Source organism: Curcuma longa, chromosome 8 (assembly GCF_044706935.1).
Source record: "Curcuma longa cultivar G26 ecotype Majalengka, Jawa Barat chromosome 8, ITB_CL_G26_1.1, whole genome shotgun sequence".
NCBI lineage: Eukaryota > Viridiplantae > Streptophyta > Magnoliopsida > Zingiberales > Zingiberaceae > Curcuma > Curcuma longa.
In genome coordinates this window covers 9,288,602-9,430,409 of record NC_133868.1, presented here as the reverse complement: position 1 = coordinate 9,430,409, position 141,808 = coordinate 9,288,602, and the positions used below count along the sequence as shown (strand labels likewise).

The following is a 141,808-nucleotide window of genomic DNA, read 5'->3' as shown; positions in this document are numbered from 1 at the left end:
CAGATGCAGCTTGATCGATATTTTCACTAGATTTGCTTTGCTTTTCTGTGATTTTTCTTGTCCATTTTCAAGTATCCGAGAGTTGTAACCATTTGTTTGAGGAAATTTCAACGTTTTACTTGTCTGGATTTGATGAGACTGCAATGATGATTCTGAGGCGAGGGAGGGATTCTAATAAAGATGGCATGTGGATTCTGTCAACTTTTGTGGGGCTGCGTGGTTGTTGTTGGGTTTGAGTGTCTGATGGCGTAGGACGATGGGAATTCATTGTATTCAATGTTATTATTCCTTCCTCTGGACAGGTTTGCGTTATAGACGTGGTGGTTCCCATTTGACAGTTCACGTACAGTTCGGCTCCAGCGCACATGGATTGAGCAGGACGGAAGGAAACTAACGGCCAGCTTTTGGCTGGCTCCAAAACTATGGATGCCAAAAAGATCAAATTTTTTTTAAAAAAAAAACAAAAACTAAAGATGCAAAGTTAACAAATAAAATTATAAAATTGTGCTTGTGGAACTGTTCTTATTGTAAAGTTTCTACAGTCCATTAGCGTGGCGAGACCAATGAAATCAGATTAATTTGATACAATTGCAACGATACAAAATAAAGAGCATAAAGATTTCTAAAAAAGTTACCTACCCTTTTATACTCTCAGCCTTCCGGGTGTCCACATGGGTTGCCATCTTCGATTAAGCATACCTATCGAGGATTTGTTGATTGGCAAAGGCGATAACATCATCTTCGTAAGCTTATCACTACTAGGCTAGCTGCTCGCCAGGCTTTGTTGGTTGCTGTTTGACTACACTCAGAGGAGGTTATTGATAGTCATCACTCTGTCAACTATACTTGTCAGGGTTTGTCAGAGAGGTTGGAGGGTTGTATGTCTAGGAGGTGTTGTCTATAGTATGAGGATGTTCCCATGGTATGTGTCGGCTAAGCGAGGATGTTCTCGATCGAAGATGTTCCCATGAGATGTGTTGGCTAAGCGGAGATGTTTCAGGAAAAAAATGTTCTTATAGTGTGCTAGTGTTGCCAAGATGTATCCCAGTCGGGATAATCCTATCGTGCAGGTTGAGTGGGGATATTCTCGATTGAAGATATTCTCATAATGTGTGTTGATTGAGCAAAGATGCTTCCGATTAGGGATGTTCCCACGAGGTGTGTTAGCTGAGTGAGGATATTTCTGGTCGAAGATATTTTCATGAGGTATGTTGGATTTGCAGGGATGTTTTTGATTAAGGATATTCCCATAATATATGTTGGTTGATCGGGGATATTCTCATGAGATGTGCTGGCTAAGATATTTTGATTGAAAATTTTCTCATAAGGTATGTTGGTTAATTGAGAATGTTTTCGATCATATTTAGAGTAAGTAATCTCCAATATATCACCATTGGTGGTCCAGTCACTGCATTAGAAATGTTTTAGGAGAACAGTAACCTCCTCTTCTAGTGCAAAGTAGTAGTAACATTGGCAACGATCAAAACTATTCATTTCTGTTACGGGAATAACCTAGGGGACTCCTGATATGACTCGAGTCCGATCCTGGTCCCTCCCTCAGGTTCGGTCAACCATCACCACAGGCCCCTTCTATACTTCGAAAGGAACCGAATCACACCTCTTCGCCGAATCGTCCATTCGGCTCCTTCTTCGCCAAATCGCCCATTCGGCCACCTCATCGCCGAATCGCCCATTCGGCTCCTTCGCCGAATCGCCCATTCGGCCACCTCACCGCCGAATCGCCCATTCGGCTCCTTCTTCGCCGAATCGCCCATTCGGCCACCTCACCACCGAATCGCCCATTCAACCACCTCATCGCCAAATCGCCCATTCGGCTCCTTCTTCGCCGAATTTCCCATTCGGTCACCTCATCGCCGAATCGCCGAATCGCCCATTCTGCTACCGCATTGCCGAATCGCCCATTCGGCTACCGTATTGCCGAATCGCCCATTCGGCTACCGTATTGCCGAATTGCCCATTCGGCTCCTTCGTCGCCGAATCCCCCATTCAGCTCCTTCGTCGCCGAATCCCCCATTCGGCTCCCCTGTCGCCGAATCGCCATCCCCGCTGCGTATATCCTTTATCAAGCCAAGTCAAGTCAAATAGACAAAACGCCCTACAGTGCCCTGACATATCCCATCATGACCTCTGACAAGGTCACACCCTTATTAATTGCCGCCATCTCTCTGACACCCCCACAGATCACGACAAGATGGTTTCTTTCTCACAATGTGACAAAGAACTCGATTGTTCTTGACACCTCATTAATCGTGATGGGATATTCCTTAATTGATGATGTGATAGGTATACACGCTCATCTCCCCTTAAAACGACCACTCCCTCCCTTGGCAGGTAACTCTCTCCGACTTCTACTCCTCTTTACGCTCAAGCTCATTCTGTTACTGTTCATCTTCTTCCTCCCACCGTCCTTGACTTGAGCGTCGGAGTGGTCGCGCCGGGGCATCCCCTGGCCTTCCTACTCACGTTCTTTGTGTGCGCAGGTCTCGACGACCTTGAAGCTCCCATCGCCCTCAGCTCCCCCTCCTGCTCCACTCCTACGGCGAGGAAGGTCTGGTGACGTGTCCAGACGCACTTCTCAACCGGAACAATTTCTTTTTTGGTAATCCAGATATCTAGCTCTTTGAATCAACTAATCCTCAATGTGACTGATGTGTGTGTTTCATATACATATTTTCGTTATTGTTGAGCATGTATTCATTTCATTACATGAGCATATTTCACATACTTTCATTGTTTTTATATTATTTTTATCTTTTTAGTTCGGAGAACTATTCTTTGTGCATTTTCATTGACAAGACGTGAATTTGAAGCTTAATCAAAGCAAAATAGCCTTGGAACATGTATTCCAGTATGATGCACAGTTTGGTCGTATCTCTTGACATGACATGTATCACCCTTGGAGTTAGATGCGCAATAGAGCAACAAAAGAAACCTCTAGTAAAAAACATGGTTTGGCCATGTTGGCCATCACGACCGTGTTCCCCTCTATGTGCTGGCAAGGAATTTTTCAGAGTGCCACACTGTCAGGCCGTGCTTCCCAATACGGTTGTAGATCGTGTGTTTACAACCTTTTATTTTTAAGAAAATTTTGTATTTTAGAAAAGTGCTCCTAACTTTTTAGGAAAGTTTGTTAATTTTTGAAATCCTTAGAAGCTATAAAAGAATCAAAGGGGCGTCAATTTAAGATATCTAGGATCAGGGGATCTCCCCTTCTCTATCGAGGGGTTTCCCTGTGATAGAGAACCCTAGAAGAGAGTCATTTCAAGGAGTCGTTGAGATTCCATCCACTGAGAAGCTTGGAGATCAATTCGAAGATGACATTGGACATCATGACTAAGCTTTCTCTCTTTTTCTCTTTGATTTGAGTTGTAGAATGCTATTCTTCATGTCTTTTACTTGTACGTCAATCTTCATGGAGTGGTCTCTTAATTCTAAGATTAGAGAGTAGCACAATGTAATCATTGATACTTATTTTTATTTAATTCAACTATTTTATCGCATGACATATTTGATTTATGATCTGACTTTAGTATGTATACATGACTATGACACTAGCGTGTGTTTTCATACCACAGGAATGCAGAGAAGAACCGAGAGATAAACCTAATTCTCCAACCTCTAAAGTTTGAGACTTGAGAGGTTGTTTACGAAAGTAGTTCAAAACCTCACGAAAGCACCATTGGCTATCACAGAGCTTAGTGAGTTTATCCTGATTCGATGTCACGAAGTAGGGAATAACACTTAGAGGATTGTGAGACATCATGATTGGAGCCTTTTTGAGAAAGTATTCGTTCTAGTAAGATTACCTCGAAACTATGCACTGTATTTAGGTAGATACTCGGTATTATTCGATAGAAGATATCGGGTACCTCGAGATAGACCACATTCATATTTATCGATTACAGAGGTAAAAGAGTGAATTGTATTTAGGGTGTCAACTATCATTGTGGTGAAATCGAAGTCCTGTAATTGCTTCCCAAAATCGATTTTTCATAAACTCTTCTTTGCTTTCTTAATTTGTTTCTTTCATATCCGATTCTTTCAATTTTAATCCATTTAGATAAGTACTTCACATAATAAACTAGTACTCGATTTAACATTCCAAAGGATGATATTTTATTACTTGACGATATCGTGCACTTGTAGATTTGCAAATTAATGACCAATCCTATCCCACAAAAGTTTCCCTCAGATCACCAAGATAAATCGAGAGCACAAATGATGCGTCGCTTCACAGCCAAACTTCTAGAGTTGTCTTTCCATTGAAAGAAATTAATTTGCAATGTATTGTAGATAAAAATAGACCCATGGATATCTGATTAACTACAGAAATATCTTATCATTGTACCGTAGCCCCGGGAGCCCAAACTATTCATTCCTATCTGTGAGCAATGTAGTTCTTGATTTTTGTAGATTTATAAAATGTGTTCAATTTCCAAAAATAGGATAATCTTTTTTGCAGTCACACTTTGGCAACTAGAATTTATTAAAATTTGATAACTTTCTTATATTTCAACCTTTGGCACTGAAAGATTATAACAAATGATGATTGATATCTAACGAGCGAAGAAAGATTTTCGACATGTTACTAAATTACGTGAGGAAGTTTCAATATTACCTATATCATGTACCCAACTTTCATAATTCCAAAAATATGTATCACATTCCCATTATACCCCTCTCTTCTTTCCACATTCAAATTTTTACTTTACACATTCTAAAATTCATTGTTCTTAATTTACATTGTCAAATTCAGATATGAGGGCATGTATACATTAAAGAGACTTGTAAGCGTACATTAATTTTGGTTTGAAGTTGTTACGGGAATAACCCATAGGAGCCCCTAGTTTGACTCGAGTCCGATCCTGGTCCTTCCCATAAGTCCAGTCAATCACACCCACGGTCTCGAATTGACCGAGCTCTCTCTCTACCCCAAAAAAAGAGCCAAATCACTCGCCCATTTGACTCACCCAATAGCCGAATAGCCCATTCGGCACTCCTTTGGCCGAATCAGGCTCCTTTGGTCGAATCAGACTCCTCAGCAGGCCGAATCCGAATCCTCAGTAGGCCGAATCCGAGTCCTCAGCAGGCCGAATCCGAGTCCTCAGCAGACTCCTCAGCAGGTCGAATCCGAGTCCTCAGCAGACTTCCTAGGCCGAATCCGAGTCCTCAGCAGACTCCTCAGCAGGCCGAATTCGAGTCTTCAGCAGACTCCTCAGCAGGCCGAATCCGAGTCCTCAGCAGGCCGAATCCGAGTCCTCAGCAGACTCCCCAGGCCGAATCCGAATCCTCAACAGGCTCCCCAGGCCGAATCCGAATCCTCAGTAGGCCGAATCCGAGTCCTCAGCAGGCCGAATCCGAGTCCTCAGCAGACTCGCCTTACAGTGCTTTGGCATGTCCCATCATGTTCTCTGACCAGCCCACGCCCTTCATTTATTATCGTCGCCCTCTCTGACACCCACGTGGGCAATGACATGACGGCTACTTGCCAGAGATGGGACTCTTGACTATTGTGCTCGATTGTTCCTGACACCTCATTAATCATGATGGGACACCCTCTTAATGGTGACGTGACATGTACACGCTCATCTCTCCTTAAAACGACCACTCCCTTCTGAGTCTGTAAGTTTTTTCCTCTTCTTCTACTCTTTTCCACGCTCAAGTTCTTCTACTGTTCATCTTTTTCCTCCCACCGTCCCTGACTTGAGCGTCGGAGTGGTCGCGCCAGGGCACCCCCTGACCTTCCTATTCACATTCTTTGTGTTCGCAGGTCCTGGAGGTCTTACAGCACTCCACCCATCTTCCTGTTCCACGCAGATGACGAGGAAGGTCCAGTGACTTGTCCAGCCGCTGGTTTCAGTCGGAACATATTTTGGCGCCGTCTGTGGGAACATACAACGTCCGGATTTGAAACGCCAATGGACGATCCTCATCGACCTCCTCCCCTCACTATGACGCAGGAAGATTTTGACAGGGCGGTGGCCTCTGCCGTCTTAGCGCTCTCCAGACAGTAGCCGGAAGCGCCGGTCTCTCCTTCACGACTTCCCTCCCTTTCCGCGGAGGCTCCGCCGGCGCCGGTCTGCAAGCTGTTCGAATCTGCAGAATCCCACCAAAGCCAGGCCCACCAGAGCCCAGCCCACCAGGCCCAGTCCCCTCAAGCTCAAGCCCTTCCAGCCCTAGCCCACCAGGCCCCGGCCCACCAGGCTCAGGCCCAGGCCCGACCCTACATCGACGCTACACATCTCAGGTTGATGCAGATGGCAAGGACTTAATCAGGCCATGGAACGCCACGCATCTCCAGCCTTACTACACTTAACGCCCCTGAGAGCCAAGCATCACTGTACGTCTTATTGAATTTCCTATACTTAATACCAGTGATACTTCTACAGGCCCTCCCCGTGCCAAGGCTCCTCAGCCATTCATCCGAGGCTTCTTAGCCACTCATCCGAGGCTTTCAGCCACTCATCCGAGGCTTCTCAGCCATTTACCCGAGACTTCTCAGCCACTCATCCAAGGCTTTCAGCCATTCATCCGAGGCTTCTCAGCCACTCATCCGAGGCTTTCAGCCACTCATCCAAGGCTTCTCAGTCATTCACCCGAGGATTCTCAGCCACTCACCCGAGGCTTCTCAGCCACTCACCCGAGGCTTCTCAGCTACTCATCCAAGGCTTTCAGCCATTCATCCGAGGCTTCTCAGCCACTCATCCAGGCTCTCAGCCATTCATCCAGGCATTCAGCCACTCATCCGAGGCTTCACAACCACTCTCCCTACTCGGACATAGTCGCGGATCGAGCTCTATTCAAGTCTCGGACATGCTCCATCAGCAATCGCCCTTCTCAGGGCTCCACCTCTCCCGACTCGGACATAGTCATGGATCGAGCTATATATCCTTGGTCTCGAACTAGTAGACTATCCTTAGTCTTGGAAATGACATTCACCTTAACGCGCGCATGCTCACCGCCACGCCTTGGGCTGATGTGTCGAAAGGCGTACGCCCACGTGTCCGCTGAGAGACCGCTTCGGTTACCAATTGCGATCGTACAGTTAGCGGGGCCCTCATGCCAGACTCTGATTCGGACTAGGACTTGTCTCTCTCCATGTGAGCTCACCGCCATACCGCGCAACTGACGTGGTGAATGATATACCGCCACGTGTCCTTCGCTGATCACCACTTCTCCACTCGGCATAACTACACAGCTATTCGAGTTGCTAAACTAGACTTTGATGCAGATCGGACTCGAGCAACGACTCAGTCTAGTCAGTTCGACTTATGCTCCCTTCGACTAGACTAGCGGGGAGGCTTATGTTACGGGAATAACCCATAGGGGCCCCTGGTTTGACTCGAGTCCGATCCTGGTCCTTCCCATAAGTCCAGTCAATCACACCCACGGGCTCGAATTGATCGAGCTCTCTCTCTCTACCCCAAAAAAAGAGCCAAATCACTCGCCCATTTGGCTCACCTAGTAGCCGAATCGCCCATTCGACACTCCTTTGGCCGAATCAGGCTCCTTTGGCCGAATCAGACTCCTCAGCAGGCCGAATCCGTATCCTCAGTAGGCCGAATCCGAGTTCTCAGCAGACTCCTCAGCAGGCCGAATCCGAGTCCTCAGCAGACTCCCTAGGCCGAATCCGAGTCCTCAGCAGACTCCTCAGCAGGCCGAATCCGAGTCCTCAGCAGACTCCTCAGTAGGCCGAATCCGAGTCCTCAGCAGACTCCCCAGGCCAAATCCGAATCCTCAACAGGCTCCCCAGGCCGAATCCGAATCCTCAGTAGGCCGAATCCGAGTCCTCAACAGATTCCACATCAGGCCAAATCCGAGTCCTCAGCAGACTCACCTTATAGTGCCCTGGCATGTCCCATCATGTTCTCTGACCAGCCCACGCCCTTCATTTATTATCGCCGCCCTTTCTGACACCCACGTGGGCAATGACATGACGGCTACTTACCAGAGATGAGACTCTTGACTATTGTGCTCGATTGTTCCTGACACCTCATTAATCATGATGGGACACTCTCTTAATGGTGACGTGACATGTACACGCTCATCTCTCCTTAAAATGACCACTCCCTCCTGAGTCTGTAAGTTTTTTCCTCTTCTTCTACTCTTTTCCACGCTCAAGTTCTTCTACTGTTCATCTTCTTTCTCCCACCGTCCCTGACTTGAGCGTCGGAGTGGTCGCGCCAGGGCACCCCCTGGCCTTCCTATTCACGTTCTTTGTGTTCGTAGGTCCTGGAGGTCTTACAACACTCCACCCATCTTCCTGTTCCACGCAGACGACGAGGAAGGTCCGGTGACTTGTCCAGCCGCTGGTTTCAGCCGGAACAGAAGTGATTCGGAGTTCTCAAGATCTATCAACCAATTTCAGAATTGAGAGTGGTGAATTTTTAAACTTTCAAAGACTTGATAAAATTTGTAATAAACTCATTATAAAGGCGTATGATAATGATACTCACTAACCAACACCACTAATAGATTCCTAAGACATTTTTTATTTAAAAAATATTAAAATTTTAAATTTTTTAATGGTGTATGTCTATCAGCTAGTTTTGTCTTAAACTAACTAATAGACCTAAAGAACTTAGAATCACTTTATATCAAAGTTAATGTACTTTGGAAACCTTTTTAATATATTTATGCCCTCATATCTAAATTCATCAACATAAATTGAGAGTACTAAAATTTTAAACTTATAAAGACTTATAAAATTTATCATAAGTTCATTATTATAAAGATTTAGGACAATGATATTCACTAACTAACATCATCAATAAATTTTTAGGACTCTCTGGTTCGAAAATATCAAACTTTTAAATGTTTGAATGATGTAGGTCTATTAGCTAATTTCGTCCGAAATTGGTTGATAAATTTAGATAATTCTGAATCATTTAAAATCAAAATCAATGTATTTATGTAAGTCTCCTTAATGTATTTATATTTTTATATCTGAATTCAATAACGTAAATTGAAACAATAAATTTTTTAATGAGTTGAGAAAATTTTAAATGTGAAATGGAGGGAGGGGTATAAGGGAAATGTGATATGTATTTTTTTAAATTTTCATGAAAATTAATTATGTGAAATGGATAATCCAAAATAAAATGCCGCCAAGCTATTTCTAATATCCGGTTTAGTCTAACCAAATCCAACCCGGTTGAGCAGAAAAAAAAAAACCAACCAAATCGAACGGCCCAAATAATGAATGACTAAGTCACGCCAGTGCTCGTCTTCTCCACGCACCGCCACCGACGCTGCATTCTTTCTCCCCTCTCCCAGTTTCCTGCGAACATGGACTTGAGGGTGTTGATCTGTCGCCAAACCTCCTTCGCCATCTCCCTCTCGAAGCACGTCGGCGCGGTCATCGCCTCCGACAACAACCTCGTATTCTCTCCCTTGTCCGTCCATCTCGCCCTCGTTGCTGCCGGCTCCAGTGGTTACACATTCGACCGAACCGTCTCCTTCCTCGGCATCAGCAGTGGAAAGCTAGCCAATCTCAGCTCCCTCTCCTCGCGGATAGTCGCACTCGTCCTTGCTGACGGGTCGCCAAGCGGCGGGCCAAGGGTTTCCGAATCTTCGTTGACTCCTCGCTACCGCTGAAGCCTTCCTTTAATGATATCGTCATCAATACTTTTAACGCGGAGGCCGAAGCAGTGGATTTCCAAACCAAGGTGAGATTTCCCCCCTACATACATCGTTTTAATTTAGGAAATACTAGAAGACGATATATGTTGGTATATGATACGCATTTCTTTCACAAAATATCGGTTATTAGCTGGCGATTAGAAATGGCATAGCGCATGGCGATGTTTATTTCCTGTACCATTTGATCGTCGAAGCCATTCCAGTAGGATTTGGTTGCACTAGATTCATTGCCTGCAAATTCATGATTTCCACCTTCATTCTCTTCTCTTTAGTAGCGGGTCTTATCATGTTGATACTTCTGTCCACGGGTTGAGGCTGGTCCCCTGCCCAATTTTTTGCCATATTCTTATTCCTAATTTGTACAACTATGTTGAGTTCTAAGAGAATATTTGGCTGTCAACGGCACAATGTCTTCAAAATGCTAGCTTTATGCATTTTGATTTCTGTATGCTTGCACTTGTAGAATCTTATTTTGCGCAAACTGTAAATTTGATGCTAGTAGTGTATCACTGTGAATTATTCTATCTAGCTTCTTATGTGTCATTTGCAAATTATCTGACAATATTAAGTTATTAAGTGAGTAAGGTGTTTTAATCTTGTTCTCTTCACATGTTTCTTTGTATATTTTTTTTTTGGAAAATATCCGTGTTCAAAGAAAATGCTATAATAGAGTATTGGTGAGAAAGAAAGAGTTGGTTCTGCTACCTTGATCAACCTTCTTACTACTTGGTTATTCGTGTTTTTTCACCAACATCATTTACCTTCTTTTGTTTTAAAATTTAGCACTGTGATTCAATGACAGTCTGATCTAGGTAGCAGTCATTGTAGCCTTATCAAAGATCAAGGCACCTCTCTAGTCTCTACTTCACAGATTTGAGGAGCCTGATGTATTGTAGATCACAAATTTAGATATGGTTACATTTCAGACATTCCACCAAAGATACAAAAGAAATGGCGTCCTTATTATTCAGGTGTCACCATAATTTATGTTGAACATTTATAAAAATATTGCAAGTTCAATTTGCAGGATAAGAACTACATAAGCAATAACAGTATATTCACCATTTTTTTCAATTTCAAAAAAGTCTCCCACCCCCCTTCTCTTTTCCCTGCAAAATTCTCCTACTTTGGATTCCATTGATCCCCAACTGTTGGACTTCATTAGAGTTGATTGTTTGCCATTAGCTGAAGCCTTACCAGAGTTGGCCATCGGCTGTAGGCCTTAGCTTCCTCTTGAGAAACAACTTTGGAAGAAAATTAATATAATATAGGTTTTGCAAAACCAACCATTGTTGAAACATGATTTTTTTGTTAAATCATACTGTTAGAATCATGCTTTTTAAAAGATGTCTGAGCATTCTAATTTCACATAAGAACATAATGAGGCATTATTAGTTATATTTGTGTTGTTTTCTCTTTGTTTTAACCACTTGGATAGCGATAGCATGTTTTGGCTATAAAGATATCTCAAATATTATTCTATGCTAGAGAAGCATTCAAATGCTTTAATTTTCACTGAAGACCATTATGGAAAGTCATTCGATACATGCATGCCATTTCCTCTGAGTTTTAACACTTGGAGAGTGCAGTTCCATGGTTTGTCAAAATACTATTGTTATATGCCACAAAGGTGTCCACATAATTTAAGATTCATAGAGAAATAATAGAACATCATAGTTGCGTTGGTGGTGTTTTCTTGAAGTTTTGTCACTTGGAATTGTAGTTCTGTGTCCAATTTACTGAAAGTAGAATTTCTTTTTTCTTGTATTGACTATATGCCTTAATATCTCACATGTGGGCTATTGCTAATTTTTGTTTCTTCATTGAAGGGAACTTCAATTTTAAACTACTGTGGTAATAAGGAATTACTATGCTAAAAATGTCTGATTTTAGTTTCAAGGTTTAAGCTAGAAAATGGACGAAATGTGTTTGCATGTTCCTTTTATCACAACTGATCTGTTGGCGATCTTCATAATAATCCAAAAAGGATTTCCAAAGCATATAGAAGGAAGAAGATGAAGGGATCTTTAGAGCTTATGAGAACTTAGACTCTATCTAGCGTTTTGGAGGGAATTTGGGATATTTAAATGTAGATGTGTCAATAAAATCATGTTTTGAAAAAGGTGAAAATAACAGAGGCACCATGTACTTTGCATATGCTATGGAACTTGCATAGGAGGTGCAGTGCAGTGGTAGAAAAGGTCTGGATGATGCACATGAGGTGCAATATGGCACTTCGTTGACATACTTTGCACTTCCTGCATATGCATTATTGCGAGCCACATTCATTTAATTGCCATGCAGGATGTTACTCTCTTGCTAGGCCAACAAGTAGGACAATGGGTATTCCTAGGGGTTGTGCGCCAATGGTCCTATTTCAGGCCAAGTGATGCAGTCTAGCGACCTAGCAAATTTTGATGAACTATTGTTTTAAATTGGTGATATTCCGGATCGTCCAAATCATCCAAGGGCCCAACTCAAACCTAGATGGTTGCATCTCAAAAGATTCCCATTAAAAGGGTGTGGATTAGTCGAAAACAAGGACTAGGCTAGGTTAAACACTCAAAATCAATTGAAAATTCAGTAAGTAATCAAACTTCTCTCTCCCTCCAACAACAACAACCTTCTTCCTCTATAGATAAATTTTTGACTATTGAAATTGTACACTTTGATAAGTGAATTTTGACAACTTTATTTTTGAGTCAAGTGGATCACAGACTCTTTTTTCACAGTTGATTGTTTCTTAAAGGAAATTTGGGACCTTGATTGGACACCGTTGGGATGATCATTTCTCATCATTCTTAAGCCTTAATTTTTTACTAGGGAACATAACCCTTTTGATGATTAAGGAGATGGAAAGTTTTGTACATTGGAAAGGTTTGTTTGTTCTAACTTTACGTGGGCAAAAGAGATGCATCTTTGTTTCACAATGTTGAAGGTGGTCTATGTCCTCAACACTTCCAAGCTCTACGAGGAATAAATGGGAGAGTGATGATCTTATGTGTCATGGCCACATCCTAAACTAAATGTCAAATGATACGTTCGACGTATACCAATGACATGTGATGATCAAGGAACTTTAGGGTATGCAAGAAGAAATGTTCATATCACATGACGTGGTAAACAAAAAGTTCTTTGTTAGTAAATTTAATATTTCTGCTTGGTAGATAATAATAGTGTAATGGAAGTATTCTATAAGTTGCACAGGATTCTTAAACAATTATAAGAGAGGAAAAAAGAGCTTTGATGAATCCTCATCACATTCTTGGAAGGATTTTCGAAAATTCCTAAATCACAAGAAGAAAAATATCCCTCGAAAAGTTAGATAATGCCCTTTAACTTGGAGAAAATAATCAGAAGCAGAAGGCTCTCATTGAGGGAAATCTAACGTACTCATAGTGGAGGATGATAATGTACCCAAGAAAGTAAATCCATTGTTACGAATTGAGACTTAAAGAAATGGATGTGTTTCAATATTGCCATTGCTATGAATTGAGAATCCATTGTTTTGATCCGCTGACATTCATTTCCAACATGATCGGTAGTTAATGGTGCCATTTATCTAGGATTAATGGAGCCATATAAAAAGGAAGTGAATGGGAAAATGTAAAATGTTCTCATTGTTTCATGGTTTACAAAATTAGTTGGTTGCATATTTACTACCTTTATGCATAGCATTCTAGATGTTCAGTTACCGTTGTTTTGGAGTTGTTTCAGAAGGTGATCATGATATTCATTTCTGATAGTTGTCCCTTTTTTTCATTATACTGAATTTTTTGCTTTTTGTATAAAGGCTGATGCGGCTCTAAGTGAAGTTAACCCCTGGGTTGAAAACGCTAGATTGGTGTAAAGGCACTAGGGTGTTGGGAAATGCACTCTATAGGTCTGATGGAATCCACACATATCTCCACAACGGTATGATATTGCTTATTTTGGGCTTAAGCCCTCACGGTTTTATTTTTGGGTTTTATCCAAAAGACCTCATACCAATAGAAATATCTTCCATTTTATAAATTCATGATCTTTTTCATGTATTTCTAATATGGGATTTTGATTGTATTCCAACAATTTACCCCTCAAATAAAGGACCACTGGGAGCCCCTTAACTCCAAAAGAATCAAATTTCGTAAACAACATAGAGGAAGAATGAAGGGAATATCTTGTCGCGACAATCATATTTGTTTCGGCAGATATGCTCTTAAAGCACTCGAACCCACTTGGATCACAGCTAGACAAATAGAAGCAGGGCGAAGAGCAATGACACGATATGTGCGTCGTGGTGGAAAAATATGGGTACGCATATTTCCCGACAAACCTGTTACAGTAAGATCCGCAGAAACACGTATGGGTTCGGGGAAGGGATCCCCCGAATATTGGGTATCCGTTGTTAAACCAGGTCGAATACTTTATGAAATGGGTGGAGTATCTGAAACTGTAGCCAGAGCAGCTATTTCACTAGCTGCATCCAAAATGCCTATACAAACTAAATTTGTCAGGATGGAGATGTACTATTTTATAACCTATGATCTTTTTCATATATTTTCAATGTAGAACTTTGATTGTATCCCAACATACTCTACTTCAAAGGCTCCTGGACTGAAAAGTTTGATGCATCCAAGACATTGAACTCTTCAATTTTACCTGCTAAATGGAACATCAGTAGAAAAAACAGTTTTTATCCTCATATGATGGATTCAAGGTTTTAGGCTTCCCTATAAGCAAGGTGCAGATAAAAGGTCATTCTCCATGTATATCGTTGTTTTGCCAGACGCAAAAGATGGTCTATGGGGTTTAGAGGAGAAGTTAAACAGTGTATCTGAGCTCTTACACGTTATCTTCCCATGCAAAAGGTTGAAGTGAATAAATTCAGGCTGCCCAAATTCAAGATATGATTCAGATTTGAAGCATCTGCCGTGTTGAAAGGTTTGGGTCTGGTATCACCTTTCAGTGCAGATGTAGATTTGTCAGAAATGGGGGATTTTCCTTTTGGACGTAGCCTCTATGGATCATCAATTTTTCACAAATCCTTTATTGAAGTCAATGAAGAAGGAACAGAAGCAGCTGCTGCTTCTGCTGCAGTGGTGATTCTAAAATCATTGTCGTTACCTAGGAATCCTCTGGACTTTGAAGCTGATCACCCATTTATGTTGCTGATTAGAGAAGACATGACAGGAGTGGTGTTGTTCACTGGGCATGTTCTTAATCCATCAATTGTGCAGTAAGCTATAAATGTGGTATCAATCTCCTTGGAACTTGGCAAATCTTTTTTTTTTTTCCGAAAAATGTACCGGGTTTCATGCAAGAACATTTGCTGGTTCGTGTGACGAATGTTCTGTTTTTCCTGTAATAAGACAGACGTTAAATGCCAATTCATTCTAACTTGTTTTGTCATTTTTTACTGCAGCTATTTTCAATATCAGATACATATAATTAGATACAGATGAAATGAAGGATTAAGTCTCCATTTTATTTGATGAGCTAATATGCGATTAACAATACACACAACAAATGATGAATGAGTTGTAAACGTGTTATGAGTTTTAAGTAGATGGTCCCTGTAGGATAGGATGGGCCAAGGTATAGGATTTGGTTGACTTTTCTCTTTCTTCACCTGTATTTGATGTATTAATGGCACATATTTTTGATTTATTGTACGTATTAAAGTTTTTACATGTGTATGAGATTTTGACTGTCTGACATAAAGACATCATGATTTACTATTACGGATTTGCATACGGTATTTGTAAATATGATGTAGAACTCAATTTTGAGTCATAAGGTTGAATCATGTTTACCACTATGGTTTAGCATAAACTATCGGAATTGGATCTAGGTTGGGTCATTTTTGAGAATGAGCATATACAGATCACATTCGTATCATTTTCCTACATATCCACATTTTATCTATATCGTTAATAAAATTAATACTATGATTACTATTGAATCATGTTACAGTTATAATAACTTGACTTCTTTAGTCTTGTACTAATTGAATTAATGAATCAAATTATTTAAAAGGATATTTAATTCATAAAATTTTTGACATGTTGAATTCAACTAAGGTATTGTGTGGTATATACAGTAACACGTATAGTCCAAGTGAGAAATTAAAGGATTAAGTCTCTATTTGGTAGACTATTACACGATTAACAACACACACAATAATTGTCATTAAAGAATTAAATCCCAACTAAGTGATCTAATACTTAATCATGAAAGAGGTTTATACTATTGGATGTGGATTGCATTTAAAGATCTGTTAACTTGGTTCGTTAATATTAATGGGTTATGGACTTTAAGTGAATGGTCCCTGTAGGATGGGCCAAGATATATAAGGAAAAAGTCAAAAAATATTTGAGCATTTTGAGGATTTGGTGGACTCTTCTCCTTCCTCACTCATCTTCTCCATTGAGACAAGGGTTCTGATTGTTGCCTGATCTGTGTAGAAGATCATTCCGTTGTACTGGTAGGAACTTTTCGACGACAAATAAGAGACAATGATTTTGACTCGCGATTCAGGTCAGTCATTTTGATTTGTCATTTCATTCAATTTTTCGTTTTATCCAATGTAGTCTTATAGGCAGACGGTGATAATTAGATTCTATGATACATCATTTAGTTTATTTACGATGTATCGCAGATGCTTTCAACTGATTCCGTAGCAATTAATAAAGTGTTTTTTGTTCGCTAGTGATGCATTAGGATTAGTGATAAATAATTATTGTACTTCATTACATCTGTTCTCAATTTCTTTCTACTGACTGAACAGATTGATTATTTTGGTGATTAATAAAGTATAATATGCTCCCGAGTGATGCATTAGGATTAGCAATAAATAATTCTCGTACTTCCTTTCATCTGTTCTCTATTACTTTCTATTGACTGAACAAATTGATTCTTTGAGCGATTATAGTTTGTTCCAAAGGTCTTGTAACATTATGGTTGTAGTATTTTTGGCAACAGTTTAATTTGTGTGATCTTTCAGCTGCAGTGGATGAGATCGATGCTGGTCGTGATCGATACGGGTCTCTATCTAAATCTGTAGGAGATGTAAAATCTCAACACAATCTTCAAGTGAGGTAAGGCAAGGTATTTCTTTAATCATGTCTGGCCATTGGACTGTGACTTCCTGACCAGATTCAAGGAATTAGTTAATTGCGAAATATCACCAAGAGGGTTCAAGTTTTCTCACAGCTTCTCATTTTCTATCATTATCATAAAAGGTCATTTCATCAAATGCTCGATCAGATTAAACCTCTGACCAAATTCTGAGAAGAGAATGCTGGTGTGAACCCAGAAACGCAAAGTCTGATGGTGGACAAGGAATTCAAAGAGTCTGATGGATCATATCGACATCAACATCACTGCCACTGTTGGTTGACAAGGAATTCAAAGATTTCGGCCACCATGGAGAGCAAGTGGCTTTTCTATCCCCTAAAACCAAGGATTGTTAATCCAGTGCCCCCTGCAATGAAGTTTTTGAACAATTTTTTTTCTTTTCGTTGCCAAGGATGAAAGCAGAGGGTTTCTTATAGGTAACAAAAGCACAGGGAGAAGGATGACACTTTCAGAAAGAGTTTAATAGTTCTTATTTTGTGTGGACGATATGAGGATGTACATGTGTTTTGCCATTGTCATATATATGGACGATTTTGAAGATGACATTTGCTAAGTGTTAATAAGTTATTGTTTTTATCGAGAATCTAAGTTTCAACCATAATAACAGAGTAATTCTAATTTCTACTGTTCAAATTTGATTTCTCCTCTCACTCTCACTTAAAAACTATCTTTGATTGATTATAACATCCACTGATTTCCAAATCTTAAAAATCCAAAAAATTATTATTATTATTGGTTGAAAATAACATTAGTAAAAGCAAATAAAGTCTTGCATTGGATTGTTCACGTAAGTAGTGCTATAATAGATTAATTAAAAATTAGTGAAATCATTCATCCCCACTCAAGTCCCTGTCTAATTCTCCTTTGTTGTGAGAAGCATACAGAAACAATTAATTTATTTTTAAAAATTCTCTCATATTTTCTTTTCTCTCGTTCTTAGGAATATAATTATTTAAATAAAGTGAAAAGCAGAAAAAGAAGTAAAAAAGAAAAAAAGTTATATCTCGACAATAATACGATCACTATCATTCGGCTCATCTCTATTGACTCTCTAGTTTTTCTCCTTGGTTGAATCTTTGTGGCCCTTGTGTTTCTTGGGTGGGCCAAGCCGGTCCTTGTCTTGAAATCATGCCACTCTTAACCTCCAATCAAATTTAACTTCTAAAACACAAGGAATACCTCCTCTTGTTAAAAGTCGTATAAATTTAATCGCGCAGGATATTATTTCTGTATATACAACCTGATTAATTAATATACACCTATGTTCTATTTTAAAACTTAGCACAAACATTAAACCCTTTTAAAAAATTAAGCATCTAATTAGCTAGTCGAGCTCTGTTGACAAAAAATTACTGTCGGGTAAAAGATGAACTTGAAGCTCATGATACAGAAATTAAGCAGTGTGTTAAAGTCCTTGAGTGAGACTTTTGCCAACCATTGCATCCATCCATGTTTGTGATTTGTATCACATGTCAGCGTGAAACGAACGAGTGCAAGAAAGGGACACGTATATTATTGAGGTAGCATCCATTGTTGACCTGACCTGACCTGAGAATTAATTCTTCTTTGTTAGTGATATTTCGAAATGGCCATGGCGGTCTTCCTTTTGAGGTGGCTCCACAACAACTCCCACTTGTCTGTGAACGTTTTCTATCGTTTAGAATGTGCTCAACTTGTGCGATGCTCAACCTCCTCTCCTAGTTGATCATTGTGCACGTTGAGAGCATCAATCATTTCAACAAAAAAATAAAATCAGTTACTCTAGCAGTTTCACACGGTTCACGACCATCTATGAAAAAGTAACCATCTATAAAGAGATAGATTGAAAAATTACAATTGATCATAACGAAAGAGGACATTACCTAAGCTTCATCAGATTCAATTCTTGTTCACTTCAACAACTTTATTCTATCATAATCAATTTAACTATATCTCAAAGACGAGACTCATGCTTGTATTTTAGTCTATATTCAATTAATCTTTTACACGTGTATAAATTATGTTATGTATTTATTTGATAGATTAATTGAAGAAGAAAATCATCTCAATCTCAATCTCATCCGACTCAGAAAACTTAGTGGATTTTTATAAAATTAGGGTTAAATTGGTAAATGGAAAAAAAACAATATTGAACGTTGACCGGTATATTTGTTGGAAAACTAAAATTAAAGATATTTTCTGAGCTTATTACTTTAATTTAATTTAATTTTATTTATTTTCTTAAAATGTCAAGGACGTCCATTGGGAATCTCGAAATTACATTATTACCCTGCTGACGTTCTATATCCTTTCCTCACCTTCCTCGCAGTTTCTCTGCGTTCAATCGAATCGGGCATCTCGAGTGGAAGGAAACCGGGACGAAGAGGCGGCGCCGCCGCGGGCGGCGAATATGGAGTCCTTCTTCGCCGGTGAGGTTGCAACGGAGTTGATTAAGGAGCTTGTGAAAGTGATCCGGGGTACTTACTTATGCCGGCCGGCGGCTGAGCAGCTGAAGCGCTCCGTGGACTCGCTGCTTCCCATCGTTCAGGAGATCCGACACTCAGGGGTCGAGCTCCCTCAGAACCGTCAGTCTCAGCTCTCCGAGCTCGCCGACCACCTCCGCCTCGCTCTTGACCTCGCCCGCAAGGCCGCGGCCTCCCCGCGCTGGAATGTCTATCGCTCCGCGCAGCTTGCTCGAAAGATGGAGTGCGTCGAAAGCTGGATCTCCCGCTGGATCGAGCGCCATATGCCCGTACACGTCCTCGCCGACGTCCACCACATCCGTGTTGACTACGCTGCCCGCCTAGACCGCATCGAGCGAACCCTCAGTATGGCAGCTTCCTCCCCGGTGCTGGCGACGGCCTCGAAAGTCTCGATGGAGTTCGGGAGCGCTCCGTTCTCGGGCTTCCCGATACCTGAGACGATGGAGGGATTTGCGCAGCCCTCTGCGGAGCCCGTGAAGGCGCCGTTCGCGATGCGGAATAAGCTATCATCTGGTTTCCCGATGATGGAACGGTTTTTTCCCTCACCTGATGGTAGGAAAGTACCCGTGACGATGGGGAAGTCACCGTCTTTTGGGTTCCGGGTTGCGAATATCATGGACGGGTTGATGCTAGGAGGAGAAGAGGTGAAGCCTGTGGGCGTCGGAATCAGGATAGGAAAGGAGAAGGTGAAGGAGATGCTGATGGAGGGCAGTGATAGCGACGCAGTGGTTGGAATCTCCGGTATAGGAGGGAGTGGCAAGACGACGCTCGCCAGGGAGATATGTAAAGATCCAGAGATTCGAAGTAAGGGTTTTTTGGTTTTTTTTTTTGTGTCTCCTCTCATTTCTTGTGCTTTTCTTCCCTTGTTAATTGGTAATTGCTTTTGGGGCAATGGAGTCTATATGCTATTACAAGTTCAGATATTCTCTTCCACTCCCAAATGGTTCAAATGATGATGCAAAAAATTATTCCCGAAGTTTGGAGCTTTTTCACATTTCTAATGGAGATAGATCTTAGAAGATTGCTAATTTGTGGGTGAAATACACACATTGTCCTTATCGCGTTGAAGTTTTCAGTTGTTTCAATTTCCTCATCAAATTCTTGAATTTTGTACTCTTGAATGATAATTTCAAACGTGGATCACATATGCAATTTCATAAAAGGTTTCTTAGATTCACTAAAGAAATTTGATAATCTGTATATCATTGATCAGGAAATTGATTTCTGGAAGTACTTTATCCTGCAAAACATAAATCGTTAGGCCAGTTGTCTACTGCTAGAAAGAATATTTCAGCTACAACACTTATTTTTTACTTTTGGCCATGTGATTGGTATAAATTCTTGTGCCATAGAAAATTAGATGGAGATGAATAGTTCATGGTATATCCTCATATTTTTTTTGTTTCTTTTGTGTTTTGTTTTCCATTAGGTTATTTCAACGATAGAATTTACTCTGTGACGCTCTCGCAATCTCCAAATTTGGAAAGTTTAAAGTTAAAGCTGTGGGAACAAATTAGCGGCAATACGGTTCTTGGTGCTTACAATCACATTCCAAAGTGGCAGATGGAGTTGGGGTCCATAGACAAAGGATCATTTCTAATAATATTGGATGATGTGTGGTCCCTCTCCGAGCTTGAAGAACTTATTTTCAGAGTTCCGGGCTGCAAGATTCTTGTGGTTTCACGGTTCAAATTCCCTCTGGTTGTTAAGAACACTTATGAGATAGAATTGCTAGGAGAAGAGGATGCTTTGTCACTCTTCTGCCATGCAGCTTTTGAGCTGAAATCTGTACCATCTACTATTGACAAGAAGTTGGTAAAGCAGGTAACTTCATTGTTTATATCATTCCATATTCATTGATGCAGAATGATACTGTTAACTTATACATGATCTTTCCCATTAGGGATACTCTTTTTAACATGCCAAATCAAAGAGTTCATATGTTTTTTAACTGGATTTAATGCTGAAAGCAGGTCGTCGAGGAGTGCAAAGGGCTTCCTCTGGCTCTAAAGGTTATTGGCGCTTCTTTGCGAGATCAGCCTCCAAAGTTTTGGTTAAGAGCTAAAAATAAGCTTTCTCGAGGAGAAGCTTTATGTGAATCCCATGAAAATAAATTGATAGAACGAATGGCATTATCCATTGAGTCTCTGTCAGTGAAAGTGAGGGAGTGTTTCTTAGATCTTGGATGTTTTCTGGAAGACAAGAGGATCCCCATAGATGTGCTTATCAATGTATGGATGGAGCTCCATGATCTCGATGAAGAAGATGCTTTTGCCATTCTAGTGGAACTTTCGAATAAGAACCTTTTAACTCTGTTAAAGGATGCACAGTACATTATTATAATCATCTGTTGTTAGAACCACTGAAGCTTCCATGTTCATAGTATTAACTTGGCTGAATTTATGCATTCTACAGGAGCAGAGCTGGAGATATCTATAGCAGTTATGTGGAGCTTTCTGTTACTCAACATGACTTGTTGAGGGACCTGGCCCTTTATGTGAACAATCAAGAGTCCTTAAATACCCGGCGTAGGTTAATTATGCCAAAGAGGGAAAATGAACTTCCCAAGGAATGGGAGCGAAATAAGGATCAGCAGTTTGAGGCACAGATTGTTTCCATTAACACAGGTATTAAACTCTACTTTTCATGGTATACGAAGCATGTGATAGTTCTTGGTAAATATTTTGTAACTTTTACTTGCAGTAGATCTGGAATACACAAAGTCAACCAGATAAGGGACATTGAATGACTTATGTTTTAAGTTTGATTTTCACATCATTTGGCATGTTCATGTAGAGTGCATCTCATTCTTAGGCCTCCAATTCATACTCTTAACAAAGAAATGACTATTTCTTCTGTGCATTTTAACAATATAGGGATAGAGAAATTACTGCCATTGAATGGTTGAAAAATTGGAATTTCGCTTCTTCAAAAATTGATAATCTGTCTTTGATTCAGGCGAAATGAAGGAATCGGATTGGTTTCAGATGCATTTTCCCAAGGCAGAGGTACTAATTTTGAGTTTTTGTGCGGATGTGTACTTCTTACCACCCTTCCTCAGTACCATGCCTAAGCTGAGGGCTCTGATCTTGATCAACTATGGTACATCATGTGCATCACTTCAGAATCGTGCCATATTCACATCTTTAAATAACTTGAGGAGCCTCTGGCTTGAGAAAATAACTGTCCCACCATTGCCAAAGATCATAGTTCCCTTGCGCAACTTGCGAAAAGTATCTCTTATTCTATGTGAACTAAATGATAGCCTCAGAGGATCTAAGGTGGATCCTTCATCGACGCTACCTCGTCTCTCTCATCTAACAATAGATCATTGCGTTGATGTTACCAAGCTTCCCCCTTACATCTGCAACATGAACTCACTTGAGTGTCTAAGCATCTCTAACTGCCATGATTTATCAGAGCTGCCTTGTGAATTTGGCAAGCTTAGTTCCCTGAAGATTCTAAGAGTGTGTGCTTGCCCTTCTCTGAAGAGCTTACCCCAGTCTATCTGCCGGTTGAAAGGACTGAAGTATCTCGACATTGCTCAGTCCTTCAGTCTCCGGGAGCTTCCAGAAGAGCTTGGCTATATGATGAGCTTGGAGAAGATTGATATGAGAGAATGTTCTCAATTGAAAACTCTTCCTAGATCCTCATCATCCTTGAAGTCTCTTGGGCATGTGATTTGTGATGAAGACATTGCTTTGTTATGGAAAGAGGCAGAAAGAGAGATACCAGACCTACGTGTCCAGGTAGCTGAAGAAAGTTTCAACTTGGATTGGCTGGCAGAGTAATCCTACTTGTTCACTTCTTTCTTATTTATGAGGTGTACATATGTAGCCTACTTCTTGACGAAAGAGACTGAGAGCAGCATGATAAACTACTTTTACCATCTAAACAAGCAACTAATCAGTATTTTACGGCTGAATCTAGAAATTCTTTTCATTTCCTTCTTGTCACTGTAAAGGATAATGTTAAATTCGATATTTTTACATATGCATATTGCAAATTGTTCTAAGAATGATGCTAGTTTCTGTGCAAGTATTATTGTGATCAACACCACAATTGACATAAACGAGGTCCTTTTATTCTTCTCAACTGAGGATTGGAGGAAGAGGTCTATTCTTCAGGGCAGAGGTGCATAATTCCTCGGGTATACTCGATGCTAAGATTCCCCGGAAGGAATCCGAAATAGCAGACGATAAGTTGGTCACATGATCATGTGAGGAGGTAAATCAAGAAATTGCAGTTAATTAGGAAGGATATTACTCGTTAACTTCGTCGAGATTCGATCCTTGCATTGCATATACCACAAATCAAATACCACCTACCCGTACATCATTCCTAGCATTGCATATACTTAGAAGAGAACCCAAAAAGAAGGGACCAAAAAGTAAAGAACCCAAATTGCTTGATTCCTTTTTCTGAATAATAATTTAATTATGTATCCGACCTTATACACAGTTTCCCCGTGCAAACGGAACGGAACCAAACCAAACCAAATCCAATGGAAGAAGAATGAATCAGAGTGACAACATCGATCATCCACACCATGCGAGGAAGAAGAAAGCAATGGAGCTAGCACTCCTACAAAAATTCTTTAAATGAAATATACTCAAATTACTTATATATTGGTTAAAGAGGGAAGCAGAAAAAGAAGAAGAAGAAGAAGATGATGATGATGATGAAGTTAATGGCCGACGCCGGGGCTGGGGACCGACCCCAGCACCGGAACGAGTTCGCTATTCTTCCCTCTGGGAGAAGTTGATGAAGAGCTTGATCTGGACGTGGTAGGGAGAACTTTGTGCAGTGGGCCGTCTGCAGCTTGGCTCACCTCCTTCCCCAAGTGGAGCAGCTTCCTGGCTTGCAGAGGTGGAGCGAGGAGGAGGAGGAGGATGAAGATGAGACAGAGGAGCGGCGTGGGCTTAAAATAGGTCGACGCCATGGCAGGAAGCTGGAGTTGCTCGAGAAGTTCTACGTTGGCTTTGGATGGGTTTATATTGAGCGGATGAGATCAGGGTGGTGGCCTCTCGCTCTCCTCTTTGTGCGTGCAAATGGAGAGTAGATGCCACGGTGAAGACAAAGCCATGAACCAGGTCAAACCCAATTCGATTCGATATGCTCCATCCATTAATTGGATCGAGTCGAGTCGCAAACAAACAATCCGATCGATCGACTTGATCTACACCTCTAAGCACAATCCGTACGCGTACTAATTTGCAGTTGAGTGCATGGATGGGAGCAAGAAGCAGTTAGGTGTTCCTTCCAAGGAAGCCCATGTTTCTCTCATTGTCCTCGTGTGCAGCAAATGTAGTACAACGCGCGAATTCGTTGGGTGCGCGCGCACAGTTGATTGTGAGGGTTGATGGAGCGTGGAAGACACCTTGTGATTGAAGGAAGGAAGGAAGGAAGCAAGCAAGGAAACACTTCCTTCTTGTGCTGTATCGAAACTGAAGTTGAATTAATGCAAGAGTCCAAAGATTTTGACTCGAGAAGCAGCATTCTAATTAAAGCTAAAAGACATGGATTATCAATTCAAGAATATATATTATCAAAAAGAAAGATTTAGCTTCAATGATAATATATGATTTACGAGTTAAATTAATTTCACATCTAGTAAAATTTATGAAGAGCTAGAGTTACAATGACAAATATTAATGTGTGAACTTGACCATTCCGTTGTATCATGATATCGACATATAATAATAGACCTCTTGGCATCATAAATTAAATTCAACTTGTGAATAAAAAACAACTGAGGCCTTTGATAATTTAAATTGCTTTTTTTTTTGTGACTCATCCTTACAAAATATTAATGTTTTTAGGTGGATAACATATGAACGCATCTCGTTTAAAATTCAAATCCGTCAATATATAAATAACTTCTCTAATAAAAAAAATTATCCCAATTCTATTGGGAACGTCAAGTGCAATGATGAGTCCATCACAATACGTGACAAATAATGTTGAGGGAGAGCTTTTTCGAGGTGCACATTGCCAAAGGAACACTTAAGGTTCGTGACTCTTGTTGCCTTCTCATTCTTCTAGAAGTTACTAGACTTATACTCTTCAGTAAAAAGATGAAATCCGCTATCCTAACGGCCTACTGCTAGACTTACACTCAACAAATGTTGATGTTGTTCTTAGAGCTCTAAGAAAGCTACCCAAAAGTCCTTCATATATGCTTGTCCAACGACTTGATAGTTGTGGAAGGAAATGGAGTACTTATAACTCCTTTTGTTTGCTCACTCTTGCAGCACTTACACTGAACAAATGTTTGATGTTGTTCTCTAAGCTCCGTATGAGCTTGAAAAAGGTTGTCCAAAAGTCTCTCGGATGATCTTCATTAATGAACCTCAAGAGAAGTTTAGAGAGTAATTTTCCACCATGATCCTACCACAGTGTGATGAGGTTGTAAGCATTGGTTATCTACACTTCCAGATGCTCTGCTCTTGTCTTAATTCTTCAAAGTAAGAAATACTTCCTAATTAAAGGGAGTTTGAAGAACCATTAGTGTGCCATCCTCATAGGTTTATCATGATAGTCCAAAGGATTAGTGCCATCATCATATGTTTCTAGGTTGTAACTGTTATCCTCCTTTGTCTTGTAGTGTTTTCAATGATTGAGTCATCACATTCATTTGTTTCTTTATGGTTCCTCAAGCTTCCTTATTGTCCTATATAGAGTCACCATTGTTTTCAGCTATGCCCAATTCAAAAAGTTTCCTCATCCTTATCGAAAAGAATGCATGCCTTATCGTCGGTTTGTCTAAAACCTCGAGTGAAATGGCATTGAGGCAGGGCTTCTATTGAGGTACACGACAATAGATGAGACTAGCTTGTCGGTCGAGAGGAGCTAAACTTAGAGCACATGACTCCTTTAGTTTTTTGCTTTTCGAAACTATGAAACCAAACTTAACAGATGTTGATGGTGGCTAGCTCTTTGAGCTCAAGTGAGCTTGAAAAAGATATCCAACAAATTAATTCACATATATGAAGAGTTCAATCTATCAATAAATCAATTTCATAATACATATATTTAGCTAACAAAATGATTCTAAAGTTTTCATTGCAAGTGCAATTAACTTGGAAAAAATATATACATCCAAAATAAGTCAAACAAGTTGGTTCCATAAATTTCATGAAGAAGAAAAAAAAAGCTTCGGCAAGATAAGGATAGATTGATTTAAAAATGAAATGGCATGTGGTTTCATAATTTTAAAAGTTGGATAATTGTCCTATAATATTTCTAACTAATTAATAGATAAAACCAAATATGCTAGCTACTTTTCCTTGAACATCAATGTCAAAGATAGAACTAAGCATGCCAATGTATAACTAAAGTGAAGGGCACCCTACTATGCAAAACACATATTTTTATCTTTTTATTTTAGGTATTCCTCTACCTTAATTTCCACCTATTTCTCTTGTTAATGGATCAAGACAAATCCATTGTTCTTAGCTGACCCACTTTGAGACCACATATATAATTACGCCCATGCATGAATGGATGGATATTGCTTGTGTCTCTGGTTCTGTCTTTTTGAATCATCGATTGGATCAACAAAAGTGATAGTTAACAACAGTCGTTTGTGCTTTGTTATGCATGTATGGTCCCCGTTTCTGAAAGAGGATCGGAGGAACGTAGTAGAAGTTTATGAATGGATAAGACTCAGTAAATAGAAAGGCTGCCGGGGCTAGCTCGCCTACAGTTTGTCAGAAAGATGAGATCAAACGAACTGTTTAATTAAAAGAGGGAGAAAAAGAAGTAAAAATGATATTAGAAATCAATTTTCATCCAGTTTGTTGCTGTATGTAGGTATAGTATATAGTAGAGTAGTGTCAGTAGTTCCCATGCATGCAGTTTGACATCATCAGCTGCACCTTATCCATTGGAGTTGTTATCCACATGATCTCTTCTTCCTTCCTCTCCAGTTCTTGCCTCGAGGCTGCCCACATCACACTGTCATTCATCGTGGTCCATTTCACTGCCTTTTGTTGATCTTCTCTGATCCATTCCTCCTATCGTTGCCGCCCCCTTCTTATCCTGCTCTGGCATTGGACTTGGCCTCGCTTTTGTGCGCCACGAGGCAGCTGGTGTTCCTGTCCCTTCTCCAGTGCCTTGTTGAACAGGGCATTTTCTGTCAAATTGTGTGAAGGGATTCATCAATCAAAATGGTTATTTGAAGAATGACGGGCGACAAATTCAGTGGAAGGAGGCTTTTATTGTAAGGAACACGATCTCAGAAAATTATGAGTTGCTTGAACATATTGGTGAAATGTTGCATCATGCATTACATGAACTGACCAGCTTTCAAACACATGAAATTCTTCACTGGCTTGAGTCCCATCAATGAGTCCCTAGATTCATGGTTTTTGTGGCTTTACAGAGCTGATCACCATGGGATTTCTGGATAACCCCTTTTTGCTTAAAAGATTTGTTGTTCTATGAAGTGGGTTTGTGAAGTTAGCATCTTTACCTTAATCCCTTTCTGCCAGTGTGTGCGATCCCAGGAGTTCTAAAGCACTATTTTGAACAAGAACAATTTTAAGAGGGTTCTCATTGATCTGTTGCCGTGTCCTTTTTTCCTTACACCCAGTAAGATCGTCAATCATCATCTGTGGCACAATGGAAGAGGATTTTTCTCAAGAATTTTGCATATTTTAGTGAATTCATGCAGCTTGTAAGAAAAAAAATGGTGTCTTTGTTGGTTTACTCATGAACAAGAACAATTTTAAGAGACTGTGGGCGAGTAGGTTTAAGCTGCGTTAGTTAGCAAATAGATCAAACATCTCACAGGAAGCCTGTGAGCATGTCTTGAATCAGAGGTGAAAGGAAAAACACTTGAAGAAATAAACAAGTGTGAGCAATGAAAAAAAAATGATCTTCTTTACAGAGAGAACGGAAATCAATGAGGATATTTTTAATTATTTACTGATCTCCATCATCATCCATCATTAAAGAAAAACAGAAGTATAGAAGGGAAAGAAAGCCTCATCAAGGCATGCTGTCATGGTACGTAAAGGAAAGGCAAACTTAATAAAGTTTAATGAATTGCTTTATTGAATAATGATGGAAGATCAAGTTGGAACTAGAAAGTGGCAACAGTACCACAAAACCAGGGAGTCTTTGATATCATCTGGAAGAACTTTATATGATAAAATCCAACATACCAAATACCTCGAAGATGGATTTCTACAATTCCTCTCACTTTCACAGTTTAAAGATCGATAGATGAGGGATGTCCAAACAAAAGATCAACAATTTATATTTTACACATTTGATATGATTCTCTGTTGAGATGTTGAGCAACTCGCTAGAACATCTTCACTGCGCTTTTCACCTTGGAAAGCCATGGAAACGTCTTCCTTCGTAATTCAAACAAAATTTTCACCACTTTTGTCATCGGCGGCCTCTCCGCCGCCTCCGTAGCAATGCACCGGACGGCCAAGTCCATGACTCCGATCATCTCGTCCCGGTGACACTCCACCTGCCCTCTCATTGCAGGGTCAGCCCACTCGTCCAAGTGGCGTTCACGGTAGCAGTAGCGAGCCCACTGCAGCACTCCTTGCTCGTCGCCGTCGTCGCGCCTTCCTGTCAGTAGCTCCACGAGGAGCATGCCGTAGAAGTACACGTCGCTCGTCTCTCTCTCCTTGAATCCCCCTGCCATTGCACCTCGCATTAGAAACAGAGCAGCCATGGACAATCTTGTGATTATTCGGTGATTTACCAGGACGGAGATTGGCTACGTTGAGTACAAGGCGAGGCTCTCCGTTGCTGTCCAAAACGACGTCCGTCGCGGTCAGCATTCCGCTCCGACCGCGGTGGTGAACGTAGCAGAGGCCCTTGGCGACGGCGACGGCAACTCTCCGACGCTTCTCCCAGCTCAAAGCTGTCTTCGCGTCGCCCAAACATGTAACGCCTGTCAATGGCTCGTACAAGAATACCCACGTCGTATCTGACCTGCACGCTGCGATCAAACCCACCACATTGCAATGCCGTAGTCTCCCCGACTCAGTCACCTCCGCCCACCCCAACCAGGGAACCTCCCCGGCCGCTTTCACCGTCACCAGCTTCCCGTCGCAGGTTTCGCTCTTGGAATTCTTGACGGACGCCAAGATGTCTTCCGTCGTCAGTGAAGTCTTCCGGAAGATCCTCACCTCCCAAGTGCAGTCGCCGACGGTCTCCACCTTCTTCAGCTCGAACTCTCGGCTCCGCCACCAACGTCGCAATAAGAAAGCCAAGATAACGGAGAGGAAGATGATGAGAAGCGCTGCTGCGAGAACAGATACCGGAAACCACCACGGCGGCCTCCCTGCAGCCTCCTCGCACGACGGTAGACCGCTCTTCGGCCCGCCACCGCAGAGGCCAGGGTTTCCGGCCAGCGCAGTGGAGCCAACGGAAAGAAACGCTTCGGTTTGCGGGACGCTGCCTTGGAAGCTATTGTAGGAGACGTTGACTGACACTAGCAAACCACTCTTGCCTAATCCCGGCGGGATTTCACCGGAGAAATCGTTCACCGACAGGTCCAACGCGCTAAGGACCGGTAGATCAGCGGTCCCACTTGGAATCTCGCCGGAAAGGTGGTTCTTGCTGAGGTCGAGCCTGACCAACCTTTTCAACTCCACAATAGACCCCGGGGCAGGGCCGGAGAGTCGATTCCCGCTGAGATTGAGTTCCGACAGCTCGGCGAATCGCCCGTACCGTGGTGGAATGCCGCCGGAGAATTGATTCTCCGAAAGATCAAGATGCTCGATGCCGTAGCCGCCGTAGAAATTCGGCAGCGGCCCGGAGAATCTGTTCCCTGAGAGACTCAGCATCCGAAGTGCCGCCATCTCCCATCGGCGGCGTCCAATCTCGCCGGAGAACTGGTTTCCAGAGACGTCAAGATAGTTGACAGCGGGTAGCCTGGTAAACTCCAGCGGAATCTCGCCGGAGAGTCGGTTGTCCTCGATGCGGACCCTCTCTAGCGTTCGACACCGGGTCAACTCGCGAGGGATGCCGCCGGTCAAGGCGTTGGAGAAGAGGATGAGCTTGACAAGGCTACGGGCGTAGCACAGGTGCTCCGGAATCCGACCGGTGAGGTTGTTGGAGGAAAGGTCGACGACGGCGAGCTCATCGTTGCCGAGCCCGAGCGAGCTGGGAATCGCCTCCTCGAACCGGTTCGACCAGAGCTGCAGGACCCGGAGCCGCGGAGTGGCGCCGAGCGAACCGGGAATCGGACCGCTTAACCGGTTCGAGAACAGGTTTAGCACCTCCAGGTTTTCGAGCCGCATCACGTCCTCCGAGACCTTACCCTCGAGCTGGTTCTCGCTCAAGTCCAGCGCGATCAAAGCCGTCAGATTGTAAACGGACGGAGGGATCGAGCCCGATAGTTGATTCTTGTAGAGAAAAAGATACCGCAAAGATGGCAGATTCCCAATCGAGCTCGGGATTCCGCCGGCGAGATTGTTGTAGACGAGGTCGAGGTGGGCGAGAGCAGTCAGATTACCGATCGCCGCCGGTATCTCGCCGGATAAATTGTTGTAGCCGAGGTACACCCATCGGAGCGCCGTGAGATCGCCGAGCTGGGCCGGAATCGGCCCGATCAGCTCGTTTGAGGCCAAGGTCAGAAACTGCAAGCCCTTGAGCTCGGCGATGGACGCGGGGATCCGCCCCTGGAAGTAGTTCCCTCCGAGGTCGAGCTCCTTGAGGCTGGCGAAACGGGAGATTTCGTCGGGTATTGGTCCGGCGAGGAAGTTGTTGGAGAGGTCCAGGACTTGCAAGCTAAATAAGGTTCTTCCAGCTCCGCCGTCCTCACCGGAGGAAAGATGAAGGGCGCCAGATAGGTTATTGTTGCTGAGGTTGAGGAGGAGGAGGGAGGGACTGAGCCCAGCGAAGGCGTCGGGAGGGATGGCGCCGGAGAAGCTGTTGGCTGAGAGGTCGATTGCAGCGACGAGGGGGAGGGAGAGGAGGGCGGATGGGAGATCGCCGGAGAGGTTTCTCCCGGCGAGTTGGACGGCGGATACGTGTTGGGACGAGGAAGAGCATGTGAGACCTTCCCAATTGCAGAAGGCGGAGGCGTTGTTCCAGGTGGCTAGAGAGTGGAGAGGATCATTGATGGATGATCGGACGGACAACAAGATTTGGAGCTCCTCTGCATGGAAAGATGGCAGCTGGAGGAGGAGGAGGAGGAGCAGAGCAAACAGGGCATTACCTTTCATGTTTAAGAGTGAGGACAGTGAAGAACTGGAGTACTGAGATTCAAGAAGGGATCTTAAATATGGAGAGAGGGATAATTAAGGTATGCAAGGTCTCATAATTAATGACAAGTGTGAAGCCTCGCTGGATTGAATGAGGAGACAAAGGTCCCAGGAAAGGTGGTAGCAATGGAGCATGAGAATTGTGAACTGCTCCACTGCGTGGCCGAGGTAGTCTACTTCAATTATTCTAAATGGAGCTTGTCTTTGAAGCTTAGAATGATGTATGTATATTTTGCAAGTGACTCGCATGTTCTCTTGTCAGGTAAAGCGGGATGGATGATCAACACATCCAATTTTCAACATCTTCATTCTTTCTTTTGGGAGGAAGGGAACATCATTGCGCTTCAGGTTAGTTGTCACGTAGAGTTGATATAAACTTGATCTCCAAGCATGCATACATAACAAAAACGCAAATATATTCAAAGTTCTGTTTAATATATATTCACTTTTCGGTGCTCCTTCTGTCTTCCATAAATCCATTTAGTCAATTTTAAAACAACAAAAGGGCGTGCATGCTAGAGGGAATTTCTAAATAATTCTAAAGGTTTGTTCCGGACGGAGGAGCAAACAAGGAGAGGATCAGAGGACTTAAAGAAGGGGTGGGCACCAGAGATAGGTAGAGGCCGATGGCACATTGCACAGACACTAAGTTTGAAGAAAATTGTGATGTTTGAAGAGGATATAGATAGGGTTATGCTCTACGTTTGTCCTGAACTTTCATATGTTGTTTGACTTTAATTGCTTCATAAACCATTTTACCCACTATTCCGGGCAAAAGCCTTACCATGATGACGTGGCAACAGGAATCTACTTCGGACCAAAGAGTGATAACGTCGAAGCTTTCTCCTTGCTTTCTTCTCGTGACGTGGCTAGTCGATCCTGCGGAGAATAACACGCGTCAAAGGGCTTACTAGGAGTTATCCCAATGAGGTCCCTCCGATGCCTAAGTCATCATAGAGCTCCAAAAGAGTGTAATAGAAAAACGAAATGGAGAAAAGAACGGAGTAAAAGTAGATGATAGTAAATGAGATTAGATCATACCACCTTTCAGAGAGTCCACTCCTTTTACCTTAAATAGGGAGAGAAGTCCAAGGGATGTGTCTTATGGAGAGAAGCCTAAAGGACACTCCTCTTAAAAGGGTACCCTTGTAACCACCGTGTCCCTTTATGTGCCAGGAGGTTGGGAGATTGACAGGTTCGAGAAGTCGACAGGTCAGGAAGTCGGGAAGTGGACAGATTAGATCGGAGTGCTTAGTAGATCGGAAAGTTGGGAGGTTGACAGGTTGGATCGGAGTGCTCGGTAGGTTGGGAAGTCTGACAAGTTGGATTGGAGTACTCAACAAGTCAGGAAGTCGGGAGGTCGATACGTCCGATTGGAGTGCTTGGCTAGTCGTCTCGATCTCGGTTGGAGACTATTGACCACCAAGTGGAATCTATGTTGACCAAGTCCTAGATCATGCTACACGACACCTGTGTTGACTGGGTCCTACCACATGGCCTCTGTCATCTCCACCGCATTACCTATCAACATTACCAAATAAGTCAAACAGAAACGCATCCTGAGTTTTTTTTTTAAAAAATGATTTCTACAAAAATGATTTCTACAAGAATTCTTAAGTACTTACATGAGAGTGAAGCTACTGAAGACAAGTTTGAAGGTTTCTTAGTAATGATTTTTAAAAGCTTTACCGATCAAGCTAGTTGGCATTCTAAAATGGGTTTCCTTAGTTATCCTTCATATTTTACTTGAGCCAAGCAATCCTGTAGAGATAATGTTTGAAGATGGATGATGGAATTGAGTCTCACAGAGGCAATGAAGACACTGAAGCCCGTCCAATCTCCTTGAAAGGTCTCTTGGAAGACATCTGATAATTAAACATTATGAAACTCTGCGCAAGGAGGATACACTCTAATCGTAAATCTGTCAAAAAAAAAAAAACTCGTAAAGTGCTGCTACTGAAACCATAATGCCTAACTGATTGATTAATGAGACTGCATAAAGAGGGTCTTATTAGAACCAGGTCTTGCCTCAAAGGTCAAAGTGAATTTCTTAGACATCCACTTCTTCATTTTAACAATTTCTTAGACGTCCATAGCGTCCAACATTTGATCATAATATAACCTGACAATAGAAAGTAAAACATGAATCAGAGCACAAGCTATTAAACTTAAAGTTGAAATGGTGAAACTTTAAGCTTGTTAAATTCTTTGTTATTTTTTTCAGCTTCCAGTTACAGGCTAATTATCAAGAATTTGCAACAACCTTGGTCGTGATTTCTTATTTGAGGTATGTTGTTTAGCTTTTTGCTCTACCATTATGTTAGATCTTGAACACTCAATGAAGTTTGTGGTTCAGTGCACTGAACTCAGGTGGACATGACATGGTCCTTAATAATGCAAAAAGGGAAGAAAAAAAAATGTATGAGCCGATCATACCGAGTTGGCATGGACAAGCAAAAGCCCTTAACTAATCCTCGCCAGTTTAATATCCCAAAACACACTAAGAATCTACATATAATGCTATAGAGTAGTTAGAAGAATCAGCTTTGTGACAAATATTTACAGTTGTATGTATCAAACTGCTGTACAAAGAAAAGAGTTGCTACTACTTCTGACTGACTTTTGCCAACCAAAGAAAGAAGAGACAAAGCTTTAGCTAGCCAATGTTGGTTTCTGATAAACTAAAATGCATGTTATGGTTGGAGACTACTATTTACTATTTGTTTTTCTCTGTACAGTAAAAGCAAAGCATGGACTTATCAAGAGCTGTTAGGACTTGGCCATCAGGCTGAAAAGATGGCCGAGTAATGTAGGACTTCCCTATTGCTTTCCTGGAGAGACACCATAAGAAGGTGTCAAGTCAAAGAGGCTGGTTAAGCAGCAAAGTGAGGTTAGTCAGTTGGTGTATCAGTTTCCAGACTAACCTTAATATTTTTCACCGAGCAGCCAATGCAATAATCAAGAACAAAGTGAATCAGAGAAGCCATCAAAAGTTGAAACTGAACGTAATTAAAGGCACGGACCAGCTCGCCTATTCCATGCCACATTCATATCTCCTGCCATAAATCACGCCTTCAATTAAGGCTTGACCCCATTTATCTTGAACGCGACGCAGGCAAAAGTAGGCAAAGAGCAACTCCAATAAATATCGACACTTCATTTTTCACAACATACAGTGAAGTGCCCGTATTTACTGTAGTCGTTCTTTACCTACTTCAAACTGATAATGTCTTTTTCCACCTGCGTTGTTCTTCAACCATGAGTGGAAAACTTTCTTACTGAAGTATTCATGGTAAGCAGCTAGGCATTTACCCCGTTCTTCTCTGTACATCATCCTTCAGAGAGTGCAAGGAACTCCCAGCTCAGAAAAAAGCTACCTGGCATCTATCTGCTACTGTCCAGGCAGTATTAGTTTTGAGCCACTTTGATGCCATTAGGTTGGAACACATGCATGCTGTTGGTTAGAGTTATATTAGTTTGGATTAGGGTTGTTTCTCCTCAGTTTTGTTGTGGGTTTGGTTCGAGGCAAACATCAAAGATACTTATCCATGGTGTTGATCGATGCGATGCACTGCACATAGAAAGGGATTAGTGTTGTTATGTAAGCAAAAAGAGACAAGTTGACATTGGAATTATGCAAGTGTTTGTGGAGTTTCCTGAAGGAGGCAGTTGAGGATCCACTATGGGCCCAAATCTGTAATAAACCAATACAAGTTCTTGAAATTCTAGTACATAATCAAATCTGTGTTTTTTTTTTACATTATTTGATTTGATGATGTTTTTATTATAATATAGTGTTTTCCACTACGTCAATTAAAACTCTTAGATTGTATTACTGTCACTTATCTCTTAAATCAAAACTTTAAACACAAATTAAAGGAAGTCAACTCTAGTATTTCATTGGTCTTTGTATCTATTGTAGAGCCATGGGATATAAATTCTTTGAATAGATTGGCTAGACCTACTAGAGTTGATTTATAGAATGCATCAAAATTTGTGGAGATCAAAATAAAACTAAAAAAACATTAAAAAATATTGAAGAAATTGAAAAGATAAAACTCAATGTAGAATTGATTTTTTTTTATAGATTTTATATTGTTCAATTATTTTTTTTACCTAATGTATTCTGGTTATACCTAAATCAAACTAAACTATTGTGTTGTATTGTATTGTTGTTAAACTATTTTGTAGTTATATGAATTTTTATTTTGTATGTTGTGTTGGATTTTTAAAATTTTATAATTTAGAAAACTAGCAATACATTAGAGAAAAATAAAAAAGTTGTGTTATAGTTGAAAAAAAAATATCAAACCCTTTAATAAATGGTGGGACGCCAAATAAAAAATAATAGTGATATTTTCATTTAATATATAAATGTAAAAGTAGAGTAATTTATAAATTTCATATATTAAATTATCTATGTTAAAAATTAAAAAATAATACAAATGTTATGTCTGAGATTTATATTTTATTTAAATTATAAAGATTAATAATATTATGATGTCGTTTAGTGAGCTCAATAAAATTTTAATAAATAAACTTGCATAAATAAACGTGAAAATAAAGTCAAACGACTCATTTGTATCTCTATATAAAATGAGGGGTGTTTTCGTCATTTTATAGTTTTCTTCTACAATTTTATCCTTCAAGCGGAGTGCAGTCACCGGGGTGTTATTCTCACCGCAGCCATAGCAAGCGTCGGTGCTCTAATGGCGATTAGAAGCTGAGAAAATCGAATCCGGCCGACAGATATATAAGCGTGAGAAAAGGGGGCCGTCAATAGAGGCTTCCTTCCTTCCTTCCTCGGCTCCTTGGGGAGCCTAAACGATGGGTGAATCCAGTGACTCGGTCCCGGTGGATGCGGAGAGGATCTCCTTCGGCGGAAAGGTTAGCGTGCCCTGTGTCCAACGAGTTCTTCCTCTGATTTCCTCCTTCCTTGACTTCGCTTTGGGCGAAATCTTGGATCTTGTGTTCTGCGTTTGAGTGCGCCAATGCCCTTCTATAGTTTGTTAATCTTCTTCCTTCGAGGTTTTTTTTTTATTGTAATGCGTGAGTTACGGTGATGCGGTTGCTTTTAAATGATCTTCATGGTGATTTCGTGATGCGCATTTGAGTGTCTCAACTTGGACTATAGTGTGGCGGCGGTTGTGGTATAAATTGAGTGTTGGTAGAGTATTTGGGATAGTGATTTTGTTGTTTCCATCTAATTTCAGATATCTTTCCTCGAGGAGGAGTCTAATTTCATATATTATGGTAGCCTATCACATCTTCTTCTGTAACTTTGAACATATAGATTTAAAAAGTTGATGGTTTGAGTAGCTATACTGATGTGTGGAACTTAATTTGTTGTTTAAACTGGCTTTCCTTCTTTTGTGTCTTGAAGTTAGCACTGAGTCGTTTTTCAGTTTAAGATATAGCAATAGCTTTGTTATGCAATGAAGCTGTGTTTGAGTTATATCAATAGCTTCATGTGTCTTATTACAGAAAGCAGGTTGAAACATTTATAAGTATCTGAGATTAATTAGTTCATTCAATGAAAGTTGTGTTTTAATGATATTAATAGCTTTATGCTTGTTGAAGAAAGGAGCAGAAACCTTTATGATTCTTTTGACTAATGAACTGTGCATGCACCATGTTGCTATTCTTCATCTGGACGATGTTCCAGTCTTCATTATTTTAATTTCTTTTAGTGATCACAACTGTGGTTGCTATTCTCTTCTTGCCTTATCAACATTAATCATTTTCTTTCTCATATAGTGATATAGAATGGAAATAATTTTAATTTGCTCATAATTTAGTTGCTGATTTTTTTCTTTTGTGAAGATAAACACAACAATCCAGGCCATTGGAATTTAGAACATTGAATCTTGCTTACATCTTGTTGGTTTTGTAAGGAATTTAAACAAACAGCCTGAGTACAACTGAACAACTTTTATGGTGGTAACTAAGCTTATGACCCCTCTATGAAAAATTAAGGTTTGGTCTGATCTGTTAAAAGACCCAGTGATCCTAAGGTATTCATGATCTATAAAGTCAACAACTTTCTTTATATTGGTATATGAATTTATATTTTGTGAAGTCAGAAATTTCCAAGAAGAATCATTGATCTACTGTTTCCTCATCCATTTATACCTAGACTCTGGTTTCACTATTCAAATAGTTTCCACTACAAAATGCTTGTCTGACCTTAACAACAAAAAAGGACCTTTTTTTAGTTGGGTCATGTTTGATGAAGTAAAAATGCTGACATAATGAGGATTACCTAATGTTTTTGTATTTTCCATATATGTATTTTAGTGCATGATCCACTTTAAGGTGTATTTCCTTAATTAAGATATGAATCGTTTCATTCTGCCATGATGCTAAATAATATAAATATCCATCCATCTTATTCTTAGGAACATCATGTGCTAACCCGTCATGGTCCCCTGTCAGTTTCTGTGTATGGAGACCTGGAAAAGCCTGCACTTGTTACTTACCCTGATGTTGCCTTGGACCGTAAGTTGGATCCTGAAATTTCTCCATTTCCGGAAGTGTCTATCTGTCTTCATTATATTTCATGAATTTTCATTATTACATGTCTCCCTGCAATTTTATGATGCTTCTTGTGGATCCTTACATTGCTGCAGATTTGTTTTCTGGAATAACTGATTGATTCTTTTAATCAATCTGTATTTGTGTGTGGCCGTCAAGCAATAGATCTGTGTGTCTACTAGATTGATTCTTATAACCAATACTAGTTCTTGGCTTCAAGATTCATTAACACGTGTTTTTATGTACATAATAAATGTTAGGAATGGCTATTTAAAATTGAAGAAACCATTCTGCATTGGAACTTTTGTCACTGATTCTCCCTTTTTATTCATTTGTTCAGATGTGTCCTGCTTTCAAGGATTATTCTTTTGCACTGAAGGTGTTTCTTTGCTGCTTTATAATTTCTGTATATATCAAATCAATCCTCCAGGACATGAGGTCGGTATTTGTTTAAGATCACAGCTAGCAGTCAGATTTCTTTTTGTAAAAACAATTAGTTTATGCAGTTGAGACTTTGAAATAAATATTGACATAACAGTTTGAGTCATTTTCCATAAAAATTCTGCAGTTAGGTGCAGCTCCTATTTCTTCATGCGATCCAGTGCTCTCAGGCGACCAGTTAGCTGATCAGGTTGCCGATGTGCTTGATTATTTTGGGTAATTATTTTGTTATTTCTCTTGTACTAAATGGGTGCAATATCCTTTATGTGGACCTGTTTTCTTGAACTGTTTTAAATCTTTATTGGCTTGCTCTTTGCAGATTATACTCTGTCATTTGCATGGGGGTCACTGCAGGAGCCTATGTTCTTACTCTTTTTTCAGTGAGTTATTATGCAGCCAATGCTTTTTTTAGTTTATGATTTTTTTCTGTACTATATTGAGATTTTTATGTGCTTCTTAAGTCAAAATACAGGGAACGTGTTCAGGCTTTGATACTTGTCTCACCTTTATGCAAAGCTCCCTCATGGAAAGAATGGTTGTCGAACAAGGTTAGATATCATTTTTTTAATTGGTGTTTTCCTGTGGATTGGAGTTGTAGTTGTGGCAAACAACTCAAACCTTTTCGTTTAGGTGATGTCAAACATTCTCTACTTTTATGGAATGTGTGGCATGATCAAGGAATGGCTGATTCAACGATACTTCAGCAAGGTATGTTAGGAGTGTTTTTGGTTCCTAGCTAACTTGCCTTGTGAATATAACCTGTTGTTATATATATATTCTAATTTTTCACAGGAAGTTCGTGGAAATTGGCAAGCTCCTGAATCAGAAACTGTCCAAGCTTGTAGATGTGTTAGTATTCCTTCACCCTTTGGATCCTTTGGCAAGAAACTAGGAGGAATGTGAAAACTTTTGTGGCATAAGCAAGAACTCTGTTGAGACTGCTTATTTTCTATATGAATTGTGCAGGTGCTGGATGGGAAGCAAAGTGCCAACGTTTGGCGGTTTCTTCAGTCAATAAATGAGTATGTTTGATTTACTATCTCTGCTCCTGTTGAGAAAGGAAAATGGGAGATTCCTAACACCTCTTATGTTAACAGCCGGTGTGATTTAACAGACGCACTAAAGAAGCTTCAGTGTAGGACACTCATCTTCGTGGGTGAGCATTCTCCTTTTCATTCAGATGCACTCTACATGGCTGCCAAAATGCATGGGAAATACAGTGCATTAGTTGAGGTGCTTAGTTTGGATTAACAATCAATTTCATAATTTCCATTGTTTTACCTTGTCTGAAAATTTCCTGAAATTGGATTCCTACAATTGTTACAATTAATCTCTTTCCAGGTTCAGGCATGTGGATCACTTGTGACTGAAGAGCAACCTCTTGCAATGCTGATAACTATGGAGTACTTCCTTGCAGGTTATGGTTTGCACAGGCCTAGTCAATTAAATTGTAGTCCTCGCAGCCCTCTCAGTCCATCATACATCTCCCCTGAACTGCTCTCACCTGAGAGCATGGGAGTGAAGCTGAAGCCTATCAAGACTCGCATCTCACTTGAAGTTTGAACTGTCAAATTAGAGCGATGCATGATCTTTGGCCAGGTGAAGGCTTACTCAATCTACATTATTAGTCATATGAAAATAGTAGATCTTCATGTGTACCTAATTAACAGAAATCTTTTGAGCACATTATATGTGGAAGTTATACTTGGTGTAGATAAATAGAAGGGCACAAAGAAGGACAAAGAATTCTATAGGATGGGCAGCAGAGAGTGGGATAGTTTAGTAGATGAGCTTCTTTTCATTGATTCAGTTACCTAACTTGTAAAGCTTCCTTGTTTACTTGAAAGATTAATAATGAACCGGTGTGCAGGTGCACACCTTAATCATTAATTGCATTCGATTTGTCCATTTTTCTACTAATATATAAGCAAATATGCTTTCAGCTCGGCAGGATTTTGTGGGAGAGATTGTTGCTTAAATTCCTTAGGCAAAAAGAGTTTCATTTATTGGGTCACTGGAAACCTGTCAAACTGTGATCCTGTTAATTTGTAATCTCATGCTGATGAGTAGATTTTTTTAAACAGATGAAAACAGCAGATCGTTTGTTATTACCATGCAGATTATGACACAGTTCAATCCAAAAATGTCAGACATTTGAATGAGGAATATAGTATTTTAATAATTTAATGCTTTTTGATATGTAAGCATGCTTAGTAAATCTCTTTTGCAGAATTCTGTTGGTGAAGTTTTTACCTCTGTCTTATTTATATTGAACAGCATGATTCCAACTGATAACCAACAAAAAGAAGGCTTCAATTTGGAACTGTGATTCAGAATATAAAAGGATGAGATCTACAACATGGAGGGAGGGATGATCATGAATGCTTCATATGATTATCTATTAAAACATTCTACAAAATTCTATCCTTGCAGATGAGATGTAACTTTTGGACATTCTACAAGTCGAATGAAGCCAATATTGTGATTTCATCATTTCTGTTCATGATGATGCTGCCTCAGAAACAGCGAGACATGTTGTTCATGGAATATTGATGAAATCAGAGACAGAGTGGGGACAGATGCAGTCTCACGGTAACCACATGACATGCACAGGGGAGCCAAGCCACATCACTGATCCACGCACCATGACACACTCTGAGAGTTTATGCTTCAGAGCCAAGTGCCATGACTCGGGTTGCTGGTAAGCTGACGTACCCTGAAAACTGATGGAAGGAAGCATGAAAGACTTGAGTTTGAAGTTGGTCTTTAATTCTGTGTTCTATGTTTTTCAAAAATGGATCTTTTCTTCATTCCCACAACCCAAAATTATGCATTTATCTGCATGTTTTACCATAAATCCTGCCATCTATCGATCTCTCACGAACTGTACCATCACTGCACAAGAACACTGTAGAGGATAAAACACTAAAAAAAAGGAATCTTTTTGCTAAGTAGTCTTCTTCAGTTCGAGTTGGAATCACGATTGTAAACGGCGAGATCAGTCCATCCCGACGCCCAGCTTCCCGAATCGCCGTCCAGCTTATCAAAGATCTCCGCCGACGATGTCGCCATGTCGCCGTTGCAGCTGTTTCCGGAAACCAACTTCGGCAATTCGACCCCGTGAAAGTCGATCGAGGAAGTGCTGACGTCACGAGAAAACGGCATGGGACCCAAAGGCGCGAAGCTGCCGAGGAATCCGTCGAATGCCCCCTCGGCGGCCAGCAACGAGCTGAAGCTTCCGGGCATGTCGAGCAAGTGGCGATCTGGGTCGGGCGGCGGGTAGGCCTTCGAGATGAGCTCCGGGTTGGGCAACACGCAGGGCGCAGAAGAGGGCTTCGGCGGATTGGTGCGTTTGGCGGCGTTGGATGCGGCGGAGGAAGAGGAGGAGGCGGTGGAGCGCTTGGAGTTCTTGCGAGTGCCTCCGCCGATGGGGACGTTACGGAGGGCGCCGCCTTTGGTCCAGTAGCGCCGGCAGCTCTTGCAGAAGTGGCGCGGTTGCGAGAGGTTGTAGTTGTTGTAGTAGCAGAACTTGGTGTCCGTGGACTCGCACCGCGGGCACCGCAGGTTCTGCTCCTGCTCGCAATACGTCAGCTTCACCGCCGGAAACGCTGCCGGCGCCGGCGAACCCTGCATCGTCTTCGAAAAGGTGAGATTTTTACCGAGTTGCTTCTCGTTTTTCTTGAACTGAGTGGAGGAAATTTGATGCAGAGGATCTGTCAAGTAAAACTAGCGCGGAAAGGTGGGACTTTGATAGCCGTAGAAAACAAAGTTGTGATTTTTCTTCGCCGGAGAAAGAACTCTTGCAAGATTGTCGATGAGAACATCGAAAGAGTAGTAAAAATGAAATGATTTGAATTTTAAGCGCAACAAGAGAAGGAAAAGGAAACAGTGTCGAATACTGATTTCATCCCCAGTGTTTGAACAAAATTGTGAAAGACACACACAACTTATGTAGACGTCTCTAACGCAAAGGACAAAAGCATACTATCGGTAGAGCAAGATAGGACATGTTCAGAGATCAGAGTAGTCGATGAAGAACATATTCCAACTGCGCAGAGCAGTAGCCAACCACCCAAGTCCCTCTCTCTCTCTCTCTCTCTCTCTCTCTCTCTGCAATTTGATTTGATAGTATGGAATATATATGGCAGCTTGGCTCAGGTGTGACTCCAGAGGATTCCACTGCAAATGCAGTGCGCAACTAATCCAAATTCAAATGGCAAACATGATTCTAATACAAGAGAGCTGATTTGATTTTGTTTCTTCCTATTAAACAGGCAAAGGGGAGCTGTAGAGTGCTTGTGTCCTTCAGTCAAAATTAACAGTCATCTGCTGCACGGCACGGCAAACGGCAGGGTTCAGTAAACCAGCAGTAGCTGTGAGCTTGTACGCCTCACTCTGCCATCAATGGCGACAAATGAGACAGGGCAGCTATGTGTTCTCTCTCAATCTACTTGGCCGCCAGTCTACTCCATCAACTGCAGGTGCGGCAGCTTCTATATGAAGGATGAAGTGGAACTAACTTATATTGACTGTCTGCTTAAGATTCTTTTAACACTTGATACTACAGAACTGATTCTCTTTATCCAGGAATTTGAGATAAGAACATCGAGACTCCAATGAAGCGTTTCCCATTGGGGAGTAGATTTCCGTCACCAGTCAAATCAATTCGCCTGGGCAATGTGAGAAATCAAGTTCACATGGAGATGTTTCACAAGACTATCTCGATAACCTGCTGTGCATTTGTTTCCACACAGGAATCAATTCTTTGATATTTTTAGGCTATCAACTGTGGAAAGAACTGATTCTTATCAGGAAAGAGTGAGAATAATCGAGACACGAGAAGACATCAAATTTGACAAGCTACCTTACGATCTGTTTCTATATATAAATCCTCCTATCATTCTTAAGGATATGCAATCTTGACAGTTAAGTTTTTTTTTTCTTATTCCCTTTCGTCTTCAAGACTTATTTCATGCAAAGAATGAGAAGCGTTAAAACAGCTTGAGATATGGGCTTGAGTTGAGATGAGATGGAGATGGAGATGAGCAAGTGAAGCAGCTTAACTGAACACAATGGCACACAGTTCGATGATGAAGATGATAACCCGTTGAGCTGAGCCCCTTGCCTCGGTTGTAGTCTGCAGATTCTGGTCATAGTTAGGCACGGAAGGAAGTAGCCCAACCTAACCAAGGAGTAGGCTTTCCCTTGGGCTCGTCAAAAGTGTGTCTGTGCTTTGGTTTGTGTTCCATTCACTGCAATGGAAGGAGGATCACTGAACAAGTCTTGGGGGGGCATAGTCTCGTCTATCTTTGGGACGCCACTGAACGCTACTTCCCAGCCAAGTTGAGTGATTTGTTAGACAGAGCTTTCATATTATATACAGTCACACTCCAAGTCTAGCTAGTTGAGTTTAATTTTTAGAATTCACTTTAAAAACTTTTCATGTTTTGGCAATTAAAAGTTCATATCTGAACTTAGAATGAAAGTTGAATTTGAGAATTGATGAGGACCTCAAGCTTTACATGGTTAATTGTGAACTTTCAAAAAACCTTTATACACTTGGATAAACAAATTATTACTAACTTGAGCTTAAGTGTTTTAGATCAATGAACCTAATCTAAAGCAAATGAGGTTATATCAGAACAAATCTCTGGACCTCCTAAAGCAATATGGACTGATATTTTGATAGGAACATCAAGGCTTAAAAAGGGAGATTAATATGGTCCAATTTAGCTCCAAATGAAGAATTGTAGGTTGATAAAGAAACTTTAGACGATGGTTGTACCATAAATTACTGAATCCATCAATTCCCTCAACTAAATGTCTTTGATCTTAGACAACTAATACAAGCCTAATTGGATGCATATGTCTATCGTATTGAGCTCTATGGCCCCAATCCAACTAGTTGAATTACATCATCTATTCTACTTCTGACCATAACAATTATCTAGATCTACATGTCGAATTCCACATTACTGAACGCGGCCTGCAAGGCAACCACACCTTTTGAACATTAACAATCAGATCGATAAAAGCTTGCAAGTCAATTCTTATATTATCCTTTTCAAAAATTATGCAGATTGACGCAGCATCCATGCATGCAAGCAATCAAAGATCGTCATCTATCTCTTCTCGGCCAAAAAACAAAGAGAAGATCTTCATATCCTTGACCAAAAGCTAGAAAATTAGATTGCCATATAAATGGCAGGTGGCTGAAAAGAAATTAAATATGGCAGCCAGCTACCTCCCCAATTACTTAACATTCCTGCTACGAAATCTAGGTGGAAGTGATCAGTTTCAGCTACAAATGTTCTTGACCAATGTATTTCACACCTGAAATTCTGAAACATGGCTGAGTGTATTCTGAAGCAGCAATGATTAGTAAGACACATTACTGAATGTATTCATCCAGAAATCTGGTGCTGTTGCGTATATATATCAACAGTTTCATATATGAATAGAATCCAAGAGATTTAAGGCCAAGAGAAAAGGTCCTCAAAGATCTTCAATTTCCTGCAATTACGTAGAGCATCTCTTCATCACACTTTCATTGCTTAATAATTACTTGAGGATATGGTGGCTAAGGAGACACGATAAGTTAATTAATTAACTCTTTGTGAAGATATGGCCGTGAGCATTAATTAAACAAATTGATGAGGAATTAGTGGTGGAAATTCTCAAAACAATAAAGAAAGTCAAAGTTTTGGAAATGTAGAGAAGGTAGCTAGAAGAAGAGTTCTTGGTGCTCTTAGAATTGTCATGAGAATTTTAATCTATATATGTTTCAAATTTAGAGAGATATAGATATGTTTTTCTAAAGTTCTGTGATAGAAAAAGATGAAGTTGGTGAGAGAGATATTATAATTGTTTGCACATGGTAGAGTTTGGCACATAATAATTAGGGTCATGTGCTATGCATATTAACACTTTCAAAGTCATATTCAACACAAATCATTTGAGTGATCAAGCCACTAAATTAAAGTTCAAAAAAAGTGGCTGTAAAGCTGAGGCAATGCCCTCTTCCGTCGTGATCAACTACAGTTTCTCAATTTACCTCCTCACAAATGGTCGTGGGACCGACCATGTGAAACCGCTGGGTGGCAAATTTCACCTTTTTGCAAAAGAAAAAGTGACTACAGTATCTTAATAAACTAGTGGGAATTATATACAACATGGTGGTTTTTGTATGATTGATTAAATCGAAAATTAATCATAGTATAAAGAGAAGTTTTGATGAAATAGAAGAATATATATATATATATATATATATATATATATATATATATATATATATATATATATATATATATATATATATATATATATATATATATATATATAATTAAACTTTGCATTTTGTATGACCTTTCTTGTTAAGAAATCTAATAAGATCATGGTAAAGACTTGACTTTGAACTTATCACACTATTATTAATTACACTCTTGACACTTTTGAGTTTAAATTAAATCAAGTGGTAAGAACTTGACTTTAAACCTAACTCACACTATTACATAATTGACGTACACTACTCTTGCTCTCTTCTTATATATTATTTTTACTCCATGCAAATAAACCACTGACAACCAATTTTATTTGCACACTCTAGAATTGTTACATCATTCTTTCTTTTGCATCTTAAAATTTTAAATTTATTTAAATAATTATTTAGTTGATATTTAAAATTAAATTATTAAAAAATAATATTTTCAATAGTACTATTTATTTTCTTATTTCCTAATTAGTATTTTTTTGACATATATTTTAGAGTATTATTTTTGACAATTTTAAATCATTTGTTCACTCTGAATTTTAAATCATTTGTACGATTAAACATCAATGCAGCAATGCCCTCCTACTCAAATTTTAAGCATATATATATATATATATATATATATATATATATTTATCTACTTGGTCATTTTTAGTCATATGGTTATATATGGTTAATTACTCTGCAATTATAGTTGGATTTTGATTATCTTCTGAGTACTATCTATATATTCAAATTTAAATTTTAGTTAAAAAATAATCACATGGTAATTTGATCAAATTTGTTATACGACAATTTTTTTAATAATTTTTATTTTTAAAACAAAGACTATATTACAGAATTTTAATTTATAATTCATATAGTAATTTCTAAAAATTTATAGATGGATTTATTTCACTTTACTTTAAATAATTATATCTATAAATATTTTTTTAAAAAAAATCTATAATTCATCAAATAATTTTGATTAAACAATTCTATTGTGTTTGCTTTAATTATATATACATGAACTTCAAAACTAAATTACTTAAATTATTTTTCATGATTACTTCTTGAGCATTTAAATTATATATATTGAGATTAATTTTTTTGATATATTCAATTCTTAACCTCCGCATGCATGCTATAGATAGAAACTGTTGTGCCTAAATGCAGAATCATCGATCGATCTCCAATGCCAAGTCAAAGAAATCCTCGAGCCCAAGGATTAATATTTGCTCACCAAATTATTCACAAATAATTCCATATGATCATATGAGCATATCAAATAATGGAGGAAAATAAACAAAAGATATCCCAAATAATCTATTAGATTAGCTAACTTGCAGCTAGCTGCTGGGACATGCCCTAACTAGCAGAGATCGATATCATGCACGACAAACCTAAACAATATAATTGATAACTCTCGTTAAACAACTGACAAAATATTCATATACCTTTCAACAGCTTGCTGCATTAAATTAAATACTGATGGCGAGGAACATGCAGTCCTTATTAAAATCATTGTTTACTTTGGCTAGCTACTGCATAACCAACGAACTGCCATTGCAGCTAGCTGCTGCTTAATTTGCATATATCAATATAATGATGATCACCTTCGATCAGTTTGTGCAGTTTCAGGCCATGGGTGATCATGATACCTGTGACCCCTGCATATTAACTACTGTTTCACGCCCACAAGCTAAGACTAGATTAGAGTGACCTTAATTGGCTAGCTAGCTCAATTATTAGTTGATTAAGATCGTGCATGCCGTCGTCATTTAATTTATTATATGTTTCCTGCACAGCAAAGAAAGTGTTTGTATATTCTGCTCCATCTTTGAAGTTCTTCGATCGGGGAATGAAAATTTTAAGGGCATGCAAACAGCTGTACTAAGAGATAATAATTAAGACACCTTTTATTATATATATATACGCAGATTTTCTAAAATACGTCTGTATTTTTTTATTTTCTAAGTATATATATATATAAAAACATAATAGACACTTCATATGCTATGGAGTTTAATAGACGCTTCTTAGGAATCTTAATTAATGCCAAATATTTAAGTGTTTTTAGTTGAACAAGATCATTTTCAAGTCTTATGCCAAGTTAATTAATTAGATCAGTAATAGCTCCTTTCAAGTGGATGGATGATTTGGAAAACTGGCCTTTTATTACTATTTGGATCAAAATAAAAATGGATGCATCCTTTGAAAAAAAAATATTCAAAAGTGTATGGATGAATTTGGAATATGTCTTTGTAGTTTTTTCCCTGACATTATAAATATGAATGCTCTTGGAAGCCTTTTCATTGGCTCCCACTAATTCCCTTGTCAACTCAGAACTGGCCATCGTCTGCTCATCATCATTTACATTTACATGGTTTGTTGCTTGTTTCTTGGAACTAGCAACGATGGTCCAGGCTTGTGTGCCACTTTCTGATCTTGCAACCTCGAACACCCATGGAGAGGACTCCCCCTACTTTGCTGGCTGGAAAGCTTATGATGAGGACCCTTATGATGCTGCAACCAACCCTTCAGGGGTCATTCAGATGGGTTTGGCAGAAAACCAAGTAAGTCCTCTTCCATACACTGCAAATATAATCAATCATATATGAAATGATCGAGCTACTTTAATTTCCTCTTTGTTTAATTGTGGGTTGTCTCAGCAGGTATCATTTGATCTATTGGAGAGGTATTTAGAACAGCATCCAGAGGCAACTGGCTGGGGATGTGGCATATCCAGCTTCAGAGAAAACGCTTTGTTTCAAGATTACCATGGTCTCAGAACTTTTAGACAGGTAATTAATCAGTTAAAAGACATTTTGCAATGCTTATGTTATGCTGTAATTATAGAAAACATAACAAAACAAAATTTTCTCTGCAGGCAATGGCAACTTTCATGGAGAAAATTAGAGGAGAAAGAGCACAGTTTGATCCTGAACGCATAGTCCTCACAGCCGGCGCCACTGCTGCAAATGAGCTACTAACCTTCATCTTAGCGAATCCCGGAGACTGCTTACTCATTCCCACACCTTATTATCCAGGGTAATTAAGAGTTTCAACCTGTTAATTAAGGACGACGGTTCTGGTTATAGCTTAATATTCGAATTGGTTTCTGTATATGCAGATTTGATAGGGACTTAAGGTGGAGAACTGGTGTTAACATCATTCCGGTCCACTGCGACAGCTCGAATGGATTCGAAATTACTCCTCAAAACTTAGAAGCGGCATTTGCTGAAGCAGAAGCCAAGGAGTTTAGAGTTAGAGGAGTCGTCATCACCAATCCATCGAACCCGTTAGGCACGACAATTCGCCGGCCTGCTCTGGAGGATATACTGGACTTTGCGGCGCGCAAGAACATACATTTGATATCAGATGAGATCTACTCCGGCTCTGTGTTTTCCTCTGATGAATTTGTCAGCATGGCAGAGATCGTCCAGGCGCGAGGATACAAGGACTGTGAGAGAGTGCACATAGTGTACAGCCTCTCCAAGGACCTTGGCCTTCCTGGGTTTAGAGTCGGAACCATTTACTCCTACAACGATCGAGTGGTGACGACTGCTAGGAAGATGTCCAGCTTCACTCTGGTCTCGTCTCAGACTCAGAAGATGCTAGCTTCCATGCTGTCTGACAGAGAGTTCATTGGGAACTACTTGGAGACGAACAGGAAGAGGCTCAAGGAGAGGCATGAGTACATTGTCGAGGGGCTAAAGAATGCCGGAATTGAGTGCTTGCAAGGGAACGCTGGGCTCTTCTGTTGGATGAATCTGGCTCCGATGCTGAACGAGTCCACGAGAGAAGGAGAGCTGAGGCTCTGGAAGTTGATACTGCACGAGGTGAAGCTTAACATCTCGCCTGGCTCCTCATGTCACTGTTCAGAGGTAGGTTGGTTTAGGGTATGCTTTGCTAATATGAACCAGCAAACGCTGGAGGTTGCCCTGAGGCGATTAGGGAATTTCATGGTGAATAGGCGACGTAGCTAGATTTTCATATATACACACATAGATTTGTGTCTGTTTTGTATCTTGGAAGAAGGGTATGTTTTTGGAAGAGGTGCATGTCCTCTCCTCTTCTCATTTTTTTTCCCTTCTTCATCAAGATTGGAGCCTTGCATTTGGTAAGTAAAGAATAAGATTATGTACTAGCTTGAGATAATTAAATTAAACAATATTCATGCCTTTAATTGAAGGTCAACGTGCATGTATAATCTAGTTTTGTTTGATAGTGTATTTGACGACAAAGAACAAATTATTAAAGAGTGTTAGAAGAGTTTTCCTATCTGTTCGGCTGTATGAATATCGATCCACGGGCTTATTTACTTTTGTAAGTTTTCTAAAATACTTTTTGTTCAACTCATTTCATCAAACCAAAACATCAGCCAATCAATTGGATTGGAAATGATGTCGATCGATCAATTAAAATTAACTTTAATCAGTCACCATTTGACTCGGAAGAATCTGAAAATGCAATAATGTAACACCATCAAACAAACAACTTTAGCAAAAGTCAATATACCTCTCGTAAGATGTTGTCAAACATTTGACCGTGTGGTCGTATAAAACCAGTCAACGTGCAGTTTTGGAATCGCTGCTATTGACCAAGCATGTATGCATGCAGGAGGACCTACGGCCGCAAAATTTTTGTAGTGTTCGTGCAAAGTCAACCAACCCATGCAGGAAGGGAAGGGACGAAGACGGCTTGATTACGACTCTACTCCCTCCAATGTCGGCCTCGCACGGCCAGCCTTTTTCAGCTGCACTACCAACTCATGCATCGATCGGTGACCCGGTGTAGGTAGCTTACGTCGATCTCTAGGACTCGAAAGTCATACACCGAGTCGTCGTCTTTAGATTTTTGTTTCTGTTTGTAATATTCTAATCACGTAGTCTGACTGCTGCGCGTACGTGGTCGACTGTGTATCCTTGAACTAAGCAATGGCTATGAACAAAGACGAAGAAGAAGAAGCTAAAGTTAAACTCTGAACTGGATCTTGCTGTATTTTATATATATGTGGATGCTCAAGAGTCAACAATGTCACCTAGAATAAGTCCAGAAACAAACTAAAGTGTTGACCTGTGTATCAAGTAACTGTGCTACCAAGCACGACGACAAAACAGAGTGAGGGGACATGTCATAGTACAGTAGCCCAGGCACCAGCTTCAATCTAGTGGACAGGCTTAATGCCCTGCAGAGACTGCCGAAAGGGATGCCCTCAGAGATGCAGGAGAAGAGAACCATGACCACGCATATGGAAAAGAAAGAAGGCCCATTAAAAATGTTCATTATTTATCTCCTTGCACAATATACAGCAATATTTAAGATGAACAATTAATTACAACCCTAATTGACTGAGTGTCTAGATCTGTCTAGTTTGAGTACTACTTTTTTAAATCATGTTGTATAATTAATTGATCTGCTTAATTAGTTTGGACTACTTAACTTAGCTCCCTCTTTCGCTTGGCCCACTCGACCTAGTCTGTTTGAACTTACTACTTGGTCCATGATCCATTCAGCCTGATCATCTTTCAGAAGGCCACAGAAGAGTGGAAATAGTCCAATTCAGATGGATCAAACTTGACTGCAAATTACGACAGTAGTTAGACGGAAGGCTGCTGCCAAATTCTGAAAGCTGAGCTCTGCTGCTGCCAGGCATAGCGTTTCAGAGCAAGTTCAAATTGACCATTCCAGCTCACTCCATCAGTCTCTATGTAATGGCTCCTTCAAAAAAACAAGGAAGCTTATTCTCCTTAAACTCGAATCTAGTAAGCAAATTTTGGAGTTAAATGTTTGTCTGTTTTCTCGAGCCTACCGGCTCTGCTTTCACTGTGAAGATCACGGGTGAAAAAGAAAAAAAAATCTCCTTCTTGTCCCTGAATATTCAGTCTTCAATATCAAGCTTGAATGCTCGATAATAGTATTCACAATCTCTACATTAAAACTTAAAACATGTATAGTGCTCCCTATCAATTAATTTACACTGATCGCATCACTACTCGAACAAGAACACCAAAAACCTTCAGACAAACACTATGCGTGCACTCGAAGATCGATTGAACGAGTCGGCACAAATCATGCATACCCAATTAAAAAATCCCAAGACGTGGTACACGACGCCGACTCCAATCCTCCAAGTCCTCACTCATCGAATACCCAGTCTCTGGAAACAATTCAGGCCACAGACATTTTGGGCTCAGGTGATGGAAGAACAGCGCCGGCGGCGACGGCCCTACGAGAGAGGACAGTGACGAGGTGGCAGTTCCAACCGATTGCGACGTCCTCGCCACGCCGCAGGAGGGGCCCGAGCTACCGTGGCTTGGATTCGCCCTTGGCATCTGCCGCCGGTGACGACCGACGATGACAAGCGGCAGATCATCATATTATCCCTTAAAAAAATAGATGAATAATAACGTCTCAAGACGACGTTAGGCGCATAACGGGATCGATCCCAGATCGTCACCGGCTGAAATTGACGCTTGATTATTATACCAGCAATATCATACGTCCACCGTCTGTGCTATGCCCTGGAAGTTATCATAGCATCTCTCAACCGATCATGAAGTGAGATTTTGATTATTTTCATTACTAAAAACACTTTCTACAATTACGATTACAATGGATAATAATAATATTAATTTCAAAAGTAAATATACCAAAGGATACAATTGATGTTTCTTTAATTGAACCATCTTTTTAGCAAGCTTGTTAATCCCTACAACCTCAAAAAATTGATTGAACTTGATATGTCAAAAATAAAGTTATTAAATTGGTGCTCAAGATGCATTAACTCTATCGGAAAGAAATCAGATGGATAAAACTAAGCAAACTGAATTAATTTTCTCTTATCATAAGTAGAGAATGAATTTAATGAATCAAGACAAGTCATACATAATAACAACTCTGTGTTGATCTCTTTAAAATGACTATCTCTTAAAGTTGCAAATCTATCACTTCATAAAATGTTTCAATGTGATAATAGTGAAGATTATATATCCTTCCTTCAATTTTTTATCGTGATCTCCCATATTGAAAGGTGAACAAGCCATGTGTAGGGTGACTACCTCATATTTAACATAAAATTTAAAAAACAATCGTTTAGTAACAAATTCCAACCATATCTCTCATAATTTGTTGTTGATATTTGCTTAATCTTAATTAAAAGAACCATCGCATTACAATATTTTGATCTTTTTTCTTTATAAAGCTTATGATAAATTAATCATTCATGAATCCTAAGATATTTTTCATTAAGTGCATCTGAAATATGAATTCATATTTTTCCTATTACTTCTAATAGATTATTTGTTTGCACCCTTTGCTTGTGATATTTTCCCTCCTCTTTTATAATAATATAATTAAAAGGGCATTAGAAACTAAAGGATACAAGCATATCAAACTCAACAATGTATTATAATGTGAACCCCAATGTGTACTCCTAGCTCTTTTCAATATCTTCTATTGGTTCATATCTTGTCCAGTGAAGATATCAATATTTTTAATTTCTTCAATAACTTTTCCAAATTACTTCTCACGAAGTATGTCTCTTTGTTTGCATGATGCTCCAATAATATTGTTCAACTGTGCAACCACATGCATCAACAAAAATAGAAATTCTCATATGATTTTCAACAACAGTTACAAGTCTAAAGTTGCAGTTGATGGGCAAAATAATAAACATAATAAGTAAACTTGTTATCCATCATATATAATTAAGTTTTTTAAATCATTGAATTCTCCTCTCATATTGTTAGTTCTATCGTATCTTTGCCTTGCAAATTAAATATAGATAACCTATGCTAGCACAACAAAGAATCAATAATAGTCTTAAGTGATAAAGTAGTAGTATCGTTTACATGTATAATGCCTATAAAGCGTTTAACAATATTTTTCCTTTCATCTACAAACTGTAAAACAACTGTCATTTGGTCTTTAACAAATACATCACGAGTTTCATCAACAAATATAGTAAATAACTCATCACTAAGATCTCTAAAGATAGAATTAGTAGTTAAATCGAGCCTAAGCTTTCTTAAACCACAATTTTCAACGATAATAACCCACGACGACGATAAGAAATACATCTCATAGCTCCAACAAGAGAAAAACATCGACAGGTTCATTTTAAGTCATGATATTCCCTTGTAAAATAGTACCAATAGATAGTTTAGGTTGAGAGTTTTATAAATATAAGATGATGACTAGTAGTGAATTGACCTGTCAAATGAGGATTTGAGATTATTTTAAAGAAGAAACATGGAAAGAAATTGATATGAATCATATATATTTTAATTTTAATTAGTATTAATTTTATTAAAATGTAGCTCGGTCGGATAGTTGTTTGTCCAAACAACTGTGGTTCCTATTAATTTGATAGATAAAGTGGATCTTAAATCCTTATCTTGAATTCTCCTAGCTCGATCCACGTACATATAAAACAAGTTAATTTGATAGAGGAGATGCGAAGGCGAGGGCATGAAGCTTCCTTGCACGCAATTAAATAATCGTCGCAAATTAAATGTGCAAGTTGCGGTACTGGATGGTGATGGCCAGCGTACAGATGCATCTTTCGATTTTTTTTTTAATAAATTTTTTTGTTCGTTTCTGACGGTCTTTAACAGGTTCAGATGCATGCATTCGTTCTCGTACGTTTAATTCATCCCGCCGCGTTCGATGATGCATGAGCTAAATGAGGATTGAGCACGCCCGCTCACGCTGAGAAGACGCATGGGGACCAAACACAGCCAGGTGCATGAATTGCATGGTCTGTGACAGAGAGAGAGAGAGAGAGAGAGAGAGAGAGAGAGAAAACCAGCAACTGGAAAACTGAAACCAGCTACTGGAGAACTAGCAGTGGGGTGACTTGAGCCTATGCAACGCATGGGCGAGGGACCACTGTAGTGTTCAGTTTATTTTTTTTAAAAAATTATTATTTATTTTATATTTTTCAATCACATTTTCTATAAAATGATAAGTCATTTTTTAAAAAAATAAAAATGATAAAAATTATTTTTTATGGAAAATAAAAATTACTGCTGATAAATAAAAAATATAAAAATACGGCGACAGTAACACATCCTAATCCTGATCGCATAACTCATTTTTCCCCTGACACCGCAACCTCGGTGCCCTTCGACCGCCGCTGCTTCCCTCTTTCTCCATCGCGAGCGGAGAACCTCGCAGAGACCCAATCGTCGTCCCTCACTCCTTTATATCCTCCTCAATTCCCACACCGATGTCGATGAGCTCCACAAGTGGGCTCACCCCGTCCTTCTCTGCCGCCCTCATTCTCGATGAATCTATTATAAGATGGAAAGAAAGTTACAGTTGGTGTCGCTATGTTCTTACTAATTATCGGACATAACACACAACATCGAATATGTGCAGATCGATTTCAACATTCATTGTACACTTGTAGAAAGTGGTTCAAATGAATTTTACGAGCTGTTTGTACATTGGGCACATATATTATTCAACCGTATGAATACAATGACGTCCATCCTCACATATTGAACAATCCAAAGTGGTTTCCGTATTTTAAGGTACGTATTGTATCCTAATGCGTATCTAGTTACATTTACAATATATTCTTACTAAGACATTGTGTATTTTTAAAATTGTCTTTGAGCTATCGATGGGACTCACGTATCAGCATGGGCACCGACATCAATTCAAATATCTTTTCGTGGTAGAAAGGTTATTGTTACACAAAATGTGATGCTTACATGCGACTTCAATATGCTTTTTACATTTGTATATATGGGCTGGGAGGGGACAACAAATGATTCCAGGGTATTCATAGACGCATTGAAAAGGTATGAAAATAATTTTTCTAAACCTTGCGGTGGTAAGTAATAGAAAAAACTCTCTATATATATTCATTAAAATTTTTGTTTTACATTATTAATATGGAAATACTATCACAGATCAATTTTATCTGATTGATTCTGATTACCCAAATATGTCGGGGTTTCTCGCTCCGTATCGAAGTCGAGTGGCAAGCTCGTCCATGAGATGACTTGACCGACGAAACAAAAATAACGATAGCTGCGCGCTAACCCTAAACTTCCAAAATTGCGAGAGTCCTTATCCCCATCTCTTTGCTTAGCGAGAGTCGCCACCGTCGCCGTCCATCTAAACACCCAAAATCGTCGGCTCCCGTCCCTATCTCTCTGTTCTGCGAGAGTCACTGTTGTCCCCATCCATTCGCCACTGGAAGACGTCGTTGCACATTCCTTCGTCCCCATCTCTTTACTCTGTGAAAGTCGTGTTGTCCAATACATATTATCGGTCCGATTCCATCAAAAATTTCTAACTATTAGTCAAGCGTTCTTTCTTTAGCGAAAAGTGGAATCCGCCACATCAACGGTCCCACACGGTCAGTCCTACAACCATCTGTGAGAAGGTAAATTGAGAAGTTGTAATTGGCCATGACAGAGAAGGACATTGCGATCGGCTTCGTCAAGATTCGACCTTTGCCCACTTTAATAACTCTGTTTCATCACAACTAACTCAACTATGCCCCTAAGCGTTCTTAAATCAACAGTGGAAAGCAAAATTAATCATGGGGATTATTATAATACCTACACATTATCATTTAATTGAATACAGTTAATATTATGAAATTATAAAAGTAAAATTAAAAAAACATATATTTATTTAATATAAAATAAAAATAAAGATAAATGAGTAAACAATAATATTCATAAATATTAAAATTAAAACAAATATGAATGCATATTAATAAAAAGGACGTTTAATTCTTTAAATACAATTAATATTATAGAATCATAAGAATAAAATTAAAAATATATTTATTTATTTAATATAAAATAAGAATAAAGATAATAAAATATATTAACATAATGAATATGTGAATCGTAGATCTTATATTTTTTTAAAAAGTGATATATATTAACGTCCATCTAAATCAAATTAAAATTAAATAAAAAAATTAAACGCCTCCTCATAGACATAAATAAATAAGTAATATCATCATCATTATTATTATTATTATTATTTCGTACATCCCCCTTGGCAATTGTCGCGTCACCTCCTCTCCACTTGCTCCTGTGCGGAGACGGATGCAATGCATCCGAATGGCAAAAGCGTGATTAAATTGCTCTACGGTTTAGCGCACATGTCCGTCCATCCTCCAGACAGACTTCCCCATCTCATCGCGACCGTCCATCACCTGTCGCTTTCCTTTCGTCCTTTCCGCTTCCCCCTTCTTTTATGAGGCGACGTCCCTTCCTCAATCTTCCTCTCCGCAATTTTTCCCTCTGCGTCACCGGGGATGTTCTTCTGATGCGCTCTGAGATTTGCGTCGATTTGAAGTCGCTGTTTTTCTCTTCGATCGGATCTCTGTTGTTGCTACTTTCTCTGCTGCGGTTCGTGGTGGCTGGATTCGTCTCCTCGGGGTTGCTCCTTGCTCGTCTGCACTCATGGCAGCTCTCGTCAAGCGCCGAGGTAAATCCTATCTGTTCCTTTCTAGCTTGCTTTCCCTTGTCTGTTCATGCTGTTTGTCGGAAATCGGCAAATTTGGGGCTGGATCTGTTTGGCTTCTGGGTTTTCCTATAAAGTATTATTCATAACGGGAATTATTTGCTTTGAACCGCTAAACTCGATGAAACTGATGTGTTACAGAATCATTGATTAATTGTTCTTCAGATTCATTTTTTTCTAGAAGAAAACATGAATCGTAGATTTTTTTTTGTCAAGAACTTCAAACGTATTGGGAAGAGTTTCTATATTGCATCATGGTACTACACTAGGATTGTTGTTTCCATTGAGATCTGCTTTTCACTTTGCGTTCCATTGCTTCATCCTTACGTATGCGCAGCCACTGGGACTGATGGGGATTTTGTAACTTGGTTTTTGCAGCCAGTGAAGATATCTCCCCTTGTGGCCCTTTCCTCTCAAATCTCGTGGAGCAGGGACTTCTTGTATCTCTTGCTCGTTCTGTTGATGGTCACTGCCCTCCTCGCAAGAGGTCCCGGGCCATTGCTCCACTCGTCCTCAGAGTAGGAGAGAGAGTTGCAGATGAGAAACAGCGATCCCGTTCAATCGACACCCTTCCTGATGAATGCCTCTTTGAGATCCTTAGACGGTTGTCAGGTGACAAGGAGAGGAGCAACTCTGCTTGTGTGTCTAAGCGTTGGCTTACGATTCTGAGCAGCATCCGTTCTTCTGAGCTTGCAGCTCAGATGAAACCTAGCGTCAAATCTATGAAGAAGACCTTGCCAGATCTAAACAATCATGTACCTGCAACCGAGCAGGAAACTGAGAACAATGGATTTCTTACCAGACGCTTGGTCGCAGAGGAAGCTACTGATATCAGACTTGCTTCTATTGCACTTGGAACTTGTAGCCGTGGTGGACTGGGCAAGCTTTTCATCCAAGGAAGTGACTCGACTAGGGTCTCTGATGTTGGGCTCTCTGCAATTGCTCATGCATGCCCTTCCCTACGGGTCTTATCTATGTGCATGGTTCCCTTGGTCACTGATGCTGGTATAGCAGAGATTGCTGATGGATGCCCATTGTTGGAAAAGCTGGATCTTTGCCGATGCCCACAGATCTCAGACAAGGGCTTGATAAGTGTTGCTCAGAAATGCCCCAACTTGACATCTCTCACTATTGAGGCATCTTCAAGCATAAGTAATAAAGCTCTTCAGGTTGTTGGTCGTTGCTGTTCAAAATTGAAGTATATTACTATCAAAGACTGCCCACAAGTTGGTGATCAAGGGATCGCAAGCTTGGTCTCTTCTCCCTCATCTTCTTTGGAAAGGGTAAAACTTCAGTCCTTGAACATTTCTGACTTAGCCCTCGCAGTTATTGGCCAATATGGAAAGAATATAATGGATCTGTCTCTGATTAGTCTGAAGAACGTGGGAGAAAAGGGATTTTGGGTTATGGGCAACACTTGTGGGTTACAGAAGTTAAGGTCCATCACGATCAACTGCTGCAATGGGCTTTCCGACATAGGCTTGCAAGCTATTGCAAAAGGTTCACCTCTTTTGAAGCAGCTCTTTGTCCGCAAATCTTGTGACCTGTCTGATGCTGGTTTGGTTTCTTTTACTGAAAAGGCAAGGGCACTTGAGAATTTACATATTGAGGATTGCCACCAGTTGACTCTTATGGGTGTTCTTGGTGCTCTTCTAACATGCAACCCAGAGTTGAAGTCACTATCTCTAGTGAGATGCTTGGGCATCAAAGATATAGACTTTGTGCCAGCCCAACTGCCATCATGCAAGTCACTTGAGTCCTTGACCATTCGAAACTGTCCTGGTGTCACAAGTGCTAGCGTACAAATGGTCGGCAAAATCTGCCCTCGGTTACAGAAACTTGACTTTGGTGGTCAAGCTGGAGTTACTGATGCTTCACTTATTCCACTGATCCAGAGCTCTGAGGCAGGTTTTGTGGATGTCAATTTAAGTGGGTGTGTTAACGTTTCTGATGCCCTGGTCACTATGTTGGTTAAGGCGCATGGAAGCACTCTGAAGATGCTTAATCTCGATGGTTGTAGGAAAATCACTGATAGAAGCGCCATGGCAATTGCACAGAGCTGTCTTGTGCTCGATGAACTGGATTTATCATGTTCCTCAATAGGCGATTATGGTGTGGCAATCATTGCATCAGCGAGGCAGCTTAACCTGCGAATGCTTTCTCTTGCAAACTGCATAAAGGTCACTCAGAAAAGTCTGCCATTCTTGGTAAACATGGGCCAGTCAATGGTGGGTCTAAATCTGCAGCACTGTCACTTGATCAGCCCTTGTGCAATCAGTTTGCTCGAGGAGAAGTTATGGTTGTGTGATATCATTTCCTAGATGGAGAGAAGCATTGGTGCAAGGTAGTTTTCAAAATAACCAGGCTTTCACGTTCTTCAGCGCCAAAGACTATGGACAACAGTAGTCCGTTTCAGTTTGTTTTTTAGTCCATGCTTCTATGGACTTGGGCTTTGCAACTTTTGGTCACCTTCCGTGGATCTATGGCTGATCGTTTTTACAGATGTTCTTAACAAAGGAACTCTGTTTTGGGGAGTTTAGCAGGCACTCACAGTCTGCTGGTCTCCTTGATTTTGGCCTTGGTTCTGGTGATCACCACAAGGAGCCTCTATCCTAGTTTTTCACTTGTGAGTCTCGTTATCTCATGTTCTAGATGTTTTTATTTTTCTGTGATCATGGTTGGGATTACCAAGGAACCTGGATACATGGTTTCTCTTGGTGTTTTAGCCAAGTTTTCATATTGATAATGCTTGTCTTGGACTTGCATTCGCAAGTTTCAGGTCAGTCAGTCCGAGAGATGTCTAGCTGTGGGCTTACGTCCCGTGTGATTTGGGTCTGGAGTCTGTAATGCTGGTCTTGTTTGGTTGCTTTTGCAGTGTTTTCAGATGCCTGTATTTAAGGGGATTGGCTATGGCTGCGTAATTCTTAATTATTGCACGCCATGACAACCGTTTCTGGTTGTTTTTTTGTTCGCAAAAACCTGTTTTTATAGGCTGATGGAAAACTGTAATCTGTGCATCCTTATTATATAATGAAATCAAGTTGTTTAATAATGGTCATTATGTGTTCTCGGCTGCTCTAGCTTTGCTACTTCTGAGCTGATTCTGTGTTTGTGTTGTTCCTGGTTTCATTGTGTTCTAATAGTCATGCTTTCACTCCGGTCGTGCTATACCTGAGATATTTTGGAGTTTGTATTATTTCTCTTGAATGCACTAATGACATAATACATCACAATATATCATAGTGTTTTAGTTAATTTGGATGTGAATAAAACAAACTCATCTTTTTTTTTACTGTAGTTCTCAAATTTGTCATATTTACAATATGATAAAAATTAGTATTTTTATAATTAAATAAATAATTCAACTCATTTAGTTTGGGTTTGAATGGAAAGTATTTATCTCACAATTTGGCTACTAAATAAATTCAAGAAAGAGTACCTCTTGATGATTCTTAAAATTTCAGTCTTCACCCGCGGTTCGATTCCAGGTTTGAAGAATTTTCTATAAAACTGTCGGATCATATCATATGTTTTAAGTTAAAAAAATTGTAATGTGAATAAAACAAGACTGTCTCTTTTTAACATTAATCCTCTCTTCTTTTTGTCAATTTTTACAATATGTCTGCTTGTTAACGATTAATATTTTTTACAAAATTAAATAAATAATTCAACTCATTTAGTTTGGGTTTCAATGAGTCCAGTTTTCTAGCTACAAGTATTTATCTCACAATTTGGCTACTAAATAAATTCAAGAAAGAGTACCTCTTGATGATTCTTAAAATTTAAGTCGTCATCTTAATTTTTGTCTTATTTTTATTAATTTAAATGTCTGCTTGTAATTTTAAATATTTCTTTATGATAATAATTAAAAGATACTTTTAATTTTTAAAGCTATTAAAGTCACATCTTTTTATATTTATTATGAGAAGAACACCTACAAATTAACATATACTCTTCTTTTAAACCAACCAGAGTTGATAGCGCTGTGAGAGGCTCAAGCCTTAAGGTGTGATAGCTATAAAATATTCAGAAAAATAATAAAAAGAATAATTAACTTTTAAATATATATAAATTATATTTTAAATTTATTTAATAAGTAAATTAGACAACAAACTGTTTACTTTTAAGATTAATGGTGTGCAGTCGAACATCTATTTTTTTTTTTAAAAAAAACTGATAATCTAAATCTATAAATTAGAATCCGAATCTCAACGACGCATTGACGGTCTCTGCGGGCGGATGCAATGAACTTGGTCGGAAATGACGGCAACGTCACGGTGGGCCCCACTTGGTCGGTTCGACGGTCCAAGTCCATCCCCCCGAACCTGCTTAGGATTCCGCCTGCCCACAAATCTCGCCCCCTTTCATTTATTTATTTATTTATTTACTTTCCATTTTGTGAGGTCTGCGGCTTGCCCCGCTTTCCCAAATGGCCACATCCATATCCTCTTTCCCCTTCTCTGCTCCCTCTCCCTTCCGTTTTTCTCCTCTTGCGGGTTGCTCGATTTCCTAGGGTTTCTTCTCCTCATGCTTTCTGGTTCCTGCGCTGATTCGTCGGCGGACTTTTTCCCGGAAATCGTCTCGATTTCGTTGCTGTTTTCGCTGCTGGTGCTCGGATTTGACTCCTCGGGGCTGCTCCTTCCTCGTCTGCACTCATGGCAGCTCTCGTCAAACGCGGAGGTGATCCCTCTTTGATGCTTGTATGCTTAGCTTGTTTCTTCGTGTTTGCTTAGAGGAAATCGGTCGGTTTGGGGCTGGATCTGTAGGGATTTTCGAGATCCTTGTTGGGATTTCTTTATGCTGGTTGTTTTGATGGCTAGACTTTCTTTTGGGGGTTTAAAGCTTGTTAAATTAAGGTGATGATGTAGATCTACTAATATTTTTTAGTATTTACTTTTATGCTTGGTTTTGACTTCACTTCTCAGCTCATAGGTACAAATCTTTGATTGTTTTGGCTTCTGCGTTATTTTTGTGGAGGGACAATTAGGGTTCTTTGTTGCTGTTTCTGGGAGTAGATTTTTTGCTATGCGTTTAAGGATATTGAACATAAGTTCATGTATTTCGGCAATAACTTCATAATAAAAAGGGAAATTGGAAATTCCACTGTAGCGTCTTGTCTGCTTGTAGTGCTATGCTGAGGATGGTTGCTTGTATTGTAATCTTCTTTTCATTTTAGGGGTTTGATTACATCGCTCACCTCGCTGGACTGAAAATCACCCTCTTGTCTTCATTGTCTCTGCAGGCAGTGATGATATCTGTCCTGGTGGCCCTTTTTTCTCGAATCTCATGGATTCGGGTCTTCTCAGGTCTCTTGTTCATACAGTTGATGTTTACTGCCCCCCTCGCAAGAGGTCCCGAGTCGCTGTCCCGCACATCCTCAGAACTGGAGAGGTAGCTGCAGAGGAAAAGCAGCAGCCCTGCTCAATTGACATTCTTCCTGACGAGTGCCTCTTTGAAATCCTCAGACGGTTGCCAGGAGATAAAGAAAGAAGTAACTCTGCTTGTGTTTCTAAACGTTGGCTCATGCTACTGAGCAGCATCTGTTCTTCTGAACTCGCTGGTCAGTTGAAGCCTAACCTACAATCTGTGATCAAGTCCTTGCCAGACCTGAATGAGCATCCGTCTTTAAGCGAGCAGGAAATTCATAACAATGGCTTTCTTACCAGGCGTTTAGCAGCTGAGGAAGCTACTGATATTAGACTCACTGCTATTGCACTAGGAACTTGTAGCCGTGGTGGACTAGGCAAACTTTTCATCCAAGGAAATGACTCAACTAAGGTCTCTAGTGTCGGGCTTTCTGCAATTGCTCACGCTTGTCCTTCACTTCGGGTCTTATCCATGTGGAAGGTGCCCTTGGTCACTGATGCTGGTCTGGAAGAGATTGCCAATGAATGCCCATTGTTGGAAAAATTAGACCTTTGCCAGTGTCCACAGATCTCTGACAAGGGCTTGATGGCAGTTGCTCTGAAGTGCCCTAACTTGATATCTCTCACTATTGAATCATCCTCAAGCATAAGCAATAAATCTCTTCAGGTTGTTGGTCGGCATTGTTTGAAATTGAAGTATGTTACTATCAAGGACTGCCCGCAAGTTGGTGACCAAGGAATTGCCGGCTTGGTTGCTTCTCCTTCCTCTTCCTTGGAGAGGATAAAACTTCAGTCGTTGAATGTCACTGACTTAGCTCTTGCAGTTATTGGCCAGTATGGAAAGAACCTAACAGACATATCCTTGACTTCTCTCCAGAATGTTGGTGAGAAGGGATTTTGGGTCATGGGCAATACTTGTGGGCTGCAGAAACTGAGGTCCATCAGTATCATCAATTGCAGTGGGCTTACTGATGTAGGCTTGCAAGCTGTTGCAAAAGGTTCCCCTTTCATGAAGCAGCTTTTTGTTCGCAAATCTTGCTACCTGACTGATGCTGGTTTGAGAGCTTTTGCCGAAAAAGCTAGGACACTTGAAAATTTGCATCTCGAGGACTGTAACCGGATAACATTTGTAGGTGTTCTCGGTGCTCTCTTCACATGTCCAAAGTTGAAGTCACTTGCCCTGATTACATGTCTGGGCATCAAAGATTTAGCTTTTGCCCCTCCTCAACTGCCATCATGCATATCACTTGAGTCCTTAACCATTCAGGATTGTCCAGGTGTCACAAGTGCTAGCTTACAAGTGGTGGGGAAGATCTTCCCCCAATTACGGAAAATAAACTTGGCAGGTCAAGCTGGAGTTACTGATGTATCGCTTATTCCACTGATTGAGAATTCTAAAGTGGGTTTTGTGGAGGTAAATCTAAGAGGTTGTGTTAGTGTTTCTGATGCATTGATCTCCATGTTGGTGAAGGCACATGGAAGTACTCTGAAGATGCTTAATGTTGATGGCTGTACAAAGATCACTGATAGGAGCCTCATGGTCATTGCACACTGCTGCTCTGTGCTTGATGATCTGGATTTATCACATTGCTCAATAGGTAACTATGGTGTGGCAGTCCTTGCATCTGCAAAACAGCTTAACTTGCGTATTCTCTCTCTTGCAAGTTGCTCAATCACTGAAAAAATTATGCCATTCTTGGCAAATATGGGGCAGTCAATGGTGGGCCTAAATCTTCAGCAATGCCGTTTGATTAGCACTGATGCAGTTGGGTTGCTCGAGGAAAAGCTATGGTGGTGCGATATCATTTCCTAGTAGAGAAGACTAAACAATGGTGCAAGGGAGTTTCTTGGGAGTCTAATCATTTGGCTTCTTTCATGACCTTCAGCACCAGAAGAGTGTGGAAAACAGAAGTATCTTTGAGTTTGTTTTTTTGGTTCATGTCCTCTGGACTTGAGCTTTCACCTTTTGGTCAATTTCCATGAACCCGTGGCTTAGTTCATTTTTACAGATGTTCTCGGAAAGGAACTCTGTTTTGTGGAGGTAAGCAATCATCGAACCCGATAGCTTGCTTTCTTCAATGTTTGGCCTTGGTTCTGGAATTACCATATTCAGTCTTGGTTTCGGTAGTAGTTTTCTATTTCCGAGCCTAGTTATGTCAAGGTCTAAATATTTTTCCTGTGATCCTGGTTCATTTTACCAAGGAAGCTTAATAGTTTGCTTCGTTGGGGTTTTAGCCAAGTTATCATGTTGTTAAAAGTTTGCACGTTGAACTCATATCAAGTTTCAGGTGTCTGAGTCCTTTGTTGTTTGCAGTGTGTGCTCTATGTCCGCTGTGTAATTTGGGTCGGTCTGTCGTGTTGTACTGGTTTGGTTGCCTTGTTATGCACAGTTTTTGTTCGATGCCTGAGATTCATGGTATTTGACTATGGCTGCATGTTATTGAAGCATTGCCATGGCAACCTTTGTTGGTTGTTTTTTCGTCAAATCCTGCTTTTCCAGGCTGATCATGGACTGTGATGTTTGCAACCTTTTCAATAATAAAATAAGCTGCTTATTTACTGTGTTGGTGGCTGTTGCATATTTGTATAAAAGTTTTGTTATAAATTATGATGTTCTCAATTCGTGTTGGATGGTGGTACCTATGGTCGAAAGATGTAGCGTATCTTCCCAATCTCCTATGGCATATGAACTTGTTTCATCTTTGTATCTTTGATTTTTGGCTCTGGCATTATTGGGTGCAACAATATTGCAGAACAATATCTCTGTGACTTTTGCATCTTGATTCATTTTTGTATCTTTGAATTTTTTATATTTTTAAAAGAATATTTAAAAGTTGTGTTACCTTTATCTATTAACGCAGCAAGTTGCCATGTGAAGTTATTCATTGTAGCATTTGATAGCTATCATGTTCATTGAGTCAGCAAGAAATATTTAATTTGGACACTTTTCCCATTTATGATTGCCAGTTGTCCATGTATTTTTTTTAAATTATATAATTTAGGTATTCAATTTTCTTGAATCAATAAAATACATTACACATTATATCATTTAATAAATAGATTAATCCACCTGTGAATCTAAATTATATATATAGTGCACAACACATGCATTGTAATCCAACTTAACATAATCCCCATTTGTTATTCTGTCCATGTAAGGTATTCGGTATTATTGCATAGGTGTAGTTAAATGTTTGACTATTTTTAATCATCATTAAAAATTTTGGTTCCATATTGTTTTTAAAATTCAATTCTTTTAAGGTGAATCTATAACAACAGCCCGATGTTTTATATTACTATACCTGTTTACTTTAGTTTTGACATTTGAGTTGCCTTTAAATTGGTTGCCATACCACGCCCAGCCACTTCGCATAAGTTGAATAGAAAATTTAATGGTGCAAATTTTGATTATGATTGTTGATAAGATATGATGCATTAAAAGCAATGCTTGACCTAAAAATTGTATTGACGAACCAAATATTTGACTACAAAGTCGATATTATCCTACCATTGATTGTATGATATTATTGTAAAGTACGATTGGGCATATTGTTTAAACGGTGTTCTATAATAAATTGATGTGCAACATCAAAGAACATGAGATTTCTTTCAGTGGGTAGATCCACCCAAATGCTGTCTGACATGCTGTGCCACAAATAAGTAAAAGATTGAATTTGTGTTCAATCACTTTTCCACAGAGCCAAATGCAAGACGCAAGCTTATCCCAACAACCGATCTATCTTAAATATAAAATAATAATTCTATAGAACCAAATGCACCTTGTGAGCTTATCCCGACAACCCATCTATCTAAATGGACTTAGTCGACTACAAACCTGGGACATAGACAATTTTAAATGTTTAAACATATCGCACATAGAGAATTAACTTACACATGATAAACTAAGAGCATGCTTTAAACAGCTAACCACCTTAATACCCGATAGTCTTGCACACATTAACTATGAAGTTGATAAACTTAGGCAATTAATAAATTTAAATTTTGGCTTAGGGCCACAAGGGTATTCTTATCTTTGCGATCCTTCTTGTTCTTTATCTGATTTCACACGATATCAAATTATATCTGCTACCTTGCATGATCACAACAACGCATTAGAATACACTTTCCTAGTTCTCAGAATAAATCTACCAAGATGTTAATCTGGAAAAGCAAATTTGGATATGCTGCTGCAATTTACCAGTAAAGCTGATCACAATGCGTAGGTGTAGATAAAAACCTTAGTTTAACATTAGATCCAAGCAATTATTTAACAAAGCAAATACAATAAATTAAGGGGAAAAGTGAAACTGTTGGACAAGAAGATGCAACCACTAGAATTTAAGGACATCATTCCTAGCTTGCTGTTAATTGTCCTAGTTGTAGCAGCTAAATCAGACCTCTGAAAAGAAAGTAGAATATGTGCATGGAGAGGAACCACCTTAGCATAAATCATGCAGCTTTATAGATATGTGGCATGCCAAGAGATACCCAGCCGCCGCTCATCGCCATCACAATGTAGAACCAAACAGTTACTCTGGGGAAAAAATAGCTTTTGCGATTGACTCAAGGGTATATTAAATACATGAAATATAGTGACAGGCTTATATATAACATGCTCGTGAATATAAGCAAATACCTCCTCACTCAAAAGACAGTTTGCAGATTATCTAGTTCTGGATCTGCCATTTTAGCATCCTCTGCAGTTTTAGTATCAAATAGAGGAGCGGCCAGCTTGGGAGGGTTCTAACAAAGAAAGATGCATCACTCATTAAGATCTAAATCTCCAAAGCAATCAAACACACAAGTCAATTGCTTGATTATCAAGAAAGAAAAACACATTATAATCTTTATACAGAACTTCCAGTAACAATGAGCGATTAGGGTTATTGGTTAACCATCTCTTAGATGGAGAAAGATCCCAGCATAATTTATCGTACTAAATGTCCATGAAAAGTAAATCCGTACACAAGCTACTATTTAATTCCTTGCATCAAAGCTCTTAGTTAGATAGATTGATTGGATAAACATTATTTGACTAGAACTTTGGTGTTGGCAGCAAAACTGCAGAGTTTATATTGCGTCCTTTCTTTTATTCTGTTGCTAAATTTTTGTGACTGGCACCATTTTTTCATTGATCAATTACTTGCAAACTTCAGCAAAGAAGTTCCCCTATGCATGCTATTGTTCCTATGCCCGATCAGTGTTCATGAAACTGTCCAGCTCAGTGAAAACCTAGCCATCTATTCCATTTGTGTTTTAGAAACAATCTAGTTATTGGTAAGCAAAGAGTACAGAAGAATGTATCCACTACTCTAATTATCTAAGATGTATGACATGAGAGTAGTTGTCTTCTGGAAGTGAAGGGGGATAGGAGATAGTAAATAAGTTTGAAAGCTTGGAAGTGAAAAGAATGATGGGGAGCCCATCTGATCAAAAAGTGCACCTATCTACTACGCAGCTTATGTTGAAGGCCAACCACATCAGGACCCTTGCCCTTTGAATGCCAATTACACCCAGAAACATCATTGCCCGAGTGGTAGAAGGATGAGAATGAAAAAAATATTGCAGATCAAGATCATCTCTAATATAGTAATCAGAAAAGGAAAAATTGTCATCACAAGAAAACTTGAAAGAGAAGCCATCAAAAGGGCTGAAGAAAGATTCAGACCAATCTTGAAAATAAAAAAACCAAGCTAAAGGTACTAACCAGTCAAGCTAAACTGGCAGGCAAAGATGTCCTACTTTCGATCTTGTTCTTTACACTAGGAAACATAGGCAGGCTGAGAACAGCCTCAACTTCACTTTTCCCCCTTTAGTCTGTCAAACATATTGTGGCGACCAAGATCGAGAGATAGAGAATACATAAGCAATGAATTGATAAATTGGAAATGGCTAATTTGAGGACCAAACTTTTTGAAAAGGTATGTTCCAAGGTCAAGCATGAAGGGAAAATGAAAGCCCTGAGAGACTTGTCAAGGATAGAAGCAGCATGTATTATCGGTTTTCTATAGCTAAGCTATGAAGCAATGACAGAGAAGTAGAAAGGTAACTAGAAACTAGTTAGGTGTCTTTCCTCAGCAGAATCAAGGACCAAAATGAAAAGAAAATGTTCACAAGAGATAACTCGCATTATGGGAACTTGTTTGCACAGGGATGGATCATCTTATGGACAGGAACCTTGTATAATAGAATCTTTTAAACAATAATGTCCGACACTGAGATGATTTAGTTGTGCAACCTTAGCAAATTCATCAGTTCTTTGAGAATTTTAACTAGGCTTGTATTTGTTTTCCTACTTATACAACTTAAAGGGTTAATCATAAAATTCATGCCAATAACATATAACATGAACAAAGTAAGCTTAAACAAGTAAGAATACCAGGATTATAACAGCATCATAACAAATATTTGAGCACAGTAATCCTACCATGCAACGCACAAGAGCCCAGTTGATGCCATGGAAAAAGGGATGTTGCTTAACTTCATTAGCTCCATGGCATGAGCCTAATCTGTTTCTAGGATCCCTATGCAACAACCGATATATCAACTGTTTTGCAGGAAGGCTTGCCTGCTCAAAATAACAAGGCCAACATTTAACAATCATGCAAAGTAGAATAAATCCAACTAAATTCACAACATAAATTCTGAACAGATCAACCGTGCACATCCAATAAGAGGATGAATGCGATATATAAATTATTTAATCAATGAACAGATCATACCCAATCAATCACCTTACACCTAGCATTTAGAATCATATTCCAGGAATAAGGCTGTAAAATTTGGAGTCGGTTCCAATATGGTGAATAGTGCAAAAAAATATCGTTATATTAACTATAATTTGCTTTAATAGGATTTAAGATTCTACTGATTTCCATGTTCCTTTGGCATGGCAAGAAAAGTTGCAAATATCAAAATTTTGGAGTAAGGGTTAAACCATGAAATGATAATTGCATTGTGCCCGTCACCTATTGGCTAATCTTTCAAGGTAAAGGAATATTGAAATCAAATCTTAAGAAGTGTATGAGATGGCACTGTCAGTAGCCCCATCTTATCCTCTTGTTAAGTATTCTTGAATAATCATTGAACATGGACTCAGTTTGTGCAAACCCATGTACCTTGGGCTTACTATCTCTTACAAATTTGTCCATGATCCATGCTCAAGTGTATTTTGATGGAGAGGCTGCTGGGTGTTAAAGAACACATGTATAAATTGGTACCATCTGTAGCTTAGGCTTAAGATGAACACCATAGAGCATCAAACTGTTATACTTGTTTAATTGTTATTCAATCATTATGATATGCTTATATCATACTTCTCCTCTAATTCTTATTCATGAAACACTTATTCACTTGAGTTTCTTGAAACATTTGTTCATTGGAGACAATAAAAATTACTTCTATGAATATATGAGCTCAACAACAGTCCAAAGAGGACAAAAGATCATCTAGAGTGCTTACATGATCATTTGTTTTAACTTGCAAATATTCAGATTTGTCACAGATTAGAATTAACTAAGTATATACTGCTACAAAAAATATAGAATTTTGCCAATTTTGTAATTTGATAGAAATACTTCGATTGATGAAACAAAAATAAACTCACCGAGATACTTCCAGGAAATCTTAGGTCCTTGTGAAGAACATTAGCAAATGTCTTCTGCCTAGACTTTCCTCGAAATGGCGTATAACCATACAACATCTCATAAAGAAGAATGCCTAACAAAGTAGAATGTGGGGTAAAATAAGTGAAATTACTGAAATTGATGCACAATTTGTCACTGAGGTACTCATGTAAGAAGAGATGCAATAAGTTCCATCACAATATATTTGTAAGATTATTAGAAATAATTATTGAAAGGAGATCATAGGGATGTTCTAGCTTCTTTTTATTTAACAAAAACAATTGACATTTCTAGATCCATTTCTGGGTATTTTCTTTCTGAAAGTAATGAAAGGAAAGAATAACTTGATTCATGTAAATAGCTACTAGAAATTGAGTCTCAACAGACTTTCAAATTTCATATCACTCCACTTGAAACAATTGAATTACCTGCCCCATGGTTGACTAGTAGGCAGCCACTCAATTTTGGTGGTACAACCACAGTACATACTGGGTGGTACATGCAGTATGTAACATGTGATGCATGGAATTAGTGTCTTGTAACTGATGGTGTACAGCTTAGTAACAAGTAGTAACCACTAGCAATGGCTACACAACAGAAATTGGGCATGTAATAACTATTGTCAATTTTTGGATCATATATGCTTGTTTGAGCTTATAATTATACAAAAAACAAACCCATCTTATTGAATTTGTTTTCATAATTCCCCCACCTCTAGTCCTTCTCTACTCAAGTTCTTTCATGACATTGGAAGTTGTCGATCTTCCATCACAAGACATGGCATAGTTAGAAAAATGTGGGTATACAACCAATGGAAGTATAACAATTGCATTCCCTGGTGGAGGTATTATGAGAGTGAAACTACTCTTGCCAGCAGATACCTTGAGGTCATCAAAACTCCTAAAGTATCACAGAAGTTCTTTGGTTCTTCAAGGAATATTTTAAGAACTGACCATCTAACAGTGACAGCAATAGAAGCCAAGCATTGATAGATCATCATGTACAGAGTGTAGTCCCACTCCTAATATGGAGGTCGCTCTAAGCATGAGAGTGATAGACATAGTGGCAGAAAAGTTGTCAATGCATGGACAACATCAGGGATGCTTGATGAGTTGCAAATGTCAATATTAAGATTGAATTTGTTTTAACAATAATTTCCTATTTGGCTAGCAAGTGTAAAACAAAACATGACTCCCAACTATTTCAACTGCAAACAAGCAAACATATATGTAAGATATTGATTAAATCGTTCAAGTAACAATGAGTTACATGAATAAAGTCATAATCATATATAATCCCAAGAAAAAAGAGTTATAAATTTCCTCTATTGCCATGAAAGAATCATATTCCATAACTTAGTATTTGTCTTGTTACATGATCAAAGTTATATTTACAATTAATTAATTCATTGAATAAATAGAGTTTGATTTACAATTTTGTGTTAGCTAATAACGTAACTGTATTTTTTGTGAATTGATTTAAGGAAGTTGTACAAACAATTGGCAAAAAGCACACTATTCAAATTATCACAGATAATGGTGCCAATTTTGAGTTGTCAACCTATTGCTGAAGGATTTCCCACACGTGATGTGGATATATTTTACAGTTGTCAAACTATTGTTATTAGGATGAAGGATTTCAATGACATGCCAGACATGTCATGCTCGCTATAGACTAATGACAGAGTTGGCTACACAAACCTCCATGCATTTTTTACATCCCCAACCCCCCTTGAATGCCGTCAAAATCCATCCTGCCTAACATCAGAAACAAACAGTTTGAATAAGCTTTATCCAGCAACAGCATCAGATGCCAGGCCAACTTTTGAAATTTCCGAGTTAATTGAATGGACAAGGCAATCTTTTGAAAATACAGGGAACACTGCAAGTGGTCTCAGTTATTGCCCTACCTCCCATGGCTTAGAACCATTATAAAGATTTAAAAGAGTACAACTCAACGAGAACAAGGATTCAGTTCCCTCCTATTTGTTGACCATTAACTTACTCCATTATTGAACCCATACACTTGATGTGTTTTCACTATTGTGAATTAATAAATTCCTATTATTCACTCATTTATGTTCCAAAGCATCAACAAGTTTGAATAATATCAAACAAACACATGCACTTAAAGAAGACATAAAACATGGTAAAAGCTGGGTAATGTGTTGCCACAAAATATACCACCTACCGAGTGCCCACCAATCAACTGCACTAGTATGGCCAGCTCCAGTAATGATCTCCTGCAACATAAGATCATAGATATTGGTCTTGTATGAACAAATATAGCATAGAAATATTAACTTCACAAAACAAGCATAGCAAACTTATTAATGCAGAGAATGACAGTCATTTAGCTAAACCAACTAAATCATTTATGTTGCAGTTAACAGTTTCATGTATATAATTAATGCAGAAATAATTTTCTGCCCTTCAGCTACTTGCATCTAAATGCCAACTTCTAGTACTATACAGTTAATCTTTTTTCTAGTATAGTTTTTAACAATTCAGTGAGGTGCTGCTTGGTTTAAGGTCAGTTTGAATATTTCCATCTTAGCACAAAACATCCATGTCTATGTTGGATCTAAGCTAGGTCATATCCATAAACATAATCACAAACCTTTTGATTGCAAGTGTTACTTCTTGAATCATAGATCAAGAATATGAAAATTGGGTCGAACCACATGTGAAGAGAAGGGCACTGCCAGAGTAGATCTGGCGACAGTCGACCATTGCTAGAAGAAGAGCTTAAGACCAACAAGCAAGTGATGGAGATCCAAGACGAGGAGAGGTGGTCATCGACAAATGGATAACGACATAGCTTTTAGTTGTTTCGCAAGCGCGCTGCAAGAGGTGAGCAAGGAGGGAGGCAGCTAGGGAATGCCAACATAGATAGATTGGATGAGAGGGGGCCATTGCCATCAACAACCTCCTTTTCAGGGGCTTGCTTTTGGAGAAGCTAACCCCAGCAAAGTAGTGGTTCAACACTATGTAGACAATGGAAAGAAAATATTGTATTGCAGCTTCTTGTAAGAGACACCTATTACATGTATAAATAGGACTTCACGTAAAGTCTAAAATTAAAATGCCTAATGTGGGACTAAACTCACTCACGACACGATAACTCATGGCACTTCTTTATATAGTTGTAAAGAGGTAAAGAGGGTCTTCAGTTAGTATAAAACCAAGCATTAATTTTCATCACAAATTTTTTTCTTTAATAAATGTGTAATTTTATCTGTAGAAGTAGTTGTATATCAAGGAAGATGTCGTCTAGTTATTCATTCCACCAATACATACCGGTGCAATGTACTCTTCTGTTCCAACAAATGAATTTGATGCACGCATTGGCTCAGCCACAAAAATTGGAGGAGACCCTCCTTTGGTCTGTTTCTTCTTATCCTCAGCTTTTGGCAGGATAAGCTGAGATGGATGCAGAAAAGATAGTATGTAAAGATGACATTTCCAGTTTCATATATGATGGCATCAAATAATATACCCACCTGAGGCTTGCAAGGTGTCAAACATGATAGATCAAAATCTGTCAAAGAAATATGGCCATCTCTCCGAAGCAAGATATTCTCTGGTTTTAGGTCCCGGTATATGATACCTATAGAAAATATACTTAAACAACAGAAAGACACTGATATACAACATAAGAATTCAACAGAAAATTTTTCGCCAGTTCATGAAGTTTAAACTAAAGGTGTTATTCTTCATTACTACAAGGCTAAGAAAAAGCAAATATACATGTAATCAAGGTTTGAAATATCATTCTAAACCAGACTTTTGGTCCCACCCGAAATGATATAAGGTTGGTGCTGTACCAGGATTGCTGATTTAGTCACTTACTTGAGAAAGGAGGCATTTTTCAGAACAAGAATAGGAATTAACAGCTGAGAGTTCCACAGAGCTATCTGCATACCTTGACAGTGAAGGTATTCAAGTGCTACAACTACTTCTGCAGCATAGAACCTGTACAAATAGGATGTGCTCGCATTCAGAGAGAGTAATTACTAGAAACAGAAAATGAAGACCTTCAAAACAAGAAATTCATGGGTGTTTTTCTTGAAATACTAGAACACATATTTCAGAACAATTGCAGAACTTTTTCCAATGAATAATAATGTCAAGAATCAGAGTTTGAAGAAATCCAAATGGGCTGTACTGTGTTCGATAAGAGAATAGTGCAAGTTCTCTGTGTACTCTCTTCACACCGACTATAAGTACTGGATGATCTATGTCAGTGGGGAATAGATCAAGAGTAGTCATTCTGTACCAACCATAGACACAAAATGCTTAAGCTAAAATTATCTGTCGTAATTCACTGAATTATTCTTATAGAGCCTCTTCATTAGTCCACAACCTCCAAAGTGGGACTAAAATCTGAAATATTAAAACATCCTCAATTAAAGCTTAATATATTCGTCAAATGTCCAAGTGAAATCATCATTATTATAATTCCTAGGCAGACCTTTTTAATCGGAATACCTATATTAAAATCTCCCACAGGTACGTCTTCATCTCCAAGTCCAACCATAGCCTATAATCATTTCTAACCAGCAACATCTAAGGCCCAACGAATGGCAACTCAACTACCACAATCAATAAACAAAACTCACCATGCCTACAATTAGGCTTGCTACTACTAACTATAACTATGGTTTTAAAACCCACTGCATTCCATGTGGATTAACACAAACAAAACATCTTACTCCTACTAGCGACCAACACAAGGGAACTTCATGAGACACAAAAACCAACTATGCAACATAGGCAAGAGAAGAACAATCTCTTCCCCGATGGCAAAGCGACACATGAGGTGGGAGGAAACTTCTTTTTGCATTAAAAAGGAAACCTTCTTCCTCCCGTGACCAAGTGGCACACAAGACAAACTACTATGACCTCTTCTGCGTTCGAATTTGGTCTCGAAAAAGAAGTTAAATTCCTCCACCAACTGAAAAGCATAAGCAGCAACCGAGTATCTTCTTCTACAACACTCCTCTTCTCTTTTCCCACTAGTAGCATGCTACTGTTAGCATTTGGCACAGATACCAGCAAGTCTGGAACAAGACTTTAAACCTTGAACATAACAAACCCAAGTTAATGATAATTCACTTGTCTAAGCCTATAAACTCTCCTCTAGCCAAAATTCTCCAATGCGGAACTAAATCAAAGGCAGGTTAGATATGCAGGAACATTGTAAGAACAATTGGGACTATCATGAATGATTAGCTTAAATTGATCAAAATGCTCATATGAGCAGAGAGCCTGCAAAGCAGGCCTCATAACCCAATCCAAGCAAATCATGGTGCTTGCAAATCAACTTTTGAAGTTATAGATATGGAAACCATGATAGTTGAGTTGTTAAAAGTGCAACAAAGTAATGGTGTGCTCCTTGTTGCTGAAGCCTTTGTTGAAAAATGAGAAACAAATTGAGGTACAAGCCTATTGCTCCTTTTAGAGTCAAAAGCTTAATGAGCTATGCAGCTAATGGTGATGTATAACTATATCACTTCTTTTAAAATGAAAAAAAAAAGATGTTAAGTACCATATGGGACAATGGAAACATATGAAGTTCTCAATTGCTCATTACTTTGGCACTTATGGGTTGGGCATTGAGAGTTGACAACTTGTACTCAATGGTGCAAAAAGTGATTTCGCTCACTCCAAGCGGCCCAATCTCACTGGCCCCACAGCGAGATAAAAACAGGTAAATCAGGCATTGAGAGTTGACAACTTGTACTCAAGCATGTTGCTGGAGTTGTCAATAGATTTGCATGCATTACACAGGTGGAGAAATAAAGAAAATAGTTGTCTGATGGAAAAGCGCTTTATACCATGGTAGATGGGCACTCTAATTGAGAACAACAATGCATATCTACTGATCTACATAATCTTCTTCCTCATCTTGTTGCATATAGAAGAGTCAATTAATAAGCTTAATGTTTAGAAATACACCCCACAAAGCCGTCATCTAAGTTAACCAAACATTCTTCTAGTAAGGAAATAATAGTAATGATATCATCACTTTAAAAAATCATATCAAGAAAAAACTTGAAATGACTCCTATTGTCATTGGTGGTTCTGCTAAATGATTAATAAAGAAAGGAAATGACAAAAGAATGTTGAGTAGGCCACACTTGGAAAGGCTTTGCTTCCTTTATCACCTGCCATCGTCTACACTACTGTAAGACCATCTGTTATACATTTATGTTTCTTATATTGCAGCAATCCAACTATAACGAACACCAGTATCAAATTCACAAAAAGAATTCTAAAAGCTTGTCATATCAAAGAACTTGAAAATGGAACTGTTAATTCTTTTAAGCATTATAAGAATTAATATTATAAGAATGCAAGTGAAGATAGGATCCATAATTAACTAGCTTAGCTATATTAATTATAGAAAAGAGTTTTTTGGACACATAGAAAAACAAAATCTCAAAAATGCCTTATTACTTCGATAGGTAACTTCTTATGATGCATTTAAATTTATTTAGATGTATTTTGTAAGAACGGACCTCACCTAGTAGGATAAGGCTTGGTGGTTGTTGTTGTTGTTGTAGATGTATTTTCTAAGAAATAAAAGAATCACCAATTAAAAGAGTGTATGTATGACAGCTACCTAACAGCATCTTCCTTGAGGACCTTCTCAGGTTGCCTATCCAATAGTAAGAAAAGCTCTCCACCAGGGCAGTAATCCGTTATCAAACATATATGTGTTTTGGTCTGCAGTATAGAACAATACATGGTTATTACTGCTTCAGATAGACATTAGTGTATATTTTGCATCAACAAATACCTTTAGATAGTAATTAAAATAGGTGGTTGCAAAACTGTGATTAGTCTGTGATGCAATGAGTACAATAATGCTTTACATACAATCTCAATCAGATATGGTTATATGTTATGCTCCACTAAGTTTATTAAGGGAAAAAACTAGTAACTTTGACGTGAATCTAGCCTCCAGACATTTTGAACTACCAGATTCACTAGTCTAGCAAACTTTAATAGAATAGTAAATTCCTATTTATATATTATCATCACCATGATGTTTATAAAAGATAGTTTTAATCAGCTTCTTAGTTGCAAAGAGGACTTAAAAATAAAATAATAAAATAAAATAAAAGTTGGGGTTAACTACCTGAAAGGATGCATATAATGTAGGAAGAAAAGGATGATCCAACATATCAAGTATCTCTCTTTCTGCACAAGCTCTATGCACCTAAAGAAACATGAAATGATAAAAACTCAGGTGATACATCAAATTAAATATTATTAGCATCAGAGAAGACAGAGAAAAGAAGAATGGCAATGATGAAAACAAAGATCTAGACTTTGTGCCATAGAAGTCTTACAGGAAACAATTGTTTCAATTGTATCGAGTATGAAGACAAACTTTGAAAACTGATCCGATTCTTAATTTATGAAAAGAAAACTTTATATTTCTGAGGTATATTATACTGTAACTCAGGAATTTTTTGTGATGCAAGCTGATACACAAAGATAAGAAAGAACACACAACATATATGTAGAGAGTAATAAAAAATAAATTTAAAACACAATCAGAAGTTTAGGCTCCATTTATCTCTTGAAAAGCTGCACCAAATAGAGTATTTACTTACTTTCTACTATTCCGGTTGATAAACAAAACTTCAGTCAGTAAAAGATATTTTTCCTTTGGAAAAGAAAAGCCATTTTTTTAAAGCCAAACCAAGAGACATCATTCTCCATCATTATATTTTAAAACAAAAATTTAAACTCTTCATAATAATAATAATAATGACAATAAGAATAATAATAAGAAGAAGAAGAACCAAGAACCAGAAAATAAGGCACCAGAACCAGGACCAAGACCAAGAAAGAAATATGAAACAAGATACAAGAACAAAAACAATAACAATAACAATAACAAAAACAATATAATAATAGTGCTAGTTTACTTAATCAATATATATTAACATTGCTTTATTAGAATTTAAAGCCAAAAAAATGATGTTTAAAATGAAATCTAAGTGATGGTACCATAATGTGTCCATATGATATACCCTAGTGGTATTGATACTCTATCTGCCCAATCCCTTGCCAAGATTGAGCTTGATCTGAACTTTAAATGCTAGTTAGAACCAAAATAATTCTACATTACTCCCAAACCAGAATCAAGAACAAGAAACAAGAAAACAAAAAGAATAACAACAACAATATTAATAATAATAATAATAGCAATGCCTAGTTTACTCAATCTATATATAGTGACATTGTTTTATAACAATTTAAAGCCAAAAACATGATGTTTCAAATAAAATCTAAGTGATGGTTAATTGGTTGTCCTTTTACCAGACCATAATGTGTCCCCATATGAACCAGATTTAAAGTCTCAAGTTATGCCAAAGTTTTGGTCTTTGACTGGAATGATACTGTTTCAGTATCGTGCCAATGTTTTGATGCATGGTATCGGTAATGGAATAGAGTTGAAGAAAGGAATTTGTGCTGAGCAGTTTTTAAATCTTGTACAGTGCCATGTGAAACAGTCGACACATATCATTCTAGTAAATTACGAAAACTTGATACCACTCAGCACAGACAATGTCTCCTTTTGCTTCATCTCCTTCCTCCTTCAACCTTCAATTTGTTACCGACACCATGCATGAGAGTATTAGCACGATATTGGAACATCGTTTCGGTTAAAGACTAAAACTACGACACAACTCGAGATTTTGAACTTTAGTACCGAGTGCTATCAAGTTTTGGTGATTTCTGATACATTTCGGCTGTTTTGCACAGTACAAGAATTCAAACCATGCATATGATACGGTAGTTGTACGGGTATTCTATTTGTATAAGTGCTTGACAAAATTCAGCTTGATCTGAACTTTAAATGGAAATTGGAACCAGAAAAAATTCTGCATTTCTAATTCTTGGTCAAACCTATCAAGTTGGTGTTGTATTCCGAGGTTTAATTAGGATGTTATTTGAGGATTAGAAGAGTTAAATTGTGAGCAGTAACAGGAATTAAGATTATCTAGCGCTGAACCAAGATGTTTTAGTTCTGATTTAATTGAATTTGAATTCTATTTGGTGTTAGATTGGCCAATTGAGGGTTGTATCAGTTAGAGACTGATTTGGTTTGCTTCAGGTTCAAATCAGGATCAATTCCTACTCAAATTGGATGAGTTCAGCCGGAACCAGAGTCAAACTGATTTGAACCTGGCAGCAAGATAGTTGGATTTCCCAAACATGAAGAAGCCTTTTGGAATCCTTACAATTTGCCAATTTTGTGCAATAATTTCAAGTACATGGTCAATTACCACAATGGAGCTTACCTTGTTACGGTTGAGCATGACATTTTTATCCATAGCCTTCATAGCATAGCATTCTCCTGTACCTACCAACTCCACCAAGTGGACACTGCAATGCAAACCATATAGAGTCCTTAGATCAATGAGTTTAAGTTTACAAATATAAGTAGACTGAATAAAGAGTTTAACAGAAAACAGATAAAATTAAATTAGTGATGACTTCAAAGTCCCATACTAGAATTATAAGCATATGTTCTCATAGTAAAAAAGTTGATTATATTGGTTAAATGGCAAATATTGAAGCAAGCATATTGTTGCACATGTTGAATATACACAAATATTTCCAAACACCTAACTTCAAAAAACTTGGAGATAAAGGTAAGTAATTTGTTGGATGATACTCAGAGCTGTTGATAACACTGACGGATCTCAAACTATAGCAGAATTAGTAACTTACACAAAAGCTTCTTCCTCCAGTAGTTTGAGACCAATGAATGTAAAATGGCATATGACCATCACAGACTAACATAATTGACCTAAATTAGTTCAGGAGATTTTGTGCGAAGAAAAAACACAATTTAATGCACCTCTCATTGTACTTCCATTCCCACAGCTGAGGTCTCAAATGTAAGTCAGCAATCTGTACTATAACAAGCTACCCAATTGTGTGGAACAGCAACTTATAAAACTAAAACATGTACATAAATGTGGTGTCGTACAGGATAAGTGATGGTCATCCAATCCCCATTTAGTATGGAAAACTTTCTATTTCTTTTTATTCTCTTTTCTGGTGACATGAAAACTAGCGTAGAAAATATGCTTGGCTGCTTGTTTTGGAAAAAAAAAAAAGAGTTTAAAGGAAAGAGAAAAAAAATGTCAAAATTCTTAATGACACAGCAGTTTAATTTTTTTTCCTATCATCTCGTTTCCTTTTCATATTAAGATTCTTGCATAAATTCAAGTATAACATGTTGGTATAATCTCCATCGTCTCTCATTACTGAATGGGATTATAATTTCATTAAGGAGAAAATTGATTTTTAGCCATTCTTGTTTCTATTTTTTGGAAGCTTGGTTGGGGTAGATTGTCATCTAGGAGGTGCTCTAACTTTGCTCACAATAACAAATTAGTGGGATAGGCCAAAAGTGAAAAGAGAACTTCATCAAGAAAATAGTCACCTGCCAGTATCCCCTGAGCCCAAAGGTTTGACAGGTCTGAAATGTTTCAATCCTATATTTTCTCCACTCCCCAGAACCTGCAGAAAAGTAAAACTGCATAGTTAAACTGCACCATACAGAAACAAAAGCCATGAATATCCATTGAGTTATTTAACTTGATTTCTGTCAAGACAGCTAATTGTGGACTAGTGCCTCGTCATTGAAACTGATGTAACAAGTTTTTCTTGTTCAACCAAAGGATTCCTCCCTCAAGATGGATTGACTGTAAGAAGAAATTTATTTACCATTTTATTAAGATGAAGTAACTTAATGAAAAGAAATGTCATCCTTTCTCTTCTCTTCTCAATAGGTAAACAATGGTGCAGCAGAAATGTTGCTCCATTGCAACATAGGAAAACAAGGTTGAACTCATGAAAATAGCCTCTCCTCTATGTAAGGGTAAGATCTCCCTCCCTCAATCTATGATAGCTTAAGCATTGGACTTTTTCTATGAAATAAATTTATTGGAGTGGACATCTGTGATGTTAACTAAATTCTATTCCCTAAGTAAGCCTTGCATAGTTTAATATCACGTACTTTTTGGATGACCCTCCATGATGAATTACTCCCCATGTGGGGCTTTGGGAGAACCACCTTTGAGTGATTAGCCCATAGATCCTCAGGTTTCTGCACATTATCACGAAATATAATGAGAATAATAACGACTAAGAAAAAAAGAAAACTAATGAAGCTTACCAAATTAGCATCTGGGAGTTCTTTAACAGCTTCATCAACATTATATGCAGTTTCTTTCACCTAAATGCCAAACAACCCCCATTGTAATTAAAACTACAAATCAGATGGGGAAATGAAATTTGCAAAGATGGGAAAACCATAATGAACTCTCCATCCTTTAAACATGTCAAGATTACAAACCCACTCATCAACTATACATATCTAAGGTTACTTGACATGAACTGAAAAATTGTGCAGGCCAAAATTGTTTTAAAACAGTAAAATGGTACCGATTATAAAGGGATGTTATTAGGTCATGGTTGATTGCTTCTGGATGACTATGTGACACAAAAACATCAAAAAATAAAATTGATAAAGCACCAGATTGATGCCAACTTGAAGTAGGACCACACTACCAAGCAAGGTTTAAAATCTCGGCCCATATCGGGGATTTCGGTCCTGGACCGGAATAATATGATTTTGGTACCGTATCATGCCAATATGATTTCGATATTTTTTAAATATAAAATATATTAACACAAAAATTAATCTAAATATATAAAAAATACAAAAAATAAAATAAATTTTTTAATATATATATATATATTAAATTAATGGAATAATTTTATTAAGGTTTAATTAAGTCTATTTAAATTATTCCAACTATAACTAGGAGTTGATTGAAATTATTAACATAAGTTATTTAATTAAAAGCTAAGTTTCTTCAGCATGTTCTGCCTTCGTCGTGTTTCGCGCCCTGTTCCGCGTTGCCAGCATCCGCGAGGCCCACGCAAGGCCTCCGAGCAACTGCAAGGCCCGCACAAGGCCTCTGTGACAGCTACGAGGCCCATATGAGGCCTCTGTGGCGGTCGCAAGGTCTCCGCAACAGCCACGAGGCCCCTGCGATGCCTCCACAACAGCGGTACATTGAACGTGCCAATGCTGGTTCGGTCGGCAGGCAGAAAAAAATGTTTCGCCTATATCAAGCGAGACATCATGATATTTTAAACCATGCTATCAAGAACACTCAAATCTCAAGAAGAGAGGTAAAATATCATACATTGGAAGATTGAATCGATTATGTGAGATCATAACCTCTTTTTAAAGGACTAATTCTTTATAATATACCAGCTTACCTTATTCTAAAAAATCTCTAACAAATTTTTCCCAATTTTTTTTAAATTTAAAACCCACTCTTAAAACTTAAACAAAAGTATAGAAACTTAGAGCTCAAAATTTTAAAGAAAACATTAAATTTATCCCAAAATCTTGAACCACATGATTCTTCCTGACACCGGCGAGTTGTCAACATCTTTATTGGGACATATTTTCCAAGCATGAGTAGAAATTGACTTAATACATCCATGGAGCATATTTTCTTCATTACCTTTTCTTGGACACCCTTCCAATAAGTGAAATTGGTGGACCAGCATTTTTTTCTCCTTTATTTCATGAGAAGTCAATTTTAGTTACTATATTATTTGAATACCTTTTCTAATTAGTAAAATATAGATGCATCTTTTTCTCATCCTAATTCTCAATGAATAAAGCTGGAGTTTTCTTCTTTGGCTTGATATTCACAATGCTGCATACTCAAGATCTAGAGTTCTAAAGCTGAAGGATCGACAATATTTTTCACTTGCTAGCTGAGAAAGATATGAAGCCTGATGCCTTAATATAAATAATTTCTATGCATCATACAATAACAGGTGACTTTTCAGTGTTCATTTTTCACTAGCATGAAAAGGCATAAAATTTACAAAGAATAATCTATTTAAATTGTTTTATTTGGTGGTGGAAGATATAAAACTCTAACTTCAACTTAGTAGTAATCATGTTAATTGACGGCTTCAGGTGAATAAAACTACTTACCAGCTTTTCACCATCTCTGGCAGTATCTTCTGGTATGCAGTTCTGAAGTGGTTCAACATGCTCACTTCCATCCAACTGGACTCCAATAAAATACTGGACTTCCCCCTGTAGAAGAAGCGGAATTATATGTAAATCTACTGACATATATGACTACTAAGTAACACGAGTGAGGAGTTTTCGAACAACAAAAAGGATAATCCTATCTTATGGATGTACCTTTTGATCACGCATGGGTTGCAAGTGAAAAAGATTCCAGAACTTTTTGCCTAACATATGAAAACATTTAAAAAATATAATGATTTTCGATGAATTAAAAAAATGTTCTTTAAGATGATTAACTAGCAAACATTTTAATAAGAGAGTCAAAAAAATCAGAGTTAGCAAAAGACAACAGTGCAAAAGGAAAAGGAAGGTTTTGAAGAGAAGGCTTGTGTGAAGAAACTTTTAAAAACAACAAACCATCTGTTCCATATATTTGAGATCAGTTTATATAGCTCTAATCCCTACATTGAGCCAAATGTAAAAGTGTGTTGTTGGTACAACCTAGTCAATGTGCATTTCTTTCAGCTAACTAATTTTCATTGGTCTTTCTCATCATTCACACCTTCAATTCAACTCTAATTAGTCTACTTTTTGAACTATCAAATGCATTGTGATCTATGAAAATGTTCATACTACTTTTAAAAAGTTCCCTTCGTTTACTATCTTAACAAGCGGAAGTCAAGGCCTCAAGGGCATACCTGATTATAACCTGTTAAACATGACAACTGAATTCAAGATGACAATGCCACAGTGGAAAAGACAGAATTCCAAACGTGTGATTTCATCTTTCAAGTATGTGTCAATTGTGTCCCAATCAAAGAAATAACATTTAGGAATTCAGAGAATCCAACGATTATTACAGCAAAATAATATTAGTGGAAATGTAGATTTAACCAAAAGAAGCTTTGGACTTGGAACATTACAAGAGAGCTACAAGGAAATCGTAAATCCAATGCCCTAGTTATCCAACCTAACCAAGGCTAGAATACTATTGGACGAAACTTTAATGCAAATGTAATTCAACATGTGATAGTAATAGCATAAATAGGGAATATAATATTCCTTAAGATACCATCTCTATCAATTTATCGCCATTAAGAAAAATAGCAGAGTACAGTTGTATGAAATCATTGTAGCCAGGTTGAACAGTAATTTCATGCTTTAAATGAACAAATAGGCAATACCGGTTTTCGTGTAATTTATCAACTGTACAGTTACATCTCTTTGGTTATCAATAGCCTCTCTTATTTTCCTCACAGTAGCTGGATCAGTTTCAGGGCCTTGGAGAAACCTACAGATTCAATAGAACCAAAAGTTAAAAAGAAACAGCAAAGTCGAATTTGGAAGTGTGCCCTTTCATATTCCAAAGCCATTAATGTGAGCTAGTGTAGTTATTCAAATAGATTTTTTTTTAAAAACAGAATTTAGCGTAACACGTTAGCAAATCATATGGGAAAATGTGGTGCCTGAAATCAGCTTCCACAATTCAATTTTTACCATCTCACTTCAGTTATGTACAGGAGGCTGATCTGTATTTGTGTACTTGAAATCAACTGTAGTGGAGTCAAAGTTCATGATCCATAAAATACAACATGTGGCAAGAAAAAAAAATAGCATCCTACCCACCTGCAATTTCTTCCCAAAATTTCTTCACGGCAGTATTCTGTCAATTCGAGGAAACTGTCTGATGCAAATATCTGAAATAGAAAATTTTGAAATGTTAACTTCTTCCTGTTTCCAATTTCCATACCACGTTGTTTTCCATCAGAAACAACCAAAACATGCAGTTGAAATGAAAAGTACAAGAATCTTACAATAGGATTATCAGGAAGCCTTGGATCAGTGATGACAAAGTTCTTCTCAATACGTTCTAGGGTTGTGGCAAGATCAATGCCCCGTCTCATCTCCTTTTTTCTTTCTACATTATCAAAACTCTCTGGTCTTTCATCATCACTTTCCATCAATAGTTCTTCCTCCATAATAGCTACAGCATGCTCATGTTTTTCACTGTTTCCATGGCCTAAGCCAATAAGTCTGCAAACAATAAACATGAGATATAACTGGTCATTTGTTCCATTTGTGTTTTTCTCTATTGCTACAAGGACACCTGCAATATATTAGTGTCATCTAACAGGATGCTGGTAGACAAAATAGAGCTTAAACAGGGTGATTACTCAATTGAGTTGGGCATAAGTGCATTCTTCTAAAAGATATACTGCATTATCAAACCTACCCCATGAAGGACTTTAATCCTGACTTTCTTGATTTCTTTGTAGAGTCAGGTAATTCAGAAATTTTTTGCATTGAGAATCTTGTTTCACAGCGTGAATTGCGCCTAACTGAAGTGGTATTTTCTGATTTTCTCCTTGCAGGAACTTCAGATGTCACAGGTTGTCCACCACCTTCAGATTTCCTCATATGAGTGTAATTTCTTGATTCTGAAAGTCTGGTTGGGTCCTTTACAGCCATTACTAAATCAGAAACTGAACTGCGTGCTCTATCTTTTTGCCTAGCTGCAAAGTTTGTTTATGTAAGTAAACATAAATCTGGAAGTTAGTATACAAATTGGAATTAAAAGCATTGGTGTACTTTGTGTACAGAAATGGCTCATTACCATCATAACGAATCAAAGACTCTGGTAATCCATTGGGTCGTACCATTGTATCCTTAGATCCTTCTGTGTACTTGCTAACTTCCACTTGCATCCTACAAGAAAACAATCAAAAACTTCAGTTGTAAGATAGAATCTACACAGGGTATAAATCACTTTGCAAAAGCGTTAGACTGTTAGAGACTAGTGCCAAGCATATAAAAGATTCAATATGAGATAATTTATTAAGCGGCATTGTATCCAAAAGCAAAAATGATATATGATTTAGGTTGGATGATAGATGTGGGTACCAAGATGATCCTTGTTTTCCATTTTTTTTTCTTTTTGGTCAAAGATGATCTTTGTTATTCTCATAATCATCATACAGAGAGCAACCTTTTTACTAGTATCCTACCCAATGAACTTGAGGGTGTTTCCTTCGTCATCTTTGATGGGAGCAATAGTCAAAAGATTCCAAAATGGTGTACCATCCTTCTTGTAATTCAATATACGACCACAATAATTTGTACCAGCTGACAGCGTTTCCCTTATTTTTTCAATCTCTGATGGATCAGTTCCAGAACCTTGCAAGAAGCGGCTGCAAAAAAGTCCAGAAAACACAAGAATTGTAAGTTTAAATAATAAAATGTACAACAAAACTTTTATGCATAAATTATGTTCTCCTTTCAGAAACCATAAACATAGGTGATTTATGTATGTACCCTACAGGACCCAAACATCGCAACTCCGAATGTTTGTCAACCCAGTTGAAAAACCAAGAAAGCCACACAAAAAAATTAGGGGTGGTTGGGACATGGGCAAGGTGCTTGTTCGCATGCACTTAAGCACACACTTGCATGCTCTAAGGATATGTGTGGCCCAACTAGTCCATCCCAACAAATCTCCACCTCAATGTGATCTTCTTGCTTCATTGCTCCATATGAAAATTCACTGATGATATTCCAAAGTGGGCTTGCTTCTCTTGACCTACTCCACTAATAATACATATGTCAAAGTCAGCGAATTCACATCTCTTACTGAACCCGATCTAGGCAATGACATTACTCCAACACAATGGAAGATTCCCTAGATCCACAACCATGGGTAACTTATAGATCTACTCTTTTCCCCATTTGATGATCTGAGGTACACTGTGTCATTTGAGATCACTATGTGTCTTACCCACCTCACATGTCTAGTGATTTTTCCAGAGGATATAGGCATTTATATAACCATCTAGTCATGTGAATCTACAGCTCATTAATCACCTCCAGAACTTCAATCATTGTTTTCATAATGGTATGCTTTTAAATCCAATGAAGTTGATGAAACAAATTTTTCCACATCTTCAGGGAAAAAGTACCTACCTCATGTTTTTTTCTCCTCTAGGCAAATTGAGTCTAATTGTATCAATACCCTAAACCTCCACTTTAGAGTGATTTCCTTGAGATCTCATCACACTTACATTAAATGTCTCAAACACTCTCCTAATTTAATGATGCATTACACAAGTTTGAGTCTAAATAACAAATCGTAAAAGTTGCATTCTTTCTTGTAAAATGACAAGAACAGTAATATGTTCAGCATTGACCACCAATACACTACCATGAATGTTCACCTTATTTCAAAACCTAAAGTGTTAAACATCCTACAATGATTTGGATTTTCATCTAAATTTGCAATGCCAAGATCCTCATCCAGGTGATTGATCCTTCATAATACCCTCGCTTTGAGTAACTACTTCACTAGTTTGAAATGCTACTTTTCTCCTTCGGACAATATATGAAATAGTAGTTTAATGTGTCACTTTTTGAAAGTGACCTTCTCCTACCAACAAAATGAATTTCCACAAAAGCATTAAATCAAACAGACATCAAAATAATTAAACTATTTGCCAGATCAACCATGATATCTTCTAATCAACTTTGGCCAAATCATACCAAAGTCCAAAAGATGCTCCAACATGTCTCCATCACTATCCTACTTAGCTTACACATCCTCTCTTTAAGATGGATTTCGTTAATAAAATTGCTTGCCTATGTTATATAAACGTCTATCAATATTCCTAGTCTCCTGTTTTAACGCCATCGGAGAAAACAAGCTAAATCTCAAATTAAGTTTTATCAGAGCACTAAAAGTTCTCCAACAAATTTTCGCACACCACACCTGAAAGTTCTAGAAGATAACTTCACAGTATGATTTAGGTCAAAATTTTCGCATACCAGTTTCGGCCAATGACTTCTTTGGCTAGATAACCGGTCATGTTGAAGAATCCGGCGCTGGCGTACATAATGGGATGGTCGGGCTTCGTAGCGTCGGACACCACGAAGGTCTGCTGGAAGGCGGAAAGCGCATCTCGAAGCTCCTCCGACACCCTAGGGATCCCTCCCCTCTCCTTACCTCCTCCAGAGGCCAGCACCGACGCATCTGAATCCTCAGAGCTCCGGTACGAACCGCCGCCAGAAACCCGATACGGGCCGCCCTTGCCCCCGGCTTCGTCGGCCGACTTCCGCACAGTGACTCCCTGCGGCCTCCCCGTCTCCTCGTCGGTCTTCAGCACCAAGCCCCACTCCGCCGCCCGCTGTGCTGCCTCGCCGGCATCCTGGGAGACAGCGACCGAGGACGAGGAGGAGGAAGTCTTCTTGGCGACAGAGACAGTCTCGGAGTGGTGCTGATCCGTCGGTCCGGAGGGGAGAGCCAACCATGGTCGGATGACGTCGTCGTCGTCCTCTGCGGATGGTGCGTGCGGCGGTTGGGGCTGAGGCACCGGGTCGGAGCGCGGTTGCCAGGCCGCAAAGGGGGAAGACGGGTTATTGGGTTCATGGTGGGGCCGAGTGGCGAAGCTGGTGGGGTTGAACACCTCGAGCGACCCACGAGAGTCGCGCGGCAAAGTAGGTATGACCAATGAGGATGTCGTGGGTCGATTAGTCGGGGACTTGTCCTCCATCCCTACAATAAAATTATACAATATTAAAAAACAATCATAATACGATAAATAATAAATAAATAAATAACAGCAAAATAAACAATACCAAATTGATACATGAGCATAATGGATGTTTGGCCGCTGTGATAATTTTTGATTTATTTTTTTTTAAATAATCATAAAATTGATCATGTGAAACCGCTGAAACCGCTGAGATGATAGATCCTCAATCAAAAAAAAATGATGTTACTTTTGGGGATAGGATGGAACCTGATTCACCAATCAGTAAACGGAATGGAATCCAACAAAGTAAAAGGCCAAAAAGATCCAAAACCTCTGTCATGTATATATTGGATAATATATATCACTCCACACATGCTGCCAGATCATAAAAACATTAAACAATGAGATGAAGAGACATGCTAGCTCGAACATTCATTCACTTGTCTATGCCCACCATGCCACCAATCATCAAGGCATTTTACAGCAGCATGAAAGGTTCATTCTACATTCACTTGGCTATGCACACCATGCCATCAACCCTTACCCTTTGCAGCATCAAGGCATTCTACAATTTCTTCTACATTCACTTGGCTATGCACACCATGCCATCAACCCTTACCCTTGGCTGATGAAATCTAACGTGGTAGGATAACTGAACTGAACTGATCAACTGAACTACCCTGAAGGACCACTACTTACCTTCGCCATATATATATATAGTAGAATGTATATATACACTCGTGTAAAAATAGAAGCATGATGATGATAAACATCTTCACCTAGATCTGCCTTGGAGATCCCAACGTCGTCGCTCATCCTCCTCGTCGTCTAGCTACCTCCTCGTCGTCGTCTCCTTCCCCTCGTGTTGTCTCGCCCCATCTTATGATTTTAAATCAATTGTGCTCCCTCATCAGTGGTACTATCTTTTTGTTTTTTAATTATATTTCATTCTCACCTGTCTGGCTGTCTGGAGAGGTACGCCTCATCTCACGCATTATACATGTTTATTATCACGGACTCTCGGACTCAGTGGCCACCCAAATCTTAATGAATAAACCCTAATTTAATAAACACCAGCGAGTTCATTTATAGACCCTAAACCACTAAACTAAATAACTAATCGACGTCGCTAGCAACGGACGCAGATACGACGAAGAAAGTCCCGAAGATGAAAAGGGCAATACTCTCGTAAGGATAAGAACCAGCAGTAGTCGTTTCTTTTTCATTCCAATTTAATTTAAAATTTTAATATAATTTTGTGGTGGGGAAACACTAACCAATCTCTTGCCCTCTCTATCTCTCCGAAAGCAACACTGATAAAGATTAACGAAGAAAACTTTATTATCGCACGAAGAACTAATTTACGTCGTCGAGATTCAGTAAGGAAACGAGAATGAGATTAGGAAGCGGCAAGATCTTCGGGAGCAATAGAGAAGGAAAACGAGCACCTGAAGGAGTTGCTGATGAAGGCTGTGGCCGAGCTGCGCGTTTCTGCTCCCTGAAATTAAAGCGGGCGACCTTTTGCCTGAAGAGGCTGCGCTGAGAATCTGCAAAAGCTGAAGAGGAAGAATGATTGGAGATCAGAAGCTGCCCTTTTCTCTCTCTCTCTCTCTCTCTCTCTCTCTCTTTTCTCGTTGGGTGGAGAGAAGTGAGGAAGATCACATGGCTTTGAGCGTGGGAAGAGCAGAAATAGTCTCCTTATCCAAGATGAGGATGCAGCGCCAACTTGTTGGCGCGATCACTGATCACTCTACATCAGACCCATGCGCAGCCGCAGACTTGTGCTTTCGTGATCCGACGGGGAAGCCAACAAGATTTATGCGCCCACGCGGAGCCCACAGGGGACGTGGATGGTCAAGGCGGCGCCACGTGGGACGTCTCACATGGCCCTCGGGCCCACCCCAGCCCCCACTTGTTCTTCGCCGGTGTCCAGTTCCTTTAACCACCGAGTCGTCGCCTTCCGGCTTGGCGGTCTCCGTGATCTACTGAATCCAGTGATGCTAGTTGAGAGCTACGTACGTGTTGGAAATGTCTGCAGATATGTGAAACTAAGGATCACGTTCTTAGTAGGTTTTGGACAAGATATTTGTTTTTCATTAAGTGGAGACGATGAAGGAATCATCGATGATTTGTATATTTAAATTCGGTTTGATCTCTGTATGGCTTTGGATTCCTCCGGGTCGACTGTTTGAATTGGTGAGGCAACTGTTCAGCGATTGAGATTATGTTTCCATTAAGCACCCTCTCGGTTATCAACTTAATAATATCGTCCTACTTAAATATTTATGATTTATTGATAAACATCTTTTAAATATATAACGATTTATGATCCAAACTAAAAGCTCTTTAAATTTTGGATTCTAGTGAATTTTTTGAAACCTTAAAACTCAACGACTCAAAAGTAGAACTCACAACTTGAATATTAAATAATTCACGAGAACTCTTTAGGTGATCTAAACATGTGTGGACGAGCAATATGAATAAAATATTTTTGCTAATGGAAGAGCAAAAAAAAAAAAGGTAGATCACTTTTATATGAAAGTTGAATATATAGTTAACATTGTGTAATAGAACTGATGCTGTTAAATAGTGTTTAGGATATAAACTATAAATTAATTAATGTATTAGAATAAAATGTTAATAACTACATGAGAGTAATAAAAAAAACAACAATTTCTTAGTGTTGTCGTCGTCTGCCACAATCATGCAGACTACTTGTGATTTATCAAAGTCATGTTTCGTCTTTTATGTTTTATTTTAAATCATACATATCCAAAATATATAGTAAATTAAATTTGTCTCTTTATAAACTTTGTGATGGTCCAAACTTATTCATTTTATTGAAAATGATATATATAATTAGATATTATATTGAAATAAATGATAATCAAGGTGATCATTTTTTAACCAATAAATTAATATCCTTTTCAATCTAAAAACATTATAATTGAACATCACATATATATATAACACTCATAAAATGTAACTAATTGAATTTATTGGCCAAAATCACTTATTTTAAGATATTAGAGTGCTTTTATCATAAACTGATGAATCAAAACAAGCCAGTTTATAGAAAAATTCATATATACGACATAATTGATTGGAGTCAATTAACATGTAAATATTTTAAGCTGAAATTAAAAGAATGATTTTTTCAGCCCAAAGTATAAATCATTTATTTTATTATATATATCATGAAAGGTTGGTTCTTTTAAGAATTTTATCTATTAATTTTCATAATCGAGCTTATGCATATGATTAGCTTCCAACTATAAAATGTTAGACATGGATGTGATTTGTGAATACAACTTAGGTGAAGGCTCTTTCACTCATAATTAATGTCTAATCATGTTGGTGGACATGGATGCAATTTATGGATAAAATTTGAATGAAGGCCCTTTCATTCACAATCTATTGAATGTTGTTTTCACCTCATTATATCCATTCACAATAAATTGAATGTTGTTTTCACCTCTTTATATCTTAATTGCTTATGGAAACTCTAAATCATGTTATTATATTTGCACAATATTGTACATGCCTACATACTACTACTACAACAAAAGGTAAAATTTTTCACCCCAACAGTATCACATGCTCGGTCCTTACAATCATATATGAAGAGATAAATCCAAAAGTTACAATTGACCATTACGAAAGAGGGCATTGTCTCCATGACTACATACTAGATTGATACCTCCATGTCTATCACATAAAATATTTACTTATTTTATTATATACATTTCAAATAAAAAAATATGGAATCTGTCACCCCAGCGGCTCCACACGGTCGGTTCCATAACCATCTGTGAGGAGGTAAATCAGAAAGCTGCAGTTGACGATGATGGAGGAGGACATTGCCTCGACTTCACACACTATATATACACTATACGTAGGTTTACAATATAATAAAGTACCATATTTTTTTATCATATTTAATTAATGCATCATTGCTTAATCAAATGGTGTCAAATCTTGATGGGAAGGGGGTCTTCTCAGTTTAACTGCCCTCTAATTACTTGATCTCCTGCTGAAATCGTCATCCACGTAGAAAAGAAGAGAAGACAAAATATAAGAGGAGAAGAATGCTTCACTTTTGAATGAATAGAAAAAACGATATTAAAGGAGTTCATTAATAGCCGATCAAAAGCACACTAAAGAGACACCATGAGCTTTTTTAATTAAAAAGTTGAGTTGAAAGGTTACACCGATTGAGACGACCAAGGAGCATGCCACATGCTCCATGGGCCCACATGTAGGCTATACAGCGTGGGCTTGCCAACCGGACTACCATCGAGTTGTGCACCAGCTATGTATGTACATTTGTGTTACCTTATGCTTTCTTATGTTCTCTCATCAGCTAACCTACAAGTTCCATGTGATTGTGTGCTTTTACATGCACCCTTATGGGTCGACGTAGTTGGTCCATATGGATATTTGTTATAATGGATTTTGGGATCAATTAAACAGATGTAAAATACCTTGCTGAGTGTCTGACTTCCCTGTGCAAAAGAGTCCATGGGCCCACATGTAGCCTAAATAGCGTGGGCTTGCCAAACAGACTACCACCAGGTTGCTCGGTTCATATGCATCCTAGTGCACCAACTATGTATGCACATTCGTGTTGCCTTATGCTTTCTTATGTTCTCTCATCTGCAAACTTCTTCAAGTTCCATGTGATCGTATACTTCTACGTGCGCCCTTATGGGTTGCGTAGTTGGTATCAATATATATGAATGTTTATTATGTAAAATACCTTGCTAGGTGTCTGACTTCTCTATGCAAAAGGGTGCATGGGCCCACATGTAGACTATATAGCGTGGGCTTGTCAAAAGGACTACCACTGGGTTGCACAGTAGTGGTAGTTGCGTAGCACCCTAGTGCACCAGCTACGTTTGCACAGTTAGGTTACTGTATGCTTTCTTACGTCGTGTTATACGTTCTCTTTAACTTCTTTGATTTTCATGTGATCGTGTACTTGGGTTGGCACAATTGGTACTGCATGAATATTTGCTATAATGGATGTTCAGATCAATTTTCATAAGCAAAATGCTTTAATTTTTCACATGCAAAAGGGCCGCTAAGTTGAGACAAAGAATTTCTCATGATCATCTCCTTACAGAGTGTGTGAGACTGTTTTAGAGGAACTGTTAAGATGAGTCCAAAGGAACTCGGAGAGGGTGGTCAGCACTAAGACTCTACATGCAGGGGCAGAGCTACAGGGGGGCCTGGGGCGGTCGCCCCCCTTGCCCCCTGACTTTGAAAAAATGTGCAATTGGGAGGACATCGGGCGCGTCGCCGCGGAGGAGGAAGAAGGGGAGGCCGAGGGCTGCAAGGCGGCGAGAGAGAGGGCGGAGAGCGCGGAGCATGAAGCCGAGCTGGCGGGCGTGGGCGCCGAGAAAACGGCGTGACAGGCAGAAGGCGACGGAGAGGGGGACGGCGGAGCGCGCGGCGAGATCAGCGGTGTGGAGGAGGGCCCAGTTGTCGGCGGCTCGCTGGTCGCGAAACATCCAGTAGACGACGGGGCCGGAAGGGGAGGAGGAGGAGAGGGAGCCAGGCCTGAGAAAGCGGACGCGGGCCGGGTGAACCGCGGCGGGTGCGGAGCTGGGCGCGACGACTGCGGCTGCCATTTGGGATCGAAGAACGGTGGTGTGTGGGCGTGAAGATGCTGGTCCAGAAGCCACGTCCTCCCCACACCTCCAGAGAAGAAACGGGCGGGAATTGGGGAGGGCTGTGACGAAGATGAAGCCACGTCGACGTGATTCGGAAGTTATTCTCTTCTTGACAAATTGATTCGACTTATTTTGACTCTACCAGTTTCTACTGCAACATCAGAGCGTGCATTTTCTGCAATGAAAATTGTGAAGAATAGGTTGCGGAACAAAATGGAAGATGATTTCTTATCAAGTTCTTTGATAATGTATATTGAGAAGGATATTGCTCGCAGTTTTGATGTCAATTCTGTCATAGATGAATTTGAGTCTATGAAAAAGCGAAGAGCGCAACTTAGATTGCGTTGAATGTAACTTATTTCTTAGTTAATTCAAAATTTATTTTATTAGTGTGACAATGCGATGTTAAAAAATAGTTTCCCCTCGGCAAAAATCCTGACTCCGCCCTTATCTACATAGAAGTATGTTCGAAACTCCAAAACAGACACCCCAAATCGAAAAAACATAGATGTGATATAAAGGGTTGGTGTTTTCATATTCATGCCTTCAGGCTGGAGATTTGAAAACTCGCGGAGAGTGAACCTGCTTGATTATCTAAACTAAAGAGAACTCGAATAGTGGGCTTCGAGCGAGGCTAACTCTTTTTCTCACATTAGCTTCTTTTCTTTTCCTCGAGCCCAAAGTTTTTTCTTTGGGATTAATTTGTTTACACATCAAGTGTAGTGTGCTTTCTGCTCATCTTTTTTTTTTTTCACTAATCAGACGCCATCATGGCTGTCATAGCCTCGTAGGAAAGTAAGCACTGCCGTCTCCCATGCAAGTCGCCTCAGCCCACGTAGAAAGTAAAAACAGAGGCTGCTGAATTCTTTTAATTCTCACGTTAAGGTTGCCACCTGTTAAAGAGAATGTGATTCCAGATTTCCTATTAAGTCAGGCTATTCAATCCAATCGTACCAGGTTTGGCCTGCTTGTTTGCCAATATCTGATGAGGGACAACAGATCATGTAGAAGCAATCAACGATAAGAACACCATGAGAGCAGTAAATGACACGTAGTTCGAATAATGATTTCTTCAAGCTCAGTGGGTGAGACAAAGTGTTCATGATTTTAAAATGGTGGGCATTCCTTACCAAGTAGCACTAGTTGAGTTGGCCATCTATAAAGGCTGTTTACTCTCTAACTCAGAATCCAAGGCTTAATTGTTCCATGGCAATAGATGATCCTTCAATGGCAGAAGAAGGCTACATTGACATGGAGTTCAAATCTTCTTCGCTGATCGAGTTCCAATTCCAAATGAATTCCAATCTACACAAGGCATCCCCTGCGGACGAGCTCTTCTACAAGGGCAAGCTACTTCCTCTCCGCCTGATACACGATCAGATCGAGGAAAAGAAGGCCACGAGAACCCCCAGAGCAAGCGCCGCCGCAACGCCGTATATGTCGTGCCATGCCTCCCCCGCCGCCGCTCGCTTCGTCGGCGGAGAGATCGGCCTCGAGGACTTCTTCCATGACTGCCCGGAAGAGCTCACCCGACCGCAGTCCAAGAGGTCATGGAGCCAGAAGCTGAAGTCCATCAAAGAAGCTGCCACACTAGCTTCGAAAGCATATCTCAAGTCGCTGCTCCACAAACCTTGGCTCTCTAAAGTCAAGGAGGGCTCGAAGAGGAAAGGGAAAGCCACGGAAGAACAAAAGCACGAGCACCGGAGGTCCTTTTCCAGTTCGAGCATCTGGCAATCGCCGAGCAAGTCTTGGAGCTCCTCGTCGCGCAACTGGTCCGAGTCCTCGTCCTTCTCGAGCGTGAATTCGGCGGTGCTGAAGAGGAGCAGCAGCGCGAACTCAGACGCGGAGACGTCGATCAAGGGAGCAATTGCGCACTGCAAGAAGTCCCAACAGAAGGATAATTCCTCGAGGAAGAGCTCCAGCGATGTTGGATTTTGTCTGCTTAATGTCGCAAAGATCGCGCCGGATTAATGCGAGCACGTCGACGAGCTTTAGTTTTGGAGGAATGATCTAGGCCGCACTAAAATGAACGTGAGAAACTGGAAGAATTTCTATTTCTATGATCTCTGACTCCATGGAACATATCGTCCACTGGAACTTTAGTCATTGAATTATATTACGAAGTGCAGTTTCCATCCGATTCAAGTTGCAAGAAAGTGTTTAATATAAATAAAAAATAAAGCAATGATCGTAGCAGATCAATATAAATATAAATATAGAAAGTGTTTAATCAGGACAGCACTAGCCTACAAGCTGCTTACGAGACGATTTGCTTTGAAAAATCTTTTGCTGAATTCACTCGAGGACAATATTCTGATTCCTTGGTTAGAAAGTAGCAGATCGATAATGCGGAGAGAAATAATTAAACCTGAAATCAAGCAAAAATGTCGCCGAAAGAGTTGGCATGATTAAAAGTCAAAGAAAGAAGGTGCCCCGCCTAACCGATTCTTCGGCACTCGCAGCAGCAGCCACGGCTGGTGAACGATGAAGAAGATTTCCTAACCATTCGACGATAAGGTTGCTACAAAACGACTATTTTATTAAGGAAGGTAAATATTTTTAAATTAAAAATTTTGATTTGTTCGATTTAAAATCCACCGTTAGTTGACAAAAGTAAGTATAGATGAACTAAAAATGGAGAAAAATTAGGAAAAAAAGGAGCTCAATGATAATTCAATGGTCAATTAAAAAGGTGGCGCATGCTGGGCCGGAGCTAAGAGGGCCGGAACGCGATGCCTTGGCCCAATCGACGCGAAGTGTTCACTACTTGTCTCTTTCGGTGGAATTTCGACTATTTGTGTTGCAAATTTGTAGGGCATCTCCATAATTTCAATACCTCGCTCGGTCCAGGCCGCGCGCTCTTTGTGCCCCCGTCGAGAGACGACCGCAAGCTAAGCGAAGCAGCGGCGAAATGAAGATCGACGAGGTCCAATCCACCTCGAGGAAGCAGCGCATCGCTACCCACACTCACATCAAAGGCCTCGGCCTCGATGTATTATTCTACCATCTCGATCTCTCTTTTGTTTCTTTGTCCTAGTTCTTTAGTTCCGGTTTTTAGGTTCTAGGGTTTCTTGCTTTGAGTTTTTCTGACTTCGACTTTACGCTTTTGGTTGGTTGACTGCGGAATCTGGTAGATGGAGCAGTCTTGCTAAGTGCAGTTACTCGTGCATTTCTTTTAAATATTGGTGGAAGGATCGAAAAATTGTGTTTATATTGATATCTTAATGCCTGTTAGGCTTCCGGCAATGCAATTCCTTTGGCTGCTGGGTTCGTCGGGCAGGTGGCTGCTAGAGAGGCAGCGGGCATTGTGGTGGATATGATACGGCAGAAGAAGATGGCTGGAAGAGCACTTCTGCTTGCTGGGCCTCCTAGCACTGGCAAAACTGCCTTAGCTCTAGGCATTTCTCAGGAGCTTGGGAGCAAGGTATTCTCCGCTGCTAATCTTTTCCTATTCCTTATGAACCATCATGGAATTTCCACGTCAGGTTATAATTTATAAATTAACTATAGTTTGCCTTGATTCAGAATCTATACCAAACTAATGGTCAATTTGCACATTTAGTATTGATATCCAGTTTTATAGCGTCTATAATGGAATATCAAAATTTCCATATCCTCTAGGGCCTTCAACTGTGACTGTGTTTTGATGCCAACTAGGAACACAATTAGATAGTCAGCGAGATACACATTGCCTCTATGTGTAACTGCATATCTTTACTAATTTTTGCATCTTGGAAACACTCATGTTGGATATGGTTTGTGTTAGTTAAGTAATTTTTTTAGGGTTTATGTTGTTCTTTTACTGAATGTGATTTTTTTAGGTTCCCTTTTGCCCTATGGTTGGATCAGAAGTGTATTCATCTGAGGTCAAGAAAACTGAGGTTCTTATGGAGAATTTTAGAAGGGCTATTGGGCTTCGAATTAAAGAAACCAAGGAAGTTTATGAAGGAGAGGTGCTGCTCAATAATTTTGACGCCATAATTTTCAACTTGGTTCCTTAGGATAATGGATTCTCTAATTTCTTTGGTTTTCTTCACTGCAAATTTTTATTTGTAATTCGTCTTTATTTCTTGTTCAACAATTTTATCCTTGTTTCAGGTAACAGAACTTTCTCCAGAAGAGAGTGATAATATAACTGGTGGGTATGGGCAAAGCATTAGTCATGTAATCATTGGGTTAAAGACTGTTAAGGGAACCAAACAGCTGAAGTTAGATCCAACTATTTATGATGCTTTGATAAAAGAAAAGGTAATACAGTGTTGTTTGGAATAAATTTTCTTCTATTCTTTCTCTAGCAATTTTATAAAAGAATGTTGTGAATATATTGTTCTTTTGTCTTTTCTCTAGTTATTTCATGAAAAAATGTTCCTTTTCACTATAATTATAGTTCCGAAAATGTGAGCTTCTTCAATTTTTTTTCCTATTAAGGAGACTCTTTTACTGCTTAAAGATATGGAAATTAACTTCAAATCCCATCTTAGTCTATTTCATCTTAATAAGGCATATTTTAGATAGTTCAAGACATTCTATTTCCTCTAATCTTAAGGTTCCTTTATCATTCTGTCATCATACATGCTATCCAAGATTATATTTGTCAGTCATTTGAGTTTCTTGTTATTTTAACTTCTCTGCAGGTTTCTGTTGGTGATGTTATCTACATTGAAGCAAATAGTGGTGCAGTAAAAAGAGTAGGTAGATGTGATGCTTTTGCTACAGAATATGATCTTGAGGCTGAAGAGTATGTTCCTATTCCTAAAGGGGAAGTTCATAAGAAAAAAGAGATAGTGCAGGTACACAACCCTGTATCAGAGATAGTGCTTAATAGTTATCTTTTAATTATCACGCTTTATGCTCTGTAATTTTGACTACAATATTCGTTTATAATGGAAACCACATTTTTTTTCTCAGGTATACACAACCCTTTCTCTGTGAATGTCCATACATAAATTACAAAAATGTGTTTTTAACTCAAGCATACTTAGAACATGTTATGTTTCTTGTGACTCAATAATATGGTACAAGCTCAAGTCAAAATAATAAAACCATATAATATATATCTCTTCTACAATTCACAACATATGTATAATTGCCATATGCTCAAAATTATCATATAACGAACAACCATAAATCTCTAACATTTACTCAAGACTATAGTTACATGCCTCATCTGCATAACCACAGAAGAATTCAATTACTCTAATGACTTTTGCTAACTTCCATGCTCTCCTCTTCTTCTCCCTCTCTTTATCATCCTGGTTTTTGCATAGGGTTGGTTAACAAGACACCTGACCACACTGTCATCTGCTGCTCTACCTGCTTGCAACTTCCTGTCAATCTTGTGCCATATTCTTTGTTTCACTCGAAACTATCTGTTCTACTGTCTACTCTCTGAATTAATTAGGCTTTCTTTTTCGTATCACCTTAGATGTAGATTCACAAGATAGGGAGAGAACAAAGGTTTAACATCAAGGATTTCACAAGAAAAAAAATAATCATTGACCATTCCTGAATATTTATGATCTATTGCATCACAATGCTTGTAGCCAATGTAGTCTTTATTGTTTCAGAACATCTCTAAAGAGGATATTTTGATGGTAATTATTTGTAACTGCAAATATTATGTAGTGGTAAATTGGGTTGTAAGGGCCTTTAACTGCATGCTGCTCGACATGAAATACTCTAATGGAAATACCAGCACAGTTATTCACAACAAATGATTTCATCTATTTTGTGTTTCATTTCTAGAAGTAGGTCATGCAAGCATGATGATAGCAAGTGCATAACTCTTTCTAATGGTTTCCTAGGATGTTACGCTGCATGATCTTGATGCTGCAAATGCTCGCCCACAAGGAGGACAGGATATATTATCCCTTATGGGCCAGATGATGAAGCCTCGAAAAACTGAAATCACTGACAAACTGCGACAAGAAATTAATAAGGTTTATATTTATGGCACTCTTATATTGTGCTTCCTACTTTTTATTCATATCAACTTGTCCCTAATGTCTTTTAATATAATATGTTTAATATTAACTGAATGTGAAACTTTTGTTGTTCAGGTTGTTAATAAATATATTGATGAAGGCATCGCAGAGCTTGTACCTGGTGTGCTGTTTATTGATGAGGTAGTTCCTTTTCTGCATTTTAGGGATCTCAGCTGCTCATGTTCGAGTAATTTCATCTGAAATATTGCAACTCTTGTGCAGGTTCACATGCTAGACATTGAATGTTTTTCTTACTTAAATCGTGCTCTCGAGAGCACAATATCACCTATAGTGATTTTTGCTACCAACAGAGGAATATGTACTGTCAGGTATGAGAACATACTGAATAATAATGGAAAAAAGTAGGTAGATGTAAAAAAGGGAAAAAAACATCAAGTCCAATTTTGGTTTATTATTATGGTGAATAAGGACATATATGATGGTTGACTAATTGAGAGAATACTGATGTAGAATGACACATTTTCTCTGAATTTGTGAATTTTGATTTGCATATTTTTATTTGTATATTTTATGAATCTCCATCATGTCCTTGAATGCTCACTGTTGTTTTTTATACATTTCCTTCCTAGCCATTTGGCCTTCATGTTGTTAGGCTTTATTGCTTCATCTGATTTGTTGATTCTACTTGTGCTCAGGGGCACTGACATGACTAGTCCACATGGCATTCCTGTAGATTTGCTAGATCGACTGGTCATTATAAGGACAGAAACTTATGGTCTCACTGAAATGATCCAGGTTTTTTTATCTGCTTCCATAATGTCATCAAATGACGTTATTCATAGCCATAAGATGAGGACTAAACTTATTTATCCTTTTCAATTTCCAATTGCTTGTGATCTGGAGCAGATATTGGCTATTCGAGCTCAGGTTGAAGAGATTGATATAGATGAAGACAGTCTAGCTTACTTAGGGGAGATTGGCCAACAAGCATCATTAAGGTATATAATTTATTCCTTGTTCCTATACTTGGTGTGCATGATGTTTATTGGAATAGCAGAACACCAATGTGTAGTTTTAATATAATTATATCATCTGTTCTATAGTCTGCAATTATGTGGATGCTCTTTTCCTGGTTCCTTCCGTTTTCATAATCATTTATGTTGAAGGGTTTTACCAACACAACTGTACAGCTTATGTTTTGCTTCCTTTTTCTTCTCATTTAAAATGATGAAGTAAAAAAGTTTTTATACTTCAGTTTTTATTATCATCATTTTAGATGCTTGTATCCATTTATTCATATACTGTAAGGCTGAACTCATGACCTTTAGTTGTTGTCATTCACAATATTGATTTTATTATTATCCTTTGATGATTGCGTTATCAAAGCGAAACACATTCTATTAGACTATTAATTATAGTCTGCAGATGACATTTGGATTATTAAGTTCTGTTTGAACTGTAGACAATTCAGAGAACTGAACCCAATTATATGATCTGGATTTCATAATAAGGCACTGATGATACAAGCCTAATCAAAGTTATTTTCTTCTCATTGTTTTGGTGCATTTGATTTTACTCACAAGATTATTTTACAATTGTCATTCTACCTTTGATATGTGATTCACCCATTACGTACTTAGATATTTTGGATGTGCCAGTAAAACTTAATTGCTTGTTGTGTTTACATTTGTTTTCCCAATATTTGGTATTATTTATATTACAATGGTGAATTTTTGGATTTATATATTGAAATATATTTCAATCTTCTTTGTTATCTTTGTTCACCTTCTTTGATTTGTTCTCTTTTTCCTTTGTTTTATTCTTCCTCCTTGTGGGACCTGATCTCCATGACTTGCTGTTATGGATCTCTGCAATCAAATTGGCATGGTGGATGATGGAGTGATACAATTGGTCCAATGATGGCTTTGGTGGTGAAGCTAGTGACATGGTTACACTATCTGTCACACTGTCCTCTTGTTGAAGGAAGTGACACCAACCCCTGGATTGATGATGTCTGCTGCTTACCTAGGTCCTCCTTAGTCTTCACAGTCTTCTTGAAAGCGGTCGCTGACTTATTGGCCACACCATGTCCCATTAGACCACCTCCATTCTCGTGAACTGCAAATGTGAATGAGTGACACCTGTGAGGCAGTGAGGTGGTGCGAGAGAGAAAGGGACGGAGGGAAGATGTTCATCATGAGAAAATCGAGTTAATTTTCCTACTTTTCTTTGTAATCTTCAGAATGAAGATAAATTTGGGGAGAAAGTGATCTAGTTTGATCTTTCAATGTTAGTATCCTCTCTATTTCTCCAAGTAAATGACATTGTTATCTTTTTTCTATTTTCTCTTCCCAATTTCTCTCCAGGAGAACAAAACCTCAATCTTGCCTGGAATTGAATTATGGATGTCAAGTATTATGACCATTGAGGTGCAAATGAATATCAAGCTTCCTTAGTTGATATTAGCTCCTCAAGATAACTAAATTCATGTTACAGTCCATTTATCTATTCTCCCTTTTTTTGGTTGTCTTAATTAGCAATTCCTCAACCTTGTTTTTTTATTAGCAAACATATATTTTTTTGTTCTTATTTTTCTCCTGATTCTTTAGACATGCACTCGATTGGATGTTGCACTAGAGTTTTCATCAAGTTGTCTAGTACTGTCTGTTGTAGCAGCCCAGTTAAAACATAATATATTAACTTAGATGGGGAGAGTAGTACATGGGGTACATGCTTAATTTATATTCGACAGCATTTATTCTACAAATAATGGTGGAGCATATGACACAATCTGGAGAGGCCTCCATATCCATCTTCATAGCACTTCATAAATTGATATGCTGGATACTTCTTTGTGGATTTATTTTGTTCTCTTCATCATGCTTGATGAGTGACATGACCAAAACAGCTGAATACAATTTGGCAAGAATATTTGAACGCCCCAATACGCTGAATATCTATAGTTTGGATCATGCTTCAATATTGAAATTGAATCTCTCTTTTGTTTTTCTATTTTAAGGCATTTGGCAAATCCTAGTACGTTGCTTCTTGTGCATGCCATTCCGTTGCACTATCATTTATGTTTCCCATCTGTATTTCATAAGACTAGAGGTCACGGGTTCAAATCCTGGAAACAGTCTCTTGCCAACTGAACTACCAACCTATTCAGGCATGCAATCCAGCTGTTATCCCCTGCAAGCATTGTGGCCAAAACTAACGGAAGGGACAAGATTTGCAAGGTAATAAGGCCTACATTATAGCCTCACTATCGGTCATTTACTTCATAGTTTCACTATAATAACTCCCTTGCAATTTTTGCAGGCTGATCTCGTTGAAGTAACTACTCTGTATCTTGATGCTAAGTCTTCCGCAAGGCTTCTTCAGGAGCAGCAAGAAAGATACATTACCTGATTAGATATATCCCCTTGATACCTCAGGTATTGTCTTTTCTTTGAAGAGGCAGAGATACCTAGTTTCTAATGTCAGTTTGGTTTGTAGTATGAACGATACATAGACTTTGCTTCATCTAGACGACATCTTGAGGTGTGCACATCAAGAAATACGCCAGCTTATTGTTCATATGAGAAATTCTGATTTCATAGTGATATTTGTTATTGATCTCATATCAGGCATGTAGAAACTGCATTTGGACTTGAAATGTTTGTAATGATTACGAAGATAGTAGTAGAAACTGCATCAAGATATAGTAGGTGGTGTTCATATCACTTGCGTCATGGATCAAATCTTCAAGTAAATTATGTTGTTTTTCCGAAACAACAAACAAAAACACATGGATGATGAGAGCTTTACAATCTAAGTAAATTAAACTACACTAAATCTAATCTGTATAAAGTAATTTTGTTTTTTCGTTCAGAAATTGATTCAAACCAAATAAGTTTATAAATTAAGCTAATAACAATCTGAAATTGACCAACTAGTTCAGTTCAAATTGAATTGGTATAGTATTTTTAATAAAACAATTTTTTATAGCGCTAATATGATAAAATTCATGTTTATAATTCAAATTCTAAATGTACAATCATTAAAAGCCATTCAAAATTGTTTCATACTTCAAGTTACAGTCAAAAATTATCTAATGCTTTACGTTACAAATACCTGGCTTAGTGAACTTCACTAACTCCATTCTTTTCTATAGCAAATGCTCTGACTTAATTGCCGTTTCAGTAAATCTGTTAAAATCGGACATTCTTATTCCCAGATGTCCAATTTGGAACACACCTGCTTTTTTCTTACATGAGGAACAAAGGATATTTTTGAAAAAACCTCTCTATTAACTACTTCCGGAACCTGTATAGATGGAGATTAATATTATTTTTTTTTTCAAAATGAAACACTTTTTTGGTGATAATTAAAATTAAAAATATTATATATATTCTTAACTCACATTTATTACTTTCAGTGGTGACTCAATCTATCATATGGAGTTCCCTTCTAATGAATCCGGTCCATTTCCCGTCCCGGTGACGCCCCTCAGATCACTTCCTGAGTCCGGTCGACTACTTCCTGATCTGCAAAGCGTCACGTGGAAGCCAAAATTTTAGTTAGGCCCTTCTGTTTCCGTTATTTGCAAGCTGGTCAACTTCTTTGGATTCTTTCCCTGGGGCTCCACGCGCTCCTCGAAATGCCATATTCTTATTCAAACTTTCCTCCTGTCCAATGATGAATTTTTCAAGTCCACATATTTCCTACAATGAGTTTCGTGCTAAGTGCAAACCATTAATATTTTATTTATTAGCATTTCATAGATTTGGATTGCATGTTTGGCCTAGCTTTCATACACACAGCTCAAATTTCAATCACTGCAGTAGCACCTGAAGCTTTTGGCCTCGCATCAGTCTGCTTCCACTCAAAAGGAACCTGAAGTAGTTCCATGTCCACCTAACAAGCAACTCAACTGCTTCCTTTCGCAGATCGCCTTAATAATTAGCATACATGGATTTGCGTCTAAGCTTAAACTTAATTTTGTCTTCTTTTTTTTTTAAATAACAAATTTGCAGGTTGATATCATTTTCGAATATGTGAAGTGCAATGCAATTTATTTTTTATTTGTGTTTCTATGAGTGTGAATAGCGTCGGGCAGTTGGAGTGTTGGGTGAGAGGGCGCCCCCGAAAATGAGGAGGTGAGGAGGACAAGTCTGACACGATCGGTGGTTTGCGAAAAAGGCCAGGAAATTTGGAGATTTTAAGATTAGGCCCCAAAATTGTGGTCCATAAATGCGGGCGAGAACCTCCGATTGGTGGATGTGTGGGGAGAGAGACTTGTCTGGGTGTCTGGCAGTTAGGGAAGAGAAGCTGGGGGCAGTTGTCCGAGCTGAAGGAATTCGAACCATGGAGGGCTCGTCTGCCTCTGCGGAGGTGACTCGCGTCGCCAGCGCCAGCAGCAGCTCAGCAGCGAGGCGGGAAGCCGAGCGGTGAAGGTGATCCCGCTGCAGCGTCCCGCGGAGCCTTCCTCTCTATCGCAGTCGGCGGAGGTGTACGGGCGGTGGGGGGCCAAGGTCCGGGGCATGTCCGCTATCGACTGGCTGGAGCTCCTCCTCCCCTGCACCCGATGGATGCGGACGTATCGGGTAAAGGAATACCTACAGGCTGACCTCGTGGCTGGTATCACCGTCGGCGTCATGCTCGTCCCGCAGGTTTGACGTTCTTTCTTTCCTTTAAATTTTATGATCAGGCAACGAGTTTCCTTGCTCTTCCTTTCTACATCGTCCGAGGCGGGGATTTTTCTTCATGTCGTTCTTGGAAATCGGTTATTTTTCCCGAAAGGGTGACCTCAATAGAATTGAAACTCGATTTTTTTTCTTGGAATAAAGTTTTGTGGCTTCGTTTTCCTTTTTATTTGCTTTTAGCTTTCGTAAGTTTGATTCAATTGTTTGAAAATGGCAGTCGATGTCGTACGCAAAGTTAGCAGGCCTTCATCCAATCTATGGACTATGTGAGTGTTCAGTATTTACCACAACCGTATCTCCTCTCAATTGATGTCCACTAATTGTTCTATCAAGACAATGCTCTATGCAGATGGGGGTTTCGTTCCAGTATTTGTGTATGCCATATTCGGGTCGTCACGCCAGCTTGCCGTTGGTCCGGTGGCTTTGACCTCCCTTTTAGTGTCCAACGTCCTCACTCCCATCGTTGATCCTTCAGACAAGTTGTATACGGAGCTGGCAATATTAATGTCGCTCATGGTTGGCGTATTTGAAAGCTTAATGGGCTTATTACGGTAACTGAACTATTCCGTTGTCTTCATCTGCAAAATGGACATGATTGCTCGTGTTCATTGACTGCAAATTGGAATGTCCGCCAAATAGAAATTGAGAGAATGCTTTCATTAATACTAACATATGTAATTCTGCAGGCTTGGATGGCTGATCCGTTTTGTTAATCACTCTGTGATATCAGGCTTCACAACTGCTTCAGCCATTGTAATTGCATTATCCCAGTTAAAATACTTCCTCGGATACCCTATAGTTCTCAGCAGCAAAATAATACCTCTAGTCAAGAGCATAATTGCTGGTGCTGGTAATGTGAGGATCCCATTTTTGGATTTATCTGTTCTTAAATCACATTTTTTTTCTTGTTGAGTAATATAGCAATGGGTGTTCTTTAAGACTATCACCAAATGCTTCAATTAATCAGGTGAATCGTCTAATTTACACTTTGCCATTTAAACTTGCGAAACACTTGTGTTCTTATATATGCATCCAACTTCTTGTTCAATGCAAAATCAACCAAAAGAAGATAATTGATCATTCCATGTCTTTTTTACTCCTTTATTAGTTTTTGAATTTATTTTATCCTTGATGACGGGGAGCCTTGGCACAACGGTAAAGTTGTTGCCGTGCGACCTAGAGGTCACGGTTTCGAGTCTCAAAAACAACCTATTGCAAAGCAAAGTAAGGCCGCGTACAATAGACCCTTCCTCGGGACCCCGCATTGACGGGAATTTCATGCACTGGGTTGTCCTTTTATTTTATCCTTGATTCGTTTGGATGATGCTGATAAAAGATTGTTAATTTATGCCTTCTGCTTGCTCTGGTATTATCCTTTTTATTTTCTTTTCCACTTATTTTGATAATTTCCTATCAAATCCTTTTTGTAGTTTTTAGGTTATTCTTGTTGTCTTTGACTTGTTTAGACACCTACCTTTTTGATGGTATTTGTTAGCGGTGGCTACAAGATGCCAAGATTTACTTGGCAGTGGCTACAAGAAGAAATTTTGTTCAAGACATTTTTAATACTTTGGGAAAAAAATCATGTGAATCTGTATAAAAATATAGTTCGTTATCATCCACTTAAATATATAAAAATTATGCAATAGTAATTATTCATATAGTTGGAGCATCATTATAGATATACTTTATTCACCCTGGAGACCAACAAATCAGAATCATGATTACCAAATTTTGTGATAAATGCTCATCATAGTTAATGTAATCAGGTATCAGTATGATATTACGATTTTGTTGTAATTTTTGTGCAGATTGATCAGTATAATTAAATTGTAATCTTTCTAGTGTACTTTCATTATTTAAATCATAATTTTACAGGAAACTTCTACATCATGCGTCTATTTTAACTCCATGTTGACACTAACAGTTTTTGATTGATTGTTTTTTCTGCTGCTGTGCTTGTTTCTTGATTTATGTATGATTTCTTTTTTACTGCTTTCTCCATTTATAAATTCTGTATAGGTGGTCTAAAAGATGCACATATTTCTAGAGATTTGACCTTACACAGAGTGCCCAAATTATGGGGCTCATGACTTGTTATTATTGTCGTTATAATTTCCTTTTATTTTGTTTTAAGAACTCATTAAATTCTACTCACTGAGAAATGTTTGTTTGTTTGTTTTCATCATCAGTTTTCATGGCCGCCCTTCGTGATGGGATCTATTTTCCTTGTAATTCTGCTTGTGATGAAACACATGGTAGTACAATTTATATGACACCTACTGATTAATAGCAATCAATATGCCCATATCAATGATAAATTTCAGAAGCATTCAGATACAATTTTAACATGCAGGGGAAAACAAACAAGAAATTTAGGAGTGTGAGAGCAGCTGGCCCACTTACACCAGTCATAGTTGGCACAATCTTTGTCAAAATATTTCATCCACATTCAATTTCAGTGGTGAGGTGTCTTAATTCATAAATTTTCTGCATTTGAAGCTTTCTAAAATACAATAGTACTTCAGTTGCTAGTTGTAAAAACATGGAAGTTAGAGTCAGATTAAAATGGTGCAATGATCTGTTTTTCTACAATTACTCCCTGTAAACTTGGACAATTTAGGCCTATGAGAATACAAGTGGATGCAATCTTGTCAAAAAACAAAGTTGACTAATTTCTTATGCGCTTGGTACTATCTCAAAAGAAAAATATGCATCAGCTGTAGTGCTTACAAGTGATCGCCTGGGTATGAATGACCAAGGCTAATAGCACTTTGTATAACAAAGTATTATTTGATGAATGATATCGGGAAACCCACAATCATTCATTTCAAACTTTGAAGTATCATTATGTGCCTAAATTGTTGTCCTTAGTTGGAATTGTTTGTTTTTAACACTAAGTTTTTATCCCGGATGAATGATATGCTTTTAACATTGAAGCGTGTTGGCATCTGACACACTTCTCACGCATTGAAGTCTGATGAGATGAATGCAGATGACTTTTTCTTCTTTAATTCACTTCAACGTAGGATATCTGCTTTTAAAATTGGTCTAGAAAGATTAGATGGTCATGTTTTATATTTTACTTGTTAATACTCGACACAATGTGTTAAAGCATGAAATGAATTCAAATGAATTTTACTTATTTAATTCTTTCACTTAAATTGTTTATTTTTTAAAATTAAGTCTATATCACTTAGATAATTGAATTTTAAAAAAATTATATTTTACTTCAATGCATGCTGAGATGAATTGAGATAAAATTATATTTCAGGTACAGAAAATTTTTATTGAAATAATTGAAACTCTAGTTTTCTTCAGTTTAGTTATCTTTTGAGATTCCATATTCTTTTGATTTACTAGTTTATATCCATTTTTATCATCCAAACTAGCTTGCGAAAAAACTTAAGGTATTTTATGCAGTGAAAAGGCATCTTGGAAATAGTTTAATGATTCTTTTTGTCTGTTTCATGTAATTCTTGACTATGCACAATCTGATCGAGCTTAATGTTTTGAAATGATTAATGTGAGATCACAAATAGGTATCTAAATTGCATACTCTTTATTAGGTAGGTGATATACCTCAGGGACTTCCGAAGTTCTCCATCCCTAGAGGATTTGAGAATGTAAAGTCCCTAATTCCAACTGCATTACTCATTACCGGCGTGGCCATTTTGGTAAACACTATTTGAAATCTTTTTCTGTCCTCCCAGTAATAGCATGCCCTTGTTTAAAACTAATATCACAATGCAAATCAGGAATCTGTGGGCATTGCTAAAGCCTTGGCTGCGAAAAATGGATATGATCTAGATTCAAATCAAGAGGTAATGTTTTGGAAAATTAACAATGAAGCCTACTTTCAGAAGTTGCACATGACACATTGTAATGAATTTCAAGATCCTTTGACAACTATATACTTTCTAGAACAATCTCTTTGTCATGCTAATAATTGCTAATACATTGCTGCTTGCATTGTTATCTGGCCCTCATGATATATTAACAAGCAATATAATCTTATGGGTTTAACTAAATATAGGAGTGTGGTTAGTTCAATTTAAATGACAAAGTGATCCCGAATGTAACTCTTTCATTTGTGGGGTTAACCTTGGATGATCATTTCCAGAATAGTTATGATTCAAAATTAGTTACTACTTATTGTCATGTAACATAAGCCACAGAAAGGTAAGATCTCCTAGAGTGCTATTATTATGCAAAAAGATGCATTGAAATAATTGGAAGACCTAAGAAATGAACATAAAGTGAAGTGTTTTGGAAACAAATACTGCCATGTCCTCTAATGGGAAAATTCCTAATTGTTAACCTCAGATGTTTCATGGCTCACCCATGCTATACTATACCCGCCTTGCATCACCTCATATCACATGAGTGCGTAACTTGCCGTGTACCAGGAAGAATGACTCCGACAGTGGTTGGAAGGGCACACGAGCTACCTTCAGTTAAAGTATTCTTCCTCTCCTTTTCTTCTTTGTCTTTGTCTTCTCTTCATCCTCTCTTGGCTTAGGGAAAGAGACAACACAGAATAAGGACAAGAGAGAGGAGACTTAAGAAGATGAGGAACAGGGCAGAAGCATAGGAGGAAGCAAAAGAAAGAAGTAGTGAAAAACAAAGAAGAGTAGGTCAACATATGGTGACCCTTGCTGAACAGTATTGTGTGTCAATGCAAATAGATGCTAAAACAAGACCATTCCCAGTATTGAAACCAACAAATTTAAACCTTGGCTGGATACACTTTCTTTTATCTCCTTTTTTTTTGTTGTTACAGATGCTTACCTTCAAGGTTGGTGTAGACAGTTGAAAAAGACTTACAATAAGACTAACAAGTTAGAGAGTATTGATCTCAGAGAATATAGATTTGGAGCATGCAAGTCCATGTAACTGGAAAATTTTTGGGTTATTTATGTATCAATAGAAGGAGAAAAACTTATCTAAAGTAAGAATCATTTATAATAACTTCTAAACTTCTCATCACTGGCTACTTATGTGGCAATTATATTTTCTTTTATCAACCACCACCTAGATTTTGTAGTGTTTGTTTTTGTCATTGCTAAGTTGCAGTTGAAATCCAAATATTTTTGCAAGTAATTTAGAAGCTTCAAGCATAGCTACAAAATACATTGCTTCATTATTCTTGCATAATCTACTTTTTTCTTGCAGTTGTTTGGTCTTGGTGTGGCAAATATTTGTGGGTCTTTCTTCTCCTCATACCCTTCAACAGGTAAGATATACTGTTCTTCCCTAACAAACTGGCATAGCTGACATGGTTCCCTACCATATGTTTAATATCAATGAAATTCCAGTCTTGTTTTCGTTGAATTAAATTTCAGAAATTTGTACAGGTTCTTTTTCTAGGTCAGCTGTGAATAATGAGAGTGGTGCCCAAACTGGGTTATCTGGAATTGTAATGGGAATTATAATGTCATGTGCTCTTTTATTTATGACACCACTTTTCACTGAGATCCCTCAGGTATGACAGTTTCGTAGAGCTACGTCTATCATCTCTATTGTTGTTTACATTTTACAACAAGAACAATAAATAAATTATTTCATCTGGTGCATGACCAACAGAACAACAAGTACTCACTGGCCCAAGCTAATTTGTTCTTGGAGATTTTTTAACTATAATGGAACCGTAGCTCTAATTTGTCCAAATATAAAAAAAAATTATTTGGGGTTGTCTTTCTTGATTAGGAACCAACTGAGTATTTTGATTTACTTGGGTTCTTTGGAAGGAGATATTTGCCAGTAGAAACGGATGTATAACTGAAAGGACATGTAACAGTTTGTACTGAAACAAAATTGCTGACTAGCTTCCTCCCTCTAGTACTTTTCCTCTTTTCATTTTTGAATGCCATTTTTCTAGTTTTTTTATCAATGCTTGTTTATTATAGTAGCAGTGTTGTTTCAAAATCTTTAGATTCAGCTTGTCCTCATTGATATCTAGTTTCATATTCTGCCTATGATTTAGTTTGGCCAACTGACCAAGGAATGTGTTATAGAGATCTCAATTCAGAGTTTTTCAATTGATTGATATGAGGTAACTAGAAGACCTCCAAAGAAGAGTTTTGTTCTTTTTGTATGAAAAGAAAAATGTTGCCATCTGTTGAATAACAAAGAAATTGGATGGTAGATTAATCACCTTGCAAAGTGATGGACAGACATTTTGTAAAGTCTAAGATCTAAAGAAACTCAAGTAATACCAAATAAAACAGAGAAGCTTTTTTAATCCTTAGACAGATTACCTGTGTACAAGCTTTTCAAATATTCAGGAAGATGTTGGTGACCGAATGTAATCTGTGCAATGGATATAATTGATTGTTGTAAAAAAGGCTTGAGAAACTGGTAAATGGTAGTCATAATTTTATTCATTTCCACAAGTTTTGAAAAAAGTTCAATGAGCAATTTTTTTTGTATTTGACACCTTTCAGACATATAATTAGGATGATCAGTTGAAATTATGCTAATCATTTTGAGGATGCTCCTAGTCTTTATGCAAAGTTTTATCTTGAGTCTGATTTTAGGTCTAGATAACCTTGCTTACGATGGTAAGCTTGATTGAACAGAAAAAGTATATGGCTGATTTATGAGATAAATGATATGCTACAATAGTCACAGTAAGTACCTCTTCATTTTCATTTTTTCTCAATTTCTTTTTCTTTTTTTCAGTATTCTCTTTCTGATGGTGCATACATAGGATCTCTCCTGCTATTGCTATTAGAAGCAAACATAAAACAATCTGCCTTATTTTGTTTCTAATTTATCTTTGGTAAATTGTTGGGCTTTGAGGCCTGCATTTTGTTGCTTTTATACCTAGAACGAAATCATAAAATTTTCAAGGATATGGTTTTGATCATGTCACAGATCTTTCTAAAGCTGTCAGCATCCTTGTAGAAATTTGCTTAAAGAATGATGTCCTTAACAGAATGGAGATTTTACTCAACCAAATGACTAATTTTCCAATGCTTATATCCTTTCGTTGATTTTATATTTGTTAATCTAGAAATTTTGTTTAGAGGAAAATAGGCAATTCTTCTTGTATTTGATAAATGTTGAAATTTCTGCATCAAATGCATTAAGTTGCACCTTGTATTGGTTGCACACTTTTCATCAGGGAATATTCTTGCTTACCATAACTTTTTGTCATTTTTCAGTGTGCTTTGGCTGCCATCGTGACATCTGCTGTCATGGGACTAGTAAGAATAATATTTGTATATTTTTCATGTTTTTTCCCTTAAATCATTAGCATACCATTTCATATGAATTGACGGCAATTATGTGATCCTGTTGGTCTTTCCTTATTCAACATATTATTGTCTTTCAACTAGTGTTGCTTTCACATTTTACATTCAATCTTAATTTAACCGAGGAGAATACTTCCAGATGAGCATAGATGACTAGCAACACTTTGTGGCATATTGTGATGCATTTATTGACATTTGCAGGTATTTGTATTGCTAGACTAGAACCTTTTCTTTATAACTTCCTGCATCATGGACTCCTACCAACCAACTTTGTTTTGCATTAGGTTCCAATTAGTGGTTTGTTAAGTAGAAACTTAGGGCTTTAAGAGCATACTAGAATGAGTTAATTTTTATGAATGCTCGTTTTAGTGGTTCATTTTATGACATATTGAAATCTTGTATGCTCCACTATGTTAGAATAATGTCGTTACAATATTGGTTTGTCTAACTGCTGTTTTGAGTTATCTGTAACAATTTATGCATGCCTCGTAGAGTCATAAATAATTGTAGTAGTCTATATCTCTACCTTCAGTATTCATCCAATGCTTAAATTTATATTGAATTATTCATACTTTTATATTTTCTTTTAGGTGGATTATGAAGAAGCTATTTTCTTGTGGCGTGTAGATAAGAAAGATTTTAGTCTCTGGTCGATTACATTCATTATAACATTATTCTTTAGCATTGAGATTGGCGTTCTTGTTGGGGTGAGTATTATTATATTTTTCCACTGCTTATCCAAGCATAGACAATTTCTCTAAACTCTGATTTATATGAATACAGACATCGTTAAACTCTGGTTTATTTAGATACACAATTCATATTTTAGCTTTTGTATAATTACATAGTTTGAATAGTTTTTCTCATATATGTAATCCATTATACAGGAATTTCCTAATCCCATGGTAACTATCAGTTCTTACTCAATTAAAAATCATTTTGTAACTTCTATGACTTCTACTGGTTGAACCATGCATCTGAGTCAGTGTGAGTGAAAGAAATTCATTTCTAAGTGTTGATAATGGTCTGTGCACGCCTAATCACTGAACCAGTTCCAAAGCACGAACTGAAACTCCAATCATACCTCATAGAATGGAAGGTAACACACTGTTTTTAAGTACACCTACAGGGTTTCAAGCTGCATTATGTATTCAAACACACACAACACATGAATTCAACATATAAATGGAAGTTCTATCTAGTGACTATATATGATTATGGACCATCCTTAAGATAATAGTATAGTTATGGAGCTTCATATTGAAACATTTTTTGTTGGCTTGAGTTCACCAACTAAAAATGTTTGCATTGGTAATAATACTAGATTTGTCAGAGCTGTACTGCATTGTTAATGATAGATTATAGTGTTTGCAAAATATGTATTCTACATCATCTGAAAGATTAATTTACTGTTGGTTTGTCCAACATAGAATTGTCTTATTTTTGGACTCAACAAGAGATTCTCTGGTTCTATTGTAAATCATTAACAATTTACAATGCTAGTTGTTAACATCTAAAATAAGCCCAAGAGTGACTAGATGTCAAAGGTGATATTTGTCATCCTATCTTAAACATGAAGTTTCTAACTTAATTTTCTATGATCCTAGTCCTAATACCATAGATTTACACGAAAACTGATTTCTGCCATTAGTCCCCTAAGATAGTGGTTGGTAAATGTCATCCTATCCCTAACATCCTGACATGTTTGAGGACTTAAAATGTTCCATCACCATATGGTCCATATTAGTGCAGTTTACACAAAAAATTCTGAAATATGTCTACTGAGTACGGTTGCTGTTTTGTAGGTTGGTTTCTCACTTGCATTTGTCATCTACGAATCAGCAAATCCCCATATAGGTGAGTTTTATTTTTGAATTAATTCTTGTGCTTCTGTATATTGTGGCTTTGTTTTATACTTATAAATCCTACACTGCGAGGAACTAGTTCCCTATTAGTTATGTTTATCTACTTGCTATTGAAGAATCAAACATTCATTTAAAACACATTCTGGTTTAGCGTGTATAGGTGTTTGGCATTTGGTCTTGGTACACAGGTATCACTTTTTCATTCAATGCTTTGTTTGTTTCACTATATATTCAGAAGTTACATGGATATTGATAGGCTGTAAATTACCTTAGCATCTGCCGAATGTTTCGCAGTTTATTGATTGCTTATAGACCAATTTCTTGTGCAGATTTGCTTTTTGAAGTTAATATTAATCTATTTTGTAATTGTTTATTTGGTTTTTGGTCGGGCTTTTAGACTTGCAGTATTTTCATGAGTTATACATGGCTTATGGAAAATGCTTTGCCTTGGACACCTTTTTTTTGCTTTAAAAAAAAAGGATGTTAATAACATACTACTATACTGTTTTTGAAATTTTAAATGGTTTATCTGGCCCTAAAGACAATGATGTTAGGTTAAGCATGCTTCGGATTTAACCAGATTGATTTAATTACGTGAAACAGAAATTTAGTTTAGTTGTTTGTATGCTACCTTGTTCACGATGTCTTTTAGTGTAGTTGCTTGGCAGAGTAGTTTAGTAATTTTAAGTATGTTTTTTAGGAATAAGCTGATATGAAGGCTTTAATTGTACTGAACCAGGTTATATTTTATGTTTTGGAATATATGAACCTTTTTTCCCTCCCCAATTTCCCCTCTTCCCTTCTTGTCCCTTCTCTTCCCACTTAAATCTAGGGCTGTTCTTCATCACAGTTACTAACTAATCTGGTATTTGCTAATTTCAATCCAACATCTTGTGAGGTAGGGTAATGCTAGCTCTGTAAGGTTTAGTTAAACATAAGTATCGTTGCAACCACTTGTTTTAAACTAATGGTCCATATAAGCATTGACTTAACAAGTAGCTGCAAGTACTTGTAATTAATATCTGATGTATTTTATTTCAGCTGTACTGGGACGTCTTCCTGGAACCACCGTATATAGAAATGTTGTACAATACCCTGAAGCATACACGTATAATGGTATTGTTGTTATCCGTATTGACGCACCAATCTATTTTGCAAATATAAGTTATATTAAAGACAGGTGAGATCCAGTTTTCTTTCAGATTTATAATTACAAGAAAAGTTCGCTAAAAATTTTAGTACAATTTTTATTGTCATTCAACCTTTTGCCAGATTACGTGAATATGAGCTAAATGTTGACCGTAGCACAAAACGTGGGTCGGATGTTGGACGGATATATTTCATTATCCTTGAAATGTCACGTAAGATCTCTCATCTATACATGAGCTGTTGCTTTTGTTTTCGTAATAATTAAGTAATTGTCAATCCACCATCAGCCTTACCACTCCATCTAGCTATTCCAAAATTCTAAACAACTTAATTTGCTACTAATATTCTCTATCTTCTCGACCAAATAATTTTATATGCCTGGACAATTTTCTTGCCTATTCAATCAATAACATCGAGTGACTCAAGTCCACCCACTAATTATGGACTTTAAATGTCTCGAAGGGAATAAGAAAGTTACCATTAAAGGCCTATTTACTTAGAATATATGAGAGGGAGGAAGGAAAGTGATATAGATAGATGAAGTTCCTTATGCAACTTTATGTCTCTCTCTCTCCCCTTTTGACTTGCTATCGAAGTAAACCCAAGTAATTGATGGATGGAAACTATACTCTAATTTCTTACATTTAGTATTAAAGAATGCTTGAGATGCTTTTTCAAGGTAACAGAGAGATGCGGTTCATAGTTTGACTTTATGGCATATGAGGAAGGACCATCATCTCATATAACAAACCATGAACCTTTGCAGCTGTTACATACATCGACTCAAGTGCAATTCAAGCTCTGAAGGACTTGCATCAGGAGTACAAGTCAAGAGGCATCCAGGTTACCAAACCGTAACATAATTTGGTGTCAAAACATCATTTTGTATAACTACGAAAGTTCATTCAGTATTTAAGGTTTCCTTCTCAGATCGCCATTGCCAATCCAAACCAAGGAGTTCATCTTCTACTGTCCCGGTCCAGAGTCATAGATCTGATTGGCGCGGAATGGTTCTTTGTTAGAGTGCATGATGCTGTGCAGGTTTGCCTTCAGCACGTACAGAACATGAATCCATCTACACCCAAAGTCTCAGACAACACCAACTCAGACCCAAAGAGACAGTCCAGCTTTCTGCAGAGTCTATGGAAACGGAAGCACGATGTAGATCCGAATGTCGCTACTCCAGCTGAAGAACCACTATTGCTCCACAATGAAGTTGTCTAGTGTAAATTGGACGTAGTCAAATTCTATTGAATTGCGCATCGATTTATCCCCTTATTTTATTTGTCTCCCGAACAGCTATATTCTTTCCCTCAGTGGATTGGGCATTTTATTTTATGTTGTATACAGAAATGTAAACGGGATGGTAAATGTGATTGATTTTATTATACCGTTTAATAAAAATCGGTTTTGAGTTCTATCTGCGGGGATCATAAATGGTTTTTGAGTTTGTTTTTGAAAAAGATTTTATTCCTTTACAGATTTGATCTCTATTTTCACATGACAATCTAAGACAATACGCCAAGCATCTTGCATGCATGATTTAGTATCCTGACTCTGACTCACAAATACACCAATAAAAGGTCATTGTAATTTCTTTACTGAGAGAGTGCATCACCACAAAATGTGGTGGAGCAATATCTGAATATTTAATTTAGGAGATCGAAAAGGAGAACAGAGTTAACATCAGAATAGAACAATCAACAGTAGAGATCACCACAAAAAGTAAAGAAAAAAGAAAAAAGAAAGAAAAAAAATGAAAAAGAAGAGTGCTACCTCTTATCACCTTCTACCAATTGCCAGCGGACTAATTTATATTATCACTGTAGCAACTTGCAACTCAAAGTAACCACTCGATTCCTAATCTAATCTTCTCTGATACTAGATTTTCCATATTCATCCTGTTTGTATATATTGAGATTTTTCATCCACTGTCTGTGTGACAAATGGATCATAGCCAATAAATATAATCCCTTGCTTTTTAAAAGAAAAATAAATAGTCAACTTATGCAAGCTACAGAGATGGGCACTATACTCTGATCATTATCAATATTCCATTGATTGAAGTCTTGATATTCTGCCTTTAAAAAGAGCCATATGTAGTTCACAGATTGAACCTTTTGTGCATTCTTTTTCACTAGGAAATTCAGGAAAGTAAGTATAAATGCATTCCTTGCCATCATTTCAAAGTATTCTGATTTGATGCTGTGCAAATGCTTTCTCTTCCAGCATGGATAAGAACAGGCCATTCAATTAATTAGACACCACTACAGATTTTTTTTTTTTTTTTTTTTTTTTGACAGTAGGAATATATGCTTTTGCCATGCATTCCATGCGATCTCACAACTCATGCTATTTATGGCACATGAAACACTGAAATTAAAGGGAAAACATTCTGAAATATACAACACAAAACAAGTACAGTTTATTCTTCTTCTTCTTCTTCGCAAGAATCACAGCAACATGAACTCTAAGTCGCATCACACAATTAAGCAAGACCAACAATTTTACACAAGGTTTGAGTAACTTGCCACGATCGAGCTCGTATTTGGCGGCGATCTATACAAATGCTTTCGAGTCGTCATCGTCGATCTTCCACAAAGAGTAAGGGCCATCCTCCCACGCAGGAGAAGGCATTGATGTCTCGAATTCCTCGTCAAAGCTCATGGCGACGTCAGGAAGAGAAATACTAGTACCGCAGAGTTGATCCGCGTACCAGCCGTCGTTAGTCTCCTCGAACCATGCAGTTACGCCGCCGTCGAGTTCACGAACAGCTTCAACTTCCGGCGACGCGGCTTCGCTGAGACTGCTGCCAGAGTGGTCCGCGGACGATGCCACCGCCTTCCGGCTCCGTTCCTGGGCCGCCTTCTTCTTCTTCCTCGTGTGCGTTCTCCAGTAGTTCTTTATCTCGTTGTCGGTGCGACCCGGCAGCCTCCGGGCAATCCTAGCCCACCTGGAGCACGTTCATGGAACAATGTCACTTTCACCGCGACAACGATCGATCGAATATCATCTAATCCTAAATTTCGACGATCGATTCTCAAGATAGATTTCTTTCTCCAAACGTAAATGTTAAAAGGGTTACGTGCCTGTTTCCCCAGCGCGAGTGGAGTTCGAGAATGAGGCGCTCTTCCTGGGGGGTGATGCGGCCGTGCTTGAGGTCGGGGTGGAGGTAGTTGACCCAGCGGAGCCGGCAGCTCTTCCCGGTCCGATTCAGACCTACAACAAAGTCAACGGAGAGAAGAGAGACGGCGGAAAAGAGGTTAATTAGCATGGAGCATGGCTGAGGCAGCGACGCCAGTACTGGATAACCCACCTAGCCTTAATCCCCCCTCAAACCTGAGACTTTGGCTATGAAATCCCAACGACGGTCACCGAATAAGTCCACAAAGCGTACCAGTTGAAGGTCTTCTTGCTCGGTCCACGGGCCCTTTCGCATAACCATCTTTGGCGAATTGTCTATGTTCTTGTTACGAGGAGGAGCTCAATCTCGATCCCTCCTACTGCCGCCGCCGCTGCTGTTGATGTAGGACTACACGACTGCAGCAGTGCTACCGCACTAGCTTTGTGCGTGAATGGTTTGATGTGGCGTGCCACTCTGCAGTGCTATTTAAAGGAGGTAGCAGTCTGATGGGGAACGTGACAGCGATGATGTTGGATTTTTTTTATAATTCATGTATTCTTACGTATAAGATGGAATTCGTCATTTTAACGGTTTCACACGATTGATCTTACGACCATCTATAAAGAAATAAATCATCGACGACGCAATAGGATATTAACTGACGTCACCAGAATTCGAATCCTTGTCCTCTTCTGCAACTCTGTTACATCGTAACCAACTCAACTATATCCCAAGGATAATAATTCGTATGTTCGATTCTTGAATGATCGATCCTATAAAAAAAATTTATCTATAGATTGTTCCACAGTCAGCATTCCAAATTATCGGTCCACTAGCATGCTAACTTGATTCCACGCCAGCAATTGGATGCCAGCAGGAGGATTGACTGATTGATTCCCCGGGACCATTTTTTAAAATAATCCTAGTTGACTAAGTGAATCTAAGCATATATAATTTATGCACGAGCCCACCTCTCAGACTTATTATTTCATCTGATTAATTTTAAAAATAGATGATCTTCTTATCTATCAACTAATTAAGTTCAAAGTGCAAATTATGCACTGCTAAAATATTCACTTTTTTTTTGTTCATACATGAAGTGCATTACCATTCTGATATTGTGTTGTGTTGTATTTTCGTTCAATCCATTAGTGTTACAGCCGATAGGATACGATTTTCCCTTAATCCAGTGAAATACGAAGAAACGGTTAGAAATAATTCTTTATTTCTTATTATGTATTTATTTTTCTATTAAATAACTCATATTTATTAACTTTATTATGCATTAAATACTTATTGAATTATCATTGATAACTATATTTATATTAGTGAATGAAATAGGTCTCATATTCATATACTAATATGAGAATGATCCTTAGATGAAATATGTAAATGAACAGATCTTTCCCCATTATAGAGACCTTTTTTCCATCATAAAGGCTAGGCAAAAAAGAGAGATCAAGTGAGAAACATAATTATCTTAAAAGGCTCTAATTTCTTCGTACACGAAGATCATCATGAGTTCAGATATACTCTTACTTTTAAATATCATATTGTAAAAATTATTTAGTTTAAAATCTTAAACATTAAAAATTATGCAAATGAGAAACTTTTAATTTGCATATTCACGAAGATATATGTTATATTAACAGCAACTTCAATGAGTTCTTGATATTTTATTAACACATTTAAGTTTTATGTAAAGGAATCTACAGTAGACAAAAGGATTATGAGCAACCCTTAGTACAATTGCTAATCTTATTAGTAGGCATCTTTCCCCTGATTCACTTACTGGATAAAACTGAAGCACAATTTATGAATCTGGAGAGAAGGTTGTCAAATTCTCTGCACAATGGCAAGAACACCATCACAAATAGATCGATTTACAGCAGGATCAAAGTATCTCATCCCTGTGACAGAACTTACCATAACAAATCTATGTCAAAATGAATAGTCTACAATATCCTGTTGTAAATTTTAAGACAATTTGTTTCAGAGCATTATTGATTGCCATTGCCATAAAACATTGGACAAGGACCTTATCTGAAATGGACAATTATGACCAAATTAAATCCCTCCCAATTGGGTCTTCTTCTTTCTAGTGTGAAGGTACACAACCAACAACTGAACTATGCCATCTCATAACCGGGATCTCTCAAAGCCTTTACCATGGGTGGATTGGTGAATCCCTTAAAAATGGTGACTAGGAATTGGCCAACACTCAAATATGTTGACAATAGCACCTCTCGGATTCAGACTGTTTGGCATGTCTAACACTCAAGCAAATGTCTTCTATTTTGACTACACCAACATAAATAAATATCAATACTGCAAAGATAACTGGAAAAACATAAAGTTACCTGTGTTTGAGCTAAATGATACAATAGTAAAGATTCTCCATGCTCTGAGGGATGCATTTCAAGGTTAGTTTAGAAGGAAGAAAAAAGAAGAAGCAGATTTATGTTTTGCTCAGAACTATTTTTTTTTTAAACTCCAGAAACAAAAGTGAGACTGCAATAGGACCCCCAGCCTCTAAGAAACAGAATAGAGACCTTGTTAGTAAAACATGTGCAGTTTTAGTCCTTCAAGCTGCTCGGAATAGATTTTTTAAGACTCCAACAGCAAAAAATGAACCACAATAGGTATCACTAGACTCCAAACAACACACTACACAGTTTGTTTTAAAAATATGAACAATTTTGATCCATCAAACTACTTAAGGGGGAATACTTAATGGCCCTTCAAGACACCGACGATAAGATCACAAAAACACAATACGGAGCTAGTTAGGAAATATAAGCAATTTTTATCTATCAATTTATTTTGGACGGACAAAATAACAAATGGTCTTTCATGATTCCAACAACAAAAATAAGACTATAATAGGACACTTCAACCTCCAAGGAAGAATAAGACGACAGTAGGATTCTTCAACCTCCAAAGAACACATCTCAGGTCTTTTTAGGCAATGTGATCAATTCAGTCCATCAAGCACTTTGGAAAAAGGATAATAGCCTTCCATGAGTCCAGTTACAAAAATATGTACATAACAGACCTTCCCAGATTCTTAGAAACACGTCTCATGTCTTATAAGAATTCATCCAGTGTGTCTTGTTTGCTCCACATATGCAGTTTATGATCATCAAACAGTACAAACTATTTAATAACCTTCCACTACTATTATTGCCTATTGAAGACCTCTAAAATATTCATGAATTATGCAGTAGAATATAAACTGCATAATTGTTGTCAGCTGAGATGATTTGTAAAAATTTGATACTAAATTGTGCCAATATAATTAATTTAAATAGATTTTTGTTGATAGAAACATAATATGAACCCACGTAGACCTTTGCATGTTGCACAGGCGGTGCTATCATCATTTTTAAAAAAAGTTTCACATAGACCACTTGTGTAGTAGCATAAATTTTTTTTGTAATGAGAGACCACATTGCGTTTACTTGTGAATGCATAAAGTTGTGGTAGCTAAACTATCTCTAGAAGTTAAAATACAAGTCATGTTGATTGAACTAGTTTTACCTAATGTATTGCATAGAGCATGCTATTTTTCAGGTATATAGATTGCAGCAATTGGTCAATATGCATTATTACATATTATGTGTTTTGTAGTATATTGTTAATTATTATATGATGCTAGTTATGTCCATAGAGCTTAATGATGATAACAACATTGATTCTTTCTGTGTTATATGTATTGCTTAGATTCATATGCAATGATTATATGAAAATGTAGTGTTCCTAGAATGATTAAGATAATTAACAGGTGATAGGCGTAAACTTTATTTGTACTGATTGCATACATTGGTTAGTTTAATATATTCCATGATAGATGTGGACTCGGTACTTCCACACATATGATGTCGTACATAATTTCAATATATTATTTTTCAAAAAAAAACATGGATCACAAATGCACCCACTTAGCAAGATTTAATGTACATCGCTACATCTTCAATTAGAATAGAACAATTTTCATATCACACCATACTCACATCTAACACACTTCAACATGCTTTAAACCATATCGAGATCATTTTAAAAGAGTTTTAATGCTATAATTGCATTCCACTTAACTTGTTTACCTCCAAATAAAAAAGTCAATTGAATTAAAATTTTAGGTTAACAAATTACAAAATAGAGTTAACTGTTAAATCTATCATGTATTTTATGTTATTTTAATAAATCTAGATATTTTCAAATTAACTATTCTACCATCTACTTTATTAAAATAAACAAATTTATCAAACCATTAAAATTCATTAAACATCCATTATTTGCTAACATCATACTGTTTCATCCATTTCACATGTCAAATCCCCTCTCAATTAATATTATATATGTATATATAATAATATCTCTAAATCTCTAGCCCAACCAGGAATGGAAGGACTTAGGTTTTAATTATATTTTTTAAGCATCTGACAGATGATTATTAGTTCAGGAAAAAGACGAAGTTATCTAGTGACAACTTCACAATAATAATATTGCAGGTGTAGATTGATTCCTCCAAAGTGTCAGTAGTTGTTATAGTAGATAAGATATTTGTCCTTTGGTACTGCCAGGTAACCTCTGGCAGTTATTGATTTCAAGTGTGGGAAACTCTTGCCTATGGAATTACAATAGCGCAGAACTTCCATGCAGAGGAAAGCATGAGAAAAAAGAGTAACTTTTGGAGCAACCTGATGTTTAGAGGATTGATCGTAACCCAATTTGATGAGGCCACAAGGTCAGGCCATTGGTATAAGACAGTTTGTAAACAGCTTCAATCTTAATTCCTGAGGTGGTCAATTCAATCCCAGTATATTGTCCAAGCAATTGGTGTGTAGACGTGCAAAGTGGGTGTTTGCCATTAGGAGGTATACGTCGAAAATGTATGTGCCCATCAAGAAACCCTTAACATGCAGCAACAGAAGTGCTAGTTAAATCCGTTGTTTATGTGACAAATAGTTCCGCTAAACCTCATTTCTCAGCATTTAACACAATACAAAACAGTCACATTCTAAAACAATGATGATGATAATGTGCAAAAAATACATAAAAGATATGAGAAATATGAAGATTAAGAAACTCAAGAAGATAGCATAACAGTATACCTAAGCAGACAACTTATTATCATTAGGTCATACAATCAGGGTGGCCATGAACTCCAAGCTGACCTGCAAATTTGGCAAACCAAAATAATAACTACAAATTTAGAATTCCATAGAAATAAACATTTTACTACAATGGAAATGACACTGTATGTTACTACATGAAGTACCAGTTTCATGATGCAGGTAATACTGCAAAAATGGCATCCCAAAACAGAATGACAACAGTAAGTAGATAACATGAGAATGTGACCTACAAAGCCATTCGATTCAATAATATCTGTAGGTTTATTGTCAAATCCCTACCATATGTATGGTCCAGAAGGAGCTTGTCACAAGTGCAGATGCTGCTCAGCACAAGTAAAATAACCAAATTTAAAGCAAGCAACAAAAATCTACAGAGAAGCGACACAAAAACTATTAATTTTATCTGGGCATTCAAGAATTTCACAATCATTCATATACAAACATCTTGTTTATCTGGTAGCTACTAACATGATCAGAACTGATAAAGGATGATAATATAATAAACAAACACGAAAATCATAACTGCCAGAATAGCATACATTTTAATAGGTAGGGTGCATAAAATTTCAGAAAGAAAACCAACACGCTTCCACACCCCAGAGATTCCCTTTGTTAACTATTTTATTTAGACCAAAATAGAAACTCCAAGATGGGAAAATGGAATAGCATAAAGAGAATATTAAAATTTATGTCCAGTTCATAACTACATATTTGAATCTCAATCTTAGTTTTAAGCTTGAGTGAGTTTCCACTACTAGACAACTTGAATGAAGAAGCAACAATAAGCACATTATACACCTAAGAAGTGAAAAACAAGAAGAAAATTTTCACTACAGAAATTATCAAATAAAGGAAATCTGCCACAATCAAACACCTATTGCTACTATTCAAGTCAAAATAAGATCACTAGGCCCAAGGTGAGGGGGGCGCATACAAACATGGACTTCATGTTCTTCAGGTCCAACTGGATGCTTTGGAACCATAATCTCAAGCAAAGCACTAGCCTCATCGTAGTATGCTTCCAGCTTTGCATCTTCAGGAATACGTGTTGGCAATGTTATTTCCCTTACAAATTCCCCGGGAGGGCAATGCTCTAAGGAAGGGTCAGACAGTTTGAAAGTCCGGTCAAGCCTTTTTATATATGGCATTCTGGCTGTACTGACGCAGATTATCTTCAATATACCATGCATGAGATTGTTCCTCCAAGAAAGCTTCACACTGTGTTGATCAGCAAATGACAAACTCACCATTATCAAATATCCCTCATCATCTTCATATATCGTCTTTGCAGCAGTTACAGGGCCATGAGCAAGCCTCATCACACCAGTAAATTCATTCAACCACGAAGGCTCAATCAGGTGCATATCCATATTGTGACCCTTCTCAGTATGTGAGTTTGTAGGAAAACACACATCCTCCTCCATTACATGGGGGAATATATCTGTCCTACGCTTACGGCAAACAGGTGAAAGGTCTACAACATCACAATTAGAATGATTGATCTGGGAAGACAAATTCAAATTTGATCCATTCAGCAACTTCTTAGGATGGGGAAGCAAAGAGATCTTTGACTGAGGAAGAGGTTTCTCAAGCTTAAATTCATTGGTCTGCAAATTCCTCCATTCCTCAAAATCACTGGCCTCAGGTGGGATTGAGAAATTAAATTCTTTGCCTGTGAGTTCCATCCACTTCTTTCTGTCCAGTTCACAAATAACCATCAAATTGGGTGAAGAAACAACCTCAATTCCATGGACACATTGAGGGTTTGACAGTCCCCGATAATGCTTGCGCTGCATCCTATGTGATCGAACAAAGCCCCTATCAACACTAAATGGGAATTGAGGTTCACCAAGACGGGAATGCCCATTCATATAGCTCCGCAGTTGCATCTTCCCAAGTGCATTCTCTGGCCTCTCTTTGAATGCCCACATATACATGTTCTCCATGTCATGCTGAACCAGGAATACATCATGGCGAACATCAGACTTATCAAAGCCATTTACCCCCTTGGCATCCCAAGTGACCTTGCCCTTGGATTTCTCCAAAAACACAGGCTTGAAATAGAAGCTAAAGAAAAACCAAGCACCCCAGATATTGTCCCCTCTCTTGGTGCACTTGCGGGCACTAGTGACCTTGGGGATGTTGATAGGTGTTTCTGTATCAAAAATCTGCGACCCAAGGCCACCATCAAAGATGTCACTAGAGTCTGAGTTCCAAGATTGCTGAATAGGAGATCGCTCTGCAGAAAGGGGAAGATTAATGTCAGGAGCACCAGAAACCATATTCTGATGGCGTTGGATCAAGAGCTCACGATCAGAATCATCATAGGACAAAGAGGACAACAGACCACCAGACGGGTCCATCGACAAGAGAGTGGAGGGGTGATGGTTCTCAATGGATAAAGCGGTGAGAAGATCTTCTCCCATCTCTTCCTTTTTCCCTTTTTCTTTTCTTCCTTCTTATTTATTAAGTTCTACAATAACCTCCTCCTCCTCCTCCAGTCCTCCTCTTCCTGTTACCTGATGGGTGGGTTTCCAGTTCCTCCGCAGTCAATGAATGCATCCCACAGAAGACATCTACAGATCCATTCCATATATTACACCACCAACACACCGATGTCACCGAGATAATGCAAAGAACCCCAACCCCAGTTCAACATCACCTGCATAAGGCAAAAACACACAGTTTTCTAACAAAAATGTTAGAAAAAGAACGAAATGCTGAAAAGCTCAAAGGCTAGTATGAAAATCTAAGTATGTATATAATAAAAAAGTTTTGGAAATCAATTTCAGATCTACAGCAATCGCCAAACGAGTAAGCGCCAGAAACATGAGCAGATGCAACAGTATATCCAAAAAAGACTACAACCGCACAACATCCATGAGAACAACCCACACAAGTTATGAGATTAAGAAACAATTTTATTGTCCCAGGACAAGAAAAGAAAGAAAAGGGAAGAAATTTTTTTTATCAGGCATCGTTCCAAGATCACCTTCTGGGTCGAAAACAAGATTGCTAGGGTTCCAATTCGAAGAAGATGAAGCCCCTCGTAAGCCTCAAGTCCACCATTGCTCTCGATTTCCGCCTTCCGTTGGAGACGCCAACCGATTCGGAAAGCTAGAAAAGAGGGCAACGACCGCAAGGGCGGCGGAGGCGGATCGGGCCGTGAGGCGACCACCCCGCCCTTCTTATAGCCAACTGTTCCTGAGATCATCCCTCCACCGGATGAGCCTCTCGACCACAAGTCGGCAATTTTGAACGGAGAAAAAGGAAATACGAGGGGTTTTATGTGAAAAAAAAAGGAAGGAACGCGTTTTTGATTTTCCGTATGTTTAAGGAATTGTTAAACACAAAAAATATGGATAGCTATAACTATTTAACTATTTCTCAAATTATAAAATTTTAAATTATCATTTTCATTACAAGAACTCTTATTTTTTTTAAAATATTAAAATAGTATTTTATCATATTTTACTTTATTATAGTTCTCATTGTAATCATTTTAAATTTGTTAAACTTATTATAGCAACTATGTATAATTTAAATTAAATTAGTAATTTTGATTAAATTACTAATTATAATAAGTTGTAATTGCTATAATAATATTAAAATTAAAATATTCTAGAATGGAAATATAAAAACTTTCTTTTGGCACAATGATAATAAGGGATTTTTTCCCTAAATTAAAATATTCTGGTTTATATCTATCTAGTCGTTCCCAGCAGTCTCACACGGTCGGTCCCACAATCATTTGTTATAAAAAGATAGAAACTGCTGTCACCCCAGCAGTCCCACACGGTCAGGTCTCACCACCATGTGAGGAGGTAAATCGAGAAACTGCGAGAAACACGGTCGAGCCACTCCAGGGCCCCACACGGTCTCACTAAACTGTATTGGGTAAATTGCCACCCCAGCGGTCCCACACGGTTTTATAGTGATCGACTGCCACCCTGTTGAGAAACTGCCACCCCAACGGTCCTTACGACCATCTATGAGAAAGTAAATCGAGAAACTGCAATTGGTCGCAACGGAGAAGGGTATTGCTCGGCTTCGTCGAGATTCGAGATTTTGCAAGTCTGCTCTGTCGTAACCAACTCAACTATGCCCCGGAGGCTAAATTATATTGGATAAACTCTGCACGGTACTATGTTAATAATAACCTACTGCCAAAATAATATTTCAATAACAGTTACAAATTACTAAAAAGAACTCAAATCCAAAACCTCATAACATATGTCTTCCTATTTACCACTTTGTAAACGTACTTTAGTATCTAGTTCTACATACATTAATTAGTTGGGTCAGATTTATATCACATGTCTGTCTATTTCACTGTTGACTGCCCTCATCATTTTGCTCAATGCATTAATCATACATTAATTACTCTCTGACCTCTCTCTGTTTAATAGTGCATGATTGATTTTATTTCGAGAATATCATGCATTCATTAATTAATTTTCTTTTCATTCAGTGTATCGAGCATCCAAGATGTCGGTTTAATGTAGTAGAAAAAAAATTTCATTCATCCTTTTTCATTTTATAATATAGATATTAGAACTAGTCGAAATGATCATCAAACTAACTAAGTTAAACATATCAATGGCCAATGGATTTATTAAAATAAAATAACTAAAAATTACTATATTGAAAAATTATTACAAACATACAATAACACCTTCAAATATCTGAAATCCGTATAAAACACACGATACGAAAGAATTATATGAATGCTCTCTTTCATAGGTAGATTATTTATAACAAAAGTGTAGAAATAAATACTAATTAGCCAAAGAATTATCATGTATAATACCAAATTATCCATGGTCAATGTGAACTAGCATCAAGACGCATGGAAAGTCTGTACTGATTATAAGACTAAATGAGATGATAAGATTAATCATGTGATACAGGTATATATGATGGCGGAGCCAGAAAATTTATAGTCTATGTAGGGCTGAGCATTCGGTTAAAATCGAACCGAACCGAACCGAATAAACCGAAAACCGAATAAACCGAATTTTTTCAAACCAACCGAACCGACCGAATTTTCCAATAAAAACCGAATAAACCGAACCGATATTTTATCGGTTAATTCGGTTTTTAACCGAATTAACCGAATTAACCGAATTTTTTAAATATTATAAAAATTTTATTAATTAATTAGGGATTTATAAATTTAGTTATTTAAAATTTATAAATTATTTTTTAAAATGTGAATAATTCGGTTTATTCGGTTTAACCGAATAAGAAACTTTAAAACCGAAACCGAACCGAATTAACCGAATTAACCGATTTTTATAGAAAAAATAACCGAATTTCCGAAATAACCGAACCGAATTTTTTAATTCGGTCGGTTCGGTCGGTTTATTCGGTTTAACCGAATTGTTGCTCACCCCTAAGTCTATGGACTAATCCCGATCTAATTGAAAGTCTCCAAACTATCTTCCTCTCTCATATCTATTTTTTATTTTTTCTACAGTAAATTTAAATGGTACTTCTTTAAGCCCATTGGGCCCCTGGACTAAAGCCTGGATAGAAACATGCTTAGTTCCGCCCTTGCATATATAATTTATAACTTTAACATTGACACTGAAAGATTATAAAAGTTAGTTGATTTTTATTGGTGAAATTGACCATTTTGATGGTCAAAACCGATTAAAAATTTTGATATTCAACAAAGAATTTAAATTAGAATTATATCAGTATTTGATGTGTATTTGAGTCATGTAAAAATGATAAATTACAGTCAGTCTCATAGACTCAATCTTTAGGGGTGGCCGGTCCGGTCCCACGAAAGTTTCTCACCGACCACCAGGGTAAATCGGAAAGCGCATACGGCGGTCAATCAAGATGTCCAACATCCTTTGATTGCGTTCCCCATTTGGAAGAAAATTCTTACAAATACGCCGTAGTTGGGGATCGAACCGCGGGTTCTTGGGTCACAATCCGGATGTCTTACTGTTGCACCATTGCCCTGGGGACGTATTTGAGTCATGTAAGATTTATGATATAGATGATTTGATGCAGTTAAAGTTGGTTGATACTCAATGACTCAAGGTTTGTGAAGATGGGAGAACGATGACTTGAAGCATTAAAGGCATGATAAGATGAGTACATTTGAGGTGTATATATTTAAGGGACATATAACGTGACATATATATTTGAATTTTCCTATTTTTATTTTTTTCAATTTTTTATAAAGATTTTCATTTAATTTTATATCTTTTCCGATATTTTTTATCCTTGCGGAACCGGGCCCAAACGGATATGGGCCTTAATCAACTGAGCTCAGGCCCATGCCAAATAACCTATGCTCACGTCATCGGTGACGTCGGACATAGCGCATCAGGTAAATGGATCGACCGTACGTTTGTATTCGCTTTAGAGGGTTACGCTGGCCAACATGTATCAGTACCGTATCTGACCTGACCTGCTATAGCGTATCATAGACAATTCCAAGTTCAGTGATCGTCCAAAAGATCTTAATCAGTGGCCTCTCTTTTGACCAAATCAATTAAATGAATCAAAGACTGATTCAATTCGATTATTCAATTCAATATATCCACGACGCGTCGGGCTACAATACCAGACGATTAACAAGAGACGACCCTTCACCTGCTCCCTGTATATAAAGCCATGCGTGCACCTCTGCCAATATCCAAACACAGCCTCACTTTCCATTCACAAGCTTTGCACCAGCATCCATAAATTAATGGCAGCTACCTCAGTTCCTTCTTGCTTCTTCTTCCTCCTCTTCTTGGAGCTCTTCTCCGCCGCAGCTGCAGCTGCCTCCTCCCGTAACCCCAACGGCTACATGCACCTGCGCTTCTACAACCACGAGAGGATCCTCGGGTCTGGCCCCGACGCCACCGTCGTCTACGCCGTCGAGCGCCGGAGCTCCACCTCCGGCGCCGGCTTCGGCAACGTCATCGTCTACGATAATCTCCTCCGAGCGGGGGTCGAGCCCGACTCGGCCATCGTCGGCCGGAACCAGGGCATGGGAGTGGGCTCGAGCTTGGCCGAGAACTCCGGCCTCACCAATTTTCAGCTGGTGTTCACCGCCGGCAAGTACAACGGCAGCTCCCTAGCCCTGCAGGGGCTGTTCCCGGTCGCCCGGCTCGGGACCGTGTTCGAACGGGCGATCACCGGCGGCACCGGACGGTTCCGGCTAGCTAGAGGCTACCTCTTGACCACGGAAGTCTGTGCTACCAACACGACCCTCACCGGACAACTCGACGCTTATATCACCTTCCGTTGAGATCGACATTTATACAATTTATTCTTTTCTACTCATTTATAATTATTTCATAATCCTTGATTTTATGTATAGAGATACATTCATCCTAATAAGCTAATTTGTATTATAAAAGATCATGATTATTGTTTTGGGTGATCAAAAAGATTGGTGAGTGATTAATTAGTTCTGTTTTATCTTTTCGTTTGAGCAAATTAAAGACCGCGATTGAATGAAAACTTGAAGAGTGGATCATATACAACAATTTAGTTGCTAATTAAGTTTTACAAAAGAATCTATTAACCGTGAGTTTTTCGTAGCTCGTACATGATTTTTGAACACAAGATCGAGATAAGTTTTCTGCTTCTTTTTCTTAGGTCAAGATCAAGGAGATAATTAAGTTAAGCTTCTCTGAAATATTTTGCACATTTGGAGACTTTAAGACATGGTGCTTTTCATCATGCTTTAGAGCCATAAAATTTAAATGTTGAAAATAATAAGGTTAACCCTTGACAATACTAGCAATCGAGCATAAAATTACTAACAAATGGTCGTGGGGTAGATCGTGTGGGGTCGCTAAGATGGCGGATTTCACCTTTTGTAGAAGAGTATAAAATTACTAAGAGACTCATCACATGTAATATATCTAGTGGAGTAATCATTTCCAACGACATGACAATTTCAAGTTGGACATTCATAAATTTTGATGCAGTGGAATTTGGATGTCTATACCGAGTACTCCTTAGATGTTTGTGGCCAAACATTCCTCGTGATTTCTATATCTTAATAAAATAAATTTTTATTTAAAGTTAACATAGAGGACATCAATTTTATCTTGGCATTACTCCTCCAATACTCAAGAGAGATTTAAGAAAAAAAAATATAAATGCAATAGAATGAATGAGAATATTCATTAGAAATAACTAATTGTCGTTCCTCTCCTCTCGGTTACCTATTCCATTTTATAGTTTCTATCAAGTACTCTCTCATTAGGGCATTATGATTTCCTTTTGCTAACGACCGTCGACCATCATTATTATCCGTTCATTTAGTAATAGCCCCATGATTCCCTTATTAATTCGATAATGCTTATTAACGACTGATAACGCTCGTCATCATTGGCTCTTTTTATTGCCTGTTGTTTTCTCCCCGAACAAGATATCATCAAACCAAAACTATGACGTTCTTTCCTGAGCCCCAATCTATGATGCTAAGCATTATTCGACTCCAAGGTCAACTCCGGAGCACCTTCTAGTTCTGAGTTTGAATTTCAATTCCAAGACCGATTACCCAGGACCGAGTGCTAATCATATTATGTTTTCCGAACCCTATTATGCTCGAAGCTCAAGTATCGAGCCTAATGATTTCCTTTTTCTTTTCGGCCCGACCTAGCTATATCAGGGTTGGCCCAATTCCCACATGTCTCTTTTAATCACAAATTATTATGAGATATCAATCAATCATAAAATTACTAAGAGACACATCATATGTAACATAATCATTTTCACCCCGGGGTATGGTTAAGTTGATTACTACGGGGCAGACTTGCTACAATGAGCAAGGGTTGAATCTCGACGAAGCTAAGACAATGCCCTCCCTATAGTGATTGTGAGGTCGACCATGCATGTGGAGCCACTAGGATGGTGGATTCCACCTTTTGCTGCAGCAAGAGTAATCATTTCCAATGACATGGCAAATTGACAATCTCAAGTTGGACATTCATGAATTTGATTCCGTACCAATATCTCACTAATGCTAAGAATAATATTTATGGTGTCATCGCCCTCTCGGGATGGTGTAGTGGCAAAAAGCATAGCAGGATATCTAAGACCCACGGTTGGAATCCTAGCTACAATGCACTGTAGGGTATTTTCCTCTAGTGGGATGAAAAATTTAGATATTGGTTGTCGGGTGAGGAGTCATTTGCATTTTTGGATTTACCCAGTGGGCGAACCAGGGAAGGACGACGCTAGACAGGATAGCAATTATCTTAGAGGCTCATTTGCACAGAGAGAATTTAGAGAAAGACTCAAGAATTCGCCAAACGAAGAGAAGTCGTCGTCATCTCTAGGTCTAACCGAAATAGATTATTCAAAAATAAAAAAATTCATCCCTTAACAACAACATAAGCACAAGTTTAACTAGTTCCCAAAACCCTAGCAATGAAAAGAGAAAAAAAATCTTAAAAGTCAAATCAACTGACTACGCGCCACGACTGTGTTGAAAAGCACGACCTAGCCATGTTGGATTATTACTGGATGTTTGCGATGGATCGGGCACGATCGTGTTGGAAAACACCGTCTAGCTATGTTGGTTGCTGGAAAACTCGATTTCACCTTGCCAAGACACAGAATGAAGCACGTTCGTGTCAAGGGACACAAGCAGACCATGTTCTTTGCTAGAAGTCTCGATTGCTTCTGCATTAGTCACCCTAGATTAAAAAGAACTAGTCCTCGAGTTTAGAGTATCCTCATCAAGATGCATATCATTAAGCCCAACAACAAGCTGCATTATTAGTTTCATTTGAGTAGCTTTGGCAATTAGTGCATCCAGTCATTAGATTTCAACCATGCATATGCGGTATCTGTGGATAACATTTGGCACCTCATCTAGAGCTACCTCATCAATCAGACCACCATGATTGTCTACCCTTGTCTTGAATTTGGTAATGCAAAAATTGATTTGTGTTTTCAATTTCCCCCATAAACTCTTCCAGAATTGATTGATAATCTTGGTATCATGATCTGAAGTGATGGATTGAAGAAACTCATGTAAATGTATGATCTCCTCGAAGTAAAGATGAATAATCTAAACAGTATCCATAGTCTTCCTGTAAGTTGCACAATAGGCCGGCCATCTAAGGAAACTATCAGCTACAGTAAGAATAGACTACGAGGTTAGTTGGTTGTGGAGTAAACCCATTGCCTCTTGTTCACCTGCCTCTACCTTATAAACCCCCACGATGCTATCAGCAGGAGCCCTCTAAGTAGTATCAGCAAATTCCTTTTCTTCATCCAAAGCAAGTAATGACTCACCATTGTTTTCATCAAATGATGGATCAAGAGCCTTAGCTTCGAGGTAGCCACTCATGAAGTCTTCAATGACATTGCATGATGTTGCATCATCAGAAATTTGATCGATAGGAGCAACATGAATTTTCTTAGCTTCAGTACTAATATCAGAGGTTTCTCAGTCACCTCAAGGCTTTCTACCGTGTTAATTTCTTCGGTACCTTTAATTCTTCTAGTTCTTTCCATCCATAGATTGAAAAAGCATAGGTTCAGAATGTCCCTCTACTTCAAGAGATTTCTTCTCCGGCACTGTCCTCCAATATGACATGAATTGAGGATCCTCATGATAATCCACCATCCGGAATCTTACCTTTCTCCTTGTCTTGAACAAAACCCAATGATGAAGGTTTTTTCGCTTCAATTTTTCCGACAATGGCACCTTCGTCGAGAGAATTATCAGTGCTCGAAACATGCAACACGCTGTCACTAAGCTGGGTAAGATTCGATACTTCATCAGCCGAGATAGATTTCCTATCTCTCTCGACGAAAGAAGGAACTACGCCACCTACACCACCATCATGCCAGGCTAAACTCACTATCTGCGGAGTCCTCATGTTCTACAAGATATGACAATTGTTGAGTTTCATCTCCACACAACTCTACGTACGTGACATCCATGACTTGAGGAAGGGGTGTCAACGTATGTAGTTGAAGGATCTATGTGAGTCGAAAATCCAGGACATGCTACTAATCTTGTTCGAACTACTAGCTTGATAAGTCATCATCAAATTCTTCTGACTTGGATATAAGTGCAGCTTCCACAACTTCCAGATGTGCATCCAAATTCTCAGCCTTGGTAGATTCACTAAGGCCAAGCTCCTTAGCTTGTTGGGACTCATCCTAGCCCTCGATGGATGAAGTTGCTAAAATTAGGATTGAGTGTAACTGAAGAGAAGTAAGTGACTCTTCATCTCCTGTTTCATTTTTTCTCAATCAGTAATTTTGGCCTTGTCTTATTTTTCTCGTGAGCGCCGCAACTATTCTCATCATGTGGATGCTTGACCTCTGAGTTTAACATCAACTAATTTAACTTTCACATGATCGAGTACTTTTTTATAATAAAAAATTTTCTTCACTTCGTTAAGCCAATCAATGAATTCTTGGGTTCGTAGCATATTAGAAAACTTGAAAAAAAATCAATTGGAAATCTAATATCTCTATTTTATTTCTCTCGACCACGATTTTCACAATTGTATAGGAGTCTTCAAAAGTGAAAATAAAATTAAGATAAAGAAACTTATGATCTTTAAGATCTCGTGCCTCTATAACTCTGATTTAATTCTGAGATTTATCTTTGTAAATCTTTAATTATCTCATCTTGGGTGCTAATTAAAATCATGACACGAGACTTCCTCAGGCACCATGACCATGAACACGACCATGATCACGACCACGACCACAACAATCATCCATGGAATCTAAGGCTACGTTTGGAAACGAGGACAGGACAGAAATACAGAGACAATTTTGATTTTTTTTTGTCTCTGTCCCCGTTTGGAAATGAGAGACAGATACAAAAATCAAATTGTGTCTCTGTCTCTGTCGCCAACTGAGCCTTTTTTTTTGTCCATTCAAAAATTGGAGACAGGCCACTTACGCGGAGACAGAAGAAGAAAAATTCCATTTTACCCCCAAAACTGACTCGTCACCTTCGCAGGTCCCTAGCTCTCTGCGGAAGCTTTGGCCGCGTCCTCCGCCACGGTCATCTCGCTCCAGGGTCCCGGTGCAGCAGAAAGCTTCGGCTGCAGCAAGGAGAGACCGTCGGCTCGAGAGAGGAAGAAGAACAGTGGTCGGCGAGATTGCGCGCAGGCATGGGTAGCGGTCGGTGAGATCCCGGTTGAACAGGGGAGCTCAGTGCCGCGCCGCACAGAGAGCCCTGGTTTCGCTCTGTTCTGTCACGCCGGCGCGTGCTCGGGAGGGAGAAGCACCGGCGTCAAGGTTTGGAGGCGGAGGTTGGAGAAGATGAACAGGAGACCTTAGGGAAAAATCGTGATCAACCTTATATGAGAACAGATGACTCGATCTTTGCTCCGTTTCCGGATAAGATCCTTGGAATCCTATCCGGTTGGAGAAGATGAACAGGAGACCTCAGCGTCGGCGCCTGCCTGCGGGAGAGAACATCCCAGCGTGGTCCTCGAGCGCTGCGGGAGGACGAATAGACGAAGGAGAGAAGGGTAACTTAGTCTTTTAAGTTAGAGATTCTGTTTTTGTATTTTGTGTAATCAAACACGAGACAGATACAATTTATATTCTGTCACTGTCTCTACTGTCTTTTGTATTTTTGTATTTTTGTCACTGTCTCTCGTGTCCCTCGTTTCCAAACGCAGCCTAAAGGCTCTAATACCAATTGCGTCAGTCGGATACCGATTATCTTGGAGGCTCAATTGCACATAGAGAATTTAGAGAAAGATGCAAGAATTCACCAAATGAAGAGAAACCGTGATCATCTTTAGGTTTAATCGAAATAGATTATTCAAAACCAAAAATTCATCCCCTAACAACAACTAAATAAAAGTTTAAATAGTTCCCAAAACCCTAGTAATGAAAAGATAGTAAAACCTTAAAATTCAAATCAGCCTACCACACGCCATGATTGTGTTGAAAAGTAAGAATTGACTGTGTTGAAAAGCACGGCGTGGCTGTGTTGGAGGTTGGATGCCCATGATTGACTGGGCATGACCGTGTTGGAAAATATGGCTTGGCTATGTTGATTGTTGGAAAACTGGATTTCATCTCACTAAGGCACAGAATGAAATTAAACGTGCCCCTGTCAAGAGACACAGACAAATTGTGTTCTTCACTGAAAGTCTCGACTGCTCCTACATCAGAAGGTTGCCCACCTCTAGGACTAGTTGAGTCCAAGGCTCGTATACGTAGATTTTATATATATAGTGTCATCGTTGATGAAGAAAATTGTGAGACTATAATAGCAAAAAAATAAAATAAAATGAAATGTAAGTATTACTACTCTACAAGTTGGAGAGTCAGCTCTACACAATCTCTTAGTTTCAAATGGATAATAATGTGAAAGATGATTAAAATAAATTATCTTTATTGATATTTATAAAAAAGATAGTCTTTTTTTTTTTCGTTGATATTCATGAAAAGATGAAGTAAAGTTTACGACCTTATAAATATGATAGAAAAATTATGCATGATGATTACATTAACATGTTAAAGATAGAATTGAGGCCATCTTTAATTGTAACCTTAAAATTAATCCCCAACTTTCTCAAAGATATATAGTGATTTTAGTTATTAGTTATTTTGTCTAATTATAATAAGTAAGATTCATAAGGTTTCCAATTAAATTGTTATAATATAAATACTTCATCTACGATATTAATATTATTTATTAGTAGTATTTCTTGGTCTACTATATGAATAACATATGAATAGTAACTCTTACCACATAGATAATTTATTTCATTATTATAAATCAGTATTATATTATAATAATTATAAAATCATAATTATTATAATTATTTAATAATTATTATTATAAAATCATAATTATCTTAACTATATAACAATAGTAATTATGAAATCATATTTATTACAATTAATGTAGCAGTAGTAATTATGAAATCATATTTGTTACATTTATATAATACTTACAGGATTATAATTATATAATAATTATGATTTCATATTTGTTATAAGAAAATAAAAATATTTTTGAAAATAAAAATAGATTAAGATGGATCGAGTTGCTATTTTGATAGTAAATAAAAAATATTTTTTAATAATTCTAATAAAAAAACCCCCACTGGATCTTTTATTGTCTTTTGTATTGTGTTTTTCTTGTACACGTGATGGTCAAATGCATATATGACGATTGAATGATAACAAAGAGTTGACATCAATACAGAGGGGCAACAACGCGTCTGAAAGACTTCAAAGTTCCAACTTTTCTATGAACAGACACAAAAGACTGCTAAATCAACTCATCTTTCAAAAGATCTTAATGGTTGACAAAATTAATTAATCATTTGATGACTGATTCAATTCTGTATATCCACCAAGACTTTACGTATTCAAGAGACGGTGACGACCTGCTACCTTACAGTATTAACGAAGCGCGACTCCATCTCTGTGTGCATTACTATAAATAGAGCCCTGCAAATCCGAAATATTCAAACACAACTCATCCGCCTTTGCAATTTTATTTGTTACTGCATCTCCGTAAATGGCAGCCTCCTCAGTCATTCCTTCTTTGCTCCTCTTCCTCTTCGTGTTGTTCGCAGCTGTCGCTGCCTCATCCAACCCCAATGGCTACATGCGCCTGCGCTTCTACAACCACGAGAGAATCCTTGGCTCCGGCCCCAGCGCCACTGTCGTGTACGCCGTCCAACGCCGCGATTCCAACTCCGGCGCTGGCTTCGGTAACGTCATCGTCTACGACAACCTCCTCCGATCCGGGGTTGAGCCCGACTCGCCCATCGTCGGTCGGAACCAAGGCATGGGAGTGGGCTCGAGCTTGGCCGAGAACTCCGGCCTCACCAATTTCCAGCTGGTGTTCACCGCCGGCAAGTACAACGGCAGCTCCCTCGCCTTGCAGGGGCTGTTCCCGGTCGCTCCGCTTGGCACCGTGTTCGAAAGGGCGATCACCGGTGGCACCGGACAGTTCCGGCTAGCCAGAGGCTACCTCTTGACCACTGAAGTCCGTGCTACCAACACAACCCTCACCGGACAACTCGACGCTTATATCACCTTCCGTTGAGATCGACATTTATGCAATTTATTCTTTTCTACTTATTTATAATTATTTCATAATCCTTGATTTTATGTATCGACACAAATTCATCTTAATGAGCTGATTTATATTACAAAAGATCATGACTGTTTTTGGTGATCAAAATTAAAGGTCGTTGGTGCATGATTAATTAGTTCTGTTTTATCTTTTTCGTTATGAGCAAATTAAAGACCTCAACCAAATTAAAACTTGAAGAGTTATATAAGAAGTAAAAAGTGGAACATATACAACCATTTAGTTGCTAAGTTTTACAAAAGAATCTATTAACCGCAAGTTTTTCGCAGCTCGTAAACATGATTTTTGAACACTAAAGAGATATTGGAGAACCAGATACAAAGATCTGATTGTTATTTGAATTTTCTACCATAATTACTATTGGAGAATCAGATACAAAGATTTAATTATAATTTGAATTTGATATTATAAATCATATAATTATGGTAATTTATATTTTACTGTAATTTAGTTTGTAAATTTTCTAAAATAGTTTAGTTTCCAGATTTAAATATTTGTACTCTATATATAGTTTTCTAATTCAATGGAAAAGAAACATAAAAAAATTTCTATCAATTTATTTTGTCTTTTATGGTATCAGAGTCATCGATCTCCCTCCTCCCCATGGCCACTGATCAAACTCAGGCGGTCATCCTTAATGCTTCCTAACCCGGCCTCCCCTCTCACTCTCATCAATATTTCTCATCAAAATATTATTAAACTTATCTCCACCAATTATATCTCGTGGAAACTATTCTCTCATTCGATACGATCTCTTCAAATTTCTTGATGGCTCTTACCTATGTCCACCACCCACAGTTCATGTGAACGACGTTGACATGCCAAATTCAAATTACCTTCCTTGGATCCAAAGACAAACTTCTTTTTGGTGCTCTTGTTGGCTCCATCTCATCTCCTCTAATTCCTCTCATTGCAAACACCTCTCACAATGCTTGGCCACCTCTTGCGATGCTTGCCCTCTTATGCAAGTCTATTCTTGCCCCAAGAGCAATGCTTGGACTATTCTTGCTAATACTTATGCTCGCCCGTCTCATGGTCACATCAAGCAAATCAAGGATCAACTCAAATGGACCTATTAAAGGTTCCCAATCAATTTCAGAATATATGCAGTTTATTAAATGTCGTTTTGATGAACTTGCTGCCCTTGGTAAACCAATGGATCATGAGGATCTCATTGAAATAATTCTTGTTGGCTTGGACGATGATTACAAAACCATTGTTGACATTATCAAAGGTATACACTAATTTCCTTTGATAAATTACATGAAAAGTTGATTAATTGGGAACTGTCCTTGCGCCATTCTCAGTCCTTGGCCTCTCCTCTTCTGCCACGACCAAAATAGCAACTAGCCGACCTTGATCCAACATCCACAATTTTTCTTGGAAAACTGTCTACCTTGTCCAATCTAGTCTCTTCCGGTGTCATAACGTCCGCCATGTCCGTTTCTTACGTTAGGGGTGTCATACTTTCTCAATGTCCACTTTTTAGATTGTACTTATTCCCTTTGCATCATAGACTGTAGCTTACCATCTGATTCCAACTGGGCAGTCTTGACCACCACAACGGCAATAGCAACCGAAGGCCAATATGGCCACTACTCTCCACCTCTCCTATCTGGCTTCTTTATAGTGGTGCATCTCATCATGTTACCTCTACCTTCAATAACCTGTCGTTGCATGATGGTCCTGATGACATTGTGATTGGTGACAGTACTAGGTTTCATATCACTCACATTGGTTCTACTACCTTAAACACTGTCTTTCAATTTTAATTTACAGAAGATTTTGTGTATTCCCACAATGAAAGAAACCTTATCTCTATTTTTAAATTTTGAAGGATCCAATAAAACTTCTATTACCCACTACTTTTTGTGTGAAGGATCTACAGATGATATTTATGAGTGGCCGGCCTCACCAACTTCCTCCTCTTCCCTCATTGCATTTTCCAGTGTCAAAGCTTCTCCTTTTGAGTGACATCATTTAGGACATCCATCTGAGTCTATTTTTAAATACTTAACTACTAACTTGAATTTAGATTTATCATCCAGCTTATCACATTGG

The 141,808-nt window shown here is 38.4% G+C and overlaps 16 protein-coding genes and 2 pseudogenes across 18 annotated transcripts in view; 13 read left to right on the top strand and 5 right to left on the bottom strand.

Moving 5' to 3' along the window:
- Positions 1 to 136, top strand: part of LOC141834129 (uncharacterized) — a 1,719-nt gene extending 1,583 nt beyond the window's left edge. The window contains exon 2 of the mRNA XM_074721581.1: positions 1 to 136. This exon is cut by the window's left edge and continues 730 nt beyond it. The gene's annotated coding sequence lies outside the window, so the exon portion shown is untranslated.
- A 9,173-nt stretch (positions 137 to 9,309) lies between these two features.
- Positions 9,310 to 15,042, top strand: LOC141833743 (serpin-ZX-like; annotated as a pseudogene).
- Positions 15,043 to 19,093: 4,051 nt separating this feature from the next.
- LOC141833311 (putative disease resistance protein At4g33300) lies at positions 19,094 to 23,169 on the top strand. The gene is made up of 5 exons (XM_074720719.1): positions 19,094 to 20,048; positions 20,674 to 21,068; positions 21,218 to 21,573; positions 21,660 to 21,871; positions 22,203 to 23,169. The coding sequence occupies exons 1-5, from the start codon at positions 19,172 to 19,174 to the stop codon at positions 23,033 to 23,035; spliced, it is 2,673 nt and encodes an 890-aa protein (XP_074576820.1). The 5' UTR covers positions 19,094 to 19,171; the 3' UTR covers positions 23,036 to 23,169.
- Positions 23,170 to 28,520: 5,351 nt separating this feature from the next.
- LOC141834181 (uncharacterized) lies at positions 28,521 to 31,444 on the bottom strand. Its single transcript, XM_074721631.1, has 2 exons — positions 28,972 to 31,444; positions 28,521 to 28,904 (listed from the first exon to the last, which is right to left on the bottom strand). The coding sequence occupies exons 1-2, from the start codon at positions 31,442 to 31,444 to the stop codon at positions 28,558 to 28,560; spliced, it is 2,820 nt and encodes a 939-aa protein (XP_074577732.1). The 3' UTR covers positions 28,521 to 28,557.
- Positions 31,445 to 36,178: 4,734 nt separating this feature from the next.
- LOC141834184 (protein NDL2-like) lies at positions 36,179 to 40,326 on the top strand. Its single transcript, XM_074721635.1, has 11 exons — positions 36,179 to 36,370; positions 37,882 to 37,981; positions 38,358 to 38,455; positions 38,586 to 38,674; positions 38,778 to 38,838; positions 38,920 to 39,006; positions 39,089 to 39,166; positions 39,251 to 39,307; positions 39,425 to 39,480; positions 39,556 to 39,691; positions 39,800 to 40,326. The coding sequence occupies exons 1-11, from the start codon at positions 36,311 to 36,313 to the stop codon at positions 40,019 to 40,021; spliced, it is 1,044 nt and encodes a 347-aa protein (XP_074577736.1). The 5' UTR covers positions 36,179 to 36,310; the 3' UTR covers positions 40,022 to 40,326.
- Positions 40,327 to 40,862: 536 nt separating this feature from the next.
- Positions 40,863 to 42,685, bottom strand: LOC141834183 (dof zinc finger protein DOF3.7-like). Its single transcript, XM_074721634.1, has one exon. It carries the CDS (start codon positions 42,089 to 42,091, stop codon positions 41,420 to 41,422), a length of 672 nt encoding a protein of 223 aa, XP_074577735.1. The 5' UTR covers positions 42,092 to 42,685; the 3' UTR covers positions 40,863 to 41,419.
- LOC141834182 (1-aminocyclopropane-1-carboxylate synthase 7) lies at positions 42,638 to 49,841 on the top strand. Of its 2 annotated transcripts, XM_074721633.1 has the most exons (5): positions 42,638 to 42,680; positions 48,147 to 48,283; positions 48,383 to 48,511; positions 48,598 to 48,758; positions 48,841 to 49,841. In XM_074721633.1, the coding sequence occupies exons 1-5, from the start codon at positions 42,644 to 42,646 to the stop codon at positions 49,694 to 49,696; spliced, it is 1,320 nt and encodes a 439-aa protein (XP_074577734.1). In that variant the 5' UTR covers positions 42,638 to 42,643; the 3' UTR covers positions 49,697 to 49,841. The 2 variants fall into 2 exon arrangements, with proteins under 2 accessions (XP_074577734.1, XP_074577733.1); XM_074721632.1 differs by lacking the exon at positions 42,638 to 42,680 and having other exon boundaries at positions 48,125 to 48,283.
- A 5,159-nt stretch (positions 49,842 to 55,000) lies between these two features.
- On the top strand, positions 55,001 to 55,562 carry LOC141832978 (uncharacterized; annotated as a pseudogene).
- Positions 55,563 to 56,981: 1,419 nt separating this feature from the next.
- LOC141833551 (EIN3-binding F-box protein 1-like) lies at positions 56,982 to 60,264 on the top strand. Its single transcript, XM_074721027.1, has 2 exons — positions 56,982 to 57,176; positions 57,591 to 60,264. Exons 1-2 carry the CDS (start codon positions 57,152 to 57,154, stop codon positions 59,531 to 59,533), a joined length of 1,968 nt encoding a protein of 655 aa, XP_074577128.1. The 5' UTR covers positions 56,982 to 57,151; the 3' UTR covers positions 59,534 to 60,264.
- A 1,357-nt stretch (positions 60,265 to 61,621) lies between these two features.
- On the top strand, positions 61,622 to 65,150 carry LOC141833439 (EIN3-binding F-box protein 1-like). Its single transcript, XM_074720886.1, has 2 exons — positions 61,622 to 61,892; positions 62,455 to 65,150. The coding sequence occupies exons 1-2, from the start codon at positions 61,868 to 61,870 to the stop codon at positions 64,389 to 64,391; spliced, it is 1,962 nt and encodes a 653-aa protein (XP_074576987.1). The 5' UTR covers positions 61,622 to 61,867; the 3' UTR covers positions 64,392 to 65,150.
- A 1,654-nt stretch (positions 65,151 to 66,804) lies between these two features.
- Positions 66,805 to 90,553, bottom strand: LOC141832990 (phototropin-1A-like). Its single transcript, XM_074720364.1, has 24 exons — positions 90,278 to 90,553; positions 88,123 to 88,849; positions 86,316 to 86,498; positions 85,925 to 86,016; positions 85,544 to 85,823; positions 85,125 to 85,344; positions 84,937 to 85,007; positions 84,495 to 84,601; positions 83,485 to 83,534; positions 83,269 to 83,373; positions 81,418 to 81,477; positions 81,259 to 81,348; positions 80,683 to 80,759; positions 79,529 to 79,613; positions 77,350 to 77,430; positions 76,831 to 76,934; positions 74,128 to 74,177; positions 73,706 to 73,812; positions 73,503 to 73,625; positions 72,394 to 72,445; positions 70,185 to 70,297; positions 69,006 to 69,146; positions 67,215 to 67,321; positions 66,805 to 67,112 (listed from the first exon to the last, which is right to left on the bottom strand). Exons 2-23 carry the CDS (start codon positions 88,845 to 88,847, stop codon positions 67,223 to 67,225), a joined length of 3,015 nt encoding a protein of 1,004 aa, XP_074576465.1. The 5' UTR covers positions 88,848 to 88,849; positions 90,278 to 90,553; the 3' UTR covers positions 66,805 to 67,112; positions 67,215 to 67,222.
- A 5,178-nt stretch (positions 90,554 to 95,731) lies between these two features.
- LOC141832814 (putative membrane-associated kinase regulator 4) lies at positions 95,732 to 96,475 on the top strand. Its single transcript, XM_074720192.1, has one exon. The coding sequence runs from the start codon at positions 95,732 to 95,734 to the stop codon at positions 96,473 to 96,475; it is 744 nt and encodes a 247-aa protein (XP_074576293.1).
- An 870-nt stretch (positions 96,476 to 97,345) lies between these two features.
- Positions 97,346 to 104,072, top strand: LOC141833306 (ruvB-like protein 1). Its single transcript, XM_074720711.1, has 12 exons — positions 97,346 to 97,496; positions 97,740 to 97,928; positions 98,326 to 98,457; positions 98,603 to 98,752; positions 99,139 to 99,294; positions 100,309 to 100,443; positions 100,564 to 100,629; positions 100,711 to 100,817; positions 101,145 to 101,244; positions 101,356 to 101,447; positions 103,619 to 103,688; positions 103,771 to 104,072. The coding sequence occupies exons 1-12, from the start codon at positions 97,416 to 97,418 to the stop codon at positions 103,858 to 103,860; spliced, it is 1,368 nt and encodes a 455-aa protein (XP_074576812.1). The 5' UTR covers positions 97,346 to 97,415; the 3' UTR covers positions 103,861 to 104,072.
- Positions 104,073 to 105,724: 1,652 nt separating this feature from the next.
- On the top strand, positions 105,725 to 117,827 carry LOC141833042 (putative sulfate transporter 4.2). The gene is given in 18 exon segments (XM_074720434.1): positions 105,725 to 105,852; positions 105,855 to 106,103; positions 106,354 to 106,402; positions 106,486 to 106,687; positions 106,823 to 106,991; positions 108,329 to 108,394; positions 108,493 to 108,600; positions 109,706 to 109,813; positions 109,895 to 109,960; positions 111,312 to 111,372; positions 111,494 to 111,621; positions 113,306 to 113,347; positions 113,986 to 114,102; positions 115,201 to 115,252; positions 116,302 to 116,440; positions 116,533 to 116,621; positions 117,176 to 117,252; positions 117,340 to 117,827. Coding segments are annotated over 18 exon segments (2,070 nt in total). The 5' UTR covers positions 105,725 to 105,798; the 3' UTR covers positions 117,634 to 117,827.
- Positions 117,828 to 118,788: 961 nt separating this feature from the next.
- Positions 118,789 to 119,975, bottom strand: LOC141833416 (transcription factor MYB59-like). 2 transcript variants are annotated; one of them, XM_074720847.1, is made up of 3 exons: positions 119,749 to 119,975; positions 119,499 to 119,628; positions 118,789 to 119,362 (listed from the first exon to the last, which is right to left on the bottom strand). In XM_074720847.1, exons 1-3 carry the CDS (start codon positions 119,852 to 119,854, stop codon positions 118,969 to 118,971), a joined length of 630 nt encoding a protein of 209 aa, XP_074576948.1. In that variant the 5' UTR covers positions 119,855 to 119,975; the 3' UTR covers positions 118,789 to 118,968. The 2 variants fall into 2 exon arrangements, 1 of the variants encoding a protein (XP_074576948.1); XR_012602204.1 differs by lacking the exon at positions 118,789 to 119,362 and having other exon boundaries at positions 119,543 to 119,628; positions 119,726 to 119,975.
- Positions 119,976 to 125,331: 5,356 nt separating this feature from the next.
- LOC141833500 (uncharacterized) lies at positions 125,332 to 127,818 on the bottom strand. The gene is made up of 2 exons (XM_074720963.1): positions 127,664 to 127,818; positions 125,332 to 127,333 (listed from the first exon to the last, which is right to left on the bottom strand). Exon 2 carries the CDS (start codon positions 127,095 to 127,097, stop codon positions 125,559 to 125,561), a length of 1,539 nt encoding a protein of 512 aa, XP_074577064.1. The 5' UTR covers positions 127,098 to 127,333; positions 127,664 to 127,818; the 3' UTR covers positions 125,332 to 125,558.
- Positions 127,819 to 131,383: 3,565 nt separating this feature from the next.
- Positions 131,384 to 132,035, top strand: LOC141832865 (dirigent protein 22-like). The gene has a single exon (XM_074720230.1). The coding sequence runs from the start codon at positions 131,384 to 131,386 to the stop codon at positions 131,927 to 131,929; it is 546 nt and encodes a 181-aa protein (XP_074576331.1). The 3' UTR covers positions 131,930 to 132,035.
- A 7,130-nt stretch (positions 132,036 to 139,165) lies between these two features.
- Positions 139,166 to 139,769, top strand: LOC141832857 (dirigent protein 22-like). The gene has a single exon (XM_074720226.1). The coding sequence runs from the start codon at positions 139,166 to 139,168 to the stop codon at positions 139,697 to 139,699; it is 534 nt and encodes a 177-aa protein (XP_074576327.1). The 3' UTR covers positions 139,700 to 139,769.
- Positions 139,770 to 141,808: the final 2,039 nt, after the last annotated feature.

Bases quoted from the DNA above. Each gene is read 5' to 3' on its own strand.
- LOC141832990 (XM_074720364.1), bottom strand. From the start codon at position 88,847: ATGGAGGACAAGTCCCCGACTAATCGACCCACGACATCCTCATTGGTC. The intron at 81,349-81,417 runs GTAAGCTTCATT...GATAATGTGCAG, and splicing joins AACTCCCAGATGCTAATTTG to AAACCTGAGGATCTATGGGC. The intron at 80,760-81,258 runs GTACGTGATATT...ACTTTTCTGCAG, and splicing joins CATGGAGGGTCATCCAAAAA to GTTCTGGGGAGTGGAGAAAA.
- LOC141834183 (XM_074721634.1), bottom strand. From the start codon at position 42,091: ATGCAGGGTTCGCCGGCGCCGGCAGCGTTTCCGGCGGTGAAGCTGACG.
- LOC141833416 (XM_074720847.1), bottom strand. From the start codon at position 119,854: ATGGTTATGCGAAAGGGCCCGTGGACCGAGCAAGAAGACCTTCAACTG. The intron at 119,629-119,748 runs GTTTGAGGGGGG...ACTTTGTTGTAG, and splicing joins TTTCATAGCCAAAGTCTCAG to GTCTGAATCGGACCGGGAAG. The intron at 119,363-119,498 runs GCACGTAACCCT...AACGTGCTCCAG, and splicing joins CACTCGCGCTGGGGAAACAG to GTGGGCTAGGATTGCCCGGA.
- LOC141833551 (XM_074721027.1), top strand. From the start codon at position 57,152: ATGGCAGCTCTCGTCAAGCGCCGAG. The intron at 57,177-57,590 runs GTAAATCCTATC...TGGTTTTTGCAG, and splicing joins AGCTCTCGTCAAGCGCCGAG to CCAGTGAAGATATCTCCCCT.
- LOC141834181 (XM_074721631.1), bottom strand. From the start codon at position 31,444: ATGAAAGGTAATGCCCTGTTTGCTCTGCTCCTCCTCCTCCTCCTCCAG. The intron at 28,905-28,971 runs GTAAATCACCGA...GTGCAATGGCAG, and splicing joins CGTAGCCAATCTCCGTCCTG to GGGGATTCAAGGAGAGAGAG.
- LOC141834182 (XM_074721633.1), top strand. From the start codon at position 42,644: ATGCAGTGCGCAACTAATCCAAATTCAAATGGCAAAC. The intron at 42,681-48,146 runs ATGATTCTAATA...CTTGTGTGCCAC, and splicing joins TCCAAATTCAAATGGCAAAC to TTTCTGATCTTGCAACCTCG. The intron at 48,284-48,382 runs GTAAGTCCTCTT...TTGTCTCAGCAG, and splicing joins TGGGTTTGGCAGAAAACCAA to GTATCATTTGATCTATTGGA.
- LOC141832865 (XM_074720230.1), top strand. From the start codon at position 131,384: ATGGCAGCTACCTCAGTTCCTTCTTGCTTCTTCTTCCTCCTCTTCTTG.
- LOC141834184 (XM_074721635.1), top strand. From the start codon at position 36,311: ATGGGTGAATCCAGTGACTCGGTCCCGGTGGATGCGGAGAGGATCTCC. The intron at 38,456-38,585 runs GTCGGTATTTGT...AAAATTCTGCAG, and splicing joins TCAATCCTCCAGGACATGAG to TTAGGTGCAGCTCCTATTTC. The intron at 38,675-38,777 runs GTAATTATTTTG...TGCTCTTTGCAG, and splicing joins GATGTGCTTGATTATTTTGG to ATTATACTCTGTCATTTGCA.
- LOC141833439 (XM_074720886.1), top strand. From the start codon at position 61,868: ATGGCAGCTCTCGTCAAACGCGGAG. The intron at 61,893-62,454 runs GTGATCCCTCTT...TTGTCTCTGCAG, and splicing joins AGCTCTCGTCAAACGCGGAG to GCAGTGATGATATCTGTCCT.
- LOC141833306 (XM_074720711.1), top strand. From the start codon at position 97,416: ATGAAGATCGACGAGGTCCAATCCACCTCGAGGAAGCAGCGCATCGCT. The intron at 101,245-101,355 runs GTTTTTTTATCT...GATCTGGAGCAG, and splicing joins GTCTCACTGAAATGATCCAG to ATATTGGCTATTCGAGCTCA. The intron at 101,448-103,618 runs GTATATAATTTA...CAACCTATTCAG, and splicing joins GGCCAACAAGCATCATTAAG to GCATGCAATCCAGCTGTTAT.
- LOC141832857 (XM_074720226.1), top strand. From the start codon at position 139,166: ATGGCAGCCTCCTCAGTCATTCCTTCTTTGCTCCTCTTCCTCTTCGTG.
- LOC141833500 (XM_074720963.1), bottom strand. From the start codon at position 127,097: ATGGGAGAAGATCTTCTCACCGCTTTATCCATTGAGAACCATCACCCC.
- LOC141832814 (XM_074720192.1), top strand. From the start codon at position 95,732: ATGGCAGAAGAAGGCTACATTGACATGGAGTTCAAATCTTCTTCGCTG.
- LOC141833311 (XM_074720719.1), top strand. From the start codon at position 19,172: ATGGAGTCCTTCTTCGCCGGTGAGGTTGCAACGGAGTTGATTAAGGAG. The intron at 21,574-21,659 runs GTACATTATTAT...TGCATTCTACAG, and splicing joins ACTCTGTTAAAGGATGCACA to GAGCAGAGCTGGAGATATCT. The intron at 21,872-22,202 runs GTATTAAACTCT...TCTTTGATTCAG, and splicing joins GATTGTTTCCATTAACACAG to GCGAAATGAAGGAATCGGAT.